We start from the raw sequence: 142,393 nt of genomic DNA, 5'->3' as shown, positions 1-142,393 counted from the left end.
GCCAAGAAACTTAAGGATGCTGGTTGGAATCCAGCTCCAAAGAAGCCCCTTTGGGTGTTATGTCATCAAAAAGTAAGAACAGCGAATCTCCCTTTGATCAAAAGTGCAACAGAGCTGTTTTCCGTGGAGCAGGTTTCAGACCCGTAGACCTGTTTTATTTGTAGGGCAGGGCGCATTCCCAAACGCGAATCTCAAAGTGCTTTGGGCGGAGTAGCGGTGAGGCTTATTAATAAGAAAGAATTAAGTGTTTCTGAGCTTTCACAAATTAGGCCTCATCTCTCTGTTCATCTCTGTGGTGCAGCCACAGAGAAACTATTCATGCAGGCTGATTTAAGGTTTCCCTTGATAAGGGACAGCTCCCAAAGGGGGATGCACTTAGCTAAGCCTGGCTATCATGATCAATGGTCATCCATTGGCGCCTATCTGTCTAGGGAGTGCCAGATGGACATCTGGACTGCATTCCTAAGTGTCAGGAGTAAGTGACTCATATCTCACCTTGATCAACCAATCAGGGACTGGTAGGGCCGAGTAACCCACGTGGGACTCTGATGCCCATGGAACTTTCAGCCAATCAACGAGCTGAAGTTCCTCCAGGTAAAAACAGGCAACACAGAGAGCCTGAGAGATTCAGTGGGAATTCAGTAGAGATTTCTGTGGAGTTTTCTAAAGGGAATTCAAAGGAGAATTCCAGGGCAGGACAGCCCAGGAGCAGAAGGCTCCCAAGGGCAGGACATTCTCACAGCGCGCCTCCTGACCATCCTAAGACTCAGCCCGGACAACCACGGAACGGCCAGTGTGTCCGAGTGCCAGAACTTTCCTTTGTTCTAAGAGTCTAGAGCGGAGGTTGCCAGAGAGTAACCAGAGGATCCACCCGAGGTTAGCACCAGCAGCAGGCCTCGTGAACAGGTCGGAACTGTGGACAGTTGAATCACTATTCAGAACTAGCTCTTCATCAGGAACGAACCGGTCTTCTTCTTGACTTGCTGGGACCCACAGTCATCTTTTCTCCTGTGCACAAACTTTGCTAGTTAAAGCCAACACTAACTAGCCGGTCAGTGAGCATCAGCAGGGCACCGTCGCAACCCGCACAGCACAGCCTGGCACCTAGACAGAGAGCGCGGATTGGACAGCAACAAGCCTGCAACTGTTTCTTTGTGCCCGCAGGAGATCTGAATCCCCAGAGATTGGATGAGTATTCAACTTCACTGCATTACTGCTCGAGAATTCAATTGTTATCCCAACCAGTTGATATCAATTTAATTCCTAAGAGTTATGTACTTGTTTTCAGTATCTAATGTAGAAGTTATAACCAGGTTCATTTATGAAATGGTCTAAATGAATGATATACTGAACGTATGTCCTCTTGATATGTGTAACACTTTGTAACTGACTGAATATATACCTTTTGTATTCTGATAACCCTCTCGATAAGATCTGTTCGTTTTACATGCATATTCTATGTATTGTAACGCCCTCGCCTGGTGGTAAGGAGGAAGCGCCCCTAGGCGCTCGTAGTACCGCTGGGCATGCTGGGAGTGGTAGCCGGAGTGCGGCCTACGCGAGAGAAGCTCGCCCCAAACCCAAAGTCCGTCAAGGCTCTCTGCGCCCTGTGGGAGGCCTTGGAGGTAAAGGACGGGGTGCTGCGCCAGGGGTGGCGGGTACCCTCCAGTGGCGAGGTACGGTGGCGGCTGATGGTGCCTTGGTCGCTCCGCGGGGCGGTGCTCCGAGCAGTGCATGGCCAGCCGGGCGTGGGGCACTTTGGCGGTAAAAAAACCCTGCAGCGCCTCCGAGGCCATTTTTATTGGGGTCTTTGCCACCGGGACGTGGAGCGGTACTGCCGAACGTGTGCAGTGTGCGTGGCGCAGAAGGGTCCCCCCGAGCGCTCTCGGGCCCCCCTCCAACAACACCAGGTGGGGGCTCCTATGGAGCGGGTGGGGGTGGACGTTTTGGGCCCGTTTCCGCGCACCGAGGCCGGGAACCTCTACGTCTTGGTGGCCATGGATTATTTTATGAAGTGGCCCGAGGCCTACGCCCTCCCGGACCAGAGTGCCCCCACGGTGGCCGATGCACTGCTGGAGGGGATGTTTGCCAGGCTGGGGGTGCCGGAGGAGTTACATAGTGACCAGGGGCGTAACTTCAAGTCCCAGGTCTTCGCCAGAGTGTGCCAGCGCCTGGGGATCACTAAGACGCGGACCACACCGCTGCATCCCCAGAGCAACGGGTTGGTGGAGCGGTTTAATCGTACGCTCACCACCCAGCTGGCCACCCTGGTGTCCCGGCACCAACGGGACTGGGACCGCCACCTCCCCCTTGCGCTCTGGGCGTATAGGACCGCGGTCCAGGAATCCACCAGGTGCACCCCGGCCTCACTCATGCTGGGCCGGGAAATGTGAACCCCGGTGGACCTGGTCTTCGGCCCGCCGCCCGGAGACTGGTCGGCACTGCTGGCTGGTCCGGCAGAAGCGGCACTACGACCTGCGCTGCAGGGGGCCTGCCTTCCAGCCCGGGGACTCGGTTTGGGTGTACAACCCGCGCCGCCGCAAATGCCTCAGCCCTAAGCTGGCGCCGTCGTGGGAGGGGCCCGCTGAGGTACTCTGGGTGGTGGGCGAGGTCTGCTACCGTGTCAGGTTGCGAACACGGGGGAGAGTGGTGGTCCTGCACCGAGACCGCCTGGCCCCCTACCGGGCTCGGGAGGAGGAGCCGTGTGGGGAGGCTCTAGAGGACCAGCCGGGGCTGGAGCCGGCCGATAGTGGGGCGTCCGTGGGTCGCCAGCCGTCACCGTGGCGCAGCGGCTGCTCACGCAGGGTTCCACAGCAGTTAGCCGAGTACGAGTACAGCCTGAGGGGGGTGTTCGACGTCGGCGAGACGCCAGACGCTTCAGGTTTTTAAGGAGTAAGAGTGCAGGGGGTCTAAACCTGCGATCCAGTGTGTTGAAGTATTTCACAACACTACCCCTAGCACATCTGGAAATAAATCCTCATAATGATTATTGCCCTGGGCATGTACCAAAAAATCACTGAGCATATATATATATATCACTGTGTTGAAGCTAGAGACACAGAATAAGTGCAAACACATCCTAAATACAGTGTTCCTGCACCTTTGACCTCATCCAGAATGTATCGTTTTTTGAAAGGGATTGCTGTCAGAATGCACAACTGAATCCCAAACAGAATCTCTAGTCAAATATGATCATTTGTGAAACAGGCAAATGAGTCTCTCAGGTGCCCATTACTCATTTTCAGACACAATTATGCAATACTTTCACCATGCGTTGAGCAAAAGTGATTAAAGATACCAGAGGTAAGGTTTAAAAGTGATTCTGAGGTGCAACACATCAGCGATACAGCTAGGCATCTGAAATGCGGGGTTTGAGAGCCCTTCAGGGAACACCGTACCCTAAAGGTACCAAAAGTCCACTAGTATAAGCATTAAGTCACTGTCACCCCTGTTACAATGTGATTGCTACATATCTTCATTTCTTTGGTTTTTAAGGAGTAAGAGTGCAGGGGGTCTAAATCTGCGATCCAGTGTGTTGAAGTATTTCACAACACTACCTGTAGCCCGACTGGAAATAAATCCTCATTCTGATTATTGACTTGGGCATGTACCAATAAATCACTGAGCATATATATATATATATCACTGTGTTGAAGCTAGAGACCTTTATGTAATATTATGATGCTAAAATGTCATTTTCACATATATTAATGTAATAAATGATTGCTTATGCTTTATAAACAAATCTAATTAAAATAAAAGCTTACGTTTTGTATTTATCTTGTACCATAGAACATGATTTGCTTTGTATTTCAAGCCCACAAAGTGTCCAACTGACGCACTACATGATATAAGGAAGATTATCACATGCATATCGGTATTATCTTTCTTATGAAAATGCATTCCTTTCATTACCTTTTACTTTTTAAAATGAACTCAAATTGTGTATAATGTAATAATTTAAGTAGAATAGATTCTAATAATATAATGATCCAGTGTGTTGCACTACTTCACTGCTTCACTGCTCTATGCCGTCTGGAAATAAATCCTCAGACTGCTTACTGCCCTGGGCATGTACCAATAAATTACAGGAGCACATCTATATATCACTGCGATGAAGCAGGAGACACACAATCACTGCAAACACATCCTAAATACAGTGTTCCAGCACCTTTGACCTCATCCAGTACGTATCATTTCTTGAAAGGGATTGCTGTCCGAATGCACATCTGAATCCCAAACAGAATCTCTAGTAAAATACGATCATTTGTGAAACAGGTAAATGACGGTCTCAGGGGCCCATTCCTCATTCTCAAGACATATCTATGCAGTACGTACACCATGCATTGAGCAATAGGGATTAAAGACACCACAGGTAAGGTTAGATGTCATTCTGACTATATTCTAAAATATTGGACTCATATTCTTATGATGGCAGTCACTTATGATAGTGACAGAGACGCTGTGTTGTAAAAGGGCGCTGTCTTTTGGATGAGATGTAAAACAGAGGTCACAGCGAGCTGAAAAACACGTTTTGAAAAGTGTGCTTTTCCTGCCCCAGAATTTAAATGGGGGTGACCAAAGTTGCCCAAACGTGTTTATTTCTGCTGAAAAACCTGTTTTGACAACTTCTGCACAGTGGGGTTAAGGGCTGACTCAGTGGGCTCTAATGAGCCAGGCAGTTACATTGGGATTCCAAGGTTTGAAAAAACACGTTTATTTCGAGCTGAAAAACAAGTTTTGAAAAGTGTGCTTTTCCTACCCCAGAAGTTAAATGGGGGTGACCAAAGTTGCCCAAACATGTTTATTTCTCTGTCACTATGCTGGGGAATTGGGACCCGCACAGACCTCAGGGTGAATGCCCCCCCGCCGGCACCATTAACACCGCTTCCAGCTGGAAGCTTTGTTTTTCCCTGTAGCTCACCCTCATCCGGGTACTGACCTGGCTCACACCTGCTTAGCTTCAGTGATTTTTCAGTTGCGAGTTGCAAGGGGATGCAAGTGATGGAGCCGCTCGCTGCAAAAGCTACTGCATTGGCCAGGAATCGAACCCGAGCCTCCCACGTGGCAGGCAAGAATTCTACCACTGAGCCACCAATGCTCGGTGCCTGGGCTTTCAAAAAAGACGCTTTTTTGGTGCTCTGTGCAAAACGCGTCGACATCTGCTTCCAGCTGCAAAATGCCAATCGCGGACACTGAAGAACTTATTTCCAAGGCAGCGGGTACAAGCGATTGGGTGTTTTAAAACCACCAGGAACAGCAAAGAGGCGCGCTTCTTTGCTTGCGCCAGAACACACCGACTGGAGGCGGACAACGTAGTCGGCAGGATTCGAACCTGCGTGGGGAGACCCCAATGGATTTCTAGTCCATCGCCTTAACCACTCGGCCACGACTACAGCAAGCCCTGCTGCCGCTGCGTTCTTGCTACAATCTTACCTGGATCGCGAGGCGCCGGCGGAAGCCTATTTCAAAGTCGTTCTCCGTTTCAAAAAAACATTTCCAAAATACAAGCCTTGCAGACAGACACACCTCAGAGGACTTAAGGGTGGCTTCATGTCGGAATGATAAAGTCTCCCCGTCCGGACAAGAAAATGCCACTTTGTTACACACAAAAAAAGACTTTCAGAGGCTTCCCGGATGTTTCCACCAGATTAAAATATTCACCGATGCAATGTCCATTCTGGAAGTCTGGTTGAAGCGGTTGAAGCGGTTTAGTCGGGATTTGTTCACCATCTCTGTTGCGCGTGAGTTTTATTTTCAGGTCTACGCCATTCAGTAGTCCCAGTGGGCAAAAGACGTATAATATACGTCTATTAAACGCATACCTTAGACGTCTAAAAGTGGTCTACAATTCGTCTAGAATGAAATTCTAATATACGTCTAAAGTTATACGTCAATTATACGTCTATGTTTAGACGTTCATTATACATAAATGGTTGGAGTTCTATTATACGGATAAATTTAGAGGACTATTATACATATATGGTTGGAGTTCCGGATAACTTTAGAGGTCTATTATACGGATAACTTTAGAGGACTATTATACGTATATGGTTAGAGGTCTATTATACGGATAACATTAGAGGTCTATTATACGTATATGGGTAGAGGTCTATTATACATCAAAGATAGATTTTATAGGCGTAGAAACAAGTAAACCAAGCCAATGATTAGGTTTAGAAATGTATTCTGAAAATACACATTCACACCTGAAACATATGTATTTCAAATTATACATGGTATACAATCAATCAACAATCAACATATGGGCAATAATCATAAAAAACACAACTAGTCTTAAACTTCAGCTACAAATTCTGGTAACATGGCAATATACAGTATAGTAATGACAAACACAAAACTAATTACTTTAACACACTAACTCAAAACCACATTTTGATTCAAATATACATTTTAAAATGTACAACTTCTATATTTCCAAGAAAAAAAAATATTTCAATGGAAGTTAAGACAATTTTTGTCCACTATTTGCAAACCCTGTCTAATTGTCCTAATAGTTAGAACCAAAAACCTATTATTTTCAGTGTCCAGATCTCCTGGCCCCCTGCCTTGCATATGCATTCTTCAAGTAACACATTGCGTGCTCCTTTATTTCTTTTTCTGTTGATGTAGGGTGGGACTTCAGCACCGCAGCTAGGAGAAAATTGTATAATATTACTTCCCAAATAAATGATGATTAATATCTTCTTTAGTATAATCTAAAAAATGAACGGTTTACTAAGCTCAAAGCTGAAATAAATGTATAAAATTTGGCTTGCATCATAGCAGTTGAGCAATAAAGTCTGTCCTAATTAAAGAGTACCCAAAGTTTGAAAGTACAACATAGAATAAGAATAAGAGAAACGGCAAAACGATTTTGTGTCATCTTCCCCATTCACACTATTTTATGTGCCATTTTTTGCTTATTCACATACTATTTTAATCAAAATAATATTAAGAAAGATCTGTATGTATTCAGATAGTATTATTATTGTTCATACTTACTCGTCAAAAGAGGATTGCTGAGATATTTGCAGATATACTTCTACGTTTGAAAAACGTGTCCAAAATGGTGACCAACGAATACTAGCAATGCATTGTGGTATATAACCGGAAAATATGCTGGGTTTGATATTTTCTCAACGTATGCGTTTATTAATGTTGTCGATATTATGGTTGAAATTTAACATTGATAATACATCGCGGCTATGTGCCCCCTGCTATGAGCTGATGTGCAATTTTAACGCATGCAGTTAGTAAGGATCGGTCACTGTTGTATAGTATTATATATAATGACATTATGGAATAGGATGGGGACAGGCCTGGCATCACGGGGGGAGGGGGGAATGTCGCCCCTTCAGTTTTGGGCAAAAAGATTTACCTAACTTAATTTGCGCCCTAAAAAAATAGTTGTACTTTGTCAATGGTCAGACAACACTAAATGACAGGAACAGTCACTCAGTCTGTTTGATGGGCAGGAGGGCTATCCGTCCAGGAACTGCACATATCAGTGTCGTTATTGAGTGTCAACATTACGATCCTGTTTGCTCAGGTGGACCGATTCCTTGCAGTAGTTTATCATTATACTTAAAATCGTTATATAACTAGGACTAGTTATAGCAGTCTGTGCTTTCTGTTGGTTTTACAACATTTTTTTCTTAACGATTCAGAACATCCATGTAGCTGCAAAAATGAACGCTTATGGTACTTTTCGCTCCAGGCAATACAAACTGTGAGAGTGACGAAAAATGTGAAACTGAACTTCATCGCAAATACCAGATTGCTAGTCGTTATCTTCTATCATGAAGCACTAGTCAATGGCATAGCTGCGAGATTTCATTTGGGTAGCTGCACCGTACAGCTCCGTTTCAACCGAAATATCATCCCCCCCTCAGAATTTCAGACGCCCCCCTACAGATTTTTCCCCGGGCACCGCGCACTGATGGGGGATGGGGTGTCCAGGAAATGGTATCAACTTTTGTCAAGAAAATAAAAATAGAAACTCTATAGGCACTCAAACATTTTACTGTTTTTTTTCAGGCAGGTGGCAAGACCCCCTCAGCAAAACCCTTGTATGCCAAGCTGTGGGCATTGATTCGTCGAATATACGTATATTTACTGCGAAAATATGGCTATACGTATATATACGTCGCCTCGACGTATAATCAACGTCGAATTGCAACCGTAAAATCGACGACATGAATAAACGCATATATAACGTCGAAAACACGTCTAACACAGTGCCTGAGGCTTTTTACTGTATGTATCGTGTGTGCCGCAACTAGGAGTATACGGCACTCTGCACAGTGTACGAAGTAAATTATTTTCGCAGCAATTAATTTACACGTGTATAATAAATATAGTAAATATAATAAATTAATTACTGCGAAAATAATTTACCGTATTTTCGCCGTAAATATACGTATATTCGACGAATCAATGCCCACTTGGGTAGTTTGTCCTGAAAAAACAGGTCTGCATGAATGTGACCCAGGAGCTCCAGTTTTCGACTTTGCGTTGTGTATGGTGCTCTTTTTTGGAACCCCTGATTGGGACCATCCAAAATTGTGGACTCGTGTTGACTGGCTGTGTCTTTGTAAAAGAGCCCTGTTGAATACTGCGTCTTCAGCGTCTCGTCACTGTAGTTCAGGACAGACTCTATAAAGGCTCTGTAAGGATAGCAGTTGTTGCTCTGGCTGATCAATCGGTCTCCTACGGTGATGTCAACCTGGCTGAAGATGGCTGTGATGGGGTAATTCACCAGACTCACACGGGCTGCCGCATCAATGTCCTGACCGTCTGCTTCTGTTATTTTACAGGTCAAATAGAGCAGGGTGTTGTTTAAATCTAAATAATCTTCTCCGTTGCCGGCGACGTAGAACTCCAGAGGTGCGTTTTCTGTTAGGGCTGTGAGGGGTGGAACATCTATGTAAAAGCTTTTCTCGATGCTTGTTTGGGTAGGCGCTAATTGAAATATGTCCAGCTCCGACTTGGCGCATTCTGCAGACCCGCCGTGAACAAAAGCCATATTTAAAATATGTCTCGTTTCATGTCTTGTTGATTGTGGTGTGTCACGCCCTTCTTGGTCGACCTGAAGCTTTTATGAGTTGACTGTCTGCGCTTAGCCGTTCTTTTATCAGGTTTCGGAGGCCCCCGACGGTGAGATGATGACGTCTGTCTTTTTCTCTTGACAACCCTGCGGATGTATGCTAGACCCGAACCTTCCTGCTGATGTGCATCCACCTTAAACATGGCAGCGATTGTAACGTTGCTGACCACGTCTTTGGCGATGTTTTTAGCCGCCGATGCCATGTACAGCTTAGCTTTTTCAAACCCGCGTTTCAGAAAAGGCAGGCTTTTCTAAATAGCACTCTGAAAATACCCCCGATACCCGCGCCGTACTGAACCGGTAGCCCTGAAAATCCTGGTAATCCATAACAGCCTGTTGTTTGTAGTAGTGCGTATACAGAGAAGGATCCCCGTAGCTCTTGATGACCGTCATCCTTTTAGATGTTTGTCGCTTTCACAGGTCTGAAATGCAGCTTGACGATGACCTTTCCAAATGCAAATGACACGTGTTCGTTTTGATCCGTCTTTATTTCAATAGTGATGTTGTTAAAATGGTCGATGCTCACCGGCACGTAATGGGGTTTGTCGTACAATACTGTGACGAATTCACCATCCACGCCTCTAAAGGGCACACAACACAAAATTGGTGCGTAGACGTCGCCTATTAACTGGTGTTCTATGATATCGGTGTATATATACATGGTGTTAAATCTGCCAGTCATATCGACGGGGTGCGGTGATTTTACACCCACGACACCCGACTTGAAACCCAACATCCTCGCCAGGCGGTTATGCACCTGTATAACAATCCGTTTATCACTAACAATCCTTACCGACCGGCTAATGGGGTTGTACTTAAGACTTACAGCCGTTAACTTGGATTTTTCCACAGCCGTTTCATTGCAGTTTCATTTCATGCCAAGAGCTGCTCGATGTTGCTGTAGTACCCTCTCGGTAAGATACAGGTCCATATAGTCTTGAGCTCATCACTGACGAACAGAAAAACTTTGTCTTCATCAAAAGTGTGTAGTGTATGTGGATAGTGCAGCTCGACCAGGCCCACTTCCCAGCTCCCGTCCAGGGCAATCGCCTTTGCCAGATGCTCTGTGAAGCACGCATTGGTGTTCTTTGGAAACATCTTTGAGGATGAATTACTGGTGGCATTTTTCACCACCTCTATATGTCTCGGAGCTCGGAAGCCTTTACCCAACTATTGAATTTATCGCTCCAGCCGCGCCACTTTACCAAAAGCTGTTTGTTTTTGCCACGACCCCTGGCTGCTAAAATCGTTTGGATGCGGTAGACGTTCTCAACATCAGGGTTTATCTTCTGTAGCTCTTCTGCATAGAAGGAGCCCTTAATATCGTCGCCTGCGTAGTCCTGCAGTTTGTAATAGGGTCTCAGAGCCGAGGTCCGCTCTTTGACAATGAAAATGCGCCGGCTTGTGCAGAGTATAAGCAGCCTGGCCGGACAACCACTCGGCCACCCGGCCGCGGCTGGCGCTGCTCACACCCCGGGATCTCGCGGCCCTCACCAGACTCCCCGCGCCGACGTAACTACCCGATTCCCTAGGTTTATAATAGAGCGCACTCAACCCCGCTGCAGACATGGTCCCCTTCCAAACCAATACACACTTTCACACACCTAAAGCGAGGGATGTGCCACCATGGGGCTTTGGGACCTTGAGGCTCCGGACCGACCGGCCGGGGGGGAAGACGGGAGTTCCGACCCTTAACGACACACCATTGGCTCCTGAGTCAATAGAGTCATGATGTTTATGGCTGACATCATTTCACATTGGTGAATTTTAAGCTAAGAAATAAAAACATTTACAATGAAGATACCATTGCTTAATTTTAAATGCCTTTAAAAAATAAATACCTCCTGAGAATAATTTGCCACTCCCAGATCCTTGGTAAGGTACTGTTTGAATCCAATCAGGAGAGGAGCATCCAGGGAGTGCTTTCTATAGAGTCCAGCTTGAGCCACTCTCTTCCGGAGAGCCTGCTGATACTTTTTAACTACTCAGGGCCTGTAAGGATATAAAACACCGGTTTAAACATTTTATACCTATAAGACAAATAAGAATTTTAGTAAAAAATAGATACATCTGAAAAATAAAAAGTCTTACTGCTGATAGAATTCTTCAGAGCTCACATCTTCCCCTTCCTTATCCGCTTCTGTTTCAGTTTCTAGAGCAGCCTCTGGCATCTCTTCCTCCTGGACAGCGGCCTCTTGTTCAGGGCCGCTGGAATGCAGGTAGATTCTTTTCAACATGCTTTTACATAATATGTTGTAACAATGATTTCAAAAAGAAACTACAGAAGCCTTACAGATTAAAAATATCTCACCTTGCCAATGTGTCTTCAGGCTTCCCATGTACAAAAAGGCCCAAGGACTCTAGCAGTCTTAAAACCACTATCCTGTTTGCCTCACCAGACACGATCTCTATTCTGTGGTAATCCACGATGACCCCGTTCTTCAGGTGATTCATCATGTCCTCCCTCGCCTGTTGAGAGGCCATCCTGATCTTTTCTGCCGTGGCGTGCTTCATACACGCCCTCTTCAAGTGAGCAGGAAGCTGATCAAAAGTATTCAGGCACATCTTGCACACCAGAGGAATCCTCGCGGGTTTCCTTTGAAAATAAATAATACCATCTGTGTATAGAAACAAGCTAAGACTGATTTCTTAAATTATCCTTAATTTTCTCTCTCATAGTTTGAGCATAATGATTTTATTGCATTTATATAAGAATTGCTCATTGCTCCAAAATAAATAATGGTTTCATAAAAAAGTCAACACTTACTTGGTCTCAGTCACAGACTTTCCAATAGAAGCCATTGTGGAGTTCAGCAACTGCAGGTCCTAGAAGTGGGAAAGGAATTTTAAAAGAGAAATTGAATTACAATACAGAAGGAATGGCTGAGGGATCACTGAAATATATATATACACAATTTCCAAAGACTGAGTCCATATAGAAACAACTACCTTTCATTTTCAGTATAAGAAAAAAAAACATTATCTTCCAAAGCATCATAAAATTGTCCCTTCTTCCAGACCCTACTTCTCTCTTGTAGTAGTACAGCAGACCTTTCCAGGTGAGCAGATCACAGAGTCCGAAATGAGCTTCCTCCATCAAGCAAAGTACCTGAGCATGACTCTGTCTTCATAAAAGCGTCCCTGTAATAAAGAAATTAAATCCGAAATCAAGAGGGCAGTTGCCTACTGAAATACAAGAAGTCATCAATTTTAACCTAGCAACACATTAAAGGCTGCATCTATACAAGTACGATTCTAGAAATGCTCACCAGATTACGTTTTAAGAAGGAACTGCGCCTCAGGTTCCGCCGAGATCTTAACTCGGATGGCAGGATTCAGAGTCCGGAGTGCGGACTGATGGCGCACGGAGGGTCCACATACTGTGGATCCCTCAGTGATCTTCCGCGTATTCAAACCGCCAGCGTGTGACTCCCCCGTCCCCGTGACCTCATTGCTCTGCTCTCTCCTCTGTGCAGCCGAGCCCGACGCACGGTAAAGTGAAAAAAAAGATGCCCTCAACGTGAGATTTACTCTGGAGCGAGGATAGATGTTACCTTTTTATCATTGAACAGGATGTATGTGATGTGGCGACTAGGTTCAATTTTGTATCCTCTTTAAAAGATTAAGGACTGGGGTGAGCGTGATTTACCACCCTTTCAGCTAAGAACCCGACTTGCGCACCGTTTAAGCTGCATAGACTCGGTCGATTAACTCGTCTCCGTTAGCAGGGTTAAGGTTAAAGAAAAAAAACATTGCTGACTTCTTTTTTTTTGCTAGCCGCTAGCGCTGATTAGCAAGGTTTGTATTTCATGTTTTGCAAGTTGCATCCATTTTAAGAAAAACAAGTCGCGTTAAAGATTGGAAATGAATACTTGCAAGTCTAGCCGTAGGCGGTTGTCCATAAGGACCAGTTCTGTTTGAGAAGACAGAACAAAGAAAGCACCGCTGAGATTTGAACCCAGGATCTCCTGTTTACTAGGCAGGCACTTCAACCAACTAAGCCACGGAGCCCCAGGAGCACTGTCCTTTTGCAGCCACTTGGACACACCACTCAGACACATCTGCATTCGGTGTGTGCTCCGCCTGCTCGCTGAGCAAGTTGCCACATTTACATACAATAGCAACATCGACACCAAGAGAAAGGATGACAAATGGCTTTTATCTGGAACTTTTCATGTCCAAGGAGCTCAATGTGCTTTCTGTGTACAACAGGGCCACTGAACTCCACACTGGCCACTGAACCACAGCAGTGGCTTGCTGGCTTGACATCTCCCAAGGAAAATGTTGAAATCGCATGTGGAACAGGAAAATGACCCTCGAGTACGAGGGAAAAAAAAGAAAAAGATCATCTGGAGCGCGCCAACCCATGTCCAGACAGCCCAGTTTCGTCGACAAGGTGGCTGAGTGGTTAAGGCGATGGACTGCTAATCCATTGTGCTCTGCAGGCATGGGTTCCCATTCTCATCGCTCTCCATGTCTGACACGTGTGCCTGTTCGATGTTGGCCCTCCTGTCGTTTGCTCCGGTGCTAGAGCTGTAAATTTTCTAGCGGTGGCTGAACATGGTATAGTAGGCCAACGTCGGTATCGAGCAGTGACAGTAACAGTACTTACTGCGCCCCATAAGAAATCGTTTGTCCCTGTTCAAAAGAGATTGTGCGATGTCCTGTGGGGTTTGCAAAGCAAACCTTTGACAGTTTGAAAAGAGGAATTTATTCTGCTTCCTGTGCGTGCAGTAGTTACAAAGTTGAACGTCTTTACACGATCTGCTGAAGTTTTCAGTGGGCGGGCTTTGTCAGATGGCTTGGAAAAATGCAGTGTTTCGGCTCGGGAAACATCATGAGCAGTGTCCTGCATGTTTTCTGTGTATAGCTGTCTTTTAACGCATACAGAATTCATTCGAAATCATTGATTTCTCCAATTAACAAGGGTCCCTTTTTGAACCTGCCAGAAGCATTCTTTCAATGTAACAGATTTACTCCGGGGAAAGGCAGCATGACATTGAGAGTAGCTCAAGCTTTCAGCACCTGTATCGGACTGCGTGCATGCAGACACCGCTCAGAATCCCCTGTAAGATTCTCCTTCAATTCCGTTTTGCAGTGCTTTAGCTCTTTCAAAAGGCTTCGCTTTGCTAGTCACAATCCAAGGCTCATGACAGCATTTAAAACCAATCGCCACTGCGTCGGCCGGGAATCGAACCCGGGTCAACTGCTTGGAAGGCAGCTATGCTCACCACTATACCACCAACGCACGCCCACAGGAGCCCTGCAGGACACCACCAGAGAATGCTCACGATTTCGGAAGCTGTCTCCGGGACGTGCTGATTCCACACATCCTGAATAAATCATGATATTGTTAGTTGCTGTAGCTAGACGTTCAAATGAGTTTCATGGCCAGATGGACTGTTTCTTCCAGCGGTATAGTATTGCAGTGAGACAGCAAGATGCCTGCAAGACTATGTCACGCTAAACGCCACAGATTGTGTTTGTCCGTTCGTGTCAGTCGTCCTGCAGCCACGGGAAGTGGGACACAAACATGCTGCAATGCTTTCAAGACGTTAGGATTTGTTTGTGTAACATCCGAGAAGAGTACTTGTGGCTTGAATGTGAACTGTACGTGCCCGCCCCCTTTCCTCAGTAGTGCATGAGTTCCTCCCGGCATGCCCTTCGTCATTGTTCTGTCATCTTGTATTTAAAGGGTTGTATTTCTGCTGCTGAAAATAAGCAACGGTTTTCTCACAACTCCCTTTGTTCCCAACGGAGCCCTTGTCTGTCATGAAATTCTTCAAAACCTCAAGCTAGAAGAAGAAGAAGACGACAAATATGAAGCGTTACCGCAAGGACATGCCATGAGACGATCGATAACGATTTCCATAGGATCCCCGCGGTTGCCTGGCAACCGTCAGCTTTGCGCAGTGGCAGTATCGTAGCCTGTGAGGTTTAGCCAAGGTGCGATTATTGCTAGTTGAAAACTTTTCCCAATACCCCGCTTCCGCCGGTTTGAAATACAATCGGCGAAAGCGATTTTTGACAGTCTCGTCAGAGACTGAGCAAGGTGTTTAAAGACAGATTTGGTCATGGTGACATCATGGTAGAAAGAAACGAGCTTGTTACGTCTCAACAGAAACGCTCTTTAGCTCTTTCAGCGTTATGCAGAGAACAGCGTCTGTCGAGATCACTTTTGAGTCAGCGCGAAACGCTGTGTGCTGTCAGTTTGATTTCATATTGCTCGTAGCGGCGCCCGGCTTTTGTCTGTCAAACGTTAGGTTGCACTTCTTCATGCTACATCGTCGGCATGAATGGAGCTTTTTAAACGTCTGTACTTACTGCGCCCCATAAGAAATCGTTTCCCTGTAGCTCACCCTCATCCGGGTACTGACCTGGCTCACACCTGCTTAGCTTCAGTGGGTTTTCAGTTGCGAGTTGCAAGGGGATGCAAGTGATGGAGCCGCTCGCTGCAAAAGCCACTGTATTGGCCGGGAATCGAACCCGAGCCTCCCGCGTGGCAGGCGAGAATTCTACCACTGAACCACCAATGCTCAATACCCGGGCCTTCAAAAAAGACGCTTTTTTGGTGCTCTGTGCAAAACGCGTTGACATCTGCTTCCAGCTGCAAAATGCCATTCGCGGACGCTGAAGAACTTATTTCCAAGGCAGCGGGTACAAGCGATTGGGTGTTTTAAAACCACCAGGAACAGCAAAGAGGCGCGCTTCTTTGCTTGCGCCGAAACACACCGACTGGAGGCGGCCAACGTAGTCGGCAGGATTTGAACCTGCGCGGGGAGACCCCAATGGATTTCTAGTCCATCGCCTTAACCAACCGGCCATGACTACAGAAAGCCCCACCGCCGCTGCATTCTTGCTACAATCTTACCTGGATCGCGAGGCGCTGGCAGAAGCCTATTTCAAAGTCGTTCTCCGTTTCAAAAAAACATTTCCAAAATACAAGCCTTGCAGACAGACAAGCCTCAGAGGACTTAAGGGTGGCTTCATGTCGGAATGATAAAGTCTCCCCGTCCGGACATGAAAATGCCACTTTGTTACACACAAAAAAAGAATCAACAACAGAGAAATGCCCACAAGCATTTGAAAAGCCGCACCACGTCGCACTTGAAATAGCTCTTACGTTAGTGATAGACGCAGGAATCGCCTTTCTATTTACGCTCTTACCAACGCGATGGAAAGCAAAACAAAGCAAAGCAGAGCAAAACAAAACGAACAAACAAAAACCCTCACGTCCCGCACTTGCATATAACGTCGTTACGTGCCCAAGCGGTATTGTACGTCATCCTAGCACTGCACCCCGGGGCGTACGGTATATGGGAACGAGCACACGCCAGGAATCGTCTCGAATCACTCCCTACAGCTGTAAGGCGCCTTGAAGCATGCACCCCCAACATTCTTTTTTGCGCATCTGTGAAAGGTAAACTCTTGAGCAAACTCTGAACCAGCTCAAAGGAAACTAATCTGATTAGATGTTACTTTGAGTCATCATTTAAGGGACCCTTGTTAATTGGAGAAATCAAGGATTTCGAATGAGTTCTGTGTGCGTTAAAAGACAGCTATACACAGAAAACATGCAGGATACTGCTCATGATGTTTCCCGAGCCGAAACACAGTGCGTTTTCCCAAGCCATCTGACAAAGCCCACCCACTGAAAACTGTAGCAGATCGTGTGAAGACGTTCAACTTTGTAACTACTGCACGTTCAGGAAGAAGAATAAATTCCTCTTTTCAAACTGTCAAAGGTTTGCTTTGCGAATGGTGCAGGACATCGCACAATCTCTTTTGAACGGGGACAAACGATTTCTTATGGGGCGCAGTAAGTACAGACGTTTAAAAAGCTCCACTCATGCCAATGATGCAGCATGAAGAAGCGCAACCTAAAGTTTGCATTCCTAGCACTGTTGCAACCTAGCACTATTGCATTCCCTGCATCAGTAGCTAAAAGAATATCATTTACGACTCATGTTAATGCAGTTTCAGAAACCAGACTGAAATTTCTCAAGTATATTATTTGAATCCAGATACGATTGACATTGGGCAACAACTATTCTCTCAAGACTTTTAGATTGAAATGGGACCTTTGAGACAGGCCTGTAGTTGTTAAGAACTTGTGGATCCAAATTTGACTTCTTAAGGAGCGGTCTAACAACCGCTACCTTAAATTGATCAGGTACAACGCCTGACGCAAGCGATGCATTCATCATACTAATTATAGGTCCTGCCAGTCCTTCAAGGGAATCTTTGACTAGCTGAGTGGGGATGGGATCTAGCGAACAGGTGGTTGACTTTGTCTTACGTCTGTGTTCATGAGTCCACCATAAGAAGAAATCTGAACAGGAGTGGTGATCATGCGAGGTCACCACGGAGGAAACCACTGCTCTCCCCCCCAAAAAAACCACCCTGCCCCTCTCAAGTTTGCTAAAGACCACATGGATGTTCCACAGCAACTCCTGGAACAATGTTCTGTGGACAGACGTGACAAAGGTTGAACTTGTTGGTAAATGTGCACAGCGTTATGTTTGGAGATAACAAAACACTGCATACCAACTCCAAAACCTCATCCCACCTGGGAAGCATGGCGGAGGCTGTATGGCTTGCAATCATCGAGAATCACCCAGGCTCACCCAGCATCTCCTGTTTACTAGGCAGGCGCTTTAACCAACTAAGCCACGGTGCCCCAGGAGTGCCGTCCTTTTGCAGCCACTTGGACACACCACTCAGACACATCTGCATTCGGTGTGTGCTCCGCCTGCTCGCTGAGCAAGTTGCCACCTTTACATACAATAGCAACATCGACACCAAGAGAAAGGATGACAAATGGCTTTTATCTGGAACTTTTCATGTCCAAGGAGCTCAATGTGCTTTCTGTGTACAACAGGGCCACTGAACTCCACACTGGCCACTGAAGCACAGCAGTGGCTTGCTGGCTTGACATCTCCCAAGGAATATGTTGAAATCGCATGTGGAACAGGAAAATGACCCTCGAGTACGAGGGAAAAAAAAGAAAAAGATCATCTGGAGCGCGCCAACTCATGTCCGGACAGCCCAGTTTCCTTGACGAGGCGATGGCAATGGACTGTTAATCCACTGTGCTCTGCACGCATGAGTTCGAATCCCATCCTAGTCGCTCTCCATGTCTGACACGTGTGCCCGTTCGACATTGGCCCTCCTGTCGTTTGCTCCGGTACTAGAGCCGAACATTTTCTAGCGGTGGCTGAACATGGTATCGAGCGTAGGCTAACGTCGGTATCGAGCAGTAACAGTATTTACGTTCCGCTGCTGCCAAGTGGCTCTGGGTTGAGATTGCGTTTTCACTTACTTGCAACGCAAACGGAGAAATCGATTTTTGACAGTCTTTCGAGAGACTGCGCTAGGTGTTTAGGCATAGACTTTGTCAGTTCCCCCTGGGATGATGGCCTCTCAAATAGTTTGTGATTCCTCTAGACGTTTATACAGTAGAAGCCTGCTTCGTGGCTTAAATCCAAGCTAAGGAAACGAGTTAGCGGTCTGTTACGACCCCAAGTGTCTAGGGGTAAAGGGGTGTATCATTTAGGATAATTCTTTTGGAAGCAGGGGGATTCTGGTGAGGGACTAGGAAGCGTGATAAGGGTAAGGAACTAGAGTGGTGCCAAAGAAAAGAAAATAAACAAAATGGAGCTGGCTAGGACAGTGAGGGAAAGCTAATCTGACTACAAAAGAAACCCCGAAACACACGGTCTTCGGCGTCTTCAACACCCTAGCTAACCTGCACTGACTACCCAAAACCATACAAGACAAATGGCACTCACCCGTACTAAACTAGCGTACTAATACAAAGTCAACTAAGTGTGTAAAGTGTACCCAACAACCTAAACTAACCTTATATACAAAAGTTCACACAAAAACACAAGTGAACCAGGAATACAAATAAGGGAAAACAAGAGTAATAAACAGGAGCAGGGTACAAAAGATCACAAAAGTTGAACATGTAACACTGGGGCAAGGGAATGACAAAACAAGGAAGAACACACAAACAAATGAAAGTACAAAGAAACTAATGTAAACCAACAAAACAACAAAGCCGAAGCTGTACGAAAATACACAAACACAAAGCAAAACAAACCAACAAACGAAGCCGAAGCAATAACAAGAAGCAAAGCGAAGCAAAGCGAAAACCAAAACCGAACGGGACCGAATTCAAACGAAAGGCCTCTTCTTTCTGAAAGCCTCCATGTTATATAGTGAATAAGATGTGTTCTGATTGGCTGAGGGCTGTTTGATGATGACATCATATTGAAACAGTGGTGTGATGGTTGGCCAATGGGGAAGGGAGAACAATCAAGGGTCAACAGTGTGGACATAACAGAAAAAACACACACAGAACACTCTCTGGGACGTAACACCCCCACCCATAAAAACAAACATCTAATGTTTGGACAATGAAGACAAAACCAATCAAACAATATGCTATACTCTACCCCCAGCCAGGTCATTTCCAAGAATAAGAGTTACCCCTTTAACAGGTAGCGAAGGACGTACCCCAACTCTAACAAATCCAGTTACTAAACCACATTGTAGATGTACACAGTGTAAAGGCACTTTCATAAAACCCATTTCGATGCCTTGAACTAATACACTCGAACCACAGAAAGATTTATCAGATAAAGGCAGTGCATCCACAACAATAAATGACTGGGCTGCTCCAGTATCTCTTAATATTTTAATTGTTTTCTGGTCTTCTGGTTTACCTGTTAGCGAAACGAATCCTTCCATAATAAATGGTTCATAACTAGGGTCAGGGAGACTGTTTTCACTAGACAAAGGAATAGCAGAACGGGAAACAGTCTTAACAAACCCAGCACTCTTAGGTTGTTGCTGTTGCTGCTGCTTACGTTTTAGGGCCAAACAATCTGCAATTATATGACCTCTCTTGTGACAATAAAAACATTCACGCTCCTCTTTAGAACGTGAGGAACTAGTTTTTACTGGGGGAGACTGAGACTGGGAACTTAGAGTAGACAAAGTCTTCTCCGCACGCACAGACATGAAAACATTCTTATGAGTGAGCACGAACTCATCTGCCAAAACAGCGGCTTGCGATAAAGTAGTTACTTTTTGCTCATTCAAATACACAACAATGCGTTCAGGCAAACAGTTCTTAAATTCCTCTAAGAGCATTAACTCACACAATGAGTTAAAGTCACTCACTTTACTGGCTACAACCCATTTATCAAAGAGAGTGCCCTTCTCTCTAGCAAATTCAACAAATGTCTGGTCTGACACTTTACGATGATTTCTGAAGCGTTGTCTATAAGCCTCAGGAACTAATTCATAAGCCCGTAAGATAGCAGCTTTCACAGTATTGTAATTCAAACTTTCTTCTAAAGAAAGTGTAGAACAAACTTCCTGAGCTTTGCCCACTAATCTACACTGCAAAAGCAGTGACCAAACCTCCTTAGGCCAACGAAGTGATGTGGCAATTCGCTCGAATGCACCAAAGTACGAATCAACTTCCGTCTCCCTAAACAGAGGAACTAAAGCAATGTGCTTACTTACATCAAAGGTGGTAGAGAGTGGATCTTGCAAAGGAGACACGCTAGAGGCCTCGGAGTGGGTCGGCTGCACAGCAGGAGCATTCTTTCGTGCTTCTAGCTCAAGCTGTCGGAGCTTAACCTCTTTCTCCGCCTCGATCTCCATCTTACGAATTGCAAGGCGCAATTCAAATTCTGCCTGGCGTACTTGGGCTTTTTCCTGCGCCTCCATGTGCAAGCGGGCCAAATGAACTTTCAGACGAGTATTGCTTTTTGACCCGGTGGAGACCGGAGAGAACGGTTCAAAGGGAGGCAAGGTGGCCTTGACCTCAGCCTCCACTAAGTCTTCAGCCACCCCCTGCACCTCGTCCTGTTCTTCCACCACCATAGCAGGTTTAGCACCAGCCCCAGGAGAACCGGCGTACCTGCTCGTTAATGCAATGACCTCTAACTCTACCAACCTATCCATCACAGCTCTCTTGACGTCCCTTTTAAGAGCTTGCGTCGAAACCTGAATCTGGAAGTAATCAGCAATTTGGAGCAATTCGTCCTTCCTACACTTATCCAGCTGCTCAAAGGAAGGTTCCTCCACAAACTTTCGCAAATCAAAAGTAGCCATAACTACAGTACCTTGCCAAAACACAATCCACAAATCAAAATCCTGTACCAACACCAAAATTCTGCAACACAAAAAAAAATCCTTAGGACGGGAATTTGATATCCCGGACGACCCCCAATAATGTTACGACCCCAAGTGTCCAGGGGAAAAGGGGTGTAACATTTAGGATAATTCTTTTGGAAGCAGATGGGTTTTGGTGAGGGACTAGGAAGCGTGATAAGGGTAAGGAACTAGAGTGGTGCCAAAGAAAAGAAAATAACAAACAAAATGGAGCTGGCTGGGACAGTGAGGGAAAGCTAATCCGACAACAAAAGAAAACCAGAAACACACGGTCTTCTGCGTCTTCAACACCCTAGTTAACCTGCACTGACTACCCAAAACCATACAAGACAAATGGCACTCACCCGTACTAAACTAGTGTACTAATACAAAATTAACTAAGTGTGTAAGTGTACCCAACAACCTAAACTAACCTTATATACAAAAGTTCACACAAAAACACAAGTGAACCAGGAATACAAATAAGGAAAAACAAGAGTAATCAACAGGACAGGGTACAAAAGAACACATAAGTTGAACATGTAACACTTGGGCAAGGTAAAGACAAATCAAGGATGAACACACAAACAAACGAAAGTACAAAGAAACTAACGTAAAACCAACAAAACAACAAAGCCGAAGCTATACGAAAATACACAAAAACAAAGCAAAACAAACCAACAAACGAAGCCGAAGCAATAACAAGAAGCGAAGCGAAGCGAAGCGAAGCGAAAACCAAAACCGAACGGGACCGAAGTCAAACGAAAGGCCTTTTCTTTCTGAAAGCCTCCATGTTATATAGTGAATAAAATGTGTTCTGATTGGCTGAAGGCTGATTGATGATGACATCATATTGAAACAGTGGTGTGATGGTTGGCCAATGGGGAAGGGCGAACAATCAAGGGTCAGCAGTGTGGACATAACAGAAAAACACACATAACACACACTGGGACGTAACAGTGCCGGCGAGGGGGAGCTCACCCTGAGGTCTGTGCGGGTTCCAATGCCCCAGCATAGTGACGGAGACGCTGTGTTGTAAAAGGGTGCTGTCCTTTGGATGAGATGTAAAACCGAGGTCACAGCGCTCTGTGGTCATTAAAAATGACCACCAAAACCTTTGACAAAAGCTCTTGGTAATTGATGGTCTTCAATAATGCTCCTCCTTTAGGTACATTTTAAATCAGCTGAAAAATGCTGTGAAATGGGGGGGCACTTCAGGCCAGTGTAGGATTTGGGTTACAAGAACCATGAAACTGCATGAGAAAGCCCGTACACTGAATTACACAGCTTTCTATTCAAAGGAGGACAAAAGAAATTCCCTGAGTTCGATTTTTTGCAGCACAGAGAGGACCACTGTCGTGAGGCCGGTTAGCTCAGTGGGTTAGAGCGTGGTGCTAGTGACGCCAAGGTTGTGGGTTCGAGCCCTGTACGGTCCAGGTGAGATGGGTTGTCATGCAACGCTGCTACATAGTGCCAACAGACAATTAAATGACAAAAATGAAGAGAGTTAAAGCAGCTGGAGAGGTTCTCTTACAACTTTTGAGCTGACACAGTTTTGGAAAATGTTTCCTTCACGCTGCACTGTACCACATAATCAGCCAAGAGTCTCCAAAACAAAACAGAATTGACAGTCATATAATGTCCATTAACCCCGGCTTAAAACGCAGCATCATGTCTGCCATCATAAGAATATGAGTCCAATATTTTAGAATATAGTCAGAATGACTTCTAACCTTACCTGTGGTGTCTTTAATCCCTATTGTTCAATGCATGGTGTACGTACTGCATACATGTGTCTTGAGAATGAGGAATGGGCCCCTGAGACAGTCATTTACCTGTTTCACAAATGATCATATTTTACTAGAGATTCTGTATGGGATTCAGATGTGCATTCGGACAGCAATCCCTTTCAAGAAATGATACGTTCTGGATGAGATCAGTGGTGCTGGAACACTGTATTTAGGATGTGTTTGCAGTGATTGTGTGTCCCCTGCTTCAACGCAGTGATATATAGATGTGCTCCTGTAATTTATTGGTACATGCCCAGGGCAGTAAGCAGTCTGAGGATTTATTTCCAGACGGCATAGAGCAGTGAAGCAGTGAAGTAGTGCAACACACTGGATCATTATATTATTAGAATCTATTCTATTTAAATTATTACATTATACACAATTTGAGTTCATTTTAAAAAGTAAAAGGTAATGAAAGGAATGCATTTTCGTAAGAAAGATAATACCGATATGCATGTGATAATCTTCCTTATATCATGTAGTGCGTCATTTGGACACTTTGTGGGCTTGAAATACAAAGAAAATCATGTTCTATGGTACAAGATAAATACAAAACTTAAGCTTTTATTTTAATTAGATTTGTTTATAAAGCATAAGCAATCATTTATTACATTAATATATCTGAAAATAACATTTTAGACTCATATTATTACATACAGGTCTCTAGCTTCAACACAGTGCTATATATATATGCTCAGTGATTTATTGGTACATGCCCAGGGCAACAATCAGAATGAGGATTTATTTCCAGATGGGCTACAGGTAGTGTTGTGAAATACTTCAACACACTGGATCGCAGATTTAGACCCCCTGCACTCTTACTCCTTAAAAACCAAAGAAATGAAGATATGTAGCAATCACATTGTAACAGGGGTGACAGTGACTTAATGCTTATACTAGTGGACTTCTGGTACCTTTAGGGTACGGTGTTCCCTGAAGGGCTCTCAAACCCCACATTTCAGATGCCTAGCTGTATCGCTGATGTGTTGCACCTCAGAATCACTTTTAAACCTTACCTCTGGTATCTTTAATCCCTATTGCTCAACGCATGGTGAAAGTATTGCATAATTGTGTCTGAAAATGAGCAATGGGCACCTGAGAGACTCATTTGCCTGTTTCACAAATGATCATATTTGACTAGAGATTCTGTTTGGGATTCAGTTGTGCATTCTGACAGCAATCCCTTTCAAAAAACGATACATTCTGGATGAGGTCAAAGGTGCAGGAACACTGTATTTAGGATGTGTTTGCAGTTATTCTGTGTCTCTAGCTTCAACACAGTGATATATATATATATGCTCACTGATTTTTTGGTACATCCCCAGGGCAATAATCATTTTGAGGATTTATTTCCAGATGTGCTAGGGGTAGTGTTGTGAAATACTTCAACACACTGGATCGCAGGTATAAACCCCTTGCACTCTTACTCCTTAAAAACCAACAAATGCAGATATGTAGCAATCATATTGTAGCAGACACTCATTTGCCAGTTTCACAAATTATCATATTTTACTAGAGATTCTGTTTGGGATACGGATGTGCATTCTGACAGCAATCTCTTTTAATGATTTTACCTTATCGCAGCTTTGCCCTTCTTGCCTCTTTGGACAATATCTCTATCTTGTGGTCGTTGTTGGTAATTTCTAGACAATATCTCCATCTTGTGGTCGTTGTTGGTAATGTCTTCTCATGCCCTTTTTTATTTCAATTCTCTATTAGTTGATTCTAGAATCTCTACAATAGAGTTGAAAACATCAGTTTTATAGCAGACAATAAGACATTATTTATAGTCCAATTAGAAATTTATTACCCTGTTTTTAACATAATAACAAATTAAAATTGATTAAAACTAAGTTTGGAACACCAGGGAACATAACAAATGATTTTTAGGAAAACCATGAGGTTCTCTGTGTCCGATGCCTGCAAGGGGAGAAAGCTAGAATCCTTTGATTTTTTCAAAATTTGAAAATAAACATCATATAACAACAGCTTTCATTCCTAGGAGTGAAAAACAACCATTTTTGAAGACATAGTAGTTTCTAAAACACTACAATAAGTTAAAAACAACCATTTTATATTACATTATTTTTTGTGAAATTAGTCATTTTTTGCACTATTTTTAATAAAATCTCTAATTAAAAGTGATTAAAATTAAGTTTGGAACAACAAGGAACACAAAAAAAAAATATTTTAAGGAAAAAAATGATGTCTTCTGTGCCAGGTGCCTGCAAGGGGAGAAAGCTAGAATCCTACCCAGGCTCCTGGAGCTCTGTCCTGGCTAAAGGAGGGTGAATCCATCCCCTTCAAAGCTCCATGAAAAAATGATATTTTTAAATTTGAAAAAAAAAACATTATAGAACAACATCTCTTGGTCCACAGAGAGCAACAATCCAACTCTGAACAAAATCCATTGACTGATCCCCGAATCCTGAAGTTTCTTCGCATGATATCAAGCTTGCAACCACTTTCTGGAAAACGAAGAAAAAGGCCAAAAATGAAAAAAAAGTTATCAATTCTAGAGCCTAAGAGGAAAACAAGACAAATGTATATCTCCAAATAATTTTATGTGCTTCAGAAGAGCCCAGGAAAGTTTTTTGCATACATGAAACCACGCCCGTTTGCACGTAAGCAGACATGGTTGCACAAACGACTGCATGAAAGCACGCGTGCATGCAAAGTCATCCTGTTGAGCATTTGAAAAGCCGCACCACGCCACACTTGAAATAGCTCTTACATTAGTGGTAGACACAGGAATCGCCGCAGGAATCAAAATTGAACCTAGTTGCCACATCACATACATCCTGTTCAACGATAAAAAGGTAACATCTATCCTCGCTCCAGAGTAAATCTCACGTTGAGGGCATATTTTTTTCCACTTTACCATGAGTCGGGCTCGGCTGCACAGAGGCGAGAGCAGAGTAATGAGGTCACGGGGACAGGGGAGTCACACGCTGGCGGTTTGAACACACGGAAGATCACTGCGGGATCCACAGTATGTGGACCCTCCGTGCGCCATCAGTCCACAGTCCGGGCTCTGAATCCTGCCATCCGAGTTAAGATCTCGGCGGAACCTGAGGCACAGTTCCTTCTTAAAACGTAATCTGGTGAGCATTTCTAGAATCGTACTTGTATAGATGCAGCCTTTAATGTGTTGCTAGTTTAAAATTGATGACTTCTTGAACTTCAGTAGGCAACTGCCCTCTTGATTTCGGATTTAATTTCTTTATTACAGGGGCGCTTTTATGAAGACAGAGTCATGTTCAGGTACTTTGCTTGATGGAGGAAGCTCATTACGGACTCTGTGATCTGCTCACCTGGAAAGGTCTGCTGTACTACTACAAGAGAGAAGTAGAGTCTGGAAGAAGGGACAATTTTATGATGCTTTGGAAGATAATGTTTTTTTTTCTTTGAAATCGAAATGAATCAGAATATCAGTGCAAAAGACAAACTCTTGGTTTGGTTTAAAAAGATATGGTTTTAAAACAGACAAAATGTAGTAAACAGGTGTTTCTCACTTTTGGAAAAGAATGGACCGGGGGTATTTTACTAGTTGCAGTGCTGATCTCACTGGGTTACAGTCCTGCAGTGTCACACGAGGGCCAGTGGCGCAATGGATAAAGCGTTTGACTACGGTTCAGGAGATTGCAGGTTCGACTGCTGTCTGGCTCAGGTCGTTTTTAAACGCATCGGGCTACTCCCCTAAGTAGTCTGTGCTACTTACTGCATTGTAATCGTACTCAGTAAGAGATTTCCTTCATGTAAATGAACTGCACCTGACAGCTTTAGAAAAACACCTGGGCTCAGTACTGTGCTGAGAGCTCAGCTTTGCTGTTCTAATTAGCACGCACTGCATCGGCTATGACCCGAACTTTTCAATTATTCAGATCAGTAAGTCAACACGTAGTCCACATGAAAGGTAGAAATATTCTCTTGTCTGTCTCTTGTTTGTATAGAACTGAATGTCCCTGACAATGTACTGTTAGTTTTAATTGAAGAACGGCATTTGTGTTCAAATATACCAGACAAGTTTACGTAACTGCTCATGCGACACTCAGTTGTAATTAGTCAAGAAATAAACAACAGCTGCAGGTCGAACAACAGCTGCAGGTTTGATTCAGAACGTATCATATTGCAGCGCCTTTTACTTCCATTGACAAATGATTGAGATTCGAAGAGAGATCCTTCAGACCAGCAAGCAAACCCACGGCTATTTCGGTTTTCTATCTAGGCAACGTTGGTGTCTGCAATAGCATACATGATAGCGTGATGCAATTTCTGTGGCTACATTTGTTGCACGTCATGCACAGTAAGAGTGTTTCTAACACCAAATACAAAGTCAACAATTAGCGATCACGCCTTCTCCTCAGTTAACCCACTGAAACCCTTGCTGTTAACAGTTCTTTACGAGCACCCACATATCGTGTCGGTTCTTTCAGCTTTATTCATTAGGTTTTCAAAGGCATACGTAGAGCACCAGAGGTCCTAACCCAAGATGTGTGGTTATCTGAAGGATTGCTTTCCATGGCAGCGGGTCCAAGCGATTTAGCGTTTTTATAGTACAGGCACAGGGACAAGGTGACGTGCGGCAGACGCCAGAGTAGGCAGGTTTCGAACCTGCGCGGGGAGTCCCCAGCAGATTTCAAGTCCATCGCCTTAACCACTCGGCCACGACAAAAGCGAGCTCACTCCCGCCGCATTCCTCCTATAATCTAACACGGAGTGCGAGGTGGCTGCGGATACGTTTTCAAAGTCGCTCTCCGTTAAAAAAAAATAAATACCTTTGACAAAATACGTGCCGGCAGACAGTCACACCTCAGAGGGTTTAAGGCTGGCTTCACGTTGAAATGATAAAGTCTCCCCGTCCGGATGTCAAAATGCAACTTTGGCAGACAGAAAAAACATCAACAAACCACAAATGTGGTCAAGGATTTTACAAGCTGCACCATACTGCACTTTCAAATGCATTTACATTCCTGTTAGACGCAGGAATTGCCTTTGTTTTGCGCGCTTACGAACGCCATGGAAAACGAAACAAAACAAAAGCCCTCAGCTCCTGCACTTGATTATAATGCCATTTCGTGTCGAAGCAGTAATTTACGCCATCCTACCACTGCAACACGGGGAATAGAGGGAAATGAGCACAAGCTACGAATCGTCTCAATCGCTCCCTAGAGTCGTAAGGCGCATTGAAGGGTGCACCCCCATCATTAATTGTTGCGCCTCTGTGAAAGGAAAGCTCTTGAGCAGTCTTTGAAACAGCTCAGATCAAACACTTGATTGCTTCCATGCGCATCTGGAGCCCATTTCTTATTTTCACTTCACGCCGCCCAAAGCATTTCTAAAACAGGAGATTCGCGTTTAGGAATGCGCCCTGCCCTACAAATAAAACAGGTCTACGGGTCTGAAACCTGCTCCACGGAAAACAGTTCTGTTGCGCTTTTGATCAAAGGGAGATTCGCTGTTCTTACTTTTTGATGACATAACACCCAAAGGGGCTTCTTTGGAGCTGGATTCCAACCAGCATCCTTAAGTTTCTTGGCGGTATCCTTTACAGTCCTCTGTTCGGTCGACAAGGGACTGAAGGGGGCAGCTTTCCTCACACATACAGTGCAATGTACTGTAGTGTTCCCCTTCATTGAATTCGCAGTTCTGCATCAGACCTCTAACTCGTTTCCTTAGCTTGGATTTAAGCCACGAAGCAGGCTTCTTCTGTATAAAGGTCTAGAGGAATCACAAACTATTTGAGAGGCCATCATCCCAGGGGGAACTGACAAAGTCTATCCCTAAACACCTAGCGCAGTCTCTCGAGAGACTGTCAAAAATCTCTTTCTCCATTCGTGCTGCAAGTAAGTGAAAACGTGGTCTCAACCCAGGGCCACTTGGCAGCAGCAGCACGTAAATACTGTTACTGCTCGATACCGACGTTAGCCTACCATACCATGTTTAGTCACCGCTAGGAAATGTAAGGCTCTAGTACCGGAGCAAACGACAGGAGGGCCAACGTTGAACAGGCACACGAGTTAGATATGGAGAGCGACGAGGATGGGATTCAAACCCACACGTGCAGAGCACAATGGATTAGCAGTTCATCGCCTTAACCACTAGGCCACCTCGTCGGCGAAACTGGGCTGTCCGGACATGGGTTGGCTCGCTCCAGATGATCTTTTTCTTTTTTCTCCCTCGTACTCGAGGGTCATTTTCCTGTTCCACATGCGATTTCAACATTTTCCTTGGGAGATGTCAAGCCAGCAAGCCACTGCTGTGGTTCAGTGGCCAGTGTGGAGTTCAGTGGCCCTGTTGTACACAGAAAGCACATTGAGCTCCTTGGACATGAAAAGTTCCAGATAAAAGCCATTTGTCATCCTTTCTCTTGGTGTCGATGTTGCTATTGTATGTAAAGGTGGCAACTTGCTCAGCGAGCAGGCGGAGCACACACCGAATGCAGATGTGTCTGAGTGGTGTGTCCAAGTGGCTGCAAAAGGACAACACTCCCGGGGCGCCGTGGCTTAGTTGGTTAAAGCGCCTGTCTAGTAAACAGGAGATCCTTGGTCCAAATCCCAGCGGTGCCTTTTTTTGTTCTGTCTTCTCGAACAGAACTGGTCATTATGGACAACCGCCTACGGCTAGACTTAATTAAATGCAAGTATTCATTTCCTGTCTTTAACGCGACTTGTTTTTCTTAAAATGGATGCAACTTGCAAAACATGAAATACAAACCTTGCTAATCAGCGCTAGCGGCTGGCAAAAAAAAAGAAGTCAGCAATGTTTTTTTTCTTTAACCTTAACCCTGCTAATGGAGAAGAGTTAAACGACCAAGTCTATGCAGTTTCAACAGTGCGCACGTCGGGTTCTTAGCTGAAAGGGTGGTAAATCACGCTCACCCCAGTCCTTAATCTTTTAAAGAGGATACAAAATTGAACCTAGTCGCCACATCACATACATCCTGATCAATGATAAAAAGGTAACATCTATCCTCGCTCCAGAGTAAATCTCACGTTGATGGCATATTTGTTTTCACTTTACCGTGAATCGGGTTCGGCTGCACAGAGGAGAGAGCAGAGCAATGAGGTCACGGGGACAGGGGAGTCACACGCTGGCGGTTTAAACACGCGGAAGATCACTGAGGGATCCACAGTATATGGACCCTCCGTGCGCCATCAGTCCGCACTCCGGACTCTGAATCCTGCCATCCGAGTTAAGATCTCGGCGGAACCTGAGGCGCAGTTCCTTCTTAAAACGTAATCTGGTGAGCATTTCTAGAATCGTACTTGTATAGATTGTAGCGTGCTCTCTGAAGGCACCAGTTCTGTAGGGTTTGGGCATTAACTGGGACAATTATTAATTGTAGCAGTAAATCATAAAATGATTCTTTGGATGGCCTTAGAATCCAACCATGCGATATAACTCAAACAACGCACACACATAGGTACTAATACACGAGGATACATTTATTAATAAATAGAATATGCATGTAAACCTAACAGATCTTATCAAGAGGGTTATCAGAATACAAAAGGTATATATTCAGTCAGTTACAAAGAGTTACATATATCAAGAGGACATATGTTCAGTATATCATTCATTTAGACCGTTTCGTAAATGAACTTGGTTATAACTTCTACATTGGATACTCAAAACAAGTACATAACTCTTAGGAATTAAATTGGTATCAACTGGTTGGGATGACAATTGAATTCTCGAGCTGTAATGCATTGAAGTTGAATACTCATCCAGTCTCTGGGGATTCAGATCTCCTGCAGACTCAAAGAAGCAGTTGCAGGCTTGTTGCTGTCCAATCCGCGCTGTCTGGCTTGGTGCCAGGTTGTGCTGTGCGGTTTGCGACAGTGCGCTGCTGATGCTCACTGACCGGCTAGTTAGTGTTGGCTTTAACTAGCAAAGTTTATGCACAGGAGAAAAGATGACTGTGGGTCCCAGCAGGTCAGGAAGAGGACCGGTTCGTTCCTGATGAAGCGCTTGTTCTGATTAGTGATTCAGCTGTCCACAGATCCGACCTGTTCACGAGGCTTGCTGCTGATGCTAACCTCGGGTGGATCCTCTGGTTACTCATGGCAACCTCCACTCTCGACTCTTAGAACAGAGGAAAGTACTGGCACTCGGACACACTGGCCGTTCCGTGGTTGTCCGGGCTGAGTCTCAGGATGGTCAGGAGGCGTGCTGTGAGAATGTCCTGCCCTTGGGAGCCTTCTGCTCCTGGGCCGTCCTGCCATGGAATTGTCTTGCACCCCTGGAATTCTCCTTAGAATTCTCCTACTGGAATAGTCCTACTAGTTCTCCTTCTCCAGGCTCTCTGTTGCCTGTTTTTACCTGGAGGAACTTCGGCTTGTCATTGGCTGAAAGTTTAATGGGCATCAGAGTCCCACATGGGTTACATTGCCCTACCAGTCCCTGACTGGTTGATCAAGGTGAGATATGAGTCACTTACTCCTGACACCTAGGAATGCAATCCAGATGTCCATCTGGCACTCCCTAGACAGATAGGCGCCAATGGATGTCCATTGATCATGATAGCCAGGCTTAGCTAAGTGCATCCCCATTTGGGAGCTGTCCCTTATCAAAAGAAAACATCTTTAAATCAGCCTGCATGAATAGTTTCTCTGTGGCTGCACCACAGAGATGAAGAGAGAGATGGGGCCTCATTTGGGAAAGCACAGCAACACTTATTTCTGTCTTATTAACAAGCATTGCCTCTACAAATCCCCCCTTTTTGAAGGCCACGAGGTCCTGAGGCGTTGTTGCCTTCAAAACAAAACAGAGTTAAGTGATGTCCCCTGTCATTAGAACATTAACCTTAAATGTCCACATTTCTCCTCGAGAATTCATACCGGAACCAGCATTGGGAACAAACAGGATTAATAACATCTGGAGTATGTATAAACACGGTAGGAGACATCATCTCAGTCTAGGCATTACAAATCAGGAAGTTCACTGTCAGTATCTGATACCTCTGTAGGCAGATATTTGGGGAAGAAGTAACTTCCTTTCTTTTGACATGCTACCTTTGACTCATTTGTGCTACCCGGAGTACTTCTTGATGTAAGAGTACAGCATTCAGAGTACATTGTCAGTCATGATCCAGCTTCCCATCAGCAGTGTTACAATAACACCGGTTCCTGTTCCCAGCCCCCCTGATGAACCATGAGACCTGTGTTGGGCACCTGCCAGGGTGGTTTGGAGGTTTGTTCCATTAAAGCAAACTAACTACCTGTACCTCCTGAGGGCTTACTGTTTCTTGGATTTCTCTCCAATTCAATAGTGTGGCACCTGAAGGCATCCACGACCTCAAGTTTGGTCTTATGTTGTCTGGTTCCAGACCGTACAGTGTCAAGTTACCATGCTGTACTATGGCCTCCTTGGGGCCAGTAGCATGCAAACCTATCAGAAATAGCAAACACACAACAGTGGCGGCAGCAATCAGTCCTCCCAAAAGTCTTTTCAGGTGGCTGATCCCAGTCATCTCCTTCTGAGTGACTGTTGCCTTTCTAAGTTGGCGCAGCATGTACATGGTCTCTTTCTCAGTATGCCATGTGGCATCTTGGGCACCAACATCCTGGAAATCTGAGGAGATCTGACGCAGCTGCTGATGCTGCTCCTCCATTTCCAGGACATCTGCTTTTTCAATTTGTTCATGCCTGTGCTCTAGGAACCCTGCAGGGGGTGGTGCAGCGGTGGAGCATGCCTGACCCTTGGCTTAGTGGTCATCTGGAGCACCTGAGTGATCTGGGATTGTTACTCCATTCTCACTGTTCAGGTCCACCCTGCACACTTCCTGATTGAGGAATCCCACTATCGGCATGTTTACAATCGTTCGCTGGGCGTGGGTGTAAGACACCTGCTCGCTCCCCCCTTCCCTCTCTAGGGGTTCAGGGAGCTGCCCCAGCACTGGGATAGCTAGTTCACTGTCTTTGAACTCACCATCACCCACCAGGCCCATGTCAGTGCAGGCGGGGATTCTGACACCCCCCTTTTCCATGTTCTGCACTCACAGTCGGGTGGCTTGCCCATCCAGCTCCAGTGGTTGGTGCTGAACCACTGTTGGTCAGACTCAGACTGACAAACTGAGCTGGTGGCTGTAATAAAACCGGCTCGGCTTTCATTCCCTGTCCCTTCTGGGGGACTGGGTGTATTGGCAACCCTGCCGTTGAGGCAGGAACAATCAGGTCAATCTCACTCACTCAATCTCAATCTCACCTGGTAGTTGTGAGAAATAATGTTACCTGACTGCAGGTTCCCTGGGTCACAGCAGAGGGAATCGGCATCTGGGATCAGGTGTGTCCACAGCGCAGTAGTCTCAGCGTCCAGCTGAACCTCCTGTCTAACCTGTGAATGTTGCACCAGGGGATTTCTTTATTTATGTCTTTATTTAGTGGTTTCATTAGTGACAATGGCTAAACTTTCTTGGAAAAATGTATTTTATGTAAACCATGTTTGCTATTAATTCATTTAGGACTAGAATATGTTCATTGTCTTCCAATAAAAGAAGGGTTCCTTTCGCCATAGTCGGGTTGACATTAGAAGCTTGCCACGCCCGGACTGTTACACCAACGCATTAGCATGTTAAAGCGATTTTGTTGAGGAGCCTAGCTTTCTTAACTAGTAAGTACTGTACTTCCTTGGTTTTGTAGGGGGGAAGGTGTCTTTCGCTGGAAATCTGGTCCCCTTCTACTGTGAAAATACCTGTGAAACCGGTTTAATCCGTCACAGCCAGCACTCCCGCTGGCCACCCACGTGTTATGCTCTTCATTAATGTCTAAGCCGGAACACATCATTATATCTCATTTTGTATTTCTTTTAAAAAAATCGTTTGCCCAGCCTAACAGTATTGTTGTTATTGTTTTTATCCTGTAAAGCGCTTTGAGGAGCCAGCTTTTAAGGCGCCATATACAATAAAGTTCATTATTATTACTATTGTTAAATTGCTGGACAGAGAGGTGAACATTATTACACGGAAGACAAAGATAGCGATTTATGTGTGGATGCTGCACATTGGTGGGGAGTCCCCATTGCCTGTAAAGCACTTTGAGTGGAGTGTCCAGAAAAGTGCTATATAAATGTAAGCAATTATTATTATGATTATTATTATTATTATTACGTTGCATTGTGCATTGTGTTGCTGTAATACAGTTTTAAATAATTAAAAGTCTAAACAGTATCAGCTTTATTTATGGGTTTTAAATCAATATAAATGTTTATATTGTAATGCCTAGGTGACTATTCATTGTTATTAAAATGACTTAAATTTGATCATGTTGTGATAATTAGAAATATAAATTTGTTTGGTGCGAGTGAAGTTTTATTTAATCTCTGAGCCAGGGAAACATTGTATTTTTTTAAAAAAAATGTTTATTAAAAAAAAAAGTAACGGCTCCAGCAGGATTCAAACACACAACATGTGATTTGGGAGTCAGGAAGCTAACCCACAGCACCACCAGCAAGGTCACAGAAAGAGTGTCGAAAAAGCCCTACAAAACATTATGTAACAATTCTTGTGTTGCGGTACATGAGTATAATTATATCGTTATTAATTTCTTTAAATACGCGATTCCATATTATAGTCCCTTTTAATCAAATTCTTGTACCGGAGCTTGTTGACTCCAGTATCACGTTAGTTAAAGACTTCGATGCTTAAAATGTTTAGGGAGAAATGGAATACTGGTGTGTATGTTTTCTTTAAAGTACCGAGACCAGCCATATACTGTATGTTTAAGTTCCAAAATTAATATTGTTTATGGCCTTCACACGTGTTACAGTATGCTCCTATTCTTTTTATGCTCAGGTACTAAGATTTCCCTTCAGTGGTAAAATTCCATATAAATATTCAATGCTTAAACGGGCACAGTAAAGACATTAAATATACATGTACATATACATACTGTATACAGTACAGTTTGCATACAGTAATATGTTTATGTTCCTAAATCAATCTCTTTAATGAGCATGTGAAAGGCATGGTGAATCGGAGATTCTCAAAAATTACTGTACTTTGCATGATTGGAAACAAATGCGTGATTGCGAAATGCTGTGGTGTTACTTTTACAAAGACGGTCAATGAAAAAAAGAATGTGGACCAGGGCACTACTTTGAGTTTACAGCTTGTCCAAGGTCATTCATTATTAATACTATTAGTAATATCTTCGTTAAAGACTTTGATGGCGACAGCTCAAACATGAGAGGTTGAGCTTTATTAGCTCCACCTTGCAGTAATTCCGGATACTATTATTTTTTTGCGGTTTTATAGGAGAATTTACGGTAACTCGTGGTAGACTGCGTAAAGCGCACCGCAAAATAATGTGGTATCGCCCGCTTGTTTTGAATAGCTGCATCTGTACGCCCCGTGTCTCAACGGTAGGACGGAGTCAAATACTGCCTCGATACGTAACAGCGTTATATTAAACCGCAGGACTTGAGGGCTGTTTTGTTTGAATGTTCAAGGCATTGGTAAGAGCGTAGGTCAAGGGCCATTGGTGCATCTCCTGTAACTGGAGTAAAAATGCTATTCAAAGTGCAGTGACTGAAATCGTCGTCCACATGTCTCTGTTGTTGATTGCTTTCTGTCTAAGAACGTTCTGTTTTCATGTCCGAACGGGGAGACTTTATCATTCCAACTTGAAGCCACCCTTAAGTCCTCTGAGGTGTGTGTGTGTGCTTGCACGTATAGCGTAAAAGGTTTCTTAAACGGAGAGCGAACTTGAAAAAAGTTGCCTCCGCCGCCGCCGCCGCCTCGCACTCCCTGTTCGATTGTAGCAAGAAGGCAGCGGCCGCGGCGCTCGCTGTAGTCGTGGCCGAGTGGTTAAGGTGACGGACTTGAAATCCGTTGGGGTCTCCCCGCGCAGGTTCAAATCCTGCCGACTACGGCGTCCTTTGCATTTGGTTGCGTGCGTGCGTGCGTGTAAAAGGACCAGCGCCGTTTCGTTTTCGCTGGGACCTTTAACACTCTAAATCGCCTGGACCTGCAGCCTGTGAAATCGAATCTTCAGCACCCACGAAGGACGCTCTGCAGATAGACACAGATAACGATGCTTTTCTGCAACGAGCTTTCCAGCTGAATTTTCTCGGCAGCTCCGTACTGAACCTTTCTCCATTGCAACATAGCGGAGGCTCGTCACGTCTAAGGCAAGGCTGTGTAGGACCGCATACGCCACAGTGACTTGTACACAGACCACATGAAAGGCAAGCAAAATACACTTTTAAAATTCCAAAGACTCACAAGGTCAGAGGAACAGCGATGACCTGAACAGATCTGTTACAGAAGTCTAGGTTGACCTTTTTAGAGCTGTAATTGCATTTTTGTTTAATAGAAGATCAAATCTACTCGCATGTACCAGCACCTTACAGTTTATTGATGTTAATTCTGTTTAAGTAATAAGATTGCTAACGATGTTGTACTTTAGCCGGTGTTTTTTAGAACAAATTGCTTACACTTTTGTAAGGAATACGCAGTACGTGCCTTTGTCAGTCATTGCTCACCATACCTGTAACTTTCTTATCTAACTCACTTCCTCAAATGGTGAAGGTCCACAAACATAAATGAAAAAAAAAACCCTTGCTGTAGATGAGGTGCACAAAAAAGCAGCCCCTGATAGTGTATAACACATTTATACTATTGCAGAGACACATGTAACATATATATATACATACTGTATATATATATGAAACAGAAATAGAAACAGAAACAGGAATCGCTTACTCACCTGGAGAATCTCTGTAGGAATATCTAGCATTTATCAATGGAAATAAAAGCTGCTTTAATAAAGTGCATGTTCAAACTCAAACCCTCAGCTGCTGTTCTTGTTTGTTTTGGGAAAAATTGCTACTGAGCATCGCATGAGCCGTTACGTACCCTTATCTGTTAGGGAATTTCAAGGGAGGAGTTAGGTCAGAATGGGTAGGCTGCAAAACAACAAGTAAAGATTTATTCCAAGATGAAACGTTGTGGCGGTTTTCTTATCTTTTCAGCATGGACTAAACTTTTACGTGTTCCTTATATGCTATATATGTATATATTAGCACCAATGTCGTTCTTAAAAACTAACATGAAATTGTCAGGGACATTCAGCTATATACAAAGACGAGACAGACAAAGTAATAATTCTATATTAACGTGGCCTACATATTGACGCAATGATCGAACTAACTGACATGTTCTGATTCAGATCCCCTGCAGTTCATGCCAATTAGAACAATAGCAGCGCTGAGTCCTCCCCACCCTACTGAGCACAAATTCAGCTGCTCTCCAGTTCTGTTCTGCATGTTTTTTCATTGCAATTGAGCTCGGAGCTGGAGATGATCTCCATACAGTTCTGTGTTAACTAGCCCGCACTTGCGTGCTAATTTACGGGTTGTGGCAAATGCTTTTCTATAGTTCACATACATGACGGCAACCTGTTACCGAGGAACCTGAGAGGTTTAAAAGCCTCACGAGCCAGGCAGGACTCGAACCTACAATCTTCTGATCCAAAGTCAGACGCGTTATCCATTACGCCACTGGCCCATAGAACATGTGCTTGTACTCCACCACAGAGAGCTCTACACTGCTACCAGTAGTACACTTCCCCATCTAAATTTTCACAGCAAGAAACTTGTGTTTCCTACTATTTTTATCAGGTTTAAAATATCATCTCCTTAAAACAGAAAAAGTGTTGATGTGTCGTGCTGAAATTCCGATTGATTTTGAATTCAAAGAAAAAAGGTTTTCTTCCAAAACACCGTGAAATTGTCACATCTTGCAGACAATAGGTGTATTCCATGTTGAAAAGAGAAGAAAGAAAAACCATGGAACCTTTTACAGGTGTGAGGCTTCTTCAGGTGTGAGAAGACCTCACGGCCGAAACGTTGTGTTTCCTTTCTTCTCTTTTCAGCATGCAATAAACCTATTACTTGTTCCTTTGCAGCCGAGGCATGCTGACATAGCTACCCAGCTGAACATCTTGCAGGCTCTACTTCTCTCCTGTAGAAGTAAAGCAGGGCTTGCTGGGTGAGCTTTTGCTCCGGTATGTTAGGTCACGTGTCATGTTAAATCACTTCTTCTAAACACAACATTTGCTGGTGCTAGCTTTCCCCATGAAAAGAGACATTTCCCTTACAGTACATGACATATCGTTTTTTTTTTCTATCAATAAGTATAGAAATAAAACAAAAGAAAAAATGTTGTCGCCAAAGAATGCACAGCTCTGTCGCCTTGGGGAGGTGTCAAGGGCATTGAGCTCCATGAGAAGTGCCAGATAAATGCCATTTCTCATCATTTCTCTTGGCGTCAGTTCTGCTATTAAATGGGAAAGTGGCAACGGGCTCAGAGATTGTTAAGTGCACACCGAGCGCAGATGTGTCCAAGTGTCTGTAAAAGTGCGGTGCTCCCTAGTGGCTTAAAGTGCCTGCCTAGTAAGCAGGCGATCCTGGGTCTGAATACCAGCTGTGCCTCTCTCCGTGTCTTGTTGTGCCAAATGTATCATTTCAGACAAACATGTACAGCTTTGTTCAGTTTAATGCAAGAATTCATTTCCTTTCTGGAATAACTTGTTTTTGAAGAAATCCATACATTTTGTGAAAGATGAAATCAATTTCTTGGTTGTCAGTGAAAAAATATTGCTGGCTACAAGAAGCGCAAACGATTGTTTTCTTTGACCATAAACCTGCAAATGTAGGGAGCACAAAAGGCTGTCAGTCTCTGTGGAGCAATCGGTTAGTGCATTTGGCTGTTAACTGAAAGGTTGGTGGTTCAAGCTCCTCTGGTATGCGTGTCTCAGTTTTTCCAATGTAAACATCATCACCATCGCTAAAGAAGATGGCGCAGAAGGCTCCACAGCCGAAACGTTGTGCTTCTTTTCTTCTCTTTTCAGCATGGAGTAAATCTTTGCTTTATCCTTTGCAGCCTAAGCATGCTGACGCAGCTACCTTTCTCTTAACGCGCCTCAATCATTATTCACCAAAACGATCAGCAGAATAAGTCGCCTTTGTGGTGATGTCACTCCTCTGCTTCACAAATGTCCTTAGTGACGGGCCATTTCTTTCTGCCATTTTTCCGGAGCGGTTATTGATTGCTCCATCATTTCCCTCCTACTTTCCATCACTAGATTGAAAAAAAAAAACAGAAACAGGCTGACAGGACGACAATCAAATTGCAAAAACTCATCAAAGCACTCGATAGAGTATTTGAATCCACAAGTAGCTACGAGCAACTTTGTCTTGGCTTGCATGAATGTCGGAATATGTCAAAAAGAAAAAGATGGTGGCTTTTTCATATTCGTTCTTTTATTTTTAGCTCGTTGGCTCTTCTGTCCATTGTCCTCCTGCCTGGCTCTTGACCTGTGACTGTCTGAACGCACACAGTAGACTTTCATGCGGGGGATTTGTCCTGAGCCTCTGTGAAAGACCCACCCACCCCCATAAATAACTGCTCTAGAAACACATGAATGCAAAACTAAACCACAGCTTGAAGAGGAGCTTGTCATGACCGCCAGGCAGTTAAGACCAACTCTTAAGCGATCTAATCAGCACCAGCAGGGGGTGATTATTAACAAACGCTGCCGCACGAGTTAACCCACCTGCACACACTCCACCGTGCGGTACACAGTGCTATTTTTACCATCTTTACCTGCTTCCCGCTGCTCTGTATTGAGTCTATTCCTTGAGAGCTCTACCTGGCGTTTTTTCCATTACCTCGTTTATTCTGGATATTGGACTCCCCTTCTGCCTTTTTGACTTTGGACCTCGCCTCTCACCTCGGACTGTTTGCCACCAGTGTTCTCCCTGGATTACGACTTACCTTACGCCTCTTGACCACGAAACAAAGCAAAGCAGAGCAAAACAAAACGAACAAACGAAAACCCTCACGTCCCGCACTTGCATATAACGCAGTTACGTGCCCAAGCGGTATTGTACGTCATCCTAGCACTGCACCCCGGGGCGTACGGTATATGGGAACGAGCACACGCCACCAATCGTCTCGAATCACTCCCTACAGCTGTAAGGCGCCTTGAAGCGTGCACCCCCAACTTTCTTCTTTGCCCATCTGTGAAAGGTAAACTCTTGAGCAAACTCTGAACCAGCTCTAAGGAAACTAACCCGATTAGACGTTACTTTGACTCATCTTTTTACGCTCAGTGCTGGATTGCTCAAACTCCAGCTAGGGTTAGGGTTAGCATTCCCACGCTACTTAGACACTTTGTTTACGCTCAGTGCTGGATTATGGGAACTTCAGGACGAGTGGGTATTTTCTCCTATCTGTCAATTCTGTTTTGTTTTGGAGACTCTTGGCTGCCTATGTTGTACAGTGCAGCGTGAAGGAAACATTTTCCAAAACTGTGTCAGCTCAAAAGTTGTAAGAAAACCTCTCCAGCTGCTTTAACTCTCTTCATTTTTGTCATTTAATGTGACACTCGATGTATAACTGGAGCCTCACATATGCAAATGGTGAGGCTCCAGTTCGACACCACTTTACAGTATATGACAAAAGCATGGCAGACTGTGCCGGACCGGCAGATAACTTCCACTTATTTTTACCATATTAAACATTGGAAATCCTCCCACTTGTATTTGTGACACTTGATTTTGGCTCCACCTAAGACACTCTTAAATCTTCAAACACATTTCTCTTCTCCCGCAACACTCTTGTCTGTCGGCACTATGTGGCAGCGTTGCATGACAACCCCTCTCACCACGGAAAGGAACCTAACAGCTTTGGTAAGAGAGGAGAAAAGGACCTGGCCAGTACGGGGCTCGAACCCGTGACCTTGGCGTTATTAGCACCACACTCGAACCAACTGAGCTAACCGGCCTCACAACAGTGCTCCTCTCTGTGCTGCAAAAAATCGAACTCAGGGAATTTCTTTTGTCCTCCTTTGAATAGAAAGCCGTGTAATTCAGTGTACGGGCTTTCTCGTGCAGTTTCATGGTTCTTGTAACCCAAATCCTACACTGGCCTGAAGTGCCCCCCCATTTCACAGCATTTTTCAGCTGATTTAAAATGTACCTAAAGGAGAAGCATTATTGAAGACCATCAATTACCAAGAGCTTTTGTCAAAGGTTTTGGTGGTCATTTTGAATGACCACAGAGCGCTGTGACCTCGGTTTTACATCTCATCCAAAAGACAGCGCCCTTTTACAACACAGCATCTCCGTCACTATACTGGGGCATTGGGACCCGCACAGACCTCAGGGTGAGCGCCCCACCGCCGGCACCATTAACACCGCTTCCAGCTGGAAGCTTTGTTTTTCCCTGTAGCTCACCCTCATCTGGGTACTGACCTGGCTCACCTGCTTAGCTTCAGTGGGTTTTTTGAGTTGCGAGTTGCAAGGGGATGCAAGTGATGGAGCCGCTCGCTGCAAAAGCCACTGTATTGGCCGGGAATCGAACCCGAGCCTCCCGCGTGGCAGGCGAGAATTCTACCACTGAACCACCAATGCTCAGTCCCTGGGCCTTCAAAAAAGACGCTTTTTTGGTGCTCTGTGCAAAACGCGTCGACATCTGCTTCCAGCTGCAAAATGCCATTCGCGGACGCTGAAGAACTTATTTCCAAGGCAGCGGGTACAAGCGATTGGGCGTTTTAAAACCACCAGGAACAGCAAAGAGGCGCGCTTCTTTGCTTGCGCCGAAACACACCGACTGGAGGCGGATAACGTAGTCGGCAGGATTCGAACCTGCGCGGGGAGACCCCAATGGATTTCTAGTCCATCGCCTTAACCACTCGGCCACGACTACAGCAAGCCCCACTGCCGCTGCGTTCTTGCTACAATCTTACCTGGATCGCGAGGCGCCGGCGGAAGCCTATTTCAAAGTCGTTCTCCGTTTCAAAAAAACATTTCCAAAATACAAGCCTTGCAGACAGACACGCCTCAGAGGACTTAAGGGTGGCTTCATGTCGGAATGATAAAGTCTCCCCGTCCGGACATGAAAATGCCACTTTGTTACACACAAAAAAAGAATCAACAACAGAGAAATGCCCACAAGCATTTGAAAAGCCGCACCACGACGCACTTGAAATAGCTCTTACATTAGTGGTAGACGCAGGAATCGCCTTTTTATTTACGCTCTTACCAACGCGATGGAAAGCAAAACAAAGCAAAGCAGAGCAAAACAAAACGAACAAACGAAAACCTTGCGTATAACGCCGTTACGTGCCCAAGCGGTATTGTACATCATCCTAGCACTGCACCCCGGGGCGTACGGTATATGGGAACGAGCACACGCCACGAATCATCTCGAATCACTCCCTACAGCTGTAAGGCGCCTTGAAGCGTGCACCCCCAACATTCTTCTTTGCGCATGTGTGAAAGGTAAACTCTTGAGCAGACTCTGAACCAGCTCTAAGGAAACTAATCCGATTAGACGTTACTTTGACTCATCTTTTTACGCTCAGTGCTGGATTGCTCAAACTCCAGCTAGGGTTAGGGTTAGCATTCCCACGCTACTTAGACACTTTGTTTACGCTCAGTGCTGGATTTTGGGAACTTCAGGATGAGTGGGAATTTTCTCCTATCTGTCAATTCTGTTTTGTTTTGGAGACTCTTGGCTGCCTATGTTGTACAGTGCAGCGTGAAGGAAACATTTTCCAAAACTGTCAGCTCAAAAGTTGTAAGAAAACCTCTCCAGCTGCTTTAACTCTCTTCATTTTTGTCATTTAATGTGACACTCGATGTATAACTGGAGCCTCACATATGCAAATGGTGAGGCTCCAGTTCGACACCCAGTTCGACACCACTTTACAGTATATGACAAAAGCATGGCAGACTGTGCCGGACCGGCAGATAACTTCCGCTTATTTTTACCATATTAAACATTGGAAATCCTCCCACTTGTATTTGTGACACTTGATTTTGGCTCCACCTAAGACACTCTTAAATCTTCAAACACTTTTCTCTTCTCCCGCAACACTCTTGTCTGTCGGCACTATGTGGCAGCGTTGCATGACAACCCCTCTCACCACGGAAAGGAACCTAACAGCTTTGGTAAGAGAGGAGAAAAGGACCTGGCCAGTACGGGGCTCAAACCCGTGACCTTGGCGTTATTAGCACCACGCTCGTACCAACTGAGCTAACCAGCCTCACGACAGTGCTCCTCTCTGTGCTGCAAAAAATCGAACTCAGGGAATTTCTTTTGTCCTCCTTTGAATAGAAAGCCGTGTAATTCAGTGTACGGGCTTTCTCGTGCAGTTTCATGGTTCTTGTAACCCAAATCCTACACTGGCCTGAAGTGCCCCCCCATTTCACAGCATTTTTCAGCTGATTTAAAATGTACCTAAAGGAGAAGCATTATTGAAGACCATCAATTACCAAGAGCTTTTGTCAAAGGTTTTGGTGGTCATTTTGAATGACCACAGAGCGCTGTGACCTCGGTTTTACATCTCATCCAAAAGACAGCGCCCTTTTACAACACAGCATCTCCGTCACTATACTGGGGCATTGGGACCCGCACAGACCTCAGGGTGAGCGCCCCACTGCCGGCACCATTAACACCGCTTCCAGCTGGAAGCTTTGTTTTTCCCTGTAGCTCACCCTCATCCAGGTACTGACCTGGCTCACACCTGCTTAGCTTCAGTGGGTTTTTTGAGTTGCGAGTTGCAAGGGGATGCAAGTGATGGAGCCGCTCGCTGCAAAAGCCACTGCATTGGCCGGGAATCGAACCCGAGCCTCCCGCGTGGCAGGCGAGAATTCTACCACTGAACCACCAATGCTCAGTGCCTGGGCCTTCAAAAAAGACGCTTTTTTGGTGCTCTGTGCAAAACGCGTCGACATCTGCTTCCAGCTGCAAAATGCCATTCGCGGACGCTGAAGAACTTATTTCCAAGGCAGCGGGTACAAGCGATTGGGCGTTTTAAAACCACCAGGAACAGCAAAGAGGCGCGCTTCTTTGCTTGCGCCGAAACACACCGACTGGAGGCGGATAACGTAGTCGGCAGGATTCGAACCTGCGCGGGGAGACCCCAATGGTTTTCTAGTCCATCGCCTTAACCACTCGGCCACGACTACAGCAAGCCCCACTACCGCTGCGTTCTTGCTACAATCTTACCTGGATCGCAAGGCGCCGGCGGAAGCCTATTTCAAAGTCGTTCTCCGTTTCAAAAAAACATTTCCAAAATACAAGCCTTGCAGACAGACACGCCTCAGAGGACTTAAGGGTGGCTTCATGTCGGAATGATAAAGTCTCCCCGTCCGGACATGAAAATGCCACTTTGTTACACACAAAAAAAGAATCAACAACAGAGAAATGCCCACAAGCATTTGAAAAGCCGCACCACGTCGCACTTGAAATAGCTCTTACATTAGTGGTAGACGCAGGAATCGCCTTTTTATTTACGCTCTTACCAACGCGATGGAAAGCAAAACAAAGCAAAGCAGAGCAAAACAAAACGAACAAACGAAAACCCTCACGTCCCGCACTTGCGTATAACGCCGTTACGTGCCCAAGCGGTATTATACGTCATCCTAGCACTGCACCCCGGGGTGTACGGTATATGGGAACGAGCACACGCCACGAATCGTCTCGAATCACTCCCTACAGCTGTAAGGCGCTTTGAAGCGTACACCGCCAACATTCTTTTTTGCGCATCTGTGAAAGGTAAACTCTTGAGCAAACTCTAAACCAGCTCTAAGGAAACTAATCCGATTAGACGTTACTTTGACTCATCCTTTAAGGGACCTTTGTTAATTGGAGAAATCAATGATTTCGAATGAATTCTGTATGCGTTAAAAGACAGCTATACACAGAAAACATGCAGGACACTGCTCATGATGTTTCCCGAGCCGAAACACAGTGCGTTTTTCCAAGCCATCTGACAAAGCCCGCCCACTGAAAACTGCAGCAGATCGTGTAAAGACGTTCAACTTTGTAACTACTGCACGCACAGGAAGCAGAATAAATTCCTCTTTTCAAACTGTCAAAGGTTTGCTTTGCGAACGCTGCAGGACATCGCACAATCTCTTTTGAACGGGGACAAACGATTTCTTATGAGGCGCACTAAGTACAGACGTTTAAAAAGCTCCACTCATGCCGACCATGCAGCATGAAGAAGCGCAACCTAACGTTTGCATTCCTAGCACTGTTGCAACCTAGCACTGTTGCATTCCGCGCATCAGTAGCTAAAAGAATATCATTTAAGGCTCTTGTTAATGCTGTTTCAGAAACCAGACTGAAATTTCTCAAGTATATTATTTGAATCCAGATACGATTGACGTTGGGCAACAACTATTCTCTCAAAACTTTTAGATTGAAATGGGACCTTTGAGACAGGCCTGTAGTTGTTAAGAACTTGTGGATCCAAATTTGACTTCTTAAGGAGCGGTCTAACAACCGCTACCTTAAATTGATCAGGTACAACGCCTGACGCAAGCGATGCATTCATCATACTAATTATAGGTCCTGCCAGTCCTTCGAGGGAATCTTTGACTAGCTGAGTGGGTATGGGATCTAGCGAACAGGTGGTTGACTTTGTCTTACGTCTGTGTCCATGAGTCCACCATAAGAAGAAATCTGAACAGAAATCTGAGTGGTGATCATGCGAGGTCACCACGGAGGAAACCACTGCTCTCCCCCCCAAAAAAACCACCACTGCCCCTCTCAAGTTTGCTAAAGACCACATGGATGTTCCACAGCAACTCCTGGAACAATGTTCTGTGGACAGACGTGACAAAAGTTGAACTTGTTGGTAAATGTGCACAGCGTTATGTTTGGAGATAACAAAACACTGCATACCAACTCCAAAACCTCATCCCACCTGGGAAGCATGGCGGAGGCTGTACGGCTTGCAATCATCGAGGGACCGATGAATTCCAAGATGTATCAGGAAATTCTACAGCAGAATGTCAGGGTGTCTGCCTGTGATCTAAAACTCGAAAGACGCTGGGTCATGCAGCATGACAAAAACAAAGGAGTACATCAACAACAGAGTGGCTGAAACAGAAGAAATTCCATATTTTGGGATGGCCAAGTAAGAGTCCTGACCCCAATCCCATTGAAGTGCTGTGGCGTGATCTGAAGCAGGCCGTTCAGCGCAAGACATCCCAAAAATATACATGAACTGAAACAGTTTTGCATAGAGGAATAGGCCAAAATACTTCCTAACCGCTGCTCAGGTCTGACCAGCCGCTACAGAAAGTGGGGATTGAGGTTTTTGTCATAAAGGAGGTTCCACTAGCTCCTTAATATAAGGGTTCACATACTTTTTCCATCAATGACCTTGATTGTTTAAACCATTTGGTCAATAAAGAAACAGCAATGTCAAATGTTGGGCGTGTGTTGTTTGTGAAATCAGACTCTCTTTATTAATTATTATGACTTAGATAAAGATAAGATCACATGTTAGGAGCCATTCATGCAGAAATCCACATCATTCCAAAGGGCTGTTTACAAAAGTTTTTCTCCCAACTGTATGTGAGAGAAAAGCAGAGACGCTCACTGAGTAAGGTGGGGTTGTAGCTTTGCAAATCACAAGGACATTTGTACGCTCAAAATGGGACAGGAGCACCCCAGATGGGACTCAAACCCACAATCGCTGTTTTAGGAGGCCAGTGTCTTAGCCATTAGGCCACTGGGGCACACTGGGGAGGGTCAATCACGCTGATGAGAGCCAGTTTTTTTTTCCTTTGCTTTTTCAAAGGGATCCCCAAAATTAGGGAAGTTAGGCAGCAGAAGGTTTACTGTGACCTGAGAAGGACCGGCATCCAATCACGGTGGTACACACACACACGCTCTCACTCATCTGAGCTACACGGCTACCAAGATGATCTCAGGTGCGCCGAGCTGGTACGGAACATATTGAACTGATCGACGACGAATTGTCTCTCAGACAGGCTTTTCACCTCTGAGCTCCCTGACTGACAGTGATCAGCTAGGTAGTGAAACAGTCAGCTGCTTCTAAGCCTTAAACAGCTGCATCTCGGCGCTTCCACGGAGAGATGATTTGAAAGCCGAACATCGCCTATTGGGAACACCTTTCTATCACTAGTTTAAGAGACTCTTAAGGTCTTGCAGAGGTGCCTGTCTAATAGCATGTGCTTTGCAAGCTATAGGTGTTTAGGCTGAGGCAGAATGCCTGTTAACAAAATGTTTTTCTAAAGGGGCCTCGCACTCTTTTCCAAGCAATGGTCACCATCCCCACCGAGTGTCACAATGTAGTCATGTCCTAGGACATCACCTGTTAGTCTCCATTTGTCTGCCACCAACACTTTAGGTTACAGAGTCACAACCGCACCCCGGAGACCAGAGGAGCCATTGGCGTTCTGGCGGCGCAGATTGGGCTGAAGGTGGGACGCTTGAATCTCGCTGTTGGAGGCCGTCTGAAACTGACCCAAGCCTTTCCCTTGAATTAAATGTAAATAAGAAATGAACCCCAGATGCACATGGAATCAATCACGTGTTTCCTTTGAGCCGTTTCAGAGACTGCTCCAGAGTTTACCTTGCACAGATGCGCAAAGATTAATGATGGGGGTGCACGCTTCCAGGCGTCTTACAACTGTAGGGACTGTTTAGAGACAATTCGTAGATTGTTCTCATTTCCCTCTATTCCCCGTGTTGCAGTGGTAGGATGACGTAAATTCCTGCTTCGACACGTAACGGCATTATAATCAAGTGCAGGAGCTGAGGGCTTTAGTTTTGTTTCGTTTTCCATGGCGTTCGTAAGCGCGCAAATCAAAGGCAATTCCTGCGTCTAACACGAATGTAAATGCTTTGGAAAGTGCAGTGTGGTGCAGCTTGTAAAATCCTTTTCCACATTTGTGGTTTGTTGATGTTTTTTCTGTCTGCCAAAGTTGCATTTTGACATCCGGACTGGGGGACTTCATCATTTGAACGTGAAGCCAGCCTTAAACCCTCTGAGGCATGTCTGTCTGCCGGCACGAATCTTGTGAAAGGTATTTTTTTTTTAACGGAGAGCGACTTTAAAAAGGTTTCCGCAGCGACTTCGCACTCCGTGTTAGATTATAGGAGGAATGCGGCGGCAGCGAGCTCGCTTTTGTCATGGCCGAGTGGTTAAGGCGATGGACTCGAAATGCGTTGGGGCTTCCCCGCGCAGGTTCGGAACTTGCCGACTCCGGCGTCTGCCGCACGTCGCCTTGTGCCTGCGCGGCAAAGGCAACGTGCCGCTTCTCCTTTCCCGGTACTATGAAAATGCTAAATCGCTTGGACCCGCTGCCATGGAAAGCAGTTCTTCAGATTACCACACATTCTGCGTTCGCACCTCTGGTGCTCTACTTATGCCTTTGAAAACCTAATGAATAAAGCTGAAAGAACCGACACGATATGTAGGTGCTCGTAAAGCACGCATTAAAGAACTGTTAACAGCAAGGGTTTCAGTGGGTTAACTGAGGAGAAGGCGTGATCGCTAATTGTTGACTTTTTATTTGGTGTTAGAAACACTCTTACTGTGCATGATGTGCAACAAATGTAGCCACAGAAATTGCATCACGCTTTCATGTATGCTATTGCAGACACCAACGTTGCCTAGATAGAAAACCGAAATAGCCGTGGGTTTGCTTGTTGGTCTGAAGGATCTCTCTTCGAATCTCTATCATTTGTCAATGGAAGTAAAAGGCGCTGCAATCTCATACGTTCAGAATCAAACCCGCAGCTGTTGTTCGACTTTATTTCTTGACTAATTACAACTGAGTGTCGCATGAGCAGTTACGTAAACTTGTCTGGTATATTTGAACACAAATGCCGTTCTTCAATTAAAACTAACAGTACATTGTCAGGGACATTCAGTTCTATACAAACAAGAGACAGACAAGAGAATATTTCTACCTTTCATGTGGACTACGTGTTGACTTACTGATCGGAATAATTGAAAAGTTCGGGTTCATAGCCGATGCAGTGCGTGCTAATTAGAACAACAGCAACGCTGAGCTCTCAGCACCGTACTGAGCCCAGGTGTTTTTCTAAAGCTGTCAGGTGCAGTTCATTTACATGAAGGAAATCTCTTACTGGGTACGATTACAATACAGTAAGTAGCACAGGCTACTTAGGGAGTAGCCTGATGCGTTTAAAAACGACCCGAGCCAGGCAGAAGTCGAATCTACAATCTCCTGATCCGTAGTCAGACGTGTTATCCATTGCACCACTGACCCTGGTGCAACACTGCAGGACTGCAACCCGGTGAGCTCAGCACTGCAACTAGTAAAATACCCCTGGTCCATTCTTTTCCAAAAGTGAGAAACACCTGTTTTCTACATTTTGTCTGTTTTAAAACCATATCTCTTTAAACCAAACCAAGAGTTTGTCTTTTGCTCTGATATTCTGATTCATTTCGATTTCAAAGAAAAAAAAAACTACCTTCCAAAGCATCATAAAATTGTCCCTTCTTCCAGACTCTACTTCTCTCTTGTAGTAGTACAGCAGACCTTTCCAGGTGAGCAGATCACAGAGTCCGAAATGAGCTTCCTCCATCAAGCAAAGTACCTGAACATGACTCTGTCATCATAAAAGCGCCCCTGTAATAAAGAAATTCAATCTGAAATCAAGAGGGCAGTTGCCTACTGAAATACAAGAAGTCATCAATTTTAACCTAGCAACACATTAAAGGCTGCATCTATACAAGTACGATTCTAGAAATGCTCACCAGATTACGTTTTAAGAAGGAACTGCGCTTCAGGTTCTGCCGAGATCTTAACTCGGATGGCAGGATTCAGAGTCCGGAGTGCGGACTGATTGCGCACGGAGGGTCCATATACTGTGGATCCCTCAGTGATCTTCCGCGTATTCAAACCGCCAGCGTGTGACTCCCCTGTCCCCGTGACCTCATTGCTCTGCTCTCTCCTCTGTGCAGCCGAGCCCGATTCACGGTAAAGTGAAAAAAAAATATGCCCTCAACGTGAGATTTACTCTGGAGCGAGGATAGATGTTACCTTTTTATCATTGAACAGGATGTATGTGATGTGGCGACTAGGTTCAATTTTGTATCCTCTTTAAAAGATTAAGGACTGGGGTGAGCGTGATTTACCACCCTTTCAGCTAAGAACCCGACGTGCGCACCGTCTAAGCTGCATAGACTCGGTCGTTTAACTCTTCTCCATTAGCAGGGTTAAGGTTAAAGAAAAAAAACATTGCTGACTTCTTTTTTTTTTGCCAGCTGCTAGCGCTGATTAGCAAGGTTTGTATTTCATGTTTTGCAAGTTGCATCCATTTTAAGAAAAACAAGTCGTGTTAAAGACAGGAAATGAATACTTGCATTTAATTAAGTCTAGCCATAGGCGGTTATCCACTGGGATTCAGACCCAGGGTCTTCTGTTTACTAGACAGGTGCTTTAACCAACTAAGCCACAGCGCCCCGGGAGTGCTGTCCTTTTGCAGCCACTTGGACACACCACTCAGACACATCTGCATTCGGTGTGTGCTCCGCCTGCTCGCTGAGCAAGTTGCCACCTTTACATACAATAGCAACATCGACACCAAGAGAAAGGATGACAAATGGCTTTTATCTGGAACTTTTCATGTCCAAGGAGCTCAATGTGCTTTCTGTGTACAACAGGGCCACTGAACTCCACGCTGACCACTGAACCACAGCAGTGGCTTGCTGGCTTGACATCTCCCAAGGAAAATGTTGAAATCGCATGTGGAACAGGAAAATGACCCTCGAGTACGAGGGAAAAAAAGAAAAAGATCATCTGGAGCGCGCCAACCCAGTTGGGACAGCCCAGTTTTGTTGACGAGGTGGCCGAGTGGTTAAGGCGATGGATTGCTAGTCCATTGTGCTTTGCACGCATGGGTTCAAATCCCATCCTCGTTGGTTTCCACGTCTGTTTCCATTCTGTTTTTGATCCCTATTGCTCAATGCACAGTGAAAGCATTGCATACATGTGTCTGACAATGAGAAATGGGCCCCTGAGACAGTCATTTGCCTGTTTCACAAATGATCGTATTTTACTAGAGATTCTGTTTGGGATTCAGATGTGCATTCGGACAGCAATCCCTTTCAAGAAATGATACATTCTGGATGAGGTCAAAGGTGCATCATTTGGACACTTTGTGGGCTTGAAATACAAAGAAAATCATGTTCTATGGTACAAGATAAATACAAAACTTAAGCTTTTATTATAATTAGATTTGTTTATAAAGCATAAGCAATCATTTATTACATTAATATATGTAAAAATAACATTTTAGCATCATACGTTTAGTATATTTAGTCCCTAATGCTGAAAGAAATGATCATAGAACATGACTTCTAACCTTACCTGCTGTGTTTTTGATCCCTATTGCTCAATGCACAGTGAAAGCATTGCATACATGTGTCTGACAATGAGAAATGGGCCCCTGAGACAGTCATTTGCCTGTTTCACAAATGATCGTATTTTACTAGAGATTCTGTTTGGGATTCAGATGTGCATTCGGACAGCAATCCCTTTCAAGAAATGATACGTTCTGGATGAGTTCAAAGGTGCTGGAACACTGTATTTAGGATGTGTTTGCAGTTATTCTGTGTTTCTAGCTTCAACCCAGTGATATATATATATATGCTCACTGATTTTTTGGTACATGCCCAGGGCAATAATCATTATGAGGATTTATTTCCATATGTGCTAGAGGTAGTGTTGTGAAATTCTTCAACACACTGGATCGCAGGTTTAAACCTGCACTCTTACTCCTTAAATACCAACAAATGCAGATATGTAGCAATCATATTGTAGCGGACACTCATTTGCCTGTTTCACAAATGATCATATTTTACTAGAGATTCTGTTTGGGATACGGATGTGCATTCTGACAACAATCTCTTTCAAAAAATGATTTTACCTTATCGCAGCCTTGCCCCTCTTGCCTCTTTGGAAAATATCTCCATCTTGTGGTCGTTGTTGGTAATGTTTAGACAATATCTCCATCTTGTGGTCGTTGTTGGTAATGTCTAGACAATATCTCCATCATGTGGTCGTTGTTGGTAATGTCTTCTTATGCCCTTTTTTATTTCAATTCTTTATTAGTTGATTCTAGAATCTCTACAATAGAGCTGAAAATATCAGTTTTGTAGCAGACAATATGACATTAGTTATAGTCCAATTAAGACTTTATTACCCTGTTTGTAACATAACAAATTAAAATTGATTAAAACTAAATTTGGAACACCAGGGAACATAAAAAATGATTTTTAGGAAAACCATGAGGTTCTCTGTGTCCGATGCCTGCAAGGGGAGAAAGCTAGAATCCTTTGCTTTTTCAAAATTTGAAAATAAACATCATATAACAACAGCTTTCATTCCTAGGAGTGAAAAATAACCATTTTTGAAGACATATTAGTTTCTAAAACACTACAATAAAGTTAAAAACATCCGTTTTATATTACTTTTAGTATTTTTAGTGAAATTAGTCATGTATTGCACTATTTTTAATATAATCTCTAATTAAAAGTGAATAGAATTAAGTTTGGAGCAACAAGGAACACAAAAAAAAAAGATTTTAAGGAAAAAAATGATGTCTTCTGTGCCAGGTGCCTGCAAGGGGAGAAAGCTAGAATCCTACCCAGGCTCCTGGAGTTCTGTCCTGGCTAAAGGAGGTGAATCCATCCCCTTCAAAGCTCCATGAAAAAATGATCATTTAAAATTTGAAAAAAAAACATCATATAACAACAGTTTTCATTCATAGGAGTGAAAAACAACCATTTTTGAAGACATATTAGTTTCTAAAACACTACAATTAAGTTGAAAACATCCGTTTTATATTACATTAATTTTTGTGAAATTAGTCATTTATTGCACTATTTTTAATAAAATCTCTAATTAAAAGTGATTAAAATTAAGTTTGGAACAACAAGGAACACACAAAAAAAAGATTTTAAGGAAAAAAATATTGTCTTCTATGCCAGGTGCCTGCAAGGGGAGAAAGCTAGAATCCTACCCAGGCTCCTGGAGCTCTGTCCTGGCTAAAGGAGGGTGAATCCATCCCATTCAAAGCTCCATGAAAAAATGATATTTTTAAATTTGAAAAAAAAAACATTATAGAACAACATCTCTTGGTCCACAGAGTGCAAAAATCCAACTTTGAAGAAAATCCATTGACTGATCCCCGAATCCTGAAGTTTCTTCGCATGATATCGGGCTTGCAACCACTTTCTGGAAAATTTTCAGCTCCATTGTAGAGATACTAGAATCAACTAATAGAGAATTAAAATAAAAAAGGGCATAAGAAGACATTACCAACAACGACCACAAGATGGAGATGTTGTCTAGACATTACCAACAACGACCACAAGATGGAGATATTTTCCAAAGAGGCAAGAAGGGCAAAGCTGCGATAAGGTAAAATCATTTTTTGAAAGAGATTGTTGTCAGAATGCACATCCGTATCCCAAACAGAATCTCTAGTAAAATATGATCATTTGTGAAACAGGCAAATGAGTGTCCGCTACAATATGATTGCTACATATCTGCATTTGTTGGTATTTAAGGAGTAAGAGTGCAGGGGGTCTAAATCTGCGATCCAGTGTGTTGAAGTATTTCACAACACTACCTGTAGCCCGTCTGGAAATAAATCCTCATTCTGATTATTGACCTGGGCATGTACCAATAAATCACTGAGTATATATATATATCACTGTGTTGAAGCTAGAGACCTGTATGTAATAATATGATGCTAAAATGTTATTTTCACATGTAAGAAAACCGGCTCAGGGACGCCAAATATGTAATGTTGCCATAGCAAAATTAAATGTAGGGGGTCTCTGAAGGCACCAGTTCTGTAGGGTTTGGGCATTTACTGAGACAATTATTAATTGTAGCAGTAAATCACAAAGTTGATTCTTTTGATAGCTTTAGAATCCAACCATGTGACATAACTCAAACAACGTGCACACACAGGTACTAATACACGAGGATACATTTATTAATACATAAAATATGCATGTAAACCTAACAGATCTTATCAAGAGGGTTATCAGAATACAAAAGATATATATTCAGTCAGTTACGAAGTGTTACACATATCAAGAGGACATACGTTCAGTATATCATTCATTAAGACCGTTTCGTTAATGAACTTGGTTATAACTTCTACATTAGATACTGAAACAAGTACATAACTCTTAGGAATTAAATTGATATCAACTGGTTGGGATAACAATTGAATTCTCGAGCTGTAATGCATTGAAGTTGAATACTCATCCAATCTTTGGGGATTCAGATCTTCCTGCGGGCACAAAGAAACAGTTGCAGGCTGTTGCTGTCCAATCCGCGCTCTCTGGCTCCGTGCCAGGCTGTGCTGTGCGGCTTGCGACGCTGCACTGCTGATGCTCACTGTTGGCTTTAACTAGCAAAGTTTGTGCACAGGAGAAAAGATGACTGTGGGTCCCAGCAAGTCAGGAAGAGGACCGGTTCGTTTCTGATGAAGAGCTAGTTCTGAATAGTGATTCAGCTGTCCACAGTTCCGACCTGTTCACAAGGCCTGCTGCTGGTGCTAACCTCGGGTGGATCCTCTGGTTATTCTCTGGCAACCTCCGCTCTAGACTCTTAGAACAAAGGAAAGTTCTGGCACTCGGACACACTGGCCGTTCCGTGGTTGTCCGGGCTGAGTCTCAGGATGGTCAGGAGGCGCGCTGCGAGAATGTCCTGCCCTTGGGAGCCTTCTGCTCCTGGGCCGTCCTGCCCTGGAATTCTCCTTTGAATTCCCTTTAGAATTGTCCACAGAATCCTCTGAATCCTCCCTTCTGAATCTTACTGAATCTCACAGGCTCTCTGTGTTGCCTGTTTTTACCTGGAGGAACTTCAGCTCATTGATTGGCTGAAAGTTCCATGGGCATCAGAGTCCCACGTGGGTTACTCGGCCCTACCAGTCCCTGATTGATTGATCAAGGTGAGATATGAGTCACTTAGTCCTGACACTTAGTAATGCAGTCCAGATGTCCAACTGGCACTCCCTAGACAGATAGGCGCCAATGGATGACCATTGATCATGATAGCCAGGCTTAGCTAAGTGCATCCCCCTTTGGGAGCTGTCCTAGGACCTTAAATCACCCTGCAGAACAGTTTCTCTGTGGCTGCACCACAGAGATGAACAGAGAAATGGGGCCTCATTTGGGAAGGCTCAGAACACTTAATTCTGCCTTATTAATAAGCCTCGCCGCTACATATCCCCCCTTTTTGAAGGTCATGAGGTCCTGAGGCGTTGTTGCCTTCAAAACAAAACAGAGTTAAGTGATGTCCCTTGCCATTAGAACATTAATCTTAAATGTCCACATTACTCCTCGAGAATTCATACCGGAACCAGCGTTGGATACAAACAGGATGAATAACATCTGGAGTATGTATAAACACGGTAGGAGACATTATCTAAGTCTAGGAATTACACATCAGGAAGTTCACTGTCAATATCTGATACCTCTGTAGTACATATTTGGGAAGAAATCACTTCCTTTCTTTTGACATGCTACCTTTGACTCATTCATGCTACCCAGATTACATTTTGATGCAAGAGTACAGCATTCAGAGTACACTGTCAGTCATGATCCAGCTTCCCAGCAGCAGTGTTACAATAACAACAGTTCCTGTTCCCAGCCCCGCGATAAACCACAACACCTGTGTTGGGTATCTGCTTGGGTGGTTTGGAGGTTTGTTCCATTAAAGCAAACTAACTACCTGTACCTCTTCAGGGCTTACTGTTTCTTGGATTTCTATCCAATTCAATAGTGTGGCACCTGAAGGCATCCATGACCTCAAGTTTGGTCTTATGTTGTCTGGTTCCAGACCGTACAGTGTTAAGTTACCATGCTGTACTATGGCCTCCTCGGGAACTTGCAGGAAAACTGTTTGATTAGGTAGCTGCATTGTGGTAGCTGTATCATGCCTGTCACAAGTCATAGTGTCAGTTAAATGTGGTGTGCTGACCAGCCATTTACTTCCTACCTGCTCTTCATGGGGTTCATTAACCTCCCTCTGCTCGTTAGTAGCTTTACACCCTTCATTGGTGAATCGTTTAGACACAGCCAATGGATAGCTTTGGTAGCCATACCCATCTCAAGATTTGGAACCAAATTCAATCTTGGATTGCCTTCTGGGTGAGCTATGAGCGATGGGGTTAATGTCACATACTCCTCTACTGAGAAGAGTGGAATCAAGTGGGTTGGGAATCGTGCCGTGGTTAGACTAGCTACAGTGGCACTAAGCTCCCTTAATAGGTCTTGTGTCAACATTCTGGCCTGTTGCACACAAGCATAAACCCACTGTATAACACCAACAATCATGTCCACTGGTTGGGGAATAAGGTTTAACCCTGTTGCATAGGAAATTGCCTGTAGGGTTTTCCCTAAGCTTTCCAACTTTTGCTGCTGTCGATACAGTCTGTCACTACCCTCCGGCATCTCTGACCCCTGCCTTCTTGGGGCAGTCAGGGTGAGAGTGCCAGTAGCACACAAACCTACCAGAAAAAAGCAAACGTGCAACAGTGGCGGCAGCAATCAGTCCTCCCAAAAGTCTTTTCGGGTGGCTGATCCCAGTCATCTCCTTCTGAGTGACTGTCGCCTTTCTAAGCTGGCGCAGCGTGTACATGGTGTCTTTCACAGTATGCCCTGTGGCATCTTGGGCACCAACATCCTGGAAATATGGGGAGATCTGACGCAGCTGCTGATGCTGCTCCTCCTTTTCCAGGGCATCTGCTTTTTCGATTTGTTCATGCCTGTGCTCTAGGAACCCTGCAGGGGGTGGTGCAGCGGTAGAGCATGCCTGACCCTCGGCTGAGTGGTCATCTGGAGCACCTGAGTGATCTGGGATTGTTACCCCATTCTCACTGTTCAGGTCCACCCTGCACACTTCCTGATTGAGGAATCCCTCTATCGGCATGTTTACAATCGTTCGCTGGGCGTGGGTGTAGGACACCTGCTCGCTCCCCCCTTCCCTTGCTAGGGGTTCAGGGAGCTGCCCCAGCACTGGGATAGCTAGTTCACTGTCTTTGAACTTACTATCACTCACCAGGCCCATGTCAGTGCAGGCGGGGATTCTGACACCCCTCTTTGCGATGTCCTGCACTGGCAGGCGGGTGACTTGACCATCCAGCTCCAGTCTGGCTGAACCACTGTTGGTCAGACTCAGACTGACAGACTGAGCTGGTGGCTGTAAGAAAACCGGCTCGGCTTTCATTCCCTGTCCCTTCTGGGGGACTGGGTGTGTTGGCAACCCTGCCGTTGAGGCAGGAACAATCAGGTCAGTCTCACTCACTACCTGGTAGTTGTGAGAAATAATGTTACCTGACTGCAGGTTCCCTGGGTCAGAGCAGAGGGAATCGGCATCTGGGATCAGGTGTGTCCACAGCGCAGTAGTCTCAGCGTCCAGCTGGACCTCCTGTCTAACCTGTGAATGTTGCACCAGGGGCACCTGGCGGTGGCCCTGTGACAGCTGCTCAAGCAGATCCTTACTAATAGAGGACCTCTCAGGGCTAAGGGTGAGGGCTACATCACCAACCTGCTCTCCTGCCATCTGGATCCCTTCCACCACTGCAGGGTGGTGTTCCTGACCCCTCTTGGGTGCCAGGGTGCACAGGGAAAGCTCCTTTTCATCGCCAGGTGGGGAGATCTGCTCCTCTTTAGGGATGTAAAAGGTGTGTGCTTTACCTGGTGGATCAGGCGGCTGCTTGGAGCACCGCTCCTGTGGCATGGAGGCTGTTGGGACCTTGGCCGGGACACGACTTCCCTGTATATCCGGGGAACAAGGAAATATTTTTATTTCTTGTCCAGAGGGAACAGAAGGAATCTCCACATAGGCTTCTGTGTTCGGTGGGCACTGTGTGAGCACAGTCTGCCTCTTGGCCCCCCTTTCCTTCTGTACAGAAGGCTTAGGAGCCTTGACCTGTTTCCACACTTTGCCTTTCTGGTGATCCACCAAAGGTTCCTCTCTGAGTCGCATGCCCTTTTCTTTTTCAACCCGTTTGAGCTTGCCGTGTGACATCAAACACCTTTCAACCTCAGTGTCAATCAGTGTCTCACAGTGTAAGACATCTCCCATGGCAGCCTTGAGGTAAAAGCTTCTTGCTTTTCCTCTGTGTTTTACTGCCTGCTCTGTGACTTCAGGGGTGGAGTCAGCACTCACTTGGGAGTGGCTGAATTCATCCAGGCAGGAACCCTTCTGCTCAATCAGATAGACTGAGGGAGGGAGAGGGGGCGGGTCTCCGCCTCCTCATGGAGAGTATCAGCTCATTCACGCTTCCGGCAGCCTTGGGGAGCGGTTGTCCCTGTCCTAATAAAGCTTGTTCAAGCCTGGCCAGGCGGGTGGCTACTGAATCCTTTTGTTCAGCTTTATCTAGCCCTTTCCCTCCCCCGGTGTTCTCATGGCACTTAGGACGCTGGGTGTGGTCCTGTGTGCATGCTTTGGAACGGGGCTTAGCCAGCTCAGGAGCCTGTGCTCCTTCGAGCAGGGGGGAATTAACCCTGCTGGCTCTGACGGCAAACACAGTCACTTTAACAGCTTTTTGCTCAGAGCGACTTTGGACATCATACTCCCAGGCTTTCTGCACGAATCTCTTAATATCAGTCATTTTCATGGTCTGTGCATCTGTATGCATTAAGATCATCTTTCTGACTGACGGGTGGAGATTCGCAATGAATAAACCCTTGAAATGTGTGTTCTCTTCGCAACCCTCATCATTTCGCCCTGCAAAATAAGTTCGTCTAAGTCTCTCGTAATATTCGCGAGGGGACTCTGCTCTCTTGTGCTTAATGTTAAGAGCGGCGGCTATCGCAGCAGTCGGGTCAATAAACGCACTGTATTCTTCGATAAGTGCTTGACAAAGCTGCTCAAAATCATTACAGACTTCTTTCATCTGCCTAGCCATCCACTCATGTACAGCTCTGCTGGTAGTTTTCCTGACCAGAAACACTTTCTCCTGTTCTGTGGCGTTTGGCAGATACTGCAGGGTATACCTGAGGTCCTGAATATAACTCTCGATATTATTCTTTGACACTGCGGGGTCAAATCTCTCTATGTCCTTCGCTAGCTCTCTCAGAGAATGGAGATTTATCCTTCTAGCTTCTCCGCTGACGGAGATATGGAAGAGATCGTGGTCAGACCTGTCGCTGCTAGAGAGAGTGCTTAATAGCGACTCGAATTCAGACCTTTTAGCAACCATCCTTAAACTTAAAGAGTATTACTTTTAAGTACGAAATCACAGTTTTACCACAGAAAACCACAAGATCAAGTATGCAATCAACCCGGTAGATCGCAAAAGATCACAAAACAATCAAGCACTGCTTAAAGAGCAAGGGGAACTTTTTTTTCTTTCGGCTTTCAGCACACCGTATTGTTGTGTATGAAACCCGCGGCGTTTTATATTGAATTATTCCGCTTGGTTGACTCATTTCAGTCTTGCCACGCCCACCCAGGGACGCCAAATAATGTAAGAAAACCGGCTCAGGGACGCCAAATATGTAATGTTGCCATAGCAAAATTAAATGTAGTGGCTCTCTGAAGGCACCAGTTCTGTAGGGTTTGGGCATTTACTGAGACAATTATTAATTGTAGCAGTAAATCACAAAGTTGATTCTTTTGATGGCTTTAGAATCAAACCATGCGACATAACTCAAACAACGCGCACACACAGGTACTAATACACGAGGATACATTTATTAATACATAAAATATGCATGTAAACCTAACAGATCTTATCAAGAGGGTTATCAGAATACAAAAGATATATATTCAGTCAGTTACGAAGTGTTACACATATCAAGAGGACATACGTTCAGTATATCATTCATTAAGACCGTTTCGTTAATGAACTTGGTTATAACTTCTACATTAGATACTCAAACAAGTACATAACTCTTAGGAATTAAATTGATATCAACTGGTTGGGATAACAATTGAATTCTCGAGCTGTAATGCATTGAAGTTGAATACTCATCCAATCTTTGGGGATTCAGATCTTCCTGCGGGTACAAAGAAACAGTTGCAGGCTGTTGCTGTCCAATCCGCGCTCTCTGGCTCCGTGCCAGGCTGTGCTGTGCGGCTTGCGACGCTGCGCTGCTGATGCTCACTGACCGGCTAGTTAGTGTTGGCTTTAACTAGCAAAGTTTGTGCACAGGAGAAAAGATGACTGTGGGTCCGAGCAAGTCAGGAAGAGGACCGGTTCGTTTCTGATGAAGAGCTAGTTCTGAATAGTGATTCAGCTGTCCACAGTTCCGACCTGTTCACGAGGCCTGCTGCTGGTGCTAACCTCGGGTGGATCCTCTGGTTATTCTCTGGCAACCTCCGCTCTAGACTCTTAGAACAAAGGAAAGTTCTGGCACTCGGACACACTGGCCGTTCCGTGGTTGTCCGGGCTGAGTCTCAGGATGGTCAGGAGGCGCGCTGCGAGAATGTCCTGCCCTTGGGAGCCTTCTGCTCCTGGGCCGTCCTGCCCTGGAATTCTCCTTTGAATTCCCTTTAGAATTGTCCACAGAATCCTCTGAATCCTCCCTTCTGAATCTTACTGAATCTCACAGGCTCTCTGTGTTGCCTGTTTTTACCTGGAGGAACTTCAGCTCATTGATTGGCTGAAAGTTCCATGGGCATCAGAGTCCCACGTGGGTTACTCGGCCCTACAAGTCCCTGATTGATTGATCAAGGTGAGATATGAGTCACTTAGTCCTGACACTTAGTAATGCAGTCCAGATGTCCAACTGGCACTCCCTAGACAGATAGGCGCCAATGGATGACCATTGATCATGATAGCCAGGCTTATCTAAGTGCATCCCCCTTTGGGAGCTGTCCTAGGACCTTAAATCACCCTGCATGAATAGTCTCTCTGTGGCTGCACCACAGAGATGAACAGAGAAATGGGGCCTCATTTGGAAAGGCTCAGAACACTTAATTCTGCCTTATTAATAAGCCTCGCCGCTACACACATATATTAATGTAATAAATGATTGCTTATGCTTTATAAATAAATCTAATTAAAATAAAAGCTTAAGTTTTGTATTTATCTTGTACCATAGAACATGATTTTCTTTGTATTTCAAGCCCACAAAGTGTCCAAATGTTCTATGATCATTTCTTTCATCATTAGGGACTAAATATACCAAACGTATGATGCTAAAATCCTGAAAAAAGGATAGGCTCCATTTCGTCAGTAGATTGGAGTCCAAAACTGATTTGGGTCAATATACATTACCTTTGAAGATAAGGTACAGTCTACTGTAGGGAACCATCAACTTAGAAAGCATTGGCCTTCCCTGGGGGTCAGGTAGGTGCAAAAGATAAACCTTTATCCTATCTTTATCTTAAGATAAGTGTCCAAGCAGTATTTTTCCAAGTTTCACCAAGCTCATCATGTTGCCATAGTAGACAAAGTTCTATAAAATGTTAAATAACTTTAGAAAAAAGCATCTTGGTCTTTCAGTACTGTACAAGGTGAATTAAACTGTCCCTGGTAATAAAAAGTAATTAGAAGCATCCCAGAAACATCCCAGCATCCCAGAAACATTCTAGAAACATTCTATCTCTAGAAACATTAGCTGTTTTATATCATGTAATTTAGTGTGATGTTGTCAGAATTCAAGGACATTATCACACACAGAAATTGGTTCAGTTAAATCTAAAAAACACAGCTAAACATGGGTTTAAATGTAAAATAGAAGTCTTACCTCTTACGTCAAAAGATTTAATTCAAGAAGCGATGTAATAAATGATTGCTTATGCTTTATAAACAAATCTAATTAAAATAAAAGCTTAAGTTTTGTATTTATCTTGTACCATATAACATGGTTTTCTTTGTATTTCAATCCCACAAAGTGTCCAAATGACGCACTACATGATATAAGGAAGATTATCACATGCATATCGGTATTATCTTTCTTACGAAAATGCATTCCTTTCATTACCTTTTACTTTTTAAAATGAACTCAAATTGTGTATAATGTAATAATTTAAGTAGAATAGATTCTAACAATATAATGATCCAGTGTGTTGCACTACTTCACTGCTTCACTGCTCTATGCCGTCTGGAAATAAATCCTCAGACTGCTCACTGCCCTGGGCTTGTACCAATAAATTACAGGAGCACGTCTATATATCACTGCGTTGAAGCAGAAGACACACAATCACTGCAAACACATCCTAAATACAGTGTTCCAACACCTTTGACCTCATCCAGAACGTATCATTTATTGAAAGGGATTGCTGTCAGAATGCACATCTGAATCCCAAACAGAATCTCTAGTAAAATACGATCATTTGTGAAACAGGCAAATGACTGTCTCAGGGGCCCATTCCTCATTGTCAGACATATGTATGCAATGCTTTCACCGTGCATTGAGCAATAGGGATTAAAAACACCGCAGGTAAGGTTAGATGTCATGTTCTATGATCATTTCTTTCAGCATTAGGAACTAAATATACTAAACGTATGATACTAAAATGTTATTTTCACATATATTAATGTAATAAATGATTGCTTATGCTTTATAAATAAATCTAATTAAAATAAAAGCTTAAGTTTTGTATTTATCTTGTACCATAGAACAAGATTTTCTTTGTATTTCAAGCCCACAAAGTGTCCTTTGATCTCTATTCTGTGGTAATCCACAATGACCCCGTTCTTCAGGTGATTCATCATGTCCTCCCTCGTCTGTTGAGAGGCCATCCCGATCTCTTCTGCCGTGGCATGCTTCATACACGCTCTCTTGAAGTGAGCAGGAAGCTGATCAAAAGTATTCAGGCACATCTTGCACACCAGGGGAATCCTCGCGGGTTTCCTTTGAAAATAAATAATACCATCTGTGTATAGAAACAAGCTAAGACTGATTTCTTAAATTATCCTTAAAATTCTCTCTCATAGTTTGAGCATAATGATTTTATTGCATTTATATAAGAATTGCTCATTGCTCCAAAATAAATAATGGTTTCATAAAAAAGTGAACACTTACTTGGTCTCAGTCACAGACTTTCCAATAGAAGCCATTGTGGAGTTCAGCAACTGCAGGTCCTAGAAGTGGGGAAGGAATTTTAAAAGAGAAATTGAATTACAATACAGAAGGAATGGCTGAGGGTTCACTGAAATATATAAATATACAAATTCCAAAGACTGAGTCCATATAGAAACAACTACTTTTCATTTTCAGTATAAGAAAAAAAAACATTATCTTCCAAAGCATCATAAAATTGTCCCTTCTTCCAGACTCTACTTCTCTCTTGTAGTAGTACAGCAGACCTTTCCAGGTGAGCAGATCACAGAGTCCGAAATAAGCTTCCTCCATCAAACAAAGTACCTGAACATGACTCTGTCTTCATAAAAGCGCCCCTGTAATAAAGAGATTAAATCCAAAATCAAGAGGGCAGTTGCCTACTGAAATACAAGAAGTCATCAATTTTAACCTAGCAACACATTAAAGGCTGCATCTATACAAGTGCGATTCTAGAAATGCTCACCAGATTACGTTTTAAGAAGGAACTGCACCTCAGGTTCCGCTGAGATCTTAACTCGGATGGCAGGATTCAGAGTCCGGAGTGCGGACTGATGGCGAACGGAGGGTCCACATACTGTGGATCCCTCAGTGATCTTCCGCGTATTCAAACCGCCAGCGTGTGACTCCCCTGTCCCTGTGACCTCATTGGTCTGCTCTCTCCTCTGTGCAGCCGAGCCCGACTCACGGTAAAGTGAAAAAAAAGATGCCCTCAACGTGAGATTTACTCTGGAGCGAGGATAGATGTTACCTTTTTATCATTGAACAGGATGTATGTGATGTGGCGACTAGGTTCAATTTTGTATCCTCTTTAAAAGATTAAGGACTGGGGTGAGTGTGATTTACCACCCTTTCAGCTAAGAACCCGACTTGCGCATCGTTTAAGCTGCATTGACTCGGTCGTTTAACCCTTCTCCATTAGCAGGGTTAAGGTTAAAGAAAAAAACATTGCTGACTTCTTTTTTTTTTGCCAGCCGCTAGCGCTGATTAGCAAGGCTTGTATTTCATGTTTTGCAAGTTGCATCCATTTTAAGAAAAACAAGTCGCGTTAAAGACAGGAAATGACAATTGCATTTAATTAAGTCTAGCCGTAGGCGGTTGTCTGTAAGGACCAGTTCTGTTCGAGAAGACACAACAAAGAAGGCACCGCTGGGATTCGAACCCAGGATCTTCTGTTTACTAGGCAGGCGCTTTAACCAACTAAGCCACGGCGCCCCAGGAGTGCTGTCCTTTTGCAGCCACTTGGACACACCACTCAGACACATCTGCATTCGGTGTGTGCTCCGCCTGCTTGCTGAGCAAGTTGCCACCTTTACATACAATAGCAACATCGACACCAAGAGAAAGGATGACAAATGGCTCTTATCTGGAACTTTTCATGTCCAAGGAGCTCAATATGCTTTCTGTGTACAACAGGGCCACTGAACTCCACACTGGCCACTGAACCACAGCAGTGGCTTGCTGGCTTGACATCTCCCAAGGAAAATGTTGAAATCACATGTGGAACAGGAAAATGACCCTCGAGTACGAGGGAAAAAAAAGAAAAAGATCATCTGGAGCGTGCCAACCCATGTCCGGACAGCCCAGTTTCGTCGACAAGGTGGCTGAGTGGTTAAGGTGATGGACTGCTAATTCATTGTGCTCTGCAGTCATGGGTTCAAATCTCATTCTCGTCGCTCTCCATGTCTGACACATGTGCCTGTTTGACGTCGGCCCTCCTGTTGCTTGCTCCGGTGCTAGAGCTGTACATTTTCTAGCGGTGGCTGAACATGGTATAGTAGGCCAACGTCGGTATCGAGCAGTGACAGTAACAGTACTTACTGCACCCCATAAGAAATCGTTTGTCCCTGTTCAAAAGAGATTGTGCGATGTCCTGCGGCGTTCGTAAAGCAAACCTTTGACAGTTTGAAAAGAGGAATTTATTCTGCTTCCTGTGCGTGCAGTAGTTACAAAGTTGAACGTCTTTACACGATCTGCTGCAGTTTTCAGTGGGCGGGCTTTGTCAGATGGCTTGAAAAAACGCACTGTGTTTCGGCTGAACTCCACACTCATGAGCAGTGTCCTGCATGTTTTCTGTGTATAGCTGTCTTTTAACGCATACAGAATTCATTTGAAATCATTGATTTCTCCAATTAACAAGGGTCCCTTTTTGAACCTGCGAGAAGCATTCTTTCAATGTAACAGATTTACTCCGGGGAAAGCCAGCATGACATTGAGAGTAGCTCAAGCTTTCAGCACCCATATCGGACTGCGTGTATGCAGACACCACTCAGAATCCCCTGTAAGATTCTCCCTCAATTCCGTTTTTCAGTGCTTTAGCTCTTTCAAAAGGCTTCGCTTTGCTAGTCACAATCCAAGGCTCATGATAGCATTTGAAAACATTCACCACTGCGTTGGCCGGGAATCGAACCCGGGTCAACTGCTTGGAAGGCAGCTATGCTCACCACTATACCACCAACGCATGCCCACAGGAAGTCTGCAGGACACCACCAGAGAATGCTTTTTTTAAAAAAATTTTTATTAAACAGAATTTACAAATACAAATACAACAAGAGGATCAGAGTCATGTACAAGAGAAAAAAAATGCAGCAGAAAAAAGCATTTAACTACCAGAGGTAATTAAGTAATTATGTGATCAAATTGTATATTTTACACGTATCATATCTTGCTTTAATATTTCTCAATTATTTATAAACTTTAGTTTCAACATGCATGCGTTTCCTGTAAAAAATAAAACTCAGCACACAGTTTTTCTTTTAACAACATTTCGAGTACCTCTGGCATTCATGAAAAAGACATACACAAAAGCAAATAACTAACTCTAAGACTGTCTAAACTATTGAGTTTTTCAAAGAACCAGAACTATAACAGTCCTTAACACTTAACTACACCATTCCAAACTAACACTAAAGAAACACTAGTATATACTGGTATAACAAATAAAACCAAACATAATCATTAACTGAGCAGTCACTGGGAGCAAATCTCCTTCCCGTCCACAAAGGCCCTCGCTCCCACAAAGTAGGCTCTCCTCCCCTCTCTTCTGGCAGCTTCAACCTGGGGCCACAGCTGGTTCCTGGTACTCCTGTCCGCAGCAGACAGGTCCTCTGCAAACCTCAGTTTGTTCCCATTCAAATACTCATTCCCCCTCGCCGCTCGCCACAGCATGTCCCTCGCCGTCCTCTTGGTGAACTGTATTATAATCGATCTGGGGAGCACTTGCCCAGACATGTTCGCTCTCCCGAGCTTGTGAACAAAGTCAATGGCCGATATTACGTCCTCCTGGTCCGGCAGGGTCCTTTTACAGATACCCTTCACTGTTGCAACAAGGTCCTTATCACGTTCCTCTTTAACTCCAAATAATTTTAAGACTTTCGATTGCGACTGTATTAGATCAAGTCATTTCCTTCAGCTCACCCATGCTCTGTGCCATCATGTTGAAGATGTTGGTCTGGAGCTCCTCCAGCGTCAGGTTGCCCCTTCCTCTCTTGGCTGCCGGGGTTTTCACAGGTGTGCTGGGCAGGGACTCCGGCTCTTCCTCTGGCAGCTGAGTCTCACTTGGGCTGCGAGCGCTCGCGTACGAGCGCATCTCCAGCACTCTTTCCACGTCCCCTCCAGCTGCTTCACTTTTCCCTTTAGTTGCCATCAATTTTCTTGTAGTGCTATACATATACGATTGAGGTATCTTAGAGTTCTCCTTCGAAGACCCAGCACTCTCTTTTCTTTTCCCAGTGTTACTCATATCGAAATTCTTAAACCTAAAAAAAATAGTTTTTTTTTCTTTCAATTATAACTGAAGTTTAAACAAGTAGTGTTAAGTCCTTATTTTTCTGTAGTCAAAAAAAGCAAAAATTAACATTCAGGTCATGAAAAACTCAAAAAAAATCCTCAACCACTAAACTTTACCTCCCACCTGAGCGCCATCTTGAACGCCCCTACCACCAGAGAATGCTCAAGATTTCGGAAGCTGTCTCCGGGACGTGCTGATTCCACACATCCTGAATAAATCATGATATTGTTAGTTGCTGTAGCTAGACGTTCAAATGAGTTTCATGGCCAGATGGACTGTTTCCTCCAGCGGTATAGTATTGCAGTGAGACAGCACGATGCCTGCAAGACTATGTCACGCTAAACGCCACAGATTGTGTTTGTCCGTTCGTGTCAGTCATCCTGCAGCCACGGGAAGTGGGACACAAACATGCCGCAATGCTTTCAAGACGTTAGGATTTGTTTGTGCAACATCCGAGAAGAGTACTTGTGGCTTGAATGTGAACTGTACGTGCCCACCCCCTTTCCTCTGTAGTGCATGAGTTCCTCCCGGCATGCCCTTCGTCATTGTTCTGTCATCTTGTATTTAAAGGGTTGTATTTCTGCTGCTGAAAAGAATCAACGGGTTTCTTTGTTCCCAACGGAGCCCTTGTCTGTCATGAAATTCTTCAAAACCTCAAGCTAGAAGAAGACGACAAATATGAAGCGTTACAGCAACGACATGCCATGAGACGATTGATAACGATTTCCATAGGATCCCCGCGGTTGCCTGGCAACCGTCAGCTTTGCGCAGTGGCAGTATCGTAGCCTGTGAGGTTTAGCCGAGGCGGGATTATTGCTAGTTGAAAACTTTTCCCAATACCCCGCTTCCGCCGGTTTGCAATACAATCAGCGAAAGCTATTTTTGACAGTCTCGTTAGAGACTGAGCAAGGTGTTTAAAGACAGATTTGGTCATGGTGACATCATGGTAGAAAGAAGCGAGCTTGTTCCCAGTGGGCATTGATTCGTCGAATATACGTATATTTACGGCGAAATTACGGCTATACGTATATATACGTCGCCTCGACGTATAATCAACGTCGAATTGCAACCGTAAAATTGACGACATTAACAAACGCATATATAACGTCGAAAACACATCTAACACAGTGCCTGAGGCTTTTTACTGTATGTATCGTGTGTGCCGCAACTAGGAGTATACGGCACTCTGCACAGTGTACGAAGTAAATTATTTTCGCAGCAATTAATTTACATGTGTATAATAAATATAGTAAATATAATAAATTAATTACTGCGAAAATAATTTACTTCGTACACTGTGTAGATTAGAGAATCTAAGAGCCGCTTTAGCAAGTGTACATTCAGTGTTTCCAAAACTGATCCAGGTTTACGCCGCTAGACTCTTAGACGTTTTTTCTAAAGAAGATGCTGATCTAACCTCTGCATTTCGTTTCCTGATAATGCTATTTCATGGTGCACTGGCGAAGACCCACCGGGATAAATGACTAAACATGTGCATGGTGCAGTCCAGAGAATATTGGATGAACTTTCTCCAAACATCGGGGCGAATGATTTTGTACAGCTGCGTTTGACTGCGGGTGGTTTTAACAAACCCTTGTTCTCACGCAGGAGACAACCCGGAGAATTAAATGCTGCTGATTTTTTAAGCCACATCTCAGACCTCTTACAGAGCCACACAGAAATTCTCACCGATGACAGCCTCCGATTAGTGGTGACGATAGTTAGGAATATGCAGGGGGGTGCCCGTCGAAGATTTAAATCCGTTCTGGGTAATTGCTCAGAAAAAAGCGCACCTTATCGACTTACATTACACGGGCGGTAATCTGTGTTTCACCGGGAGTGTGTACGGTTTGTTGAATGAAGGTTGTACCAATGGGGAAATGTTACAGGGCGCTAAACGAATGCACAAAGAGTTGGGTTTTTCAGAGAATCAGAAAATTAGTTTGTCAGACATTACCGCTTTTGAAAAACATTTAAAGGTGGTCATTAAAATTTTGTACCACGACCAGGGTGATTGGAAATATTTTACAACGGGGCCCACACCACCTAATTCTAAAATACTTTTTGTTCTACTGCATGAAGAGCATTTTTATGGGGTTTTAAATATTAAAGCTTTTGTGGGGGCGGCATATTTTTGCACTAACTACCATGCGGCGTATAGCCACAAGAACGCACACGCCTGTGTTAAAGCTTGTAAAACCTGTTTAGATCCCCAGTGTTGCGAAATTGATGCAGAAATTCAGAATTGCCCGGCCTGTAAGGTCTTTTGTCGTAGCTCTCAATGTTTGGCGAGACACTTTCGGAATGCAGCGACGGGTGTTAGTAAGTGTGAGCGCAGGGTCTTTTGTGAGAAATGTGAGGTTTATAACCTCTCTAGTCACAAATGTAAAGAGAAACTGTGCTCGCATTGTAACAACGTGATCGACACCCCTGACACACATTTGTGCTACATACTGCCTTTGGACAACCCCAAAATTTCAAACAAGTACATTTTTTTCGACTTTGAATGCATGCAAGAAACGGGGACACACATACCAAATTACATCCATGCCCTTCATATTAACAATAAACGAAGCTGGGAATTTTATGGTGAAACTTGTCTAAAGGATTTTGTGTGTAAATTTATCGATAGACGTTTCAAAATCCATACATTCATATCGCACAATGGCAAGGGATATGACAATTACCTAGTAATCAGACAGTTGTAAGATGAAAAGATGGACGTTGAACTAATTAATCAGGGTGGTAAGATAATGTGTATGACCGTAAAAGCTCTGAACATCAGATTTATCGATTCTTTAAACTTTCTACCTATGAAATTAAGCAAACTGTCGGCCGCCATGGGGTTCCCCGGGGGTAAGGGTCATTTTCCACACTTGATGAACACTTCAGAAAACCAAAATTATGTCAGCCCGATGCCGCCGCCAGAACTTTACGGCGTTAACTACATGCTGCAGAGGGAGAAAGCCGAGTTTTTGGTTTGGTATGAAGAATGCAAGGGAAGTGTGTTTAACTTACAGAGAGAGTTGAAACGTTACTACACAGAGAAGGCTGTGTCAGGTTTTGGGACGAGGTCATGAATATGACCAGACAGACACGCGTGACTGAGTCAGGGGCCGCCTGCGTTGTGTGCATCGACCCCTTTCAGTTTGTGACCATCGCTAGTGTCTGCATGGCCATGTTCAGACTTATGTTTTTACAGGAAGAGACGATAGCGTTGCTACCCCATGACAATTACCACCACCAGCAAAAACGATTTTCTACACCCAGCATCAGTGGCTTATGTACATCGAACACACAGAGCCCGTTAAAATCCAACACGCGTTAACCACGGCCGGTGAGTTCAAGGTTGGTCAAAGCTGAAAGCTCAAAGCTGAAATAAATGTATAAAATTTGGCTTGCATCATAGCAGTTGAGCAATAAAGTCTGTCCTAATTAAAGAGTACCTAAAGTTTGAAAGTACAACATAGAATAAGAATAGAGAAATGGCAAAACGATTTTGTGCCATCTTCCCCATTCACACTATTTTTATGTGCCATTTTTTGCTTATTCACGTACTATTTTAATCAAAATAATATTAAGAAAGATCTGTGTGTATTCAGATAGTATTATTATTGTTCATACTTACTCGTCAAAAGAGGATTGCTGAGATATTTGCGGATATACTTTTACGTTTGAAAAACGTGTCCAAAATGGTGACCAACGAATACTAGCAATGCATTGTGGTATATAACCGGAAAATATGCTGGGTTCGATATTTTCTCAACGTATGCGTTTATTAATGTTGTCGATATTATGGTTGAAATTTAACATTGATAATACATCGCGGCTATGTGCCCCCTGCTATGTGCTGATGTGCAATTTTAACGCATGCAGTTAGTAAGGATCGTACTGTTGTATGGTATTATATATAATGACATTATGGAATAGGATGGGGACAGGCCTGGCATCACGGGGGGAGGGAGGAGTGTCGCCCCTTCAGTTTTGGGCAAAAAGATTTACCTAACTTAATTTGCGCCCTAAAAAAATAGTTGTACTTGGTCAATGGTCAGACAACACTAAATGACACGAACAGTCACTCAGTCTGTTTGATGGGCAGGAGGGCTATCCGTCCAGGAACTGCACATATCAGTGTCGTTATTGAGTGTCAACATTACGATCCTGTTTGCTCAGGTGGACCGATTCCTTGCAGTAGTTTATCATTATACTTAAAATCTTTATATAACTAGGACTAGTTATAGCAGTCTGTGCTTTCTGTTGGTTTTACAACATTTTTTTCTTAACGATTCAGAACGTCCATGTAGCTGCAAAAATGAACGCTTATGGTACTTTTCGCTCCAGGCAATACAAACCGTGAGAGTGACGAAAAATGTGAAACTGAACTTCATCGCAAATACCAGATTGCTAGTCGTTATCTTCTATCATGAAGCACTAATCAATGGCATAGCTGCGAGATTTCATTTGGGTAGCTGCACCGTACAGCTCCGTTTTAACCGAAATATCACCCCCCCCCCTCAGAATTTCAGACGCCCCCCTACAGATTTTTCCCCGGGCACCGCGCACTGATGGGGGACGGGGTGTCCAGGAAATGGTATCAACTTTTCTCAAGAAAATAAAAATAGAAACTCTATAGGCACTCAAACATTTTACTGTTTTTTTTTTTCAGGCAGTAAATTACGTAAATTACTGCTTCGACACGTAATGGCATTATAATCAAGTGCAGGAGCTGAGGGCTCTTGTTTTGTTTCGTTTTCCATGGCGTTCGTAAGCGCGCAAATCAAAGGCAATTCCTGCGTCTAACACGAATGTAAATGCTTTTGAAAGTGCAGTGTGGTGCAGCTTGTAAAATCCTTGTCCACATTTGTGGTTTGTTGATGTTTTTCTGTCTGCCAAAGTTGCATTTTGACATCCAGACGGGGAGACTTTATCATTTGAACGTGAAGCCAGCCTTAAACCCTCTGAGGCGTGTCTGTCTGCCGGCACGTATTTTGTGAAAGGTTTTTTTTTTAACGGAGAGCGACTTTGAAAACGTTTCCTCAGCCACCTCGCACTCCGTGTTAGATTATAGGAAGAATGCGGCGGCGGAAAGCTCGCTGTAGTCGTGGCCGAGTGGTTAAGGCGATGGATTCAAAATCCGTTGGGGACTCCCCGCGCAGATTTGAATCCTGCCGACTACGGCATCTGCCGCATGTCGCCTTGTGCCTGCGCGGCAAAGGCGAAGTGCTGCTTCTCCTTTCCTGGTACTATAAGAACGCTAAATCGCTTGGCTCTGCTGTCATGGAAATAAATTCTTCAGATAACCACACATTTTGCGTTCGCACCTCTATTTCCGGTGCCTTCATGCACTCTTGTACCAAACGCACGTTCCTTCTGTATGCGGAGCCGATCATTTGCAATTGGGCTGTGCCGACAGATCAGGACGAGCTCTGTCGGCTCAAAAGCAGCGCAGGACCTGCAAGAACAACAGAAAGATTAGCATCCAGCGGGGGCTTCTTAGTGAGCCCAAGATCTCATCAAGAATCGGCTCCAGCAACAGGACTGGGCGCATTGTTCCATTCTCCGACCACTCTCGGTGTAAACAAGTCCCTCCTGGTCTCTGCTTGAATTGCACTTTCCTGCGTTTGCTTTGGTATAACTGGCTTCCCCTGCATGGGCGAATGTGAAGAAGATCCTTAGTAAGTCATTGAAGAAACCCGAGAAGAGGTCGGAGTGGTCTCTGTCGTTCATCAACGATCCAGTCAGGCAGTACTCCTCTGTAAAGCGCCGTTCGTTCACATCAATTGGCTTTTTTTTGCCTTCATTCGTGCAAGTAGTAAAAGCAGACGCCCCTATTCTGCCGTGACCCGGATTCGAACCGGGGTTGTTGCGGCCACAACGCAAAGTACTGACCACTATACGATCACGGCGAGTTACCGATACACACGTGGCAGGGCGGAAAAGGCTGTGCTCTCTTCGTGTGACATAATTCGGGAAAGTCCTGACGTTGCATTTCAACTGAGCCCCAGTATACATCGACCCTTCGACACTCTGAGTGACAACTCTCTTGCGTGTTTTCTCATATTTATGTAGTTTGCTTGCATGATGCCCGGAACAGCAGGGTTGTGCACTCCCATATGGTCTAGCGGTTAGGATTCCTGGTTTTCACCCAGGCGGCCCGGGTTCGACTCCTGGTATGGGAACGTGTCAATTTTGCCTCCTGCTTTCCAAAAGATCAGCACTGTGTACGAAGGAGCCGCATTAAAACTACTCAACGTGCAAAACGTGCGAGAGAGGGGGCGCTTGTTTCCAGCCGAAACTTCTCGCGTGTGAGACGAGCTGACCATCGCTGCAGGAGGTGGGAGGGTCACTCTGGTAGACAGGGCTGACCTTCGGCAATAGGATTTATACTCTCCAAGATGATATTTGCACTTTCTGGAGAGGCGATTTTCTCCACTTCAGTAGCCCGATTTCGTCGATTGCGTGGAGAGGGCTGTAGAATGTGGCGCCGTCTTTCCTGCTCCGTCCATGACAGGCGTGCTGGTCTCTGGAGAGAGAGCACGGTCCATCAGCGCACCCCAATAAAGGCACTGGAAGCAGCTGAATCGCATTGGCGAAGCTCAGCGCTGGGCCGCTGGGCACATCTGACCACAGTTTCCGTAGTGTAGTGGTTATCATGTTTGCCTCACACGCGAAAGGTCCCCGGATCGAAACCGGGCGGAAACAGACCAGACTTCTTCTGTCGCCACGCACAAAAGGGGATTGGGGATTCGCCTAGCGCTGTGATCGAACAGACCCACTCACCTCTTAGTGTGGCGGGATCTGCACAGTGCATGTCGCAGCGCATCCTGCTTTCACTTCAATGCGCGTCCTGATGTACCCCGGTCTCCCGCGTGACAGGTGGGGACAGGTGACAGGTCCTATACTAACGAGGAAGACATCGCTCTCTCCGACCCCCGGCATCGTGTCCCGACCCACCGTGCTGGAAGCCGACTCGTGCTGTGATTCCTTTACGGAGCAGAAATGACAACCGAGGAGCCGAGAGATCATTTCAGCATTTCGCGTCTGAACGGAAAACACAAACGACCAACTCGGAATGACTTGCCTTTGACGCTTATATACCTCTTAGTGTGGCGGGATCTGCACAGTGCATGTCGCAGCGCTCCCTGCTTTCACTTCAATGTGCTTCCTGATGTCGAGTCGTGTGCCGTGCGGAGGCTCTGAAAGCGAGAGCAATGAAAAGGTGCACGACGCTGTGAAATAAACATTAATAAACGCATATATAACGTCGAAAACACATCTAACACTAGGAGTATACGGCACTCTGCACAGTGTACGAAGTAAATTATTTTCGCAGTAATTAATTATATTGTAGCGTTTGCAGGTTCTTGTTCAGAACTAAAGAACAGTGGAGACGCGATTAACCAAGCACTGACTTTATTTAACAACCACACCAAAACCGAACACAGGATCTACACACACATGAGGAGACTGACGAAAACGTACACACATTTAGGGTGGTAATTACCTAACAACACACTCTACTTTTACAGGACTACACAGGGCACTAGAATTACTAGGACATTATTTACACAGGTAGGGTCAGCCGCTGGTCATCGTGCTGACCCTCAGACTCTTCCCGGCTACCACTCCCAGCATGCCCAGCAGTACTACGAGCGCCTAGGGGCGCTTCCTCCTCACCACCAGGCGAGGGCGTTACACTGCCCCCACCTGAAGCGTCTGGCGTCTCGCCGACGTCGAACACCCCCCTCAGGCTGTACTCGTATTCGGCAAACTGCTGCGGAACCCTGCGCGATCGGCCGCTGCGCCGCGGTGACGGCTGGCGATCCACGGACGCCCCACTATCGGCCGGCTCCAGCCCCGGCTGGTCCTCTGGAGCCTCCCCACACGGCTCCTCCTCCCGGGCCCGGTAGGGGGCCAGGCGGTCTCGGTGCAGGACCACCACTCTCCCCTGTGTTCGCAACCGGACACGGTAGCAGACCTCGCCCACCACCCCGAGTACCTCAGCGGGCCCCTCCCACGACGGCGCCAGCTTAGGGCTGAGGCCTTTGCAGCGGCGCGGGTTGTACACCCAAACCGAGTCCCTGGGCTGGAAGGCAGGCCCCCTGCAGCGCAGGTCGTAGTACAGCTTCTGCCGGACCCCCGCCTGTGTCAGGTGGGTCCGTGCAAAGCTGTGCACCCGCTGCATCCGCTGCCGCAGGTCCCACTCGTAGTCCGGTCCAGCCGGCGGTGCCGACCCGTCTCCGGGCGGCGGGCCGAAGACCAGGTCCACCGGTGTTCGCATTTCCCGGCCCAGCATGAGCGAGGCCGGGGTGCACCCGGTGGATTCCTGGACCGCGGTCCGATACGCCCAGAGCGCAAGGGGGAGATGGCGGTCCCAGTCCCGTTGGTGCCGGGACACCAGGGTGGCCAGCTGGGTGGCGAGCGTCCGATTAAACCGCTCTACCAACCCGTCGCTCTGGGGATGCAGCGGGGTGGTCCGCGTCTTAGTAATCCCCAGGCGCTGGCACACTCTGGAGAAGACCTGGGACTCGGAAGTTACGCCCCTGGTCACTGTGTAACTCCTCCGGCACCCCCAGCCTGGGAAACATCCCCTCCAGCAGTGCATCGGCCACCGTGGGGGCACTCTGGTCCGGGAGGGCGTAGGCCTCCGGCCACTTCGTAAAGTAATCCATGGCCACCAAGACGTAGCGGTTCCCGGCCTCGGTGCGCGGAAACGGGCCCAAAACGTCCACTCCCACCCGCTCCATAGGAGCCCCCACCTGGTGTTGTTGGAGGGGGGCCCGAGAGCGCTCGGGGGGACCCTTCTGCGCCACGCACACCGCACACGTTCGGCAGTACCGCTCCACGTCCCGGTGGCAAAGACCCCAATAAAAATGGCCTCGGAGACGCTGCAGGGTTTTTTTACCGCCGAAGTGCCCCACACCCGGCTGGCCGTGCACCGCTCGGAGCACCGCCCCGCGGAGCGACCGAGGCACCACCAGCTGCCACCGTACCTCGCCACTGGAGGGTACCCGCCACCCCCGGCGCAGCACCCCGTCCTTTACCTCCAAGGCCTCCCACAGGGCGCAGAGGGCCTTGACGGACTTCGGGTGCGGGGCGAGCTCCTCTCGCGTAGGCCGCACTCCTGCTGCCCTCTAGCGGAGCACCGGCCCCACGTCAGGATCAGCTGCCTGACGCTGCGCCAGGTCTGGCAGGCCCACCCCCAGCGGCCCCTCCCGGGCCGTGGCCGTGGCGCTCACCCCCGCCACGGCGCGGACAGCCTCCTCACGCTGCTCCCGCCGGGCGCAGTGATGGCAGTCCGCGGCCTCGCAGGGGCGCCGCGAGAGAGCGTCGGCATTGAGATGGCGAGACCCCGCACGGTGCACGACAGTGAAGTCGTACTCCTGCAGTATCTCTATCCATCGCGCCATCTGTCCCTCTGGCTCCTTAAAGTGGAGCAGCCAGGTGAGGGACGCATGGTCGGTCCTCAACCGGAACCGGGTCCCGAACAGGTACGGCCTGAAGTGGTGGACCGCCGCCATCACCGCCAGCAGCTCGCGACGGGTCACGCAGTAGTTCCGCTCAGGCCTAGTCAGAGCCCGACTATAGTAAGCCACTACGCGCTCCCCATCTGGCCCTTCCTGCGCCAACACCGCCCCCACCCCCGAGTCACTCGCGTCGGTGTCGAGAATATACGGCAACCGCGGGTTGGGGTAGGCCAGCACGGGGGCCCCCACCAGAGCTTCACGCAACCGGCCAAAGGCAGTCTCACAGCCCGAGTCCCAGTCAAAACGGCGGCCCTTGTCGGTGAGGCGGTGCAGCGGGGCAGCGATGCTGGCAAAGTCCCGGACGAACCTCCGATAGTACGAGGCCAACCCCAGAAAGCTGCGGAGCTCCGCGACGGTGCGTGGAGTCGGCCAGCCCCTCACTGCGGCGACCTTACCTGGGTCCGTAGCCACCCCTCGCGATCCAACAACATGTCCCAGGAAGGTCACCTCCCGCCGCAGGAGCTCGCACTTGCGGGGGTTGAGCCTCAGGCCAGCACGGCGGATGCAGGCCAGCACCGCCTGGAGGTTCGTCAAGGCCTGGTCGAAACTCCGTGCATGAACCAGCAGATCGTCCAGATACAACACACACTGGTTCCGCGGGACCGATGCCAGCACCCTCTCCATCAGCCTCTCGAACGTCGCCGGGGCATTGCACAGGCCAAAAGGCATGACAGTAAACTGCCAGAGGCCCTGGCCGATGGAAAAGGCCGTCTTCAGGCGAGCATCGGGAGCAAGCGGTACCTGCCAGTAGCAGCAGCGGAGGTCCAAGGAGCTGAACTAGGTCGACCCGGTGATGTAGTCCAGGGCGTCATCTATCCTCGGCAGGGGGTAGGAATCTTTCCGGGTGACCTTGTTCAGCTTGCGGTAGTTGACGCAGAACCTCCACGAGCCGTCTTTTTTTTTAACCAGTACGGCTGGCGCCGACCACGGGCTCGCGGAGGGCTCAATCACCCCCGCTGCGGCCATCTCCCGGATCTTTTCCTCGGCGGCGGTCCGCTTGGCGTGAATCATGCGTCCTGGTGGGATGCGGATGGGCCGAGCGTCGCCGGTGTTGATCTCGTGTTGGACCAGGGCAGTGCGGGTGCAGTCCTCATCTCTCGCCGCAAAGAGGTCTTCGTTCTGGGCGAGTAGCTCCTGGAGCCGCTGCCGCTGGTCCTGATCGAGGCCCTCGCAGCTCCGCTGGTAGAGATCCTCAACGGCGCGCCTCGCTTCCACGCAACGCTCGGCCCCCGCCGCCGCTACCTTGTCTGGCCCCCCGGCCGACTCAGGAGCAGGATCCGGCACGCTCGCTCCCCGGCTCGCAGGCCTGGTCTGCCCCGGCGACTGACGCCGCCGCCGCCGCTGCCGCTGCCTCTTGTTCCCCCGGCTCCGGCAAGCCCGCGTCCCTCGGCCTTCGCCGGACCTGCCCTCCACCAGGTGCAGTCGCTCCCCCTGCCACACCAACTCCTGCCGGTCCAAGTCCAACCTGGCCCCCACTCGCTGCAGTAGGTCCAGCCCCAGAATGCAGTCCTCCTGGATGGGTGCAAGGTAGCAGGGGTGGCGCACCGTCGCTGCGCCCAGACGGAAGGCAAGCACCCGTTTCCCCCGGACTGCAGCGAGCTGTCCCGTCACGGTCCTCACGGTCCTGGAGGCCTCCCATCCTGGGGGGTTGGTGCCCTCGGTGTCGGGGAGGACGCCCGGCCGAAGTAGGGTTACTGATGAACCGGTGTCGAGTAGGGCCAGGCAGGGTTGGTCCTCAATCCGGCAGTGGAGGTACAGGCCCCGGCTACAGCCGACTCGCCCCACGGTGGCGTGAGGGGCGCCGGTTTTTACAGCGCTCTCCGGAGCGGGGGTTGAGGTGTTCAAGGGTGGCCTTCCCCGCGCTGAGCCGCCCCGTTCCCGTTTCCCGACGCCGATCGGGGAGAGCGAGGTTCGGGTGCCCGGCAGAACCGGGCTTGGTGTCCTCTCTTCCCGCAGCGGTTGCAAATCAGCGTGCGGGGCTGTTCCGTGGCGGTCGCTGCACGGGCTGGCTCCTCTTCCCCCTCGCTGGATTCCTCCGTCGCCGCCTCGGTCAGCCGGCAGGGCGCACTGCGTCTGCTGGCGCTGCCAGTCACCCCGAACACTACCTCAGCCCGTGTAGCAAGGGCCAAGGCCTGCTCCAGCGATGTTGGCGTGGCCAGCTGCACGTGGCGCCGCAGCTCCTCGGGCGAGATGGCCTTGAGAAAGGCCTGGAGAGCCATCTCCCGCTGCGCCTCCCGGGGGAAAGTTGGGTATCCTCGGCGGGCGAGGAACATGACATCCGCGGCGACCGGGCCCAGTCGCTCTCCTGGTCGGCGCCGCCGCAGGGCCAGCCTCTCCCGCATCAAGTCCGGCACCTCCTCTACACCGAAGCGCAGCTGGAGGGCTGCTGCCAGCGCCGTGTAGTCGCCTCTGTCCTCCTCCGGGACGTCCAGGAGCACCTGGCAGGCCGCTCCTTCCAGCGCCGCCGCCAGGTGGCCGGCCATCTCCGCCCGGCTCCAGCCATTCGTCCGGGCCGCGAGCTGGAACTGCGCCTCATAGGTCTCCCAAGGCGCTTCACCATCGTAGCGACCTGGTCGCACCCGCGCCGATGGGTGTGGGAATCGCTGATCGGCTCCGGCAGGGAGGGCATCCTCTCTCCGGGGCGGCCGCCCCAATTCTACTGGCGGGACCACTACTGGGTAGCCCTGGTAAGGGCTGTGGCCACCTGTCGCACCCAGGAGTTGCTCAGGCTCCCTATGTGCGACGCCGATGGGTTCTGCGTCTTTCAGCGTCAGCCGGCGCTTTACGGAATCGGGTAGTGTCTGCCACGAGTTGTTCATTCTGCCCACTTCTGACACCAATGTAGCGCTTGCAGGTTCTTGTTCAGAACTAAAGAACAGTGGAGACGCGATTAACCAAGCACTGACTTTATTTAACAACCACACCAAAACCTAACACAGGATCTACACACACACATGAGGAGACTGACGAAAACGTACGCACATTTAGGGTGGTAATTACCTAACAACACACTCTACTTTTACAGGACTACACAGGGCACTAGAATTACTAGGACATTATTTACACAGGTAGGGTCAGCCGCTGGTCATCGTGCTGACCCTCAGACTCTTCCCGGCTACCACTCCCAGCATGCCCAGCGGTACTACGAGCGCCTAGGGGCGCTTCCTCCTCACCACCAGGCGAGGGCGTTACAATATTTACTATATTTATTATACACGTGTAAATTAATTACTGCGAAAATAATTTACTTCGTACACTGTGCAGAGTGCCGTATACTCCTAGTGTTAGATGTGTTTTCGACGTTATATATGCATTTATTAATGTCGTCGATTTTACGGTTGCAATTCGACGTTGATTATACGTCGAGGCGACGTATATATACGTATAGCCGTATTTTCGCCGTGAATATACGTATATTCGACGAATCAATGCCCACAGCTTGGCATACAAGGGTTTTGCGGAGGGGTCTTGCCACCTGCCTGAAAAAAAAACAGTAAAATTTTTGAGTGCCTATAGAGTTTCTATTTTTATTTTCTTGAGAAAAGTTGATACCATTTCCTGGAAACCCCGTCCCCCATCAGTGCGCGGGGCCCGGGGAAAAATCTGTAGGGGGGCTTCTGAAATTCTGAGGGGGGGTGATATTTCGGTTGAAACGGAGCTGTACGGTGCAGCTACCCAAATGAAATCTCGCAGCTATGCCATTGATTAGTGCTTCATGATAGAAGATATCGACTAGCAATCTGGTATTTGCGATGAAGTTCAGTTTCACATTTTTCGTCACTCTCACTGGAGAGTATTGCCTGGAGCGAAAAGTACCATAAGCGTTCATTTTTGCAGCTACATGGACGTTCTGAATCGTTAAGAAAAAATGTTGTAAAACCAACAGAAAGCACAGACTGCTATAACTAGTCCTAGTTATATAACGATTTTAAGTATAATGATAAACTACTGCAAGGAATCGGTCCACCTGAGCAAACAGGATCGTAATGTTGACACTCAATAACGACACTGATATGTGCAGTTCCTGGACGGATAGCCCTCCTGCCCATCAAACAGACTGAGTGACTGTTCGTGTCATTTAGTGTTGTCTGACCATTGACAAAGTACAACTATTTTTTTAGGGCGCAAATTAAGTTATTTAATAACGTGGATTAAATAACTGGATGGCGTGGATTTTTGTCTTAAAGGAAACAGAAGTAGGAGATATATATATGTATGTATGTTTTTGGTGTTTTCCTTGTTTGTGAAATACATATACACACGCACGACACTAACATAAACACACCTCATAATAAAAGAGCAAAGCATTAAGTAGCAGGATTTAAAGGACGTTGAGACCCGAGAATCGCCCTGATTGAGCTCAGTGTGTAAGTCCACCCTGGAGCAAAAGCAGCGATGCTGGCATTCTGGGCATGGTGAATTACTGATCAAGAAAGGGGGTTTTCGAGGTCTCGTTCCTTACCTGTGAACAGTGTGGTGTAAGTCCTCTCTAAAGTCTCTGAGAGGCATTTAGATCTGGAGGTAACAGACGCCCTTGGCTGAATGAGTGCAGGAATGCACAGGTTTTTCAAGTGAAAGCATCCCCTTACTGTATGAGCTGTTACCTCACACACGACAAAAGTAAAAGAGACCGAACATGTGTACTAACTGATGGTTTGAGAAAGTGGTGGAAGGGTCCGTTTATATATCGGAAAAGTGTAAGTTGAAGGAAAAGAAGGAGAAAAATATGGGAAAAGCTGAGTTTGTCAGAGGGAGTCTGGGGCGAAGACACCTGTAAAATAAGCATATGCGTATTGATTGGCAAAAGCACAAGCATGTAGCTCCCACCCTGGTGCACGGCCGGCACCAGTGGTGGCAGATACATGAGAAAAAAAAGAAATTGGGATGTGACTTCTTAAGTGTGTTTACGGGGAAAACAAAAACCCAGAAGAAAAGATACTTTACTCGCTACGAAAGAGTATAAACAAAAGCGAAAAGAGGCAGTGCAGGAGAATCAGAAACTAAAAGAAGAATTAGTTCCTGGTCGCACTGCACTAGTTAATGTGTTATATCCTGCACTCCCATAGGGGAACAGACAGGCAGGAAATGAAAATAATTGGGATCAATTCCCACAGTGACCATATGGAGACGGGGGGTCTGGGTGGGATGACACCTGGTACGAGTGTGATAGAGACAGAACAGGAACTCCCTTCTTAAACAGAGGGTGCCTGCAGACCTGTACTCTCACCCTAAGTGGGAGAGGGCCTGATGTAGCGGGGGCTGGCGCTGTTGATGACAGCGTCACTCTAAGTGTCTCGCACCCCATCGAGGGGGTCCGTACTCGCACCTACCTTCCCTGATTCCCCCATACGATCAAATCCAAAACCGGAAGATATTGACTGGTGGGCTAAAGTACCGCACCCAAAATTAGGAATGCAGCGAACCTGGAGTGCACTTCAGGAATTAAAAGGATTCATGTAGAAGTAAAACAAGAATACAGCACATTGTAGTACGAAGAGAAAAATATATTCTCGATGTGTATGTGTGTTTTATGAATTTGTGTGCCGGCATGTATGTGTGTAACTGTGAGTTTTTGTATACTAAATGACGGTGTGAGTGTGTTTAGCCAGCGGGACTGGCTAGAGACGTAACTAAAGAGACTTGATGAAAATCAACTTAAGGAGATTGGAAAATATAAGAGCGTCTGAAACGTATAAGTACAGTACAGGTGGACGTAAAAGTAGTTAGATAAACAGTGTTTGTATTTTTATACAATTAGTTGCAATAGTGAAAACAATTTGGGTTTATTCGAATGTCTCAGACATGCTGAAACGCTGTAGGTTTAGAATCGAGACTGGGGAGAATAACGTCTTGTGAGAAGATCTGTTTACCTAACGATTAGATCCTGTAAATCCCTTGTAGCCTACCTAAGTCTGTCCCAGTCCAGTGGATTAAAATGTACTGTTAATGGAGTGTTGGTTTCTCTGTTAGGGGATACTGGAGCACTACTGTCATGCTTGTTTCACTCCTCTGTTCAACAGTGTGCTATAGAGTAATGTATATGGGGAGATGGCAGGAGGCCACAGGAGTATTGGGGCACCAAGTTTTACTTGCTGAGTACCAGATTTTAATGGGTGGTTTTATCCCAGATCTATTGGGTTGGAATATTATGCATTACAAAGAATGACTATCCAGAACAGGGTATCACGTGGCTTCAACTGACTGTGATCACTCAGTATGTTGATGGTATTCTGAGTGCTTCCCCTGACGAGGAAACCCACAAGTCTGAGTTGCTTCAGCTTTAGAGTGTCTAATATTAAGCAGTTATGATAAGGCCCTTTTGTGTCGAGCATTGTGTGATTTTAACAGGGCCAGGGTGCAATATTTTTACGGGGTGAGCACAACTTTTAACAGATCTGCTTAAGGGGGGAGTGCAGTACAAGGACAAGATTGCCTTGGTACCAGCAGCAAAAGCCGCCTGTAATAATTTGAAACAAGCTCTCTTACAGGTGCTGAGACTGGGGTTTCCTCAGATGGATCAACCATTCTTTGTATGTAAGTGTGGACAAAGGGTTCTGGGCAGCTGTGCTGACGCAGGAGCATGGAGGTAGGCACTATTATACCATTCGATACTGTAGCCAAAGGGTGGGGGACGGTGAAAATTGAAGAAAATGTAATACTGTTTACTGATGGGTCCTCTCTGATGCATGAGGGAGAACAGAGAACAGGCTGAGCCGTTACAACAGAATTCGAGGTGCTAACAATCGGAAAATGCCCCTCCACTGCCTCAGCACAGCAAGCCAGTTAAGAGCACTGATGGAAGATTGTAAAAAGAAAGATGTTAAAAGGTTACTGTATATGTATATAATGTATGTATTTGTTGCATGTAGGCCACAATTCTGGATGGCTATGGAGAAATAAGATTCTCTCACAACGGCAGGGACTCCAGTTAAGAATACTGGGCTTGTCTCTGAACTGATTTGTAGTTTTACAGCTGCCGACAGAAGCAGCTTGAGTAAGGTGTCAATAACACAATAAATAAAGAATTCCAGTAACTCAAGGTAACAACCATGCAGATGCAGATGCCAGACGAGCGGCACTGGGAGGGCGGGAGTCTGAGACCCCTGTGAAACCTCTACTGGGGAAAAGGGAGAATTCAGGTTGAGGCCTTTAATAGATGTTTAATAGTGGTTAGAACAAATGTGTAAAGAATGTGGGGTTGTATGATGATGTGATGTGGGCTGGCACATACCCAAGTGTATGATAAAGATGATCCCGTGGTACGGACTGCCCTGCCCCTTGGATACTGATCTAGGGGCAGACTACACTGGGAAGGTGTGCCAGGCTGTAATTGCCTCACTAGGGGTAAGTTGGAAGTCACATTGCCCCCATCACCCACAGTCTGAAAGACCAACTAAGGAAATATCAACTGAAGGGACACCGTGGGTAGATGCTCTACCTGCAGTCCTGTGCGGTTTGCGGGCTGGAGCAAATGGAACTGTGAGACTGAGCCCATTTGAGATCATCACGGGCAGCCAAAGAAACTCCCTGGAGGCCAAGTTTGGCTAACGCACTGATGAATTAACTAACTCTCTATTAAAGTATTGTAGGTTTGTTAACTGAAGCGGTGCACAGGGCTTGTGAACAGGTGCCGGACGCTTGGGGACCTCCAGCAGAGGGGAGACACGACCGGATACCTGGCGAGTGGGTGTAGGTGAAGAAGAGATACCCTGCCAGACGTTGCAATCCTGCTGGGAGGGACCATATCAAGTGCCACTAACTACTGATTGTGCCATCTGAGTGACAGGATGAGATCGCTGGATCCGCGCATCGCACTTTCACCGACCCACGGCACCAGAGACTGAGTGAACAGAAAGAAGGATGTTGTTACCGTTTCTGTGTCTGATGCTTCCTAAGACCAACAGTGTGCTTGTTAGGCCTGAGGAGCATTACTGGGGATATGGTATCAATACATTCCAGATGTTGGCATATCTATTCAGCCAAAAAATTATAATCGGAGTTGGGTCAATATTGCTGTTCCAAGATCCTGACGATAGATCTCCACATGGCTGAGGTCTGCGTTTGGGTCCTGGGGTAGGACTTTATGTATTTGTAGGATTAGGATTGTTTTATGTGTAAAATTGTAACTATCACTTGTACAAAAACATCAATAACACCTTGTTGTAACCGTGGAACGCACAATGTCATGGTAATGCATGCCTGTACATCTAAAAAGGAAAGATCTGCCCTGACATTGTATTTGTAAAAATAGACAGTCCTGATGTATGCCATATTTTATAAGGGGGGAATGAAGTAAGAGACAAGATGTTAAAAGGGTTAATAACTTAAGTCAGTTCTGCCTGAAAATTAGACTTCTAAGCAACAGGGGTTTATGGCAGGAAAGGGGGTTAACTGATAAGGATTCCGGATGCGAGCAAGGAACCCCCTGGGGGCATAATCTTAAACTGACCATTTAGCAAGGGCCTCTTAACTGGCCAAATACCATAACCCCCCCCCCCCCTTACAATAACATCGAATGACGTCTGAAGCAGCAAGCAAGGACTATATAACCTAAAAGTTTGTACCGGCACATCGAACAATACTTCGGTTTTGTTGTTTCTTGCGGGAAACAAGACTTTGGCTTTATTGTTCCTTGCATGCAATAAACTCATCTGTTTTACTTCATCTCAGGATCAAGAACCTTATTCCTTCTGTTACAACAGGGCTTTCTCACGCAGTTTCATGGTTCTTGTAACCCAAATCCTACACTGGCCTGAAGTGCCCCCCCATTTCACAGCATTTGTCAGCTGATTTAAAATGTACCTAAAGGAGAAGCATTATTGAAGACCATCAATTACCAAGAGCTTTTGTCAAAGGTTTTGGTGGTCATTTTTAATTTTTAATGACCACAGAGCGCTGTGACCTCGGTTTTACATCTCATCCAAAAGACAGCGCCCTTTTACAACACAGCGTCTCCGTCACTATGCTGGGGAATTGGGACCCGCACAGACCTCAGGGTGAGCGCACCCCCGCCGGCACCATTAACACCGCTTCCAGCTGGAAGCTTTGTTTTTCCCTGTAGCTCATCCTCATCCGGGTACTGACCTGGCTCACACCTGCTTAGCTTCAGTGGGTTTTCAGTTGCGAGTTGCAAGGGGATGCAAGTGATGGAGCCGCTCGCTGCAAAAGCCACTGCATTGGCCGGGAATCGAACCCGAGCCTCCCGCGTGGCAGGCGAGAATTCTACCACTGAACCACCAATGCTCAGTGCCTGGGCTTTCAAAAAAGACGCTTTTTTGGTGCTCTGTGCAAAAAGCGTCGACATGCTTCCAGCTGCAAAATGCCATTCGCGGACGCTGAAGAATTTATTTCCAAGGCAGTGGGTACAAGCGATTTGGTGTTTTAAAACCACCAGGAACAGCAAAGAGGCGCGCTTCTTTGCTTGAGCCGGAACACAACGACAGGAGGTGGACAACGTAGTTGGCAGGATTCGGAGCTACGCGGGAAGAACCCAATGGATTTCTAGTTCATCGCCTTAACCACTCGGCCACGACTACAGCAAGCCCCACCGCCGCTGCGTTCTTGCTACAATCTTACCTGGATCGCGGGGCGCCGGCGGAAGCCTATTTCAAAGTCGTTCTCCGTTTCAAAAAAACATTTCCAAAATACAAGCCTTGCAGACAGACACGCCTCAGAGGACTTAAAGGTGGCTTCATATCGGAATGATAAAGTCTCCCCGTCCGGACATGAAAATGCCACTTTGTTACACACAAAAAAAGAATCAACAACAGAGAAATGCCCACAAGCACTTGAAAAGCCGCACCACGCCGCACTTGAAATAGCTCTTACATTAGTGGTAGACGCAGGAATCGCCTTTTTATTTACGCTCTTATCAAACTGTCAAAGGTTTGCTTTGCGAACGCTGCAGGACATCGCACAATCTCTTTTGAACGGGGACAAACAATTTCTTATGGGGCGCAGTAAGTACAGACGTTTAAAAAGCTCCACTCATGCCGACGATGCAGCATGAAGAAGCGCAACCTAACTTTTGACAGACAAAAGCCGGGCGCCGCTACGAGCAATATGAAATCAAACTGACAGCACACGGCGTTTCGCGCTGACTCAAAAGTGATCTCGACAGTCGCTGTTCTTTGCATAACGCCGAAAGAGCTAAAGAGCGTTTCTGTTGAGACGTAACAAGCTCGTTTCTTTCTACCATGATGTCACTATGACAAAATCTGTCTTTAAACACCTTGCTCAGTCTCTGACGAGACTGTCAAAAAATGCTTTCGCCGATTGTATTGCAAACCGGCGGAAGCGGGGTATTGAGAAAAGTTTTCAACTAGCAATAATCGCGCCTCGGCTAAACCTCACAGGCAACGATACTGCCACTGCGCAAAGCTGACGGTTGCTAGGCAACCGCGGGGATCCTATGGAAATCGTTATCGATCGTCTCATGGCATGTCGTTGCTGTAACGCTTCATATTTGTCGTCTTCTTCTTCTAGCTTGAGGTTTTGAAGAATTTCATGACAGACAAGGGCTCAGTCGGGAACAAACGGCGTTGTGAGAAAACCGTTGCTTAGTTTCAGCAGCAGAAATACAACCCTTTAAATACAAGATGACAGAACAATGACGAAGGGCATGCCGGGAGGAACTCATGCACTATAGAGGAAAGGGGGCGGGCACGTACAGTTCACATTCAAGCCACAAGTACTCTTCTCGGATTTTGCACTAACAAATCCTAACGTCTTGAAAGCATTGCAGCATGTTTGTGTCCCACTTCCCGTGGCTGCGGGACGACTGACACGAACGGACAAACACAATCTGTGGCATTTAGCGTGACATAGTCTTGCAGGCATCGTGCTGTCTCACTGCAATACTATACCGCTGGAGGAAACAGTCCATCTGGTAATCAAATACAGCCTGGACAATAGGCTTGTATAGTGGTGTAAGCAAGATAAGGTTGTGATCTGATCTGCCAAGGGGGGGAAGGGCTGTGGAACTATATGCATCCTTAGCATTGGCATATAATAAGTCCAGTGTTTTGTTTCCCCCATCATTAATCGTTGCGCCTCTGTGAAAGGAAAGCTCTTGGGCAGTCTTTGAAACAGCTCGGATGAAACACTTGATTGCTTCCATGTGCATCTGGAGCCCACTTCTTATTTTCACTTCACGCCGCCCAAAGCATTTCTAAAACAGGAGATTCGCGTTTGGGAATGCGCCCTGCCCTACAAATAAAACAGGTCTACGGGTCTGAAACCTGCTCCACGGAAAACAGTTCTGTTGCGCTTTTGATCAAAGGGAGATTCGCTGTTCTTACTTTTTGATGACATAACACCCAAAGGGGCCTCTTTGGAGCTGGATTCCAACCAGCATCCTAAAGTTTCTTGGCGGTATCCTTTACAGTCCTCTGTTCAGTCGACAAGGGACAGAAGGGGGCAGCTTTCCTCACACATACAGTGCAATGTACTGTAGTGTTCCCCTTCATTGAATTCGCAGTTCTGCATCAGACCTCTAACTCGTTACATTAGCTTGGATTTAAGCTACGAAGCAGGCTTCTACTGTATAAACGTCTAGAGGAATCACAAACTATTTGAGAGGCCATCATCCCAGGGGGAACTGACAAAGTCTATCCCTAAACACCTAGTGCAGTCTCTCGAGAGACTGTCAAAAATCGCTTTCTCCGTTTGTGCTGCAAGTAAGTGAAAACGCAGTCTCAACCCAGAGCCACTTGGCAGCAGCGGAACGTAAATACTGTTACTGCCACTGCTCGATACCGACGTTAGCCTACTATACCATGTTCAGCCACCGCTAGAAAATGTAAGGCTCTAGTACTGGAGCAAAGAACAGGAGGGCCAACACCAAACGGGCACACGTGTCAGACATGGAGAGTGACAAGGATGGGATTCAACCCCATGCCTGCAGAGCACAATGGATTAGCAGTCCATCGCCTTAACCACTCGGCCACCTCGTCAACAAAACTGGGCTGTCCTGACATGGGTTGGCGCACTCCAGTTGATCTTTTTCTTTTTTTGCCCTCATACTCGAGGGTCATTTTCCTGTTCCACATGCGATTTCAACATTTTCCTTGGGAGATGTCAAGCCAGCAAGCCACTGCTGTGGTTCAGTGGCCAGTGTGAAGTTCAGTGGCCCTGTTGTACACAGAAAGCACATTGAGCTCCTTGGACATGAAAAGTTCCAGATAAAAGCCATTTGTCATCCTTTCTCTTGGTGTCGATGTTGCTATTGTATGTAAAGGTGGCAACTTGCTCAGCGAGCAGGCGGAGCACACACCGAATGCAGATGTGTCTGAGTGGTGTGTCCAAGCGGCTGCAAAACGACAGCACTCCCGGGGTGCCGTGACTTAGTTGGTTAAAGCGCCTGTCTAGTAAACAGGCAATCCTGGGTCTGAATCCCAGCGGTGCCTTTTTTTGTTCTGTCTTCTTGAACAGAACTGGTCATTATGGACAACCGCATACGTCTAGACTTAATTAAATGCAAGTATTCATTTCCTGTCTTGAACGACTTGTTTTTCTTAAAATGGATGCAACTTGCAAAACATGAAATACAAACCTCGCTAATCAGCGCTCGCGGCTGGCAAAAAAAAAAAGAAGTCAGCAATGTTTTTTTCTTTAACCTTAAGCCTGCTAATGGAGAAGAACCTAGTCGCCATATCACATAAATCCATTTCAACGATGAGAAAGTAACAACTATCCTCACTCCAGAGTAAATCTCACGTTGAGGGCATATTTTTTTCCACTTTACCATGAGTCGGGCTCAGCTGCACAGAGGCGAGAGCAGAGCAATGAGGTCACGGGGACAGGGGAGTCACACGCTGGCGGTTTGAACACGCGAGAGATCACTGAGGGATCCACAGTATGTGGACCCTCCGTGCGCCATCATTCCACACTCCAGACTCTGAATCCTGCCATCTGAGTTAAGATCTCGGCGGAACCTGAGGCGCAGTTCTTTCTTAAAACGTAATCTGGTGAGCATTTCTAGAATCGTACTTGTATAGATGCAGCCTTTAATGTGTTGCTAGGTTAAAATTGATGACTTCTTGAACTTCAGTAGGCAACTGCCCTCTTGATTTCGGATTTAATTTCTTTATTACAGGGGCGCTTTTATGAAGACAGAGTCATGTTCAGGTACTTTGCTTGATGGAGGAAGCTCATTTCGGACTCTGTGATCTGCTCACCTGGAAAGGTCTGCTGTACTACTACAAGAGAGAAGTAGTGTCTGGAGGAAGGGACAATTTTATGATGCTTTGGAAGGTAATGTTTTTTTTTTCTTTGAAATCGAAATGAATCAGAATATCAGTGCAAAAGACAAACTCTTGGTTTGGTTTAAAGAGATATGGTTTTAAAACAGACAAAATGTAGAAAACAGGTGTTTCTCACTTTTGGAAAAGAATGGACCAGGGGTAATATTTTACTAGTTGCAGTGCTAAGCTCACTGGGTTACAGTCCTGAAGTGTCACACCAGGGCCAGTGGTGCAATGGATAATGTGTCTGACTATGGATTAGGAGTTTGGAGGTTCGACTCCTGCCTGGCGCTGGTTGTTTTTAAACACATCAGCCTACTCCCTAAGTAGTCTGTGCTACTTACTGCATTGTAAGAGCGATTGTGAGCGGTTTTGTTTTCTCTCTTTGACCAGCCCAGCTGCGCCCCACCCGAAGGCAGGGAAGCACAAAAATTGTATGGAACTCATTCATGCTCCTCTCCATGGAAATCTTTAGTAAAAGGCAAAAGATTTGTACGAGATGAAGAGAAACCAGAGTGCGTGGCTGGACAGCTGCAGGAGCCCAGGCCGCCTTCAAGTCCTCTGCCCTGCCAGTCGTGGTTGGCAATGCACCTGGCCTTACAAACGAGCCAGTGGGGCCCGTTCAGCTCCGGGCTCATCGCCTGCGGCTCAGCTTACCTGGCAGGGGAGATACCTTGATCAGCCTGTAGTTGGAGTAGTTGGATTGTTTTCTTGTTTTGTGGAAGCAGTGTTTGTTTTGCAGTTTGAGATGGCAACCTTTGGATCCCGCAAGAATGCTGTAAGTTTTGAGCTTTTGGATGATCTCTTCATGGATCGTATGCAGTTCAGCAGAAAAGTGTTACAGAAGGAACTTGGCTTTGAACTTCGGCACTTGGATTTCATCTTCGCTCTCCCAGGTCAGAAAGCATTTGAGGTTGTTTTTGCTACCTATTCTCTGTTTGAACAATGTGTGGATGTGTTTGAGGCAAAAAGAGGGAAAGTTCCTGCCCTTGAGAAGATCAACTTGCAGCCTCTGACACAGAGAGAGAGGAAAACGGTGCATGTTGTTATGTTCTCGGAAATGGCAAAGACGGAGGACATTCACACCTGGCTTAAGCAGTACTGCACCGTCCACCATGGAACTGAGGTTAGAGATGTTGACGGTATAAAAACAGGAGCAAGGAAATTCGAGGTTCGCTTGCTACCGGACAATGTAAATGGAGGCTTAAGGCACCTGCCCTCTACAATCCGGCTGGGCGCCTGCAATGGCTATGTTTTTTATGTGGGACAACCAAAGGTGTGTCGGCGCTGTGGTGCTGTGGGACACCTGGCATCGTCCTGCACTGTGAAATGCTGCAAGACCTGTGGCAAACAGGGACATTTAGCCTCTGACTGTTCAATGCTGCCAAAGTGCAATTTATGTGGCTCGGAAGGACACGTTTTTAAGAACTGCCCTCACGCCTACGCCAATAAACTCAAAATGAGAAAGGATGAGGCAGTGCTTGTTTCAGCCAAACCGGCCCGAAAAGCCAAAGCAAACAACAAGTCAAACAAAGAACCCTTGTTGGACAAAGAGTCTCAGCCTCCAGCCAGGATCAGTCCTGCTGTGGCTCCAGGGCCGGTGGAAGAGAAATCCACTACGCTCCCACAACCGCAGACTGCACCAGACAAGCACGAGGGTTTGAAAACCCCAGAGAACAGCGAGGACCCCTCCCCCACTCCTGCTCCTCAGAACGAGGGCCAGTGTGGGGCCCCCCGGTGGAGCGGGTCCAGCGACGATACCCAGGATTCAGCGGAGCTGCTTTTCTCAGACTCTGCAAGTGCTACAGATGCCCTCCTCTCCTCCATCCAGTCCAGTGGGAGGAAGGGTGGAGCTACTCAAGGCACTCTCTCCCCTATTGTTATGTAGCACAGACGTGATAGTGGGAGGGGATTTTAATTGTATCTTAGAGCACACAGACAGGCAGTCTAGCTCTCCGATAAAATTGGATTCCAGCTCACTGGCCCTGCAAAACTTAGTTCAAGACTTTAAACTCTCAGACACATATAGATGTATATATCCCACAACAGCAGGATATACATGGTCAGAGAGGAATAGCAGCTCCAGAATTGACTATTGCTTTGTCTCAGAGAGAGTGAAAGTTGTTGGGGTCACTCTTCAGCCTGTCTTCTTCTCAGATCATCAGGCTTTAGGGTGTAGAGAATGAGGGGGTAGTATCCCGCTACAAGGAGAAACTATCACAGTGGTTGTCCTTGCAGTGTCTGTACGGGTCAGTAGGAGAGTGGTGGGAGGAGGTGAAGGTGAGGACAAAGGCCTTTTTCATGGCTGAGGGAAGGAAGGCTGCTGCCAGACGGAGAGGAGTGCTAGCCAGGAAACAGAGGCAGCTGCAGCGTCTCTACACGATGCTGCACAGTGGCTTCGATGTGCTTGAGGATATCACCCTTTTAAAAAAGGACATCCGGAGCATAGCCGAAGAAAGTAGTCGAGGAGTGCTGTTAAGAAGCAGAGTGCAGTTCTTGGAAGAAAATGAGAAGTGTACTCGCCTCTTTTTCAGGAAAGTGGTAGGCTCCAAGTCTGTCATGGAAAGTATAGTTGATGAGGAGGGACGAGAGAGAACAGAGCCGAGTGCTATCCTCTCCTGCACCGAGGCCTTCTACTCAAGACTGTACAGCTCTACAGAGGTAAAGGATGAAGAAATTCATTTTTTTACCTCAAAGCTAGAAAACGTTTTGAGTGAAGAAGATAGGGAAGTACTTGAGAGGGATTTGACAGTAGAAGAGCTGAGACAGGCTATGGAGAGCTTACAGAAGGGGAAAACTCCGGGTGCTGACGGGCTCCCTAAAGAATTTTATTGCACCTTTTGGGATCTGCTTCAGGATCCGCTAATGCTCCTATTCGAGGAAAGCTATAAGACAGAATTGCTGCCTGACTCCTTAAGAGAAGGCACTATCTCTCTCTTGTTTAAGAAAGGAGCAAAGAATGACATAAAGAACTGGAGACCCCTCAGCCTGTTAGGCGTGGACACTAAGATCCTGTCCAAAGCCCTTTTCCTGCGCCTACAAAATGTAGTGGCCTCACTGGTAGGGAAAGAACAGACTTGTGGGATAGCAGGACGCCTGATGAGCGACAACCTGGCCTTGTTGAGGGATGTCTGTCTGTACTCAGAGGATCGCTCCCTCCCTCTGTGCATTTTAAGTGTAGACCTAGAAAAGGCCTTTGACCGCCTAAACCGGCAGTACTTAACATCGGTACTTGAGCACATGAAGTTTGGCCCCATCATGAGAAAGTGGATTAACCTGCTGTACACAGGTAGCAACAGCAGAGTAATGGTTAATGGCAATAGATCACGCCCCTTTGAAGTCTGTTCAGGGGTGAGGCAGGGCTGCCCATTATCCCCCTTGTTATTCGTTTTGGCTATGGAGCCCTTAGCCTGTGCCTTGCGCCAGGATCAGGCCATTAATGGGATACCAGTGCCTGGAAGTGGGGGAGGAGAGGTAAAGACATCTCTATACATGGATGACGTCACCTTGCTCCTCTCTGACAATGCCTCAATTAGCAGATCTCTGCAGTGCTGTGATCGTTTCTCCTTGGCTTCCTCTGCAAAAATTAACAAATCTAAGAGTGAGATTTTTTATCAGAACTGGAGGGAGCCAAAAGAAGGACATGATCTCAGGCTGCAAGAGAAGAGAATTAAGGTCCTGGGGGTGTATTTTGGAGAAGAGATGGGAACAGTAAATTGGCAGAACAAATTGCCAATCTTAAACAAAAAACTGATGCAATGGAAGGACCGAGACCTCACCATGACAGGGAAGGTGCTGGTCATCAAAGCCGAGCTCTTGCCTGTCTTGATTTTTCTGGCTTCTACCTTCCCAATCCCACACCGTGTTGCGGCGGTGCTGAGGAGATTGATGTTTCAATTTCTATGGGGTGGGAAGCAGGAAAGACTCAGAAGGGAAATAATGTACAGGCCGCTACCCTCAGGGGGGAAGTCTGTCCCAGATATTGCTACGAAGCTGCTGTGCATTTTCCTGGCCTCTGTGCTGAGAGGCTTTGCAACAGCACCTGCAGCGCGTACCTGGACTTATTTTTCCAGGCTCTGGGTAGGTAGGGAGGTGTTCAGAGTGTGGGGTGTCAGACCCAAGCTGGATGTCCCACTCTCTGACACATGCCCTGCAATTTATGGGACAGTTAAAAGTTTTCTAAGATCTCACCCAATTGGCCATATTCCCCTCCGAGATGTCAGCGTCCAAAAACTGGAAGATTTCGTTGCACCCCAGAATAATAGGCAGACCCCTGTGGGCATTTTAACATCAGCCCAAACAAGGAAGGTGTGGAAACACACATCCTCTAAGTTTCTGTGCAACATTCACAGAGATTTAGCCTGGAGTGTCGTCCACCAGTGCTTACCGGTACGAACTTTCTTGTACCGTAGGGGCCTCACCCCCAGCCCTCGCTGCGTTAGGGTGGGCTGCGGCGAGGAGGAGACTGTGACCCATCTCCTGTGGTCCTGATTTTTTGCTAAGGCCTTCTGGGCACAGTTTGAAGATTGGTTGCAGGCTCTCTCGCCCCAATTTACCCTGACCGCTGCTTTCGTGATATACGGCATCTCTCCTGTCAAACTTCCTCCTGACGTGTTTGACAGGATCTGGGCCGTGGTGAACAGTGGGAAAGACGCCCTGTGGAGAGTGAGGAACATGGGGCTGTTCAAAGGCATCGAGGTCCCAGTCAAGGCAGCAGGTAGCCTGGCCCTGTTCATCACCCGAGAGAACTATTACCTCAGAGATCTGTGGAGAGAAGGGAGGGAGGAAGCAGAAAATCTGTGGGAAATAGAGGGCATTGGACAGTATCTCAAGAAACTGTGAAAAACATTATCATGTTTAAATAAAGAATGTGATTTGCACCAGAAAAAAAGAAAATTGTTGCTATGTAACTGTTACCGTGTCAAAATGTAATGAGATGTGATCATATATACTGTTTTAAGTATGTATATTAATGTAAAGCTTTCTGATTTGTGATTTCCTGTATTTTTTTGTGAAAAGGAAATAAAGTTCTTAAAAATCGAAAAAAATCGGTTCACCCAGGGCGAGGCCCGGCCATTGCACTCCGGCTGTGCTGACCCCTGCGAATTCCCCAAATGTGGGAATCTCGACTGCATACTTTCTGGTAGTGGGGGACTGCGTTTGCGCTCTGCCCTGATGTGCTTGGTCCAAAATCAGATATGGGAGGGTTAGGACACCACGAGCTGCGTGGCTGCGGAAGGATCCCGGTTCGACAGGAGTGGACGCCGCTGCTGGTTCTCGCTGGCTTTTAGTTAGGGGTCCGGAGAAGCATCTCAAGCTAGTTCCACTACTCCTTCCGGACGTTCATTCCCTTTTCAAAGTCAGTCGTTTTGCTGTAGTCTGCGTTCTTTAGGCTGATTATCGAGGTTAGCCTTTATTTGGTCATGGGGGGCCTCGGTACTATATGCTGAGTCTAAAGACAGTTTCACACGTTTTCTGATTGCTCGGTTCTGTACCAGTGCAGACATGTCAAAACAGTGAAAAACTTTTAGATATCCAGATATTTTTCTTTACTTGCTGCTGAAATTGCACATAAAACCAAACTGTTTCCTAAGTTTAAAAGGTAAGGATTGCAATTACCACCAATGTCTGGCTAAAACTATCCTTTTAATTTGCTTTTGACATGCAATAATTAAGAGAGTTTAGCATTTAGAAAGTGTATTATCACAATCTCCAAACTTGACCATCAATTTGATATGTACTGTATATGGAATAGAAAAAACTGCAAAATTGGTAAAAATTCGTAATCGAGGAAACAACAAACCAACACATTTCCTACATTTCAAATGCATCCTAGAGCACAGTAAAGGCATTAGAAAAAATCCAGGTGTTGTCCAACACTAACCCTAACCCTAGTTCGGGCCCTTACGAACCACACCTCCACAACCTTGCCTACAAATACAGTGCCCAAAATGTAACCCAGATGACTCCAAATCAGCCAGAAACATTCAAAGTTGCACATTTAAAGTATTTTAATGTGTCACCTGTGAAAAACTTTCAGATATCCAGATCTTTTTCTTTACTTGATGCTGAAATTGCAAATAAAACCAAACTGTTTCCTAGGTTTAAAAGGTAAGGATTGCAATTACCACCAATGTCTGGCTAAAACTATCCTTTTAATTTGCTTTTGACATGCAATAATTAAGAGAGTTTAGCATTTAGAAAGTGTATTATCACAATCTCCAAACTTGACCATCATTTTGATATTTACAGTATATGGAATAGAAAAAACTGCAAAATTGGTAAAAATTCGTAATCGAGGAAACAACAAACCAACACTTTTCCTACATTTCAAATGCATCCTAGAGCACAGTAAAGGCATTAGAAAAAATCCAGGTGTTGTCCAACACTAACCCTAACCCTAGTTCGGGCCCTTACGAACCACACCTCCACAACCTTGCCTACAAATACAGTGCCCAAAATGTAACCCAGATGACTCCAAATCAGCCAGAAACATTCAAAGTTGCACATTTAAAGTATTTTAATGTGTCACCTGTGAAAAACTTTCAGATATCCAGATCTTTTTCTTTACTTGATGCTGAAATTGCAAATAAAACCAAACTGTTTCCTAGGTTTAAAAGGTAAGGATTGCAATTACCACCAATGTCTGGCTAAAACTATCCTTTTAATTTGCTTTTGACATGCAATAATTAAGAGAGTTTAGCATTTAGAAAGTGTATTATCACAATCTCCAATCTTGACCATCATTTTGATATGTACAGTATATGGAGTAGAAAAAACTGCAAAATTGGTAAAAATTCGTAATCAAGGAAACAACAAACCAACACTTTTCCTGCATTTCAAATGCATCTTAGAGCACAGTAAAGGCATTTAAAAAAATCCAGGTTGTTTTCCAACCCTAACCCTAACCCTAGTTTGGGCCCTTACAAACCACACCTCCACAACCTTGCCTACAAATACAGTGCCCAAAATGTAACCCAGTTGACTCCAAATCAGCCAGAAACATTCAAAGTTGCACATTTAAAGTATTTTAATGTGTCACCTGTGAAAAACTTTCAGATATCCAGATCTTTTTCTTTACTTGCTGCTGAAATTGGAAATAAAACCAAACTGTTTCCTAGGTTTAAAAGGTAAGGATTGCAATTACCACCACCGTCTGGCTAAAACTATCCTTTTAATTTGCTTTTGACATGCAATTATTAAGAGAGTTTAGCATTTAGAAAGTGTATTATCACAATCTCCAATCTTGACCATCATTTTGATATGTACAGTATATGGAGTAGAAAAAACTGCAAAATTGGTAAAAATTCGTAATCAAGGAAACAACAAACCAACACTTTTCCTGCATTTCAAATGCATCCTAGAGCACAGTAAAGGCATTTAAAAAAATCCAGGTGTTGTCCAACACTAACCCTAACCCTAGTTCGGGCCCTTACGAACCACACCTCCACAACCTTGCCTACAAATACAGTGCCCAAAATGTAACCCAGATGACTCCAAATCAACCAGAAACATTCAAAGTTGCACATTTAAAGTATTTTAATGTGTCACCTGTGAAAAACTTTCAGATATCCAGATCTTTTTCTTTACTTGCTGCTGAAATTGCAAATAAAACCAAACTGTTTCCTAGGTTAAAAAGGTAAGGATTGCAATTACCACCAATGTCTGGCTAAAACTATCCTTTTAATTTGCTTTTGACATGCAATAATTAAGAGAGTTTAGCATTTAGAAAGTGTATTATCACAATCTCCAATCTTGACCATCATTTTGATATGTACAGTATATGGAGTAGAAAAAACTGCAATATTGGTAAAAATTCGTAATCAAGGAAACAACAAACCAACACTTTTCCTGCATTTCAAATGCATCCTAGAGCACAGTAAAGGCATTTAAAAAAATCCAGGTTGTTTTCCAACCCTAACTCTAACCCTAGTTTGGGCCCTTACAAACCACACCTCCACAGCCACAGTGAAGGTGTGAGCCTGGCCGGCACCCGGATGGGAGATTCCCCCCCGGAAAAGCTCCGGTTGCTGCTGCTCCTGCAAGAGATATGACTGGGACCAGCAGGGAGCGCTCACCCTGCGGGCTGTGTGGCTCTCTTACGCCCCAGCCTCCTGATGGCGACACTCTGCTGCACAAACAGGCGCCGTCCTTCGGGGGAGGCGTCAAACCGAGGTCCCGACCCTCCTTGGCCATTAGGAAACCCCAGGGCGTCTCTCAAAAAGAGACGCCGGGGGTGTCCCTCTGGTGTTAGTGCTCCCCTTTACCCATCAGTCGGGGTCTCCTCCTAATCCCCGTCTCACCTGTAACAATCAATGACGAGGCCCCCCTGTCCGTGAGATTTAGTACTCGCGCAAGAGACCGGGGGCAGAGCGCAAACGCGGTCCCCCGCCCCCCACAAATTGTGCGCTCCAGGTTCCCTCTCGGGGCCCTGCAACACAGCAGAAGGGCAGCGAGAAGGAGCCTCTTGCTCTGACGCCGCAAGGCCACAAGAGGGCGGCGTGTTGGACCGGTGCGCTTTACGTGCTGAAATAAACACGCGACAGCCCCGAAATGTTTCCAGAGTGCTGTGCACTGGAGGTTTTTGTCTGGTGAAGACTTGCCTGGTGCTCCTCCGTGCAGATTGTTTGTCCTCCTCCAGTGCGGGACGAGCCAACACAAGGGAGCGCATTCGCCAACATCCAGGCACGCAATGCGATTTGGAAAGCAGCTCCTTTCCAAAGAGTTGCACACGAACGATCCTTCAGTCCCGCTCAGGGGCACGGAGCCCCCGCCACACACAGCTTCAAGTAGCGAGTCAGGCGCCGGGGCTTTCGCTTACGGCCACACCACCCTGAACATGCCTGATCTCGTCTGATCTTGGAAGCTAAGCAGGGTTGGGCCTGGTTAGTACTTGGATGGGAGACCGCCTGGGAATACCAGGTGCTGTAAGCCTTTGCTCTCCTGACCAGCAGGGGTCGCTGTTGGTGCCATAGGCTTTGGGAGGAAAACCTGCAGGATGGAAAGGTGATCTATAGCCTCATCTCTAAAGATGTTTTGTTGCTGTGGCATGTGTGTGACCCATATTCAAAGAAAAAAAACCCGTCTGTAAAACGAATATCGAAGCTGCCTCTAAATCTGCAAATGAAGATGAGTCGATAAACCACTCGTTTTTCGTATAACTAGACATATATTCATTTGTTACCGATTTCATTCATTGAGCACGGATACAATAGAGGTACAGCCATTCACTGTTTGACATGTCTGCACTGGTACAGAACCGAGCAATCAGAAAACGGGTGAAACTGTCTTTAGTCTCAGCATACAGTACCGAGGCCCCCCATGACCAAATAAAGGCTAACCTCGATAATCAGCCTAAAGAACGCAGACTACAGCAAAACGACTGACTTTGAAAAGGGAATGAACGTCCGGAAGGAGTAGTGGAACTAGCTTGAGATGCTTCTCCGGACCCCTAACTAAAAGCCAGCGAGAACCAGCAGCGGCGTCCACTCCTGTCGAACCGGGATCCTTCCGCAGCCACGCAGCTCGTGGTGTCCTAACCCTCCCGTATCTGATTTTGGACCAAGCACATCAGGGGAGAGCGCGAACGCAGTCCCCCACTACCAGAAATTATGCAGTCGAGATTCCCTCATTTGGGGAATTCGCAGGGGTCAGCACAGCCGGAGTGCAATGGCCGAGCCTCGCCCTGGGTGAACCGATTTCGATTTTTCGATTTTTAAGAACTTTATTTTCTTTTCACAATAAAATACAGGACATCACAAATCAGAAAGCTTTACATTAATATACATACTTAAAACAGTATATATGATCACATCTCATTACATTTTGACACGGTAACAGTTACATAGTAACAATTTATTTTTTTCTGGTGCAAATCACATTCTTTACTTAAACATGATAATGTTTTTCACAGTCTCTTGAGATATTGACCTATGCTCTCTATTTCCCACAGATTTTCTGCTTCCTCCCTCCCTTCTCTCCACAGATCTCTGAGGTAATAGTTCTCTCGGGTGATGAACAGGGCCAGGCTACCTGCTGCCTTGACTGGGACCTCGATGCCTTTGAACAGCCCCATGTTCCTCACTCTCCACAGGGCGTCTTTCCCACTGTTCACCACGGCCCAGATCCTGTCAAACACGTCAGGAGGAAGTTTGACAGGAGAGATGCCGTATATGACGAAAGCAGCGGTCAGGGTAAATTGGGGCGAGAGAGCCTGCAACCAATCTTCAAACTGTGCCCAGAAGGCCTTAGCAAAAAAACAGGACCACAGGAGATGGGTCACAGTCTCCTCCTCGCCGCAGCCCACCCTAACGCAACGAGGGCTGGGGGTGAGGCCCCTACGGTACAAGAAAGTTCGTACCGGTAAGCACTGGTGGACGAGACTCCAGGCTAAATCTCTGTGAATGTTGCACAGAAACTTAGAGGATGTGTGTTTCCACACCTTCCTTGTTTGGGCTGATGTTAAAATGCCCACAGGGGTCTGCCTATTATTCTGGGGTGCAACGAAATCTTCCAGTTTTTGGACGCTGACATCTCGGAGGGGAATATGGCCAATTGGGTGAGATCTTAGAAAACTTTTAACTGTCCCATAAATTGCAGGGCATGTGTCAGAGAGTGGGACGTCCAGCTTGGGTCTGACACCCCACACTCTGAACACCTCCCTACCTACCCAGAGCCTGGAAAAATAAGTCCAGGTACGCGCTGCAGGTGCTGTTGCAAAGCCTCTCAGCACAGAGGCCAGGAAAATGCACAGCAGCTTCGTAGCAATATCTGGGACAGACTTCCCCCCTGAGGGTAGCGGCCTGTACATTATTTCCCTTCTGAGTCTTTCCTGCTTCCCACCCCATAGAAATTGAAACATCAATCTCCTCAGCACCGCCGCAACACGGTGTGGGATTGGGAAGGTAGAAGCCAGAAAATTCAAGACAGGCAAGAGCTCGGCTTTGATGACCAGCACCTTCCCTGTCATGGTGAGGTCTCGGTCCTTCCATTGCATCAGTTTTTTGTTTAAGATTGGCAATTTGTTCTGCCAATTTACTGTTCCCATCTCTTCTCCAAAATACACCCCCAGGACCTTAATTCTCTTCTCTTGCAGCCTGAGATCATGTCCTTCTATTGGCTCCCTCCAGTTCTGATAAAAAATCTCACTCTTAGATTTGTTAATTTTTGCGGAGGAAGCCAAAGAGAAACGATCACAGCACTGCAGAGCTCTGCTAATTGAGGCATTGTCAGAGAGGAGCAGGGTGACGTCATCCATGTATAGAGATGTCTTTACCTCTCCTCCCCCACTTCCAGGCACTGGTATCCCATTAATGGCCTGATCCTGGCGCAAGGCACAGGCTTAAGGGCTCCATAGCCAAAACGAATAACAAGGGGGATAATGGGCAGCCCTGCCTCACCCCTGAACAGACTTCAAAGGGGCGTGATCTATTGCCATTAACCATTACTCTGCTGTTGCTACCTGTGTACAGCAGGTTAATCCACTTTCTCATGATGGGGCCAAACTTCATGTGCTCAAGTACCGATGTTAAGTACTGCCGGTTTAGGCGGTCAAAGGCCTTTTCTAGGTCTACGCCTAAAATGCACAGAGGGAGGGAGCGATCCTCTGAGTACAGACAGACATCCCTCAACAAGGCCAGGTTGTCGCTCATCAGGCGTCCTGCTATCCCACAAGTCTGTTCTTTCCCTACCAGTGAGGCCACTACATTTTGTAGGCGCAGGATCTTAGTGTCCACGCCTAAGAGGCTGAGGGGTCTCCAGTTCTTTATGTCATTCTTTGCTCCTTTCTTAAACAAGAGAGAGATAGTGCCTTCTCTTAAGGAGTCAGGCAGCAATTCTGTCTTATAGCTTTCCTCGAATAGGAGCAGTAGCGGATCCTGAAGCAGATCCCAAAAGGTGCAATAAAATTCTTTAGGGAGCCCGTCAGCACCCGGAGTTTTCCCCTTCTGTAAGCTCTCCATAGCCTGTCTCAGCTCTTCTACTGTCAAATCCCTCTCAAGTACTTCCCTATCTTCTTCACTCAAAACGTTTTCTAGCTTTGAGGTAAAAAAATGAATTTCTTCATCCTTTAACTCTGTAGAGCTGTACAGTCTTGAGTAGAAGGCCTCGGTGCAGGAGAGGATAGCACTCGGCTCTGTTCTCTCTCGTCCCTCCTCATCAACTACACTTTCCATGACAGACTTGGAGCCTACCACTTTCCTGAAAAAGAAGCGAGTACACTTCTTATTTTCTTCCAAGAACTGCACTCTGCTTCTTAACAGCACTCCTCGACTACTTTCTTCGGCTATGCTCCGGATGTCCTTTTTTAAAAGGGTGATATCCTCGAGCACATCGAAGCCACTGTGCAGCATTGTGTAGAGACGCTGCAGCTGCCTCTGTTTCCTGGCTAGCACTCCTCTCCGTCTGGCAGCAGCCTTCCTTCTCTCAGCCATGAAAAAGGCCTTTGTCCTCATCTTCACCTCCTCCCACCACTCTCCTACTGACCCGTACAGACACTGCAAGGACAGCCAAAGTGATAGTTTCTCCTTGTAGCGGGATACTACCCCCTCGTTCTCTAGCAGCTTTGTGTTGAGTTTCCAGAGGCCTGGGCCAAAGACAGTCCCGCCCTGGAGTTCCACTCTACACCCTAAAGCCTGATGATCTGAGAAGAAGACAGGCTGAAGAGTGACCCCAACAACTTTCACTCTCTCTGAGACAAAGCAATAGTCAATTCTGGAGCTGCTATTCCTCCCTGACCATGTATATCCTGCTGTTGCGGGATATATACATCTATATGTGTCTGAGAGTTTGAACTAAGTTTTGCAGGGCCAGTGAGCTGGAATCCAATTTTATCGGAGAGCTAGACTGCCTGTCTGTGTGCTCTAAGATACAATTAAAATCCCCTCCCACTATCACGTCAGTGCTACTTAACAATAGGGGAGAGAGTGCCTTGAGTAGCTCCACCCTTCCTCCCACGTCAGTAGGACAATACACATTGATTAGCCGCAGGTTAACGGTCCCCCATTCCACAGCAACCTGCCATCTATGACCCTCTGAATACTTTTCAATTTGAAAGCCCATCCTTTGAAAAGAATGGCCACGCCAGAGGCTCTGTTGTTATTGTCCCCTGACCAAACAGAAGGCCCTTTATCCCACCTATCTTCAAAGCTTTTATACCTCTCTTGATAGGCTAAAGCACACTCCTGCAACATCAACACATCTCCCTCTCTCTGCTGGAGGTAATCAAAGACACACTGGCATTTAACTCTGTCATTGATACCTCTGGTGTTAAGAGAAATTATGTTTAGAGCCATATTACATAAGAAAGTGGAACCAGTCTTTACAAAACACATTTCTCTTCGGTCTCACCTGTTACCTTCTTCTTTTTCTTTTTCTTCTTACCAATTTCCTGCCAGCCATCCTCTGAATGAGCCTTCATCAGGGTGGCAGCAGTAAAAGCGTTCACGGAGTCCATTTCAAGGAAGGGGGTAGAAGGAGGGGTGGAGGGGTTCCAGCTGTCCCCATCACCATGCTCTCCTTCCTCCTCGCTCGGGGAGAAAACAGAGTCATTTTTCCTTTTCCTCAAGTCCAGCTCTTGGGAGCACTGAGGGGAAAGGGGTGCAGCCGATGCACCAGTCTCCTCTTCCCCCTCACCCACCAGCTGTTGCAGATCCTCCGTGACGGACTGGATGGAGGAGAGAAGGGCATCTGTAGCACTTGCAGAGTCTGAGAAAAGCAGCTCCGCTGAATCCTGGGTATCGTCGCTGGACCCGCTCCACCGGTGGGGGCCCCACACTGGCCCTCGTTCTGAGGAGCAGGAGTGGGGGAGGGGTCCTCGCTGTTCTCGGGGGTTTTCAAACCCTCGTGCTTGTCTGGTGCAGTCTGCGGTTGTGGGAGCGTAGTGGATTTCTCTTCCACCGACCCCGGAGCCACAGCAGGACTGATCCTGGCTGGAGGCTGAGACTCTTTGTCCAACAAGGGTTCTTTGTTTGACTTGTTGTTTGCTTTGGCTTTTCGGGCCGGTTTGGCTGAAACAAGCACTGCCTCATCCTTTCTCATTTTGAGTTTATTGGCGTAGGCGTGAGGGCAGTTCTTAAAAACGTGTCCTTCCGAGCCACATAAATTGCACTTTGGCAGCATTGAACAGTCAGAGGCTAAATGTCCCTGTTTGCCACAGGTCTTGCAGCATTTCACAGTGCAGGACGATGCCAGGTGTCCCACAGCACCACAGCGCCGACGCACCTTTGGTTGTCCCACATAAAAAACATAGCCATTGCAGGCGCCAAGCCGGATTGTAGAGGGCAGGTGCCTTAAGCCTCCATTTACATTGTCCGGTAGCAAGCGAACCTCAAATTTTCTTGCTCCTGTTTTTATACCGTCAACATCTCTAACCTCAGTTCCATGGTGGACGGTGCAGTACTGCTTAAGCCAGGTGTGAATGTCCTCCGTCTTTGCCATTTCCGAGAACATAACAACATGCACCGTTTTCCTCTCTCTCTGTGTCAGAGGCTGCAAGTTGATCTTCTCAAGGGCAGGAACTTTCCCTCTTTTTGCCTCAAACACATCCACACATTGTTCAAACAGAGAATAGGTAGCAAAAACAACCTCAAATGCTTTCTGACCTGGGAGAGCGAAGATGAAATCCAAGTGCCGAGGTTCAAAGCCACGTTCCTTCTGTAACACTTTTCTGCTGAACTGCATACGATCCATGAAGAGGTCATCCAAAAGCTCAAAACGTACAGCATTCTTGCGGGATCCAAAGGTTGCCATCTCAAACTGCAAAACAAACACTGCTTCCAGAAAACAAGAAAACAATCCAACTACTCCAACTACAGGCTGATCAAGGTATCTCCCCTGCCAGGTAAGCCGAGAGCTGCAGGCGATGAGCCCGGAGCTGAACGGGCCGCACTGGCTCGTTTGTAAGGCCAGGTGCATTGCCAACCACGACCGGCAGGGCAGAGGACTTGAAGGCGGCCTGGGCTCCTGCAGCTGTCCAGCCACGCACTCTGGTTTCTCTTCATCTCGTACAAATCTTTTGCCTTTTACTAAAGATTTCCATGGAGAGGAGCATGAATGAGTTCCATACAATTTTTGTGCTTCCCTGCCTTCGGGTGGGGCGCAGCTGGGCTGGTCAAAGAGAGAAAACAAAACCGCTCACAATCGCTCTTACAATGCAGTAAGTAGCACAGGCTACTTAAACACATGAATGCAAAACAGCATTTTTCAGCTGATTTAAAATGTACCTAAAGGAAAAGCATTATTGAAGACCATCAATTACCAAGAGCTTTTGTCAAAGGTTTTGGTGGTCATTTTGAATGACCACAGAGCGCTGTGACCTCGTTTTTACATCTCATCCAAAAGACAGCGCCCTTTTACAACACAGCATCTCCGTCACTATACTGGGGCATTGGGACCCGCACAGACCTCAGGGTGAGCGCCCCCCCGCCGGCACCATTAACACCGCTTCCAGCTGGAAGCTTTGTTTTTCCCTGTAGCTCACCCTTATCCGGGTACTGACCTGGCTCACACCTGCTTAGCTTCAGTGGGTTTTCAGTTGCGAGTTGCAAGGGGATGCAAGTGATGGAGCCGCTCGCTGCAAAAGCCACTGCACTGGCCAGGAATCGAACCCGAGCCTCCCACGTGGCAGGCGAGAATTCTACCACTGAACCACCAATGCTCAGTGCCTAGGCCTTCAAAAAAGACGCTTTTTTGGTGCTCTGTGCAAAACGCATCGACATCTGCTTCCAGCTGCAAAATGCCATTCGCGGACGCTGAAGAACTTATTTCCAAGGCAGCGAGTACAAGCGATTGGGCGTTTTAAAACCACCAGGAACAGCAAAGAGGCACGCTTCTTTGATTGTGCCGAAACACACCGACTGGAGGCGGACAACGTAGTCGGCAGGATTGGATCCTACGCGAGGAGACCCCAATGGATTTCTAGTCCATCGCCTTAACCACTCGGCCACGACTACAGCAAGCCCCACCGCCGCTGCGTTCTTGCTACAATCTTACCTGGATTGCGAGGCGCCAGCGGAAGCCTATTTCAAAGTCGTTCTCCGTTTCAAAAAAACATTTCCAAAATACAAGCCTTGCAGACAGACACGCCTCAGAGGACTTAAGGGTGGCTTCATGTCGGAATGATAAAGTCTCCCCGTCCGGACATGAAAATGCCACTTTGTTACACACAAAAAAAGAATCAACAACAGAGAAATGCCCACAAGCATTTGAAAAGCCGCACCACGTCGCACTTGAAATAGCTCTTATATTAGTGGTAGACGCAGGAATCGCCTTTTTATTTACGCTCTTACCAACGCGATGGAAAGCAAAACAAAGCAAAGCAGAGCAAAACAAAACAAAACAAACAAACGAAAACCCTCACGTCCTGCACTTGCATATAACGCCGTTACGTGTCCAAGCGGTATTGTACGTCATCCTAGCACTGCACCCCGGGTCGTACGGTATATGGGAACGAGCACACGCCACGAATCGTCTCGAATCACTCCCTACAGCTGTAAGGCGCCTTGAAGCGTGCACCCCCAACATTCTTCTTTGCTCATCTGTGAAAGGTAAACTCTTGAGCAAACTCTGAACCAGCTCTAAGGAAACTAATCCGATTAGACGTTACTTTGACTCATCTTCTTACGCTCAGTGCCGGATTGCTCAAACTCCAGCTAGGGTTAGGGTTAGCATTCCCACGCTACTTAGACACTTTGTTTACGCTCAGTGCTGGATTTTGGGAACTTCAGGACGAGTGGGAATTTTCTCCTATCTGTCCATTCTGTTTTGTTTTGGAGACTCTTGGCTGCCTATGTTGTTCAGTGCAGCGTGAAGGAAACATTTTCCAAAACTGTGTCAGCTCAAAAGTTGTAAGAAAACCTCTCCAGCTGCTTTAACTCTCTTCATTTTTGTCATTTAATGTGACACTCGATGTATAACTGGAGCCTCACATATGCAAATGGTGAGGCTCCAGTTCGACACCCAGTTCGACACCACTTTACAGTATATGACAAAAGCATGGCAGACTGTGCCGGACCAGCTGGTAACTTCCGCTTATTTTGACCATATTAATCATTGGAAATCTTCCCACTTGCATTTGTGACACCTGATTTTGGCTCCACCTAAGACACTCTTAAATCTTCAAACACTTTTCTCTTCTCCCGCAACACACTTGTCTGTCGGCACTATGTGGCAGCGTTGCATGACAACCCATCTCACCACGGAAAGGAACCTAACAGCTTTGGTAAGAGACTAGAATCACCTGAAGAACTGCTTTCCATGGAAGCAGGACCAAGCGATGTAGCATTTTTATAGTACCAGGAAAGGAGAAGCGGCACTTCGCCTTTGCCGCACAGGCACAAGGTGACGTGCGGCAGACGCCGTAGTCGGCAGGATTCGAACCTGAGCGGGGAGTCCCCAATGGATTTCAAGTCCATTGCCTTAACTATTCGGCCACGACTACAGCGAGCTCGCCGCCGCCCCATTCCTCCTATAATCTAACACGGAGTGCGAGGTGGCTGCGGAAACTTTTTTAAAGTCGCTCTCCGTTAAAAAAAAAATACCTTTCACAAGATACATGCCGGCAGACAGACACGCCTCATAGGGTTTAAGGCTGGCTTCACGTTCAAATGATAAAGTCTCCCCGTCCGGATGTCAAAATGCAACTTTGGCAGACAGAAAAAACATCAACAAACCACAAATGTGGACAAGGATTTTACAAGCTGCACCACACTGCACTTTCAAAAGCATTTACATTCGTGTTAGATGCAGGAATTGTCTTTGTTTTGCGCGCTTACGAACGCCATAGAAAACGAAACAAAACAAAAGCCCTCAGCTCCTGCACTTGATTATAATGCCGTTACGTGTCGAAGCAGGAATTTACGTCATCTTACCACTGTAACATGGGGAATAGAGGGAAATGAACACACGCTACGAATCGTCTCAATCACTCCCTAGAGTCGTAAGGCACATTGAAGGGTGCACCCCCATCATTAATCGTTGGGCCTCTGTAAAAGGAAAGCTCTTGAGCAGTCTTTGAAACAGCTCGGATGAAACACTTGATTGCTTCCATGTGCATCTGGAGCCCACTTCTTATTTTCACTTCACGCCGCCCAAAGCATTTCTAAAACAGGAGATTCGCGTTTGGGAATGCGCCCTGCCCTACAAATAAAACAGGTCTACGGGTCTGAAACCTGCTCCATGGAAAACAGTTCTGTTGCGCTTTTGATCCAAGGGAGATTCTCTGTTCTTACTTTTTGATGACATAACACCCAAAGGGGCTTCTTTGGAGCTGGATTCCAACCAGCATCCTAAAGTTTCTTGGCGGTATCCTTTACAGTCCTCTGTTCGGTCGACAAGGAACAGAAGGGGGCAGCTTTCCTCACACATACAGTGCAATGTACTGTAGTGTTCCCCTTCATTGAATTCGCAGTTCTGCATCAGACCTCAAACTCGTTTCCTTAGCTTGGATTTAAGCCACGAAGCAGGCTTCTACTGTATAAACGTCTAGAGGAATCACAAACTATTTGAGAGGCCATCATCCCATTGGGAACTGACAAAGTCTATCCCTAAACACCTAGCGCAGTCTCTCGAGAGACTGTCAAAAATCGCTTTCTCCGTTTGTGCTGCAAGTAAGTGAAAACGCGGTCTCAACCCAAAGCCACTTGGCAGCAGCGGCACGTAAATACTGTTACTGCCACTGCTCGATACCGACGTTAGCCTACTATACCATGTTCAGCCACCGCTAGAAAATGTAAGGCTCTAGTACTGGAGCAAACAAAAGGAGGGCCAACGTCGAACAGGCACACGTGTCAGACATAGAGAGCGACGAGGAATTGATTCAAACCCATGCATGTAGAGCACAATGAATTAATAGTCCATCGCCTTAACCACTCGGCCACCTTGTCAACGAAACTGGGCTGTCCAGACATGGGTTGGCGCGCTCCAGATGATCTTTTTATTTTTTTTCCCTCGTACTCGAGGGTCCTTTTCCTGTTCCACATGCAATTTCAACATTTTCCTTGGGAGATGTCAAGCCAGCAAGCCACTGCTGTGGTTCAGTGGCCAGTGTGGAGTTCAGTGGCCCTGTTGTACACAGAAAGCACATTGAGCTCCTTGGACATGAAAAGTTCCAGATAAAAGCCATTTGTCATCCTTTCTCTTGGTGTCGATGTTGCTATTGTATAAAGGTGGCAACTTGCTCAGCGAGCAGGCGGAGCACACACCGAATGCAGATGTGTCTGAGTGGTGTGTCCAAGTGGCTGCAAAAGGACAACTATCCCGGGGCGCCGTGGCTTAGTTGGTTAAAGTGCTTGTCTCTTAAACAGGAGATCCTGAGTCCGAATCCCAGTGGTGCCTTCTTTGTTGTGTCTTCTTGAACAGAACTGGTCCTTACAGACAACCGCCTACGGCTAGACTTAATTAAATGCAAGTATTCATTTCCTGTCTTTAACGCGACTTGTTTTTCTTAAAATGGATGCAACTTGCAAAACATGAAATACAAACATTGCTAATCAGCACTAGCGGCTGGCAAAAAAAAAGAAGTCAGCAATGTTTTTTTTCTTTAACCTTAACCCTGCTAATGGAGAAGAGTTAAACGACCGAGTCTATGCAGCTTAAACGGTGCTCATGTCGGGTTCTTAGCTGAAAGGGTGGTAAATCACGCTCACCCCAGTCCTTAATCTTTTAAAAGGATACAAAATTGAACCTAGTCGCCACATCACATACATCCTGTTCAACGATAAAAAGGTGACATCTATCCTCGATCCAGAGTAAATCCCACGTTGAGGGCATATTGTTTTCCACTTTACCATGAGTCGGGCTCAGCTGCACAGAGGCGAGAGCAGAGCAATGAGGTCACGGGGACAGGGGAGTCACACGCTGGCGGTTTAAACACGCGGAAGAAAACTGAGGGATCCACAGTATGTGGACCCTCCGTGCGCCATCAGTCCGCACTCCGGACTCTGAATCCTGCCATCCAAGTTAAGATCTCGGCGGAACCTGAGGCGCAGTTCCTTCTTAAAACGTAATCTGGTGAGCATTTCTAGAATCGTACTTGTATAGATGCAGCCTTTAATGTGTTGCTAGGTTAAAATTGATGACTTCTTGAACTTCAGTAGGCAACTGCCCTCTTGATTTCGGATTTAATTTCTTTATTACAGGGGCGCTTTTATGAAGACAGAGTCATGTTCAGGTACTTTGCTTGATGGAGGAAGCATATTTCAGACTCTGTGATCTGCTCACCTGCAAAGGTCTGCTGTACTACTACAAGAGAGAAGTAGAGTCTGGAAGAATGGACAATTTTATGATGCTTTGGAAGATAATGTTTTTTTTTTTCTTTGAAATCGAAATGAATCAGAATATCAGTGCAAAAGACAAACTCTTGGTTTGGTTTAAAAAGATATGGTTTTAAAACAGACAAAATGTAGAAAACAGGTGTTTCTCACTTTTGGAAAAGAATGGACCGGGGGTAATATTTTACTAGTTGCAGTGCTGATCTCACTGGGTTACAGTCCTGCAGTGTCATACCAGGGCCAGTGGCCCAATGGATAACGCGTCTGACTACGGATCAGGAGATTGCAGGTTCGACTCCTGCCTGGCTCGGGTCGTTTTTAAATGCATCGGGCTACTCCCTAAGTAGTCTGTGCTACTTACTGCATTGTAATCGTACCCAGTAAGAGATTTCCTTCATGTAAATGAACTGCACCTGACAGCTTTAGAAAAACACCTGGGCTCAATACGGTGCTGAGAGCTCAGCGTTGCTGTTCTAATTAGCACGCACTCCATCAGCTATGAGCCCGAACCTTTCAATTATTCCGATCAGTAAGTCAACACGTAGTCCACATGAACGGTAGAAATATTCTCTTGTCTGTCTCTTGTTTGTATAGAACTGAATGTCCCTGACAATGTACTGTTAGTTTTAATTGAAGAACGGCATTTGTGTTCAAATATACCAGACAAGTTTATGTAACTGCTCATGCGACACTCAGTTGTAATTAGTCAAGAAATAAAGTCGAACAACAGCTGCGGGTTTGATTCTGAACGTATCAGATTGCAGCGCCTTTTACTTCCATTGACAAATGATAGAGATTCGAAGAGAGATCCTTCAGACCAGCAAGCAAACCCACGGCTATTTCGGTTTTCTATCTAGGCAACGTTGGTGTCTGCAATAGCATACATGAAAGCGTGATGCAATTTCTGTGGCTACATTTGTTGCACGTCATGCACAGTAAGAGTGTTTCTAACACCAAATAAAAAGTCAACAATTAGCGATCACGCCTTCTCCTCAGTTAACCCACTGAAACCCTTGCTGTTAACAGTTCTTTACTGCGTGCTTTAAGAGCACCTACACATCGTGTCGGTTCTTACAGCTTTATTCATTAGGTTTTCAAAGGCATAAGTAGAGCACCAGAGGTGCGAACGCAAAATGTGTGGTTATCTGAAGAATTGCTTTCCATGGCAGCGGGGCCAAGCGATTTAGCGTTTTTATAGTACCAGGAAAGGAGAAGCGGCACTTCGCCTCTGCCGCGCAGGCACAAGGCGACGTGCGGCAGACGCCGGAGTCGGCAGGTTTCGAACCTGCGCGGGGAAGCCCCAACGCATTTCGAGCCCATCGCCTTAACCACTCGAGCACGACAAATGCGAGCTCCCCGCCGCCGCATTCCTCCTATAATCAAACACGGACTGCGAGGTGGCTGCGGAAACCTTTTTAAAGTTGCTCTCCGTTAAAAAAAATACCTTTCACAAGATTCGTGCCGGCAGACAGACACGCCTCAGAGGGTTTAAGGCTGGCTTCACGTTCAAATGATAAAGTCCCCCAGTCCGGATGTCAAAATGCAACTTTGGCAGACAGAAAAAACATCAACAAACCACAAATGTGGACAAGGATTTTACAAGCTGCACCACACTGCACTTTCAAAAGCATTTACATTCGTGTTAGACGCAGGAATTGCCTTTGATTTGCGCGCTTACGAACGCCATGGAAAACGAAACAAAACTAAAGCCCTCAGCTCCTGCACTTGATTATAATCCCGTTACGTGTCGAAGCAGGAATTTAAGTCATCCTACCACTGCAACACGGGGAATAGAGGGAAATGAGCACAAGCTACGAATTGTCTCTAATCAGTCCCTACAGTTGTAAGACGCCTGGAAGCGTGCACCCCCATCATTAATCTTTGCGCATCTGTGCAAGGTAAACTCTGGAGCAGTCTCTGAAACGGCTCAAAGGAAACACGTGATTGATTCCATGTGCATCTGGGGTTCATTTCTTATTTACATTTAATTCAAGGGAAAGGCTTGGGTCAGTTTCAGACGGCCTCCAACAGCGAGATTCAAGCGCCCCATCTTCAGCCCAATCTGCGCCGCCAGAATGCCAACGGCTCCTCTGGTCTCCGGGGTGCGGTTGTGACCCCGTAACCTAAAGTGTTGGTTGCAGACAAATGGAGACTAACAGGTGATGTCCTAGGACATGACTACATTGTGACACTCGGTGGGGATGGTGACCATTGCTTGGAAAAGAGTGCGAGGCCCCTTTAGAAAAACATTTTGTTAACAGGCATTCTGCCTCAGCCTAAACACCTATAGCTTGCAAAGCGCATGCTATTAGACAGGCACCTCTGCAAGACCTTAAGAGTCTCTTAAACTAGTGATAGTAAGGTGTTCCCAATGGGCGATGTTCGGCTTTCAAATCATCTCTCCGTGGAAGCGCCGAGATGCAGCTGTTTAAGGCTTAGAAGCAGCTGACTGTTTTACTACCTAGCTGATCACTGTCAGTCAGGGAGCTTAGAGGTGAAAAGCCTGTCTGAGAGACAATTCGCCGTCGATCAGTTCAATATGTTCCGTACCAGCTCGGCGCATCTGAGATCGTCTTGGTAGCCGTGTAGCTCATATGAGTGAAAGCGTGTGTGTCAGGACTCTTACTTGGCCATCCCAACATACGGAATTTCTACTGTTTCAGCCACTCTGTTGTTGATGTACTCCTTTGTTTTTGTCATGCTGCATGACCCAGCGTCTTTCGAGTTTTAGATCACAGGCAGACACCCTGACATTCTGCTGTAGAATTTCCTGATACATCTTGGAATTCATCGGTCCCTCGATGATTGCAAGCCGTACAGCCTCCGCCATGCTTCCCAGGTGGGATGAGGTTTTGGAGTTGGTATGTGGTGTTTTGTTATCTCCAAACATAACGCTGTGCACATTTACCAACAAGTTCAACTTTTGTCACGTCTGTCCACAGAACATTGTTCCAGGAGTTGTGGAACATCCATGTGGTCTTTAGCAAACTTGAGAGGGGCAGTGGTGGTTTTTTTTGGGGGGAGAGCAGTGGTTTCCTCCGTGGTGACCTCGCATGATCACCACTCCTGTTCAGATTTCTTCTTATGGTGGACTCATGAACACAGACGTAAGACAAAGTCAACCACCTGTTCGCTAGATCCCATCCCCACTCAGCTAGTCAAAGATTCCCTCGAAGGACTGGCAGGACCTATAATTAGTATGATGAATGCATCGCTTGCGTCAGGCGTCGTACATGATCAATTTAAGGTAGTGGTTCTTAGACCGCTCCTTAAGAAGTCAAATTTGGATCCACAAGTTCTTAACAACTACAGGCCTGTCTCAAAGGTCCCATTTCAATCTAAAAGTCTTGAAAGAATAGTTGTTGCCCAACATCAAATGGATTCAAATAATATACTTGAGAAATTTCAGTCTGGTTTCTGAAACTGTATTAACAAGAGTCGTAAATTATATTCTCTTAGCTACTGATGCGGGGAATGCAACAGTGCTAGGAATGCAAACTTTAGGTTGCGCTTCTTCATGCTGCATCATTGGCATGAGTGGAGCTTTTTAAACGTCTGTACTTACTGCGCCCCATAAGAAATCGTTTGTCCCTGTTCAAAAGAGATTGTGCGATGTCCTGCAGCGTTCGCAAAGCAAACCTTTGAAAGTTTGAATAGAGGAATTTATTCTGCTTCCTGTGCGTGCAGTAGTTACAAACTTGAACGTCTTTACACGATCTCCTGCAGTTTTCAGTGGGCAGGCTTGGTCAGATGGCTTGGAAAAACGCACTGTGTTTCGGCTCGGGAAACATCATGAGCAGTGTCCTGCATGTTTTCTGTGTATAGCTGTCTTTTAACGCATACAGAATTCATTCGAAATCATTGATTTCTCCAATTAACAAGGGTCCCTTAAAGGATGAGTCAAAGTAACGTCTAATCGGATTAGTTTCCTTAGAGCTGGTTCAGAGTTTGCTCAAGAGTTTACCTTTCACAGATGAGCAAAGAAGAATGTTGGGGGTGCACGCTTCAAGGCACCTTACAGCTGTAGGGAGTGATACGAGACGATTCGTGGCGTGTGCTCGTTCCCATATACCATACGCACCGGCGTGCAGTGCTAGGATGACGTACAATACCGCTTGGGCACGTAACGGCGTTATATGCAAGTGCGGGACGTGAGGGTTTTCGTTTGTTCGTTTTGTTTTGCTCTGCTTTGCTTTGTTTTGCTTTCCATCGCGTTGGTAAGAGCGTAAATAAAAAGGCGATTCCTGCGTCTACCACTAATGTAAGAGGTATTTCAAGTGCGACGTGGTGCGGCTTTTCAAATGCTTGTGGGCATTTCTCTGTTGTTGATTCTTTTTTTGTGTGTAACAAAGTGGAATTTTCATGTCCGGACGGGGAGACTTTATCATTCCGACATGAAGCCACCCTTAAGTCCTCTGAGGCGTGTCTGTCTGCAAGGCTTGTATTTTGGAAATGTTTTTTTGAAACGGAGAACGACTTTGAAATAGGCTTCCGCCGGCGCCTCGCGATCCAGGTAAGATTGTAGCAACAACGCAGCGGCAGCGGGGCTTGCTGTAGTCGTGGCCGAGTGGTTAAGGCGATAGACTAGAAATCCATTGGGGTCTCCCCGCGCAGGTTCGAATCCTGCCGACTACGTTGTCCGCCTCCAGTCGGTGTGTTCCGGCGCAAGCAAAGAAGCGCGCCTCTTTGCTGTTCCTGGTGGTTTTAAAACGCCCAATCGCTTGTACCCGCTGCCTTGAAAATAAATTCTTCAGCATCCGCGAATGGCATTTTGCAGCTGGAAGCATATGTCGACGCTTTTTGCACAGAGCACCAAAAAAGCGTCTTTTTTGAAGGCCCAGACACTGAGCATTGGTGGTTCAGTGGTAGAATTCTTGCCTGCCACGCGGGAGGCTTGGGTTTGATTCCCGGCCAATGTAGTGGCTTTTGCAGCGAGCAGCTCCATCACTTGCATCCCCTTGCAACTCGCAACTGAAAACCCACTGAAGCTTAGCAGGTGTGAGCCAGGTCAGTACCCGGATGAGGGTAAGCTACAGGGAAAAACAAAGCTTCCAGCTGGAAGCGGTGTTAATGGTGCCGGCGGGGGGGCGCTCACCCTGAGGTCTGTGCGGGTCCCAATGTCCCAGCATAGTGACGGAGACGCTGTGTTGTAAAAGGGCGCTGTCTTTCGGATGAGATGTAAAACCGAGGTCATAGTGCTCTGTGGTCATTAAAAATGACCACCAAAACCTTTGACAAAAGCTCTTGGTAATTGATGGTCTTCAATAATGCTTCTCCTTTAGGTACATTTTAAATCAGCTGAAAAATGCTGTGAAATGGGGGGACTCTTCAGGCCAGTGTAGGATTTGGGTTACAAGAACATGAAACTGCACGAGAAAGCCCGTACACTGAATTACACGGCTTTCTATTCAAAGGAGGGCAAAAGAAATTCCCTGAGTTCGATTATTTGCAGCACAGAGAGGACCACCGTCATGAGGCCGGTTAGCTCAGTTGGTTAGAGCGTGGTGCTAATAACGCCAAGGTCACGGGTTCGATCCCCGTACGGGCCAGGTTCTTTTCTCCTCTCTTACCAAAGCTGTTAGGTTCCTTTCCGTGGTGAGAGGGGTTGTCATGCAACGCTGCCACATAGTGCCGACAGACAAGAGTGTTGCGGGAGAAGAGAAAAGTGTTTGAAGATTTAAGAGTGTCTTAGGTGGAGTCAAAATCAAGTGTCACAAATGCAAGTGGTTGGATTTCCAATGTTTAATATGGTAAAAATAAGCAGAAGTTATCTGCCGGTCATGGCACAGTCTGCCATGCTTTTGTCAGATACTGTAAAGTGGTGTTGAACTGGAGCCTCACCATTTGCATATGTGAGGCTCCAGTTATACATCGAGTGTCACATTAAATGACAAATATGAAGAGAGTTAAAGCAGCTGGAGAGGTTTTCTTACAACTTTTGAGCTGACACAGTTTTGGAAAATGTTTCCTTCACGCTGCACTGTACAACATAGGCAGCCAAGAGTCTCCAAAACAAAACAGAATTGACAGATAGGAGAAAATTCCCACTCGTCCTGAAGTTCCCAAAATCCAGCACTGAGCGTAAACAAAGTGTCGAAGTAGCGTGGGAATGCTAACCCTAACCCTAGCTGGAGTTTGAGCAATCCAGCACTGAGCGTAAAAAGATGAGTCAAAGTAACGTCTAATCGGATTAGTTTCCTTAGAGCTGGTTCAGAGTTTGCTCAAGAGTTTACCCAGTGGGCATTGATTCGTCGAATATACGTATATTCACGGCGAAAATACGGCTATACGTATATATACGTCGCCTCGACGTATAATCAACGTCGAATTGCAACCGTAAAATCGACGACATTAATAAACGCATATATAACGTCGAAAACACATCTAACACAGTGCCTGAGGCTTTTTACTGTATGTATCGTGTGTGCCGCAACTAGGAGTATACGGCACTCTGCACAGTGTACGAAGTAAATTATTTTCGCAGTAATTAATTTACACGTGTATAATAAATATAGTAAATATAATAAATTAATTACTGCGAAAATAATTTTCTTCGTAAATCCTGCAATCCAGATGATTGGGGTATTGGTGCATGGCTACAGTCTGTGCTAGGAACATGGAGAGGGTCTCTGGTTCAATACATATTTGTGGGTCTGGTATTATTCGTTATGATCATATCGTTAATATCCTGTTTGAAAAACATGTGGACTAAAGCTGCTGCTTCTGTGCTAATTGTACGCCCTGAAGGGATCATGAAGGTCAAAAAATGATTTCATGGGAAAGGTTCTCTTATCTAGTGGCAGAACCTGATGGGTAGAACAATATAGCTTTAAGGGGGGTTACCCTTGGGAGTGATTCCCCTAGATGCAAATGATTATTGTGGTTTATTTGTTCATAATAAGATGTTTTGCAGGAACGGAACAAAGAGAAATTTTACAACTTCAGCTAGAATTGTTCTGCAAAACGTCACAGCTGAGGCAGGGGAACAATGTGTAGATTTTTCTAAGAGTTATTACCCAGTTGTTGACCAATCTGTTGACCAATGTTGACCAAAAAAGCCTAGGATTATGCTGGGCTCCAGCCCACAGGGATTTACCTGTGCTGTAAGAACTAATGAGTGAATAAGGAGACTGGATTCTGGTGAAAGACTTCAGGAAAAAGAAATGGTGTTCACTCAGGTGGAGGGGGCTGTACCAGGTGCTGCTGACCACTGCCACTGCTGTGAAGGTCACAGAAATGGTGCCCTGGATTCATGCTTCCCACTGTAAAAAGGTCACAAACGAACTGAGCAAAGCGCAGGAGTGATGTCTCCACAAGGACAGATGGGGATAACCTGCTTGGGACTGATGTGCACAGCCTTTTTCCTTTTTATGTAGAAGCCTGTCACCACCCCAAAAGAGGAAGAATCTAAACACGAAGCCTCTTTGTATACAAACTGGCTGAATGAAACTGATAATGAGGGGAATATGAGTAATTTGTGGTATAAATTTATAAATCATACTGTAAAGTTAAAGAAATTTAATGCATCTTGTTATATATGTGCTTTAATGCCTCAGTCTACAGCCTCACCCATGCGACTTTTTATGAAATGTACTCTTTTATTAATATCACGTTAGACGCTATCAAACAAGAATTAAGGGGAGTTAGATTAATGGCACTTCAGAACAGGTTCGTGCTGGACCTTCAAAATGCAGCATCTGGAGGAGTCTATGCTTTAGTAGGAGACTCCTGTTGTACATATATTCCAGCTAATGACTATGATTACGGAAATCTTACGCTCGCTATTCAGCATTTGAAAGAACTAAAAGACAAGGTGAATAAAGAGAGAGGCATAAAAGATACACCGGCTTTTCTCTCCTGGTTAGAATCACTGTTTGGGCCAGGGGGAATGTTTTTCTTTTAAGTTACTAACACCGATTATAGGGGCTGTGATACTTGTCTTCCTGTTTTTATGTTGCTGTATGACATGTATTATTCCAATGCTTCGAAATATGGAAATATGGTACCTAGGGGGATAAACTGTTCATCCTTCCAGTCTGGAGAATTGGCAGCTGTCTGACGTCAGTAAGTGATCCTTAAAAATTAATAGTTCCATGACAGTGTGCATCACCAGAAAATCAATTTCAATGCATTAAAACTCTTGTTATCCTTCTGATCATTGAAGTGTCATTGCCCCAGCACTGTATACTCTTACTTTTGACGCCTGTCTGAAGTTGGATCCATTTCTAAGAATGGTGACTCACATATCCTCCTGCTCAACTTTGGCTCAACCACACAAACTATGAAGTTAATCATCTGCTTTTGCTCCAAGATTTATGTTACTAGGCTCTCTCCTGGGGATCCTCGTGTTCAAATATTGCCCTTATTGTGGATGATCCATGACAGAATTCAGGGAATTCAGAATTCTGATACCTCAGCTCAGATTCTGACTGGGCAGACTGTCATTGCCTGGTGTGAATGTGTGCATATCTGTTTTTGTGCATGTTCTGTGGCCTGTTGTACAGTACATCACAAATGAAAGGGAAATGGAAAACTAAAATAAGACTCAAGTGTTTTATCTTTCATTAACAGTGTTTCATTAGTATCTGTGCTAGATCCTGTCATCCACTGCTTACCACGACAGGCTCTAGCACAGGATAGCAGCTAATACATTTAACAATCTCACTGCACAATGTTGTATATTCAAGGGCTGATCTTCTGTACTTTTTCTTTCACTTTTCATTTCCTAGAAACTCAGTCCTGCCAGGAATAATCTGAGAACAAAATCAATCTGAGTGAAAATCAAGCAGAGGAAGATTGTTTTACAGAGTCAACAAGGTCTAATTCAAGGTCATCAGCACTAACAACATTCTCTCTGGAGACAGGCGATAAGAAAATTGAAAGTGTGTATTGTTACACAACAGCAGAGACTATGAGTTATGCTATCATGAGAGTGGTGATGGATTTTTTTCATTGCTTAGTTTTGCAGGTTCTGTACATTTGAACATTCAAAGTGACTAAAGTAAAGGAGTTTTCCCTTTTTACCACATAATTCCCAAAGATCAACACTAATAGAAAGCCTAATTCCAGCCAAGATTCAATTACTGTCTCTCAGGCATCCCAGCAGTGGATTTCATGACTTCAGACAGCCATCTTTATCAGTGGAGAACTCAATGCTCTGAGGTTTACTGGCAGAGTCTCACACTGGGTAATATGTTGGTAAATAAGGTCCTATGGAATTCTACTATTGATAAATTCGACTATGGAACTGCGATGTGTCCTGAAAAAATCTTCTATGATAGTGGTACAGTCCATCACACCCCACCTACAGCCTTTAAAAGAGAAAAAAAAAACTGACAACAACAAAGTAAGTCTGTGGTGTAATCAGCTAGGTCTTGCAAACATACTTGACCTCTTCCAGCTACCAACATTACAAATGCTGTTTACACATTAGATGGTTATTTTTTGGCTTCTGATATTATGGTGGAAAAAGAGCCCTGGAATCTTTGTTGAAGGACAAAAGACGGAAAGAACGGGCAGTGTAACCATGGCGAAGAGAAGGGAAATATTGGAGAGAGCTTTTTTCATACACTTTTTATCATTGTTTTTCCAGCCCAACAATGATCAACAAATATGGGCAGGCGTCCTGTGCCAAATCCAATCTACCTTTCTTCCAAGCATACAGGAATGTCAGTGAATTAAATATTGACATATGAAAATACCCAAAAATATGCAATCACACATATGCAGTTTGAGCAAACATAAGACAATACCCAAGTACCACAAACTACCAGGCATCATTAGCAGTTCAGGTGGGGAGCTGTGTCAGCATGCGTAGGCTGCAAAGGAACAAGTAATAGGTCTATTCCATGCTTAAAAGAGAAGAAAGAAAACAACATTTCAGCCGTGGAGCCCTCACACCTGAAGAAGGCTCCACGGCCGAAACGTTGTGTTTTCTTTCTTCTCTTTTCATCTAGTGTCATTAGCCAGTTACTGTCAAAATAAAATAGAAATGGATAACATTCTAGAGAGAGTTTGAAATACCAAGGTACAATTTAAACCATATTTCTTCCACTACAACCACAATATTTTGGAGAGATCGCTGAGCCTAACTGTTCTGGCATGCCCGTTAGCCTCCGTCCTGCTTCAGCAATGAATGCAACGGGGCACATTCTGAGGGAGATGCGGTCAATCAGGTTGCAGGAAAACCACGCTATGCTTTTTTTTGAGATCCTGAAAAGGACAGAGGGGCCATGTATATGTGTGCAGCTGGATATGTAATTGCAGGTGGCGTAGCAAATTCTGCTGAAGCCCCACTGCCTGGTGTGGACGGTAGCTGTGCATGTTGCAGCAGAATTGTGCATGTGAGATCAAGGGGGCATGTCATGTGTTTGAGCACTTCACTCCCTTCCGGAAGCACGCGATTCCCCGAGTCCAAAAAATTTGTAAGTTCTTTGGATGACCTGTGGACCGATCTTTCACGATGAAGAATTCCTTAAGAAGAATAGATCTCGGCCCACCATCCCAATGCCTCCATCTCAAAACAGCAACCTCCCACTGCCCTTAGTCTGCAAGGCAGTCCTTTCAAGTGCGATGATGACGCCGGGACCTTCGTTGCCTATTGTACGAGCTGAACTTTTGTGCTCATCAATTCAACGCTCTTTCCATCAACTCATCTTGTCTTTTGACGCTTCGTGTTTTGTGCTCCTTTGACTATCGGCATATCGGGTGACTGCAAACACTGAAGTTCTTGCTTACGGAGTGTGGAACAGTGTTTTCAAGTGATCGCTGTTCTGTCATGTTGACGCCGAGTGAATCTTTCTTTGGCAACATGGGCAGGCTGACAGCAGCGCGAGCGAAAGTAATGGCAAATTTCTTGACTTATTTCTGAATGTGAATGTTCTTTAGAAAAGGGATGCGGCGTTGCTTCTCCCCCGTGTAAAGGTCACGCATTCCAGACGTGGTTATGAGCGAACAGTTGCCGCAAGTGTTTGAAAAGAGCAAGAGAGGAAGCAGCCCTGCCCCGTGTGAGGATCAAACTCAGGACCTTCAGATGATGAGACTGACGTGCTACCAACTACGCCAACGAGGCCAGCTGCAGTACACAGCCGGAAAGTTTGCCTCATATGGATTTCAGTCGCCCGTTCCCTAATCTTTAGACGCCCTCTGCTGGATGTTGCATTTGCCTTTTGATCTCACCGATACTTTTTTGGTCTGTTTCTGTTGCGAGTCTGTTTTTCAGATCTCACCTAGCACAAGTCTCTCTGGCTGAAGTGGCCTCTCTGCTTCAGCATCGTGCCCTCACTCAGCCATTAAAAACGTCACTCGGACTTCTGACATGCTGACATGAAATGTCAAGAGAGAGTGGCGGAGACGCTTAAGGCAGAGAGAAGATGAAGAGGGGGCGTGGCTGCGAAATGATTGACAGCTGCATGACGCTCTCCATGCAAGGCGTGACCACAGGCTAAAGGACACCTTTCGGCACATCAAGCTCTAAGCACACACCTGGAGGACGTGGGAAATGATCCTGCTACCTCTCGCATGCAAAGCGAGCGCTGTACCATGCAAGCTAGCCCCCCTCGCTGGGGCTCATGCCTCGGTGTCGCCTAGTGCCGCTTGTTCCCCTCTTACCGGTGCAGTTCACTGCCCTTCGTCTGCAAGGCAGTCGTGTAATTGCGGCTTTCTTGACTTATTGATGAAGGTCTGACTGGACGAGTGAATGACGCCTCTCCCCCGTCCTCAAGCTCGCTGACAGAATAAAATGGAAAGTGCTGCCATGGCTCATTGGTTAAGGGGTATGATTCTCGCTTAGGGTGTGGGAGGTCCTGGGTTCAACTCGCGGATGAGCCCTTGTGTGTTCTTTTTGTCCTCGTCCACAAGACTGGGAACTGATATCCACATCACCTTGCAGCATCTGCTTATGGCAAACGATGGAATGTGACTAATGACTGAACGAGCCTGGTGAATACTCATCACGTGGCACAATGAGAGCGTGCAGTCAGCTGTCCAAGGCAGCAACCTCATTGCTCGTTCAAAAGAACACGTACTGAAAACTCATCACCACTATGTCGTAAATGAGCACCGCGATCGCTTGTTGTCATGCGTCCTTACTTGGGAAATGCAGAAGCAAAAACTGCCCTCTCTCAGCCACCGAAACGTGTGCGGCTCGCCTTGCACTCTCTGCGCCTCGCATATTTATGGAGCTGTCTGCTCTTCTTTCTGTTGAAGTGCGCAAGTTACGGGGCGTACTGCACACTATGATGTGCTCAATGACAGCTTTCAAGATTTGAAAACTATGAGCTTGATGGCTCAAGTCGAACGAATGTGGTTGTTACGCAATTGATGATCAAACGCACGTATTCTAACGATTCGTGAGAGTATGTTCTAAAGGTCCCTGGCTCGATCCCGGGTTTCGGTGTTTTGTTTCATCGCGCCCTTTGTTCCTCTCTCCAGCGCCCCCTGCCTAAAGTGACGTGTCCCTTTCTCAGCCCGAAACGCAAGCGAGACACCAGCAGCAATCCCTGCAGGTTTCCGTGGTGTAGCGGCTATCACGTTTGCCTAACACGTGAAAGGTCCCCGGTTCGAGACCGGGCGGAAACAGCCTCGTTTTGCACGCTCCTGTACTTCACAGAGGTATTGAGCGACCGGTCATTTGTTCCCAATGTATTTCCGGTGCCTTCATGCACTCTTGTACCAAACGCACGTTCCTTCTGTATGCGGAGCCGATCATTTGCAATTGGGCTGTGCCGACAGATCAGGACGAGCTCTGTCGGCTCAAAAGCAGCGCAGGACCTGCAAGAACAACAGAAAGATTAGCATCCAGCGGGGGCTTCTTAGTGAGCCCAAGATCTCATCAAGAATCGGCTCCAGCAACAGGGCTGGGCGCATTGTTCCATTCTCCAACCACTCTCGGTGTAAACAAGTCCCTCCTGGTCTCTGCTTGAATTGCACTTTTCTGCGTTTGCTTTGGTGTAACTGGCTTCCCCTGCATGGGCGAATGTGAAGAAGATCCTTAGTAAGTCATTGAAGAAACCCGAGAAGAGGTCGGAGTGGTCCCTGTCGTTCATCAACGATCCAGTCAGGCAGTACTCCTCTGTAAAGCGCCGTTCGTTCACATCAATTGGCTTTTTTTTGCTTTCACTCGTGCAAGTAGTAAAAGCAGACGCCCCTATTCTGCTGTGACCCGGATTCGAACCGGGGTTGTTGCGGCCACAACGCAAAGTACTGACCACTATACGATCACGGCGAGTTACCGATACACACGGGGCAGGGCGGAAAAGGCTGTGCTCTCTTCGTGTGACATAATTCGGGAAAGTCCTGACGTTGCATTTCAACTGAGCCCCAGTATACATCGACCCTTCGACACTCTGAGTGACAACTCTCTTGCGTGTTTTCTCATATTTATGTAGTTTGCTTGCATGATGCCCGGAACAGCAGGGTTGCGCACTCCCATATGGTCTAGCGGTTAGGATTCCTGGTTTTCACCCAGATGGCCCGTGTTCGACTCCCGGTATGGGAACGTGTCAATTTTGCCTCCTGCTTTCCAAAAGATCAGCACTGTGTACGAAGGAGCCGCATTAAAACTACTCAACGTGCAAAACGTGCGAGAAGAGGGGGCGCTTGTTTCCAGCCGAAACTTCTCGCGTGTGAGACGAGCTGACCATCGCTGCAGGAGGTGGGAGGGTCACTCTGGTAGACAGGGCTGACCTTCGGCAATAGGATTTATACTCTCCAAGATGATATTTGCACTTTCTGGAGAGGCGATTTTCTCCACTTCAGTAGCCCGATTTCGTCGATTGCGTGGAGAGGGCTGTAGAATGTGGCGCCGTCTTTCCTGCTCCGTCCATGACAGGCGTGCTGGTCTCTGGAGAGAGAGCACGGTCCATCAGCGCACCCCAATAAAGGCACTGGAAGCAGCTGAATCGCATTGGCGAAGCTCAGCGCTGGGCCGCTGGGCACATCTGACCACAGTTTCCGTAGTGTAGTGTTTATCACGTTCGCCTCACACGCGAAAGGTCCCCGGATCGAAACCGGGCGGAAACAGACCAGACTTCTTCTGTCGCCACGCACAAAAGGGGATTGGGGATTCGCCTAGCGCTGTGATCGAACAGACCCACTCACCTCTTAGTGTGGCGGGATCTGCACAGTGCATGTCGCAGCGCATCCTGCTTTCACTTCAATGCGCGTCCTGATGTACCCCGGTCTCCCGCGTGACAGGTGGGGACAGGTGACAGGTCCACGTGACAGGTCCTATACTAACGAGGAAGACATCTCTCTCTCCGACCCCCGGCATCGTGTCCCGACCCACCGTGCTGGAAGCCGACTCGTGCTGTGATTCCTTTACGGAGCAGAAATGACAACCGAGGAGCCGAGAGATCATTTCAGCATTTCGCGTCTGAACGGAAAACACAAACGACCAACTCGGAATGATTTGCCTTTGACGCTTATCAAAGCGTTCTTTGTGCATCGAACAGACCCACTCACCTCTTAGTGTGGCGGGATCTGCACAGTGCATGTCGCAGCGCTCCCTGCTTTCACTTCAATGTGCTTCCTGATGTCGAGTCGTGTGCCGTGCGGAGGCTCTGAAAGCGAGAGCAATGAAAAGGTGCACGACGTTGTGTTAGAAAACAGAGAAGTGAAAGGCAGTCCTTTCTCTAAGGAGGTAAAAGAAAAGCTACTCCCCGTCAGGGAATCAAACCCTGGTCTCCCACGTGACAGGCGGGGATACTTGCCACTATACTAACGAGGAAGACATCGCACGCTCCGACCCCCGGCATCGTGTCCCGACCCAGCGTGCTGGAAGGCGACGCGTGCTGTGATTCCTTTACGGAGCAGAAATGACAACCGAAGAGCCGAGAGATCATTTCAGCATTTCGCGTCTGAACGGAAAACACAAACGACCAACTCGGAATGACTTGCCTTTGACGCTTATATACCTCTTAGTGTGGCGGGATCTGCACAGTGCATGTCGCAGCGCTCCCTGCTTTCACTTCAATGTGCTTCCTGATGTCGAGTCGTGTGCCGTGCGGAGGCTCTGAAAGCGAGAGCAATGAAAAGGTGCACGACGCTGTGAAATAAACATTAATAAACGCATATATAACGTCGAAAACACATCTAACACTAGGAGTATACGGCACTCTGCGCAGTGTACGAAGTAAATTATTTTCGCAGTAATTAATTATATTTACTATATTTATTATACACGTGTAAATTAATTACTGCGAAAATAATTTACTTCGTACACTGTGCAGAGTGCCGTATACTCCTAGTGTTAGATGTGTTTTCGACGTTATATATGCATTTATTAATGTCGTCGATTTTACGGTTGCAATTCGACGTTGATTATACGTCGAGGCGACGTATATATACGTATAGCCGTATTTTCGCCGTGAATATACGTATATTCGACGAATCAATGCCCACAGCTTGGCATACAAGGGTTTTGCGGAGGGGTCTTGCCACCTGCCTGAAAAAAAAACAGTAAAATGTTTGAGTGCCTATAGAGTTTCTATTTTTATTTTCTTGAGAAAAGTTGATACCATTTCCTGGAAACCCCGTCCCCCATCAGTGCGCGGTGCCCGGGGAAAAATCTGTAGGGGGGCGTCTGAAATTCTGAGCGGGGGTGATATTTCGGTTGAAACGGAGCTGTACGGTGCAGCTACCCAAATGAAATCTCGCAGCTATGCCATTGATTAGTGCTTCATGATAGAAGATATCGACTAGCAATCTGGTATTTGCGATGAAGTTCAGTTTCACATTTTTCGTCACTCTCACTGGAGAGTATTGCCTGGAGCGAAAAGTACCATAAGCGTTCATTTTTGCAGCTACATGGACGTTCTGAATCGTTAAGAAAAAATGTTGTAAAACCAACAGAAAGCACAGAGTGCTATAACTAGTCCTAGTTATATAACGATTTTAAGTATAATGATAAACTACTGCAAGGAATCGGCCCACCTGAGCAAACAGGATCGTAATGTTGACACTCAATAACGACACTGATATGTGCAGTTCCTGGACGGATAGCCCTCCTGCCCATCAAACAGACTGAGTGACTGTTCGTGTCATTTAGTGTTGTCTGACCATTGACAAAGTACAACTATTTTTTTAGGGCGCAAATTAAGTTAGGTAAATCTTTTTGCCCAAAACTGAAGGGGCAACATTCCCCCCTCCCCCCGTGATGCCAGGCCTGTCCCCAGCCTATTCCATAATGTCATTATATATAATACCATACAACAGTGACCGATCCTTACTAACTACATGCGTTAAAATTGCACATCAGCTCATAGCTGATTATCAATGTTATATTTCAACCAAAATATCGACAACATTAATAAACGCATACGTTGAGAAAATATCGAACCCAGCATATTTTCCGGTTATATACCACAATGCATTGCTAGTATTCGTTGGTCACCATTTTGGACACGTTTTTCAAACGTAGAAGTATATCCGCAAATATCTCAGCAATCCTCTTTTGACGAGTAAGTATGAACAATAATAATACTATCTGAATACATACAGATCTTTCTTAATATTATTTTGATTAAAATAGTACGTGAATAAGCAAAAAATGGCACATAAAATAGTGTGAATGGGGAAGATGACACAAAATCGTTTTGCCGTTTCTCTATTCTTATTCTATGTTGTACTTTCAAACTTTGGGTACTCTTTAATTAGGACAGACTTTATTGCTCAACTGCTATGATGCAAGCCAAATTTTATACATTTATTTCAGTTTTGAGCTTAGTAAACCGTTCATTTTTTAGATTATACTAAAGAAGATATTAATCATCATTTATTTGGGAAGTAATATTATATAATTTTCTCCTAGCTGCGGTGCTGAAGTCCCACCCTACATCAACAGAAAAAGAAATAAAGGAGCATGCAATGTGTTACTTGAAGAATGCATATGCAAGGCAGGGGGCCAGGAGATCTGGACACTGAAAATAATAGGTTTTTGGTTCTAACTGTTAGGACAATTAGACAGGGTTTGCAAATAGTGGAAAAAAATCATCTTAACTTCCATTGTAATATTTTTTTTTCTTGGAAATATAGAAGTTGTACATTTTAAAGTGTATATTTGAATCAAAATGTGGTTTTGAGTTAGTGTGTTAATGTAATTAGTTTTGTGTTTGTCATTACTATACTGTATATTGCCATGTTACCAGAATTTGTAGCTGAAGTTTAAGACTAGTTGTGTTTTTTATGATTATTGCCCATATGTTGATTGTTGATTGATTGTATACAATGTATAATTTGAAATACATATGTTTCAGGTGTGAATGTGTATTTTCAGAATACATTTCTAAATCTAATCATTGGCTTGGTTTACTTGTTTCTACACCTATAAAATCTATCTTTGATGTATAATAGACCTCTACCCATATACGTATAATAGACCTCTAAAGTTATGCGTATAATAGACCTCTAACCATATACGTATAATAGACCTCTAAAGTTATCCGTATAATAGACCTCTAACCATATACGTATAACAGACCTCTAACCATATACATATAATAGACCTCTAAAGTTATACGTATAATAGACCTCTAAAGTTATACGTATAATAGACCTCTAACCATATACGTATAATAGTCCTCTAAAGTTATCCGTATAATAGACCTCTAAAGTTATCCGGAACTCCAACCATATATGTATAATAGTCCTCTAAATTTATCCGTATAATAGAACTCCAACCATTTATGTATAATGAACGTCTAAACATAGACGTATAATTGACGTATAACTTTAGACGTATATTAGAATTTCATTCTAGACGAATTGTAGACCACATTTAGACGTATAAGGTATGCGTTTAATAGACGTATATTATACGTCTTTTGCCCACTGGGTGGGCTCCAGATGCACATGGAAGCAATCAAGTGTTTCATCCGAGCTGTTTCAAAGACTGCCCAAGAGCTTTCCTTTCACAGAGGCGCAACGATTAATGATGGGGGTGCACCCTTCAATGCGCCTTACGACTCTAGGGAGTGATTGAGACGATTCGTAGCGTGTGCTCATTTCTCTCCATTCCCCGTGTTGCAGTGGTAGGATGACGTAAATTACTGCTTCGACACGTAACGGCATTATAATCACGTGCAGGAGCTGAGGGCTTTAGTTTTGTTTCGTTTTCCATGGCGTTCGTAAGCGCGCAAATCAAAGGCAAGTCCTGCGTCTAACACGAACGTAAATGCTTTTGAAAGTGCAGTGTGGTGCAGCTTGTAAAATCCTTGTCCACATTTGTGGTTTGTTGATGTTTGTTCTGTCTGCCAAAGTTGCATTTTGACATCCGGACGGGGAGACTTTATCATTTGAACGTGAAGCCAGCCTTAAACCCTCTGAGGCGTGTTTGTCTGCCGGCACGTATCTTGTGAAAGGTATTTTTTTTTAACGGAGAGCGACTTTGAAAAAGTTTCCGCAGCCACCTCGCACTGCGTTGAAATCCGTTGGGGACTCCCCGCGCAGGTTCGAAACCTGCCGACTCCGGCATCTGCCGCACGTTGCCTTGTGCCTGCGCGGTAAAGGTGAAGTGCCGCTTCTCCTCTCCTAGTACTATAAAAACGCTAAATCGCTTGGCCCCGCTGCCATGGAAATCAGTTCTTCAGATAACCACACACTTTGCGTTCGCACCTCTGGTGCTCTACTTATGCCTTTGAAAACCTAATGAATAAAGCTGAAAGAACCGACACAATATGTAGGTGCTCATAAAGCACGCAGTAAAGAACTGTTAACAGCAAGGGTTTCAGTGGGTTAACTGAGGAGAAGGCGTGATCGTTAATTGTTTACTTTTTATTTGGTGTTAGAAACACTCTTACTGTGCATGACGTGCAACAAATGTAGCCACAGAAATTGCATCACGCTTTCATGTATGCTATTGCAGACACCAACGTTGCCTAGATAGAAAACCGAAATAGCCGTGGGTTTGCTTGCTGGTCTGAAGGATCTCTCTTCGAATCTCTATCATTTGTCAATGGAAGTAAAAGGCGCTGCAATCTCATACGTTCAGAATCAAAACCGCAGCTGTTGTTCGACTTTATTTCTTGACTAATTACAACTGAGTGTCACATGAGCAGTTACATAAACTTGTCTGGTATATTTGAACACAAATGCCGTTCTTCAATTCAAACTAACAGTACATTGTCAGGGACATTGTCAGGGTCAGTTCTATACAAACAAGAGACAGCCAAGAGAATATTTCTACCTTTCATGTGGACTACGTGTTGACTTACTGATCGGAATAATAAGAAGACAGAACAAAAAAAGGCACCGCTGGTATTCGGACCCAGGATCTCCTGTTTACTAGACAGGCGCTTTAACCAACTAAGCCACGGCGCCCCGGGAGCGCTGTCCTTTTGCAGCCACTTGGACACACCACTCAGACACATCTGCATTCGGTGTGTGCTCCGCCTGCTCGCTGAGCAAGTTGCCACCTTTACATACAATAGCAACATCGACAACAAGAGAAAGGATGAGAAATGGCTTTTATCTGGAACTTTTCATGTCCAAGGAACTCAATGTGCTTTCTGTGTACAACAGGGCCACTGAACTCCACACTGGCCACTGAACCACAGCAGTGGCTTGCTGGCTTGATGTCTCCCAAGGAAAATGTTGAAATTGCATGTGGAACAGGAAAATGACTCTCAGGTGCCCATTGCTCATTTTCAGACACATTTATGCAATACTTTCACCATGCGTTGAGCAATAGGGATTAAAGATAGCAGAGGTAAGGTTTAAAAGTGATTCTGAGGTGCAACACATCAGCGATACAGCTAGGCATCTGAAATGCGGGGTTTGAGAGCCCTTCAGGGAACACCGTACCCTAAAGGTACCAGAAGTCCACTAGTATAAGCATTAAGTCACTGTCACCACTGTTACAATGTGATTGCTACATATCTTCATTTCTTTGGTTTTTAAGGAGTAAGAGTGAAGGGGGTCTAAATCTGCGATCCAGTGTGTTGAAGTATTTCACAACACTACCTGTAGCCCGTCTGAAAATAAATCCTCATTCTGATTATTGCTCTGGGCATGTACCAATAAATTACTGAGCATATATATATCTCACTGTGTTGAAGCTAGAGACCTGTATGTAATAATATGATGCTAAAATGTTATTTTCACATATATTAATGTTATAAATGATTGCTTATGCTTTATAAACAAACCTAATTAAAATAAAAGCTTAAGTTATGTATTTATCTTGTACCATAGAACATGATTTTCTTTGTATTTCAAGCCCACAAAGTGTCCAAATGACGCACTACATGATATAAGGAAGATTATCACATGCATATCGGTATTATCTTTCTTATGAAAATGCATTCCTTTCATTACCTTTTACTTTTTAAAATGAACTCAAATTGTGTATAATGTAATAATTTAAGTAGAATAGATTCTAATAATATAATGATCCAGTGTGTTGCACTACTTCACTGCTTCACTGCTCTATGCCGTCTGGAAATAAATCCTCAGACTGCTTACTGCCCTGGGCATGTACCAATAAATTACAGGAGCACATCTATATATCACTGCGTTGAAGCAGGAGACACACAATCACTGCAAGCACATCCTAAATACAGTGTTCCATCACCTTTGACCTCATCCAGAACATATCATTTCTTGAAAGGGATTGCTGTCCGAATGCACATCTGAATCCCAAACAGAATCTCTAGTAATATACGATCGTTTGTGAAACATGCAAATGACTGTCTCAGGGGCCCATTCCTCATTGTCAGACACATGTATGCAATGCTTTCACCGTGCATTGAGCAATAGGGATTAAAGACGCCACAGGTAAGGTTAGATGTCATGTTCTATGATAATTTCTTTCAGCATTAGGGACTAAATATACTAAACGTATGATGCTAAAATGTTATTTTCACATATATTAATGTAATAAATGATTGCTTATGCTTTATAAACAAATCTAATTAAAATAAAAGCTTAAGTTTTGTATTTATCTTGTACCATAGAACATGATTTGCTTTGTATTTCAAGCCCACAAAGTGTCCAAATGTTCTATGATCATTTCTTTCAGCATTAGGGACTAAATATACCAAACGTATGATGCTAAAATCCTGAAAAAAGGATGTGCTCCATCTTGTCAGTAGATTGGATTCCAAAACTGATTTGGGTCAATATACATTATCTTTGAAGATAAGGTACAGTCTACTGTAGGGAACCATCAACTTAGAAAGCATTGACCTTCCCTGGGGGTCAGGTAGGTGCAAAAGATAAACCTTTATCCTATCTTTATATTAAGATAAGTGGCCAAGCAGTATTTTTCCAAGTTTCACCAAGCTCATCATGTTGCCATAGTAGACAAAGTTCTATAAAATGTTAAATAACTTTTAAAAAAAGCATCTTGGTCTTTCAGTACTGTACAAGGTGAATTAAACTGTCCCTGGTAATAAAAAGTAATTAGAAGCATCCCAGAAACTTTATCTCTAGAAACATTAGTTGTTTTATATCATGTAATTTAGTGTGATGTTGTCAGAATTCAAGGACATTATCACACACAGAAATTGGTTCAGTTAAATCTAAAAAACACAGCTAAACATGGGTTTAAATGTAAAATAGAAGTCTTACCTCTTGTCAAAAGATTTAATTCAAGAAGCGATGTAATAAATGATTGCTTATGCTTTATAAACAAATCTAATTAAAATAAAAGCTTAAGTTTGGTATTTATCTTGTACCATAGAACATGATTTTCTTTGTATTTCAAGCCCACAAAATGTCCAAATGACGCACTACATGATATAAGGAAGATTATCACATGCATATCGGTATTATCTTTCTTATGAAAATGCATTCCTTTCATTACCTTTTACTTTTTAAAATGAACTCAAATTGTGTATAATGTAATAATTTAAGTAGAATAGATTCAGGTAGGAAATATAGAGTCATGACGTTTATGGCTGACATCATTTCACATGGGTGAATTTTAAGCTAAGAAACAAAAACATTTACAATGAAGATACCATTGCTTAATTTTTAATGCCTTTAAAAAATAAATACCTCCTGAGAATAATTTGCCACTCCCAGATCCTTGGTAAGGTACTGTTTGAATCCAATCAGGAGAGGAGCATCCAGGGAGTGCTTTCTATAGAGTCCAGCTTGGGCCACTCTCTTCCGGCCTGCTGATACTGTTTAACTACTCAGGGCCTGTAAGGATATAAAACACCGGTTTAAACATTTTATACCTATAAGACAAATAGAATTTTAGTAAAAAATAGATACATCTGAAAAATAAAAAGTCTTACTGCTGATAGAGTTCTTCAGAGCTCACATCTTCCCCTTCCTTATCCGCTTCTGTTTCAGTTTCTAGAGCAGCCTCTGGCATCTCTTCCTCCTGGACAGCGGCCTCTTGCTCAGGGCCGCTGGAATGCAGGTAGATTCTTTTCAACATGCTTTTACATAATATGTTGTAACAATGATTTCAAAAAGAAACTACAGAAGCCTTACAGATTAAAAATATCTCACCTTGTGCTCATTTCCCTCTATTCCCCGTGTTGCAGTGGTGGGATGACGTAAATTACTGCTTCGACACGTAACGGCATTATAATCAAGTGCAAGAGCTGAGGGCTTTACTTTTGTTTCGTTTTCCATGGCGTTCGTAAGCGCGCAAATCAAAGGCAATTCCTGCGTCTAACAGGAATGTAAATGCTTTTGAAAGTGCAGTGTGGTGCAGCTTGTAAAATCCTTGTCCACATTTGTGGTTTGTTGATGTTTTTTCTGTCTGCCAAAGTTGCATTTTGACATCTGGACGGGGAGACTTTATCATTTGAACGTGAAGCCAACCTTAAACCCTCTGAGGCGTGTCTGTCTGCCGGCACGTATTTTGTGAAAGGTATTTTTTTTTTTAACGGAGAGCGACTTTGAAAAAGTTTCCGCAGCCACCTCGCACTCCGTGTTAGATTATAGGAGGAATGCGGCAGCGGCGAGCTCGCTGTAGTCGTGGCCGAGTGGTTAAGGTGATGGACTCGAAATCCATTGGGGACTCCCCGCGCAGGTTCGAATCCTGCCGACTACGGCGTCTGCCGCACGTCGCTTTGTGCCTGCGCTGAAAAGGCGTAGTGCCGCTTCTCCTTTCCTCGTGCTATAAAAACGCTAAATCGCTTGTCCCCGCTGCCATGGAAATCAATTCTTCAGGTAACCACACACTTTGTGTTCGCACCTCTGGTGCTCTACTTATGCCTTTGAAAATCTAATGAATAAAGCTGAAAGAACCGACACAATATGTAGGTGCTCGTAAAGCACGCAGTAAAGAACTGTTAACAGCAAGGTTTCAGTGGGTTAACTGAGGAGAAGGCGTGATCGCTAATTGTTGACTTTGTATTTGGTGTTAGAAACACTCTTACTGTGCATGACGTGCAACAAATGTAGCCACAGAAATTGCATCACGCTTTCATGTATGCTATTGCAGACACCAACGTTGCCTAGATAGAAAACCGAAATAGCCGTGGGTTTGCTTGCTGGTCTGAAGGATCTCTCTTCGAATATCTATCATTTGTCAATGGAAGTAAAAGGCGCTGCAATCTCATACGTTCAGAATCAAACTCGCAGCTGTTGTTCGACTTTATTTCTTGACTAATTACAACTGTGTTGCATGAGCAGTTACGTAAACTTGTCTGGTATATTTGAACACAGATGCCGTTCTTCAATTAAAACTAACAGTACATTGTCAGGGACATTCAGTTCTATAAAAACAAGAGACAGACAAGAGAATATTTCTACCTTTCATGTGGACTACGTGTTGACTTACTGATCGGAATAATTGAAAAGTTCGGGTCATAGCCGATGCAGTGCGTGCTAATTAGAACAACAGCAACGCTGAGCTCTCAGCACCGTACTGAGCCCAGGTGTTTTTCTAAAGCTGTCAGGTGCAGTTCATTTACAGTACGCCCCGTGTCTCAACGGTAGGACGGAGTCAAATACTGCCTCGACACGCAACAGCATTATAATAAACCGCAGGACTTGAGGGCTGTTCTCTTTGAATGTTCCAAGGCATTCGTAAGAGCGTAGGTCAAGGGCCATTCGTGCATCTCCTGTAACTCGAGTAAAAATGCTATTCAAAGTGCAGTGACTGAAATCGTCGTCCACATGTCTCCGTTGTTGATTTCTTTCTGTCTAAGAAAGTTCTATTTTCATGTCCGAACGGGGAGACTTTATCATTCCAACTTGAAGCCACCCTTAAGTACTCTGAGGTGTGTGTCTGCTTACACGTATGGCGTAAAAGGTTTCTTAAACGGAGAGCGAACTTGAAAAAAGTTGCCGCCGCCTCGCACTCCCTGTTCGATTGTAGCAAGAAGCCAACAGCTGGCGTATTTACTGTAATCGTGGCCGAGTGGTTAAGGCAACAAACTTGAAATCTGTTTGGGTCTCCCTGCGCAGGTTCAAATCCTGCCGACTACGGTGTCCTTTGCATTTGCTCTCGTGCGTGCATGAAAAAGGACCAGCGCTGTTTTGTTTTCGCTGGGACCTTTAACACTCTAAATCGCCTAGACCCACTGCCTTGGAAATCGATTCTTCAGCACCCACGAGTGACGCTTTGCAGCTGGACGCAGATAACGATGCTTTTCTGCAACGAGCTTTCCAGCTGAATTTTCTCGGCAGCTCCATACTGAACCTGTTCTCCATTGCAACATAGCGGAGGCTCGTCACGTCTATAGCAAGGCTGTGTAGGACCGCATACGCCACAGTGACTTGTACACAGACCACATGAAAGGCAAGCAAAATACACTTTTAAAATTCCAAAGACTCACAAGGTCAGAGGAACAGCGATGACCTGAACAGATCTGTTACAGAAGTCTAGGTTGACCTTTTTAGAGCTGTACTTGCATTTTTGTTTAATAGAAGATCAAATCTACTCGCATGTACCAGCACCTTACAGTTTATTGATGTTAATTCTATTTAAGTAATAAGATTGCTAACGATGTTTGACTTTAGCCGGTGTTTTTTAGAACAAATTGCTTACTCTTCTGTAAGGAATACGCAGTACGTGCCTTTGTCAGTCATTGCTCACCATACCTGTAACTTTCTTATCTAACTCACTTCCTCAAATGGTGAAGGTCCACAAACATAAATGAAAAAAACCCTTGTTGTAGATGAGGTGCACAAAAAAGCAGCCCCTGATAGTGTATAACACATTTATACTATTGCAAATAGTATAGAAAATTATATAATATTACTTCCCAAATAAATGATGATTAATATCTTCTTTAGTATAATCTAAAAAATGAACGGTTTACTAAGCTCAAAACTGAAATAAATGCATCAAATTTGGCTTGCATCATAGCAGTTGAGCAATAAAGTCTGTCCTAATTAAAGAGTACCCAAAGTTTGAAAGTACAACATAGAATAAGAATAGAGAAACGGCAAAACGATTTTGTGTCATCTTCCCCATTCACACTATTTTATGTGCCATTTTTTGCTTATTCACGTACTATTTTAATCAAAATAATATTAAGAAAGATCTGTATGTATTCAGATAGTATTATTATTGTTCATACTTGCTCGTCAAAAGAGGATTGCTGAGATATTTGCGGATATACTTCTACGTTTGAAAAACGTGTACAAAATGGTGACCAACGAATACTAGCAATGCATTGTGGTATATAACCGGAAAATATGCTGGGTTCGATATTTTCTCAACGTATGCGTTTATTAATGTTGTCAATATAATGGTTGAAATTTAACATTGATAATACATCGCGGCTATGTGCCCCCTGCTATGAGCTGATGTGCAATTTTAACACATGCAGTTAGTAAGGATCGGTCACTGTTGTATGGTATTATATACAGTATAATGACATTATGGAATAGGATGGGGACAGGCCTGGCATCACGGGGGGAGGGAGGAATGTCGCCCCTTCAGTTTTGGGCAAAAAGATTTACCTAACTTAATTTGCGCCCTAAAAAAATAGTTGTACTTTGTCAATGGTCAGACAACACTAAATGACACGAACAGTCACTCAGTCTGTTTGATGGGCAGGAGGGCTATCCGTCCAGGAACTGCACATATCAGTGTCGTTATTGAGTGTCAACATTACGATCCTGTTTGCTCAGGTGGACCGATTCCTTGCAGTAGTTTATCATTATACTTAAAATCATTATATAACTAGGACTAGTTATAGCAGTCTGTGCTTTCTGTTGGTTTTACAACATTTTTTTCTTAACGATTCAGAACGTCCATGTAGCTGCAAGAATGAACGCTTATGGTACTTTTCGCTCCAGGCAATACAAACCGTGAGAGTGACGAAAAATGTGAAACTGAACTTCATCGCAAATACCAGATTGCTAGTCGTTATTTTCTATCATGAAGCACTAATCAATGGCATAGCTGCGAGATTTCATCTGGGTAGCTGCACCATACAGCTCCGTTTCAACTGAAATATCACCCCCCCTCAGAATTTCAGAAGCACCCCTACAGATTTTTCCCCGGGCACCGCGCACTGATGGGAGACGGGGTGTCCAGGAAATGGTATCAACTTTTCTCAAGAAAATAAAAATAGAAACTCTATAGGCCCTCAAACATTTTACTGTTTTTTTTCAGGCAGGTGGCAAGACCCCCTCCGCAAAACCCTTGTATGCCAAGCTGTGGGCATTGATTAGTCGAATATACGTATATTCACAGCGAAAATATGGCTATACGTACACACGATACATACAGTAAAAAGCCTCAGGCACTGTGTTAGATGTGTTTTCAACGTTATATATGCGTTTATTAATGTCGTCGATTTTACGGTTGCAATTCGACGTTGATTATACGTCGAGGCGACGTATATTCCCGTATAGCCGTATTTTCGCCGTGAATATACTGTATTCGACGAATCAATGCCCACTGGGTAAACTCTTGAGCAAACTCTGAACCAGCTCTAAGGAAACTAATCCAATTAGACGTTACTTTGACTCATCTTTTTACGCTCAGTGCTGGATTGCTCAAACTCCAGCTAGGGTTAGGGTTAGCATTCCCACGCTACTTAGACACTTTGTTTACGCTCAGTGCTGAATTTTGGGAACTTCAGGACGAGTGGGAATTTTCTCCTATCTGTCAATTCTGTTTTGTTTTGGAGACTCTTGGCTGCCTATGTTGTACAGTGCAGCGTGAAGGAAACATTTTCCAAAACTGTGTCAGCTCAAAAGTTGTAAGAAAACCTCTCCAGCTGCTTTAACTCTCTTCATTTTTGTCATTTAATGTGACACTCGATGTATAACTGGAGCCTCACATATGCAAATGGTGAGGCTCCAGGTCGACACCCAGTTCGACACCACTTTACAGTATATGACAAAAGCATGGCAGACTGTGCCGGACCAGCTGGTAACTTCCGCTTATTTTGACCATATTAAACATTGGAATTCTTCCCACTTGCATTTGTGACACTTGATTTTGGCTCCACCTAAGACACTCTTAAATCTTCAAACACTTTTCTCTTCTCCCGCAACACTCTTGTCTGTCGGCACTATGTGGCTGCGTTGCATGACAACCCATCTCACCACGGAAAGGAACCTAACAGCTTTGGTAAGAGAGGAGAAAAGGACCTGGGCTGTACGGGGCTCAAACCCGTGACCTTGGCATTATTAGCACCACGCTCTAACCAGCTGAGCTAACCGGACTCACGACATCGATCCTCTCTGTGCTGCAAAAAATCGATCTCAGGGAATTTCTTTTGTCCTCCTTTGAATAGAAAGCCGTGTAATTCAGTGTACGGGCTTTCTCGTGCAGTTTCATGGTTCTTGTAACCCAAATCCTACACTGGCCTGAAGTGCCCCCCCATTTCACAGCATTTTTCAGCTGATTTAAAATGTACCTAAAGGAGAAGCATTATTGAAGACCATCAATTACCAAGAGCTTTTGTCAAAGGTTTTGGTGGTCATTTTTAATGACCACAGAGCGCTGTGACCTCGGTTTTACATCTCATCCAAAAGACAGCGCCCTTTTACAACACAGCATCTCCGTCACTATACTGGGGCATTGGGACCCGCACAGACCTCAGGGTGAGTGCCCCCCCGCCGGCACCATTAACACCGCTTCCAGCTGGAAGCTTTGTTTTTCCCTGTAGCTCACCCTCATTCGGGTACTGACCTGGCTCGCACCTACTTAGCTTCAGTGGGTTTGCAGTTGCGAGTTGCAAGGGGATGCAAGTGATGGAGCTGCTCGCTGCAAAAGCCACTGCATTGGCCGGGAATCGAACCCGAGCCTCCCACGTGGCAGGCAAGAAGTCTACCACTGAACCACCAATGCTCAGTGCCTGGGCCTTCAAAAAAGACGGTTTTTTGGTGCTCTGTGCAAAACGCGTCGACATCTGCTTCCAGATGCAAAATGTCATTCGCGGACGCTGAAGAACTTATTTCCAAGGCAGCGGGTACAAGCGATTGGGCGTTTTAAAACCACCAGGAACAGCAAGGAGGCGCGCTTCTTTGCTTGCGCCGGAACACACCGACTGGAGGCGGACAACGTAGTCGGCAGGATTCGAACCTGCGCGGGGAGACCCCAATGGATTTCTAGTCCATCGCCTTAACCACTCCGCCACGACTACAGCAAGCCCCGCCGCCGCTGCGTTCTTGCTACAATCTTACCTGGATCGCGAGGCGCCGGCGGAAGCCTATTTCAAAGTCGTTCTCCGTTTCAAAAAAACATTTCCAAAATACAAGCCTTGCAGACAGACACGCCTCAGAGGACTTAAGGGTGGCTTCATGTCGGAATGATAAAGTCTCCCCGTCCGGACATGAAAATGCCACTTTGTTACACACAAAAAAAGAATCAACAACAGAGAAATGCCCACAAGCATTTCAAAAGCCGCACCACGCCGCATTTGAAATAGCTCTTACATTAGTGGTAGACGCAGGAATCGCCTTTTTATTTACGCTCTTACCAACGCGATGGAAAGCAAAACAAAGCAAAGCAGAGCAAAACAAAACGAACAAACGAAAACCCTCACGTCCCGCACTTGCATATAACGCTGTTACGTGCCCAAGCGGTATTGTACGTCATCCTAGCACTGCACCCCGAGGCGTACGGCATATGGGAACGAACACACGCCACGAATCGTCTCGAATCGCTCCCTACAGCTGTAAGGCGCCTTAAAGCATGCACCCCCAATTTTCTTCTTTGCGCATCTGTGAAAGGTAAACTCTTGAGCAAACTCTGAACCACCTCTAAGGAAACTAATCCGATTAGACGTTACTTTGACTCATCCTTTAAGGGACCTTTCTTAATTGGAGAAATCAATTATTTCAAATGAATTCTGTATGCGTTAAAAGACAGCTATACACAGAAAACATGCAGGACACTGCTCATGATGTTTCCCGAGCCGAAACAGTGTGTTTTTCCAAGCCATCTGACAAAGCCCGCCCACTGAAAACTGCAGCAGATAGTGTAAAGACGTTCAACTTTGTAACTACTGCACGCACAGGAAGCAGAATAAATTCCTCTTTTCAAACTGTCAAAGGTTTGCTTTGCGAACGCTGCAGGACATCGCACAATCTCTTTTGAACGGGGACAAACGATTTCTTATGAGGCGCACTAAGTACAGACGTTTAAAAAGCTCCACTCATGCCGACGATGCAGCATGAAGAAGCGCAACCTAACGTTTGCATTCCTAGCACTGTTGCAACCTAGCACTGTTGCATTCCGCCTATCAGTAGCTAAGAGAATATAACTTAAGGCTCTTGTTAATGCTGTTTCAGAAACCAGACTGAAATTTCTCAAGTATATTATTTGAATCCAGATACGATTGACGTTGGGCAACAACTATTCTCTCAAGACTTTAAGATTGAAATGGGACCTTTGAGACAGGCCTGTAGTTGTTAAGAACTTGTGGATCCAAATTTGACTTCTTAAGGAGCGGTCTAACAACCGCTACCTTAAATTGATCAGGTACAACGCCTGACGCAAGCGATGTATTCATCATACTAATTATAGGTCCTGCCAGTCCTTCGAGGGAATCTTTGACTAGCTGAGTGGGGATGGGATCTAGCGAACAGGTGGTTGACTTTGTCTTACGTCTGTGTTCATGAGTCCACCATAAGAAGAAATCTGAACAGGAGTGGTGATCATGCGAGGTCACCACGGAGGAAACCACTGCTCTCCCCCCAAAAAAAAACACCACTGCCCCTCTCAAGTTTGCTAAAGACCACATGGATGTTCCACAGCAACTCCTGGAACAATGTTCTGTGGACAGACGTGACAAAAGTTGAACTTGTTGGTAAATGTGCACAGCATTATGTTTGGAGATAACAAAACTCTGCATACCAACTCCAAAACCTCATCCCACCTGGGAAGCATGGCGGATGCTGTACGGCTTGCAATCATTGAGGGACCGATGAATTCCAAGATGTATTTGGAAATTCTACAGCAGAATGTCAGGGTGTCTGCCTGTGATCTAAAACTCGAAAGACGCTGGGTCATGCAACATGACAAAAATAAAGGAGTACATCAACAACAGAGTGGCTGAAACAGAAGAAATTCCGTATTTTGGGATGGCCAAGTAAGAGTCCTGACCCCAATCCCATTGAAGTGCTGTGGCGTGATCTGAAGCAGGCCGTTCAGCGCAAGACATCCCAAAAATATACATGAACTGAAACAGTTTTGCATAGAGGAATAGGCCAAAATACCTCCTAACCGCTGCTCAGGTCTGACCAGCCGCTACAGAAAGTGGGGGTTGAGGTTTTTGTCAATAAAGGAGGTTCCACTAGCTCCTTAATATAAGGGTTCACGTACTTTTTCCATCAATGACCTTGATTGTTTAAACCATTTGGTCAATAAAGAAACAGCAATGTCAAATGTTGGGCGTGTGTTGTTTGTGAAATCAGACTCTCTTTATTAATTATTATGACTTAGATAAAGATAAGATCACATGTTAGGAGCCATTCATGCAGAAATCCACATCATTCCGAAGGGCTGTTTACAAAAGTTTTTCTCCCAACTGTATGTGAGAGAAAAGCAGAGACGCTCACTGAGTAAGGTGGGGTTGCAGCTTCACAAATCACAAGGACATTTGTACACTCAAAAAGGGACAGGAGCACCCCAGATGGGACTCAAACCCACAATCCCTGGCTTAGGAGGCCAGTGCCTTATCCATTAGGCCACTGCGGCACACTGAGTGGGGTCGATCACGCTGATGAAGAGCCAGTTTTTTTTTTCCTTTGCTTTTTCAAAGGGATCCCCAAAATTAGGGAAGTTAGGCAGCAGAAGGTTTACTGTGACCTGAGAAGGACCGGCATCCAATCACGGTAGTACACACACACACGCTCTCACTCATCTGAGCTACACGGCTACCAAGATGATCTCAGGTGCGCCGAGCTGGTACGGAACATATTGAACTGATCGACGGCGAATTGTCTCTCAGACAGGCTTTTTACCTCTGAGTTCCCTGACTAACAGTGATCAGCTAGGTAGTGAAACAGTCAGCTGCTTCTAAACCTTAAACAGCTGCATCTCGGCGCTTCCACGGAGAGATGATTTGAAAGCCGAACATCGCCCATTGGGAACACCTTTCTATCACTAGTTTAAGAGACTCTTAAGGTCTTGCAGAGGTGCCTGTCTAATAGCATGTGCTTTGCAAGCTATAGGTGTTTAGGCTGAGGCAGAATGCCTGTTAAGAAAATGTTTTTCTAAAGGGGCCTCGCACTCTTTTCCAAGCAATGGTCACCATCCCCACCGAGTGTCACAACGTAGTCATTTCCTAGGATGTCACCTGTTAGTCTCCATTTGTCTGCCACCAACACTTTAGGTTACGGGGTCACAACTGCACCCCGGAGAGCAGAGGAGCCGTTGTCGTTCTGGCGGCGCAGATTGGGCTGAAGGTGGGGCGCTTGAATCTCGCTGTTGGAGGCCGTCTGAAACTGACCCAAGCCTTTCCCTTGAATTAAATGTAAATAAATAAATGAACCCCAGATGCACATGGAATCAATCACGTGTTTCCTTTGAGCCGTTTCAAAGACTGCTCCAGAGTTTACCTTGCACAGATGCGCAAAGATTAATGATGGGGGTGCACGCTTCCAGGCGCCTTACAACTGTAGGGACTGATTAGAGACAATTCGTAGCGTGTGTTCGTTTCCATATACGCCCCGTGTTGCAATGGTAGGATGAAGTCAAATACGGCTTGGACGCGTAACGGCATTCTATCCAACTGCAGGACTTGAGGGTTTTTTGTGCTTTGTTCTGTTTTCGTTGACATCTCATTCGTAAGAGCGTCAAAAAAAGGCAATTCCAGCATCTAACACGAATAAAAGGGCTATTGAAACTGCAGGGCTGCGCAGCTTCTAAAATCCTTGCACACAATTCTCCGTTATTGTTACTTCCTTCTTTCTGTCTAACAAAGTTCCCTTTTCCTGACCGGACGGGGAGACTTTATCATTCCAACTTGAAGCCAGCCTTAAGTCCTCTGAGGCGCATTTGTCTGCTAGCATGCATTTTGTGAAAGTTTTTGTTGTTGTTGTTAAACGGAAAGTGACTTTGAAAAAGGTTTCCGCCGCTGCCCGGCAATCTATGTTAGACTGCATCAAGAAGGCAGTGGCGGCGACGGCGGCGGCGCGCGCTGCAGCCGTGGCCGAGTGGTTAGGGCGATGGACTAGAAAGCCGTCGGGGTCTCCCCGCGAAGCTTCGAGTCCTGCCGCCTACGGTGTCGTCGTGTGTCTGCGCAACAAAGGAAAACCACCT

General features: G+C 45.6%; 32 non-coding genes and 1 pseudogene across 32 annotated transcripts; 15 read left to right on the top strand and 18 right to left on the bottom strand.

Annotated features, from left to right (window-relative positions):
- Positions 1-5,314: 5,314 nt before the first annotated feature.
- Positions 5,315-5,396, bottom strand: trnas-aga (transfer RNA serine (anticodon AGA)). Its single transcript has one exon. It is a non-coding gene; the product is annotated as a tRNA-Ser (tRNA).
- Positions 5,397-14,285: 8,889 nt separating this feature from the next.
- On the bottom strand, positions 14,286-14,357 carry trnag-ucc (transfer RNA glycine (anticodon UCC)). The gene has a single exon. It is a non-coding gene; the product is annotated as a tRNA-Gly (tRNA).
- A 653-nt stretch (positions 14,358-15,010) lies between these two features.
- LOC138235777 (U4 spliceosomal RNA) lies at positions 15,011-15,152 on the top strand. The gene has a single exon (XR_011188319.1). It is a non-coding gene; the product is annotated as a U4 spliceosomal RNA (small nuclear RNA).
- Positions 15,153-15,574: 422 nt separating this feature from the next.
- Positions 15,575-15,645, bottom strand: trnag-gcc (transfer RNA glycine (anticodon GCC)). The gene has a single exon. It is a non-coding gene; the product is annotated as a tRNA-Gly (tRNA).
- A 13,920-nt stretch (positions 15,646-29,565) lies between these two features.
- On the top strand, positions 29,566-29,639 carry trnat-agu (transfer RNA threonine (anticodon AGU)). Its single transcript has one exon. It is a non-coding gene; the product is annotated as a tRNA-Thr (tRNA).
- A 6,221-nt stretch (positions 29,640-35,860) lies between these two features.
- Positions 35,861-35,942, top strand: trnas-uga (transfer RNA serine (anticodon UGA)). The gene has a single exon. It is a non-coding gene; the product is annotated as a tRNA-Ser (tRNA).
- A 1,564-nt stretch (positions 35,943-37,506) lies between these two features.
- On the bottom strand, positions 37,507-37,579 carry trnaq-uug (transfer RNA glutamine (anticodon UUG)). Its single transcript has one exon. It is a non-coding gene; the product is annotated as a tRNA-Gln (tRNA).
- A 3,209-nt stretch (positions 37,580-40,788) lies between these two features.
- trnai-aau (transfer RNA isoleucine (anticodon AAU)) lies at positions 40,789-40,862 on the bottom strand. The gene has a single exon. It is a non-coding gene; the product is annotated as a tRNA-Ile (tRNA).
- A 557-nt stretch (positions 40,863-41,419) lies between these two features.
- Positions 41,420-41,490, bottom strand: trnag-gcc (transfer RNA glycine (anticodon GCC)). Its single transcript has one exon. It is a non-coding gene; the product is annotated as a tRNA-Gly (tRNA).
- Positions 41,491-41,703: 213 nt separating this feature from the next.
- trnas-aga (transfer RNA serine (anticodon AGA)) lies at positions 41,704-41,785 on the bottom strand. Its single transcript has one exon. It is a non-coding gene; the product is annotated as a tRNA-Ser (tRNA).
- A 1,268-nt stretch (positions 41,786-43,053) lies between these two features.
- trnai-aau (transfer RNA isoleucine (anticodon AAU)) lies at positions 43,054-43,127 on the bottom strand. The gene has a single exon. It is a non-coding gene; the product is annotated as a tRNA-Ile (tRNA).
- Positions 43,128-43,686: 559 nt separating this feature from the next.
- On the bottom strand, positions 43,687-43,757 carry trnag-gcc (transfer RNA glycine (anticodon GCC)). Its single transcript has one exon. It is a non-coding gene; the product is annotated as a tRNA-Gly (tRNA).
- Positions 43,758-64,065: 20,308 nt separating this feature from the next.
- Positions 64,066-64,139, bottom strand: trnat-agu (transfer RNA threonine (anticodon AGU)). Its single transcript has one exon. It is a non-coding gene; the product is annotated as a tRNA-Thr (tRNA).
- A 1,174-nt stretch (positions 64,140-65,313) lies between these two features.
- On the bottom strand, positions 65,314-65,385 carry trnag-ucc (transfer RNA glycine (anticodon UCC)). Its single transcript has one exon. It is a non-coding gene; the product is annotated as a tRNA-Gly (tRNA).
- A 2,088-nt stretch (positions 65,386-67,473) lies between these two features.
- On the top strand, positions 67,474-67,615 carry LOC138235780 (U4 spliceosomal RNA). The gene has a single exon (XR_011188322.1). It is a non-coding gene; the product is annotated as a U4 spliceosomal RNA (small nuclear RNA).
- A 4,194-nt stretch (positions 67,616-71,809) lies between these two features.
- Positions 71,810-71,891, top strand: trnal-caa (transfer RNA leucine (anticodon CAA)). Its single transcript has one exon. It is a non-coding gene; the product is annotated as a tRNA-Leu (tRNA).
- A 657-nt stretch (positions 71,892-72,548) lies between these two features.
- On the bottom strand, positions 72,549-72,620 carry trnah-gug (transfer RNA histidin (anticodon GUG)). Its single transcript has one exon. It is a non-coding gene; the product is annotated as a tRNA-His (tRNA).
- Positions 72,621-72,821: 201 nt separating this feature from the next.
- On the top strand, positions 72,822-72,893 carry trnae-uuc (transfer RNA glutamic acid (anticodon UUC)). Its single transcript has one exon. It is a non-coding gene; the product is annotated as a tRNA-Glu (tRNA).
- A 12,520-nt stretch (positions 72,894-85,413) lies between these two features.
- trnag-gcc (transfer RNA glycine (anticodon GCC)) lies at positions 85,414-85,484 on the bottom strand. Its single transcript has one exon. It is a non-coding gene; the product is annotated as a tRNA-Gly (tRNA).
- A 997-nt stretch (positions 85,485-86,481) lies between these two features.
- Positions 86,482-86,623, bottom strand: LOC138235852 (U4 spliceosomal RNA). Its single transcript, XR_011188387.1, has one exon. It is a non-coding gene; the product is annotated as a U4 spliceosomal RNA (small nuclear RNA).
- A 3,264-nt stretch (positions 86,624-89,887) lies between these two features.
- Positions 89,888-90,004, bottom strand: LOC138235797 (U5 spliceosomal RNA). The gene has a single exon (XR_011188338.1). It is a non-coding gene; the product is annotated as a U5 spliceosomal RNA (small nuclear RNA).
- A 4,482-nt stretch (positions 90,005-94,486) lies between these two features.
- LOC138235836 (U1 spliceosomal RNA) lies at positions 94,487-94,660 on the top strand (annotated as a pseudogene).
- A 3,640-nt stretch (positions 94,661-98,300) lies between these two features.
- LOC138235829 (5S ribosomal RNA) lies at positions 98,301-98,419 on the top strand. Its single transcript, XR_011188368.1, has one exon. It is a non-coding gene; the product is annotated as a 5S ribosomal RNA (ribosomal RNA).
- A 637-nt stretch (positions 98,420-99,056) lies between these two features.
- Positions 99,057-99,216, bottom strand: LOC138235831 (U1 spliceosomal RNA). Its single transcript, XR_011188370.1, has one exon. It is a non-coding gene; the product is annotated as a U1 spliceosomal RNA (small nuclear RNA).
- Positions 99,217-104,464: 5,248 nt separating this feature from the next.
- LOC138235796 (U5 spliceosomal RNA) lies at positions 104,465-104,581 on the top strand. The gene has a single exon (XR_011188337.1). It is a non-coding gene; the product is annotated as a U5 spliceosomal RNA (small nuclear RNA).
- Positions 104,582-106,840: 2,259 nt separating this feature from the next.
- On the bottom strand, positions 106,841-106,922 carry trnas-uga (transfer RNA serine (anticodon UGA)). Its single transcript has one exon. It is a non-coding gene; the product is annotated as a tRNA-Ser (tRNA).
- A 3,067-nt stretch (positions 106,923-109,989) lies between these two features.
- trnar-acg (transfer RNA arginine (anticodon ACG)) lies at positions 109,990-110,062 on the top strand. Its single transcript has one exon. It is a non-coding gene; the product is annotated as a tRNA-Arg (tRNA).
- A 4,243-nt stretch (positions 110,063-114,305) lies between these two features.
- Positions 114,306-114,387, top strand: trnas-aga (transfer RNA serine (anticodon AGA)). The gene has a single exon. It is a non-coding gene; the product is annotated as a tRNA-Ser (tRNA).
- An 840-nt stretch (positions 114,388-115,227) lies between these two features.
- Positions 115,228-115,301, top strand: trnai-aau (transfer RNA isoleucine (anticodon AAU)). The gene has a single exon. It is a non-coding gene; the product is annotated as a tRNA-Ile (tRNA).
- Positions 115,302-122,258: 6,957 nt separating this feature from the next.
- trnav-aac (transfer RNA valine (anticodon AAC)) lies at positions 122,259-122,331 on the top strand. The gene has a single exon. It is a non-coding gene; the product is annotated as a tRNA-Val (tRNA).
- Positions 122,332-123,178: 847 nt separating this feature from the next.
- trnae-uuc (transfer RNA glutamic acid (anticodon UUC)) lies at positions 123,179-123,250 on the top strand. The gene has a single exon. It is a non-coding gene; the product is annotated as a tRNA-Glu (tRNA).
- Positions 123,251-128,995: 5,745 nt separating this feature from the next.
- trnat-agu (transfer RNA threonine (anticodon AGU)) lies at positions 128,996-129,069 on the bottom strand. Its single transcript has one exon. It is a non-coding gene; the product is annotated as a tRNA-Thr (tRNA).
- Positions 129,070-132,681: 3,612 nt separating this feature from the next.
- Positions 132,682-132,763, top strand: trnas-cga (transfer RNA serine (anticodon CGA)). The gene has a single exon. It is a non-coding gene; the product is annotated as a tRNA-Ser (tRNA).
- Positions 132,764-142,393: the final 9,630 nt, after the last annotated feature.

Source organism: Lepisosteus oculatus, unplaced genomic scaffold, assembly GCF_040954835.1.
Source record: "Lepisosteus oculatus isolate fLepOcu1 unplaced genomic scaffold, fLepOcu1.hap2 HAP2_SCAFFOLD_83, whole genome shotgun sequence".
Classification (NCBI taxonomy): Eukaryota; Metazoa; Chordata; class Actinopteri; order Semionotiformes; family Lepisosteidae; genus Lepisosteus; species Lepisosteus oculatus.
This window is presented reverse-complemented; position numbering and strand designations above follow the sequence as displayed.